General features: G+C 36.2%; 10 protein-coding genes across 11 annotated transcripts; 3 read left to right on the top strand and 7 right to left on the bottom strand.

Moving 5' to 3' along the window:
- Positions 1-24140: 24140 nt before the first annotated feature.
- Positions 24141-29530, bottom strand: LOC130647453 (uncharacterized protein K02A2.6-like). Its single transcript, XM_057453316.1, has 5 exons — positions 29475-29530; positions 29318-29394; positions 28492-28665; positions 24488-28375; positions 24141-24391 (listed from the first exon to the last, which is right to left on the bottom strand). The coding sequence occupies exons 1-5, from the start codon at positions 29528-29530 to the stop codon at positions 24141-24143; spliced, it is 4446 nt and encodes a 1481-aa protein (XP_057309299.1).
- Positions 29382-32390, top strand: LOC130647257 (uncharacterized). 2 transcript variants are annotated; one of them, XM_057453045.1, is made up of 5 exons: positions 29382-29536; positions 29704-30866; positions 30960-31124; positions 31680-31769; positions 31872-32390. In XM_057453045.1, the coding sequence occupies exons 2-5, from the start codon at positions 29757-29759 to the stop codon at positions 32217-32219; spliced, it is 1713 nt and encodes a 570-aa protein (XP_057309028.1). In that variant the 5' UTR covers positions 29382-29536; positions 29704-29756; the 3' UTR covers positions 32220-32390. The 2 variants fall into 2 exon arrangements, with proteins under 2 accessions (XP_057309028.1, XP_057309029.1); XM_057453046.1 differs by having other exon boundaries at positions 29400-29447.
- Positions 32391-42636: 10246 nt separating this feature from the next.
- LOC130647925 (stress-activated protein kinase JNK-like) lies at positions 42637-51233 on the top strand. The gene is made up of 13 exons (XM_057453931.1): positions 42637-42969; positions 44602-44731; positions 46119-46177; positions 46261-46369; positions 46755-46784; positions 46939-46986; positions 47672-47861; positions 48188-48264; positions 48622-48718; positions 49440-49564; positions 49735-49798; positions 49908-50033; positions 50240-51233. The coding sequence occupies exons 1-13, from the start codon at positions 42770-42772 to the stop codon at positions 50251-50253; spliced, it is 1269 nt and encodes a 422-aa protein (XP_057309914.1). The 5' UTR covers positions 42637-42769; the 3' UTR covers positions 50254-51233.
- A 1407-nt stretch (positions 51234-52640) lies between these two features.
- LOC130647924 (anthrax toxin receptor 1-like) lies at positions 52641-88222 on the bottom strand. Its single transcript, XM_057453930.1, has 18 exons — positions 86894-88222; positions 83200-83277; positions 82927-82998; positions 82690-82771; positions 79787-79814; positions 79472-79542; positions 79171-79239; positions 79013-79096; positions 78702-78762; positions 78526-78624; positions 78145-78214; positions 61046-61127; positions 60090-60191; positions 59802-59849; positions 54087-54221; positions 53776-53856; positions 53007-53081; positions 52641-52801 (listed from the first exon to the last, which is right to left on the bottom strand). Exons 1-18 carry the CDS (start codon positions 86998-87000, stop codon positions 52781-52783), a joined length of 1365 nt encoding a protein of 454 aa, XP_057309913.1. The 5' UTR covers positions 87001-88222; the 3' UTR covers positions 52641-52780.
- LOC130647927 (transcription factor VBP-like) lies at positions 55877-58793 on the bottom strand. The gene has a single exon (XM_057453934.1). The coding sequence runs from the start codon at positions 58644-58646 to the stop codon at positions 57795-57797; it is 852 nt and encodes a 283-aa protein (XP_057309917.1). The 5' UTR covers positions 58647-58793; the 3' UTR covers positions 55877-57794.
- A 131-nt stretch (positions 88223-88353) lies between the features above and the next one.
- LOC130647926 (26S proteasome non-ATPase regulatory subunit 14-like) lies at positions 88354-101215 on the bottom strand. The gene is made up of 11 exons (XM_057453933.1): positions 101055-101215; positions 92917-92988; positions 92457-92469; positions 92233-92339; positions 91838-91908; positions 91523-91673; positions 91102-91209; positions 90628-90702; positions 89738-89863; positions 88905-88967; positions 88354-88745 (listed from the first exon to the last, which is right to left on the bottom strand). The coding sequence occupies exons 1-11, from the start codon at positions 101103-101105 to the stop codon at positions 88650-88652; spliced, it is 933 nt and encodes a 310-aa protein (XP_057309916.1). The 5' UTR covers positions 101106-101215; the 3' UTR covers positions 88354-88649.
- Positions 101216-102497: 1282 nt separating this feature from the next.
- Positions 102498-106142, top strand: LOC130647923 (uncharacterized). Its single transcript, XM_057453929.1, has 6 exons — positions 102498-102628; positions 102953-103035; positions 103129-103464; positions 105267-105454; positions 105884-105982; positions 106071-106142. The coding sequence occupies exons 2-6, from the start codon at positions 102957-102959 to the stop codon at positions 106098-106100; spliced, it is 732 nt and encodes a 243-aa protein (XP_057309912.1). The 5' UTR covers positions 102498-102628; positions 102953-102956; the 3' UTR covers positions 106101-106142.
- A 1252-nt stretch (positions 106143-107394) lies between these two features.
- LOC130647920 (bifunctional heparan sulfate N-deacetylase/N-sulfotransferase 3-like) lies at positions 107395-117396 on the bottom strand. The gene is made up of 10 exons (XM_057453927.1): positions 116092-117396; positions 112771-113013; positions 112413-112598; positions 111632-111760; positions 110994-111179; positions 110517-110764; positions 110240-110414; positions 109693-109866; positions 109156-109262; positions 107395-108842 (listed from the first exon to the last, which is right to left on the bottom strand). The coding sequence occupies exons 1-10, from the start codon at positions 117163-117165 to the stop codon at positions 108614-108616; spliced, it is 2751 nt and encodes a 916-aa protein (XP_057309910.1). The 5' UTR covers positions 117166-117396; the 3' UTR covers positions 107395-108613.
- Positions 117397-120866: 3470 nt separating this feature from the next.
- Positions 120867-130894, bottom strand: LOC130647921 (uncharacterized). The gene is made up of 9 exons (XM_057453928.1): positions 130662-130894; positions 129603-130494; positions 129207-129364; positions 128600-128933; positions 127612-127822; positions 127382-127512; positions 126048-126192; positions 123406-123521; positions 120867-122345 (listed from the first exon to the last, which is right to left on the bottom strand). Exons 1-9 carry the CDS (start codon positions 130674-130676, stop codon positions 121852-121854), a joined length of 2496 nt encoding a protein of 831 aa, XP_057309911.1. The 5' UTR covers positions 130677-130894; the 3' UTR covers positions 120867-121851.
- Positions 130895-131032: 138 nt separating this feature from the next.
- LOC130647919 (tudor domain-containing protein 3-like) lies at positions 131033-141992 on the bottom strand. Its single transcript, XM_057453926.1, has 4 exons — positions 141897-141992; positions 135999-136519; positions 135526-135719; positions 131033-134671 (listed from the first exon to the last, which is right to left on the bottom strand). The coding sequence occupies exons 1-4, from the start codon at positions 141912-141914 to the stop codon at positions 132396-132398; spliced, it is 3009 nt and encodes a 1002-aa protein (XP_057309909.1). The 5' UTR covers positions 141915-141992; the 3' UTR covers positions 131033-132395.
- Positions 141993-144179: the final 2187 nt, after the last annotated feature.

The following is a 144179-nucleotide window of genomic DNA, read 5'->3' as shown; positions in this document are numbered from 1 at the left end:
TTGCGCAGTACCTTTGCCCACGTTTTTCTGCACGTCAACCTTGTTATTCTTGTTCCATTCGGCAAGTCTCTTGCCAGAGGCAACGCGACCTGGGTGTTTCTTCTTGGTTATGACTTGAGTCGTAGATTCCTCGCTCATTTCTTTAAGTCACGAGACTTAAAGAAAATCACTTCTTTTTTACATCAAGATGGAGGGATAGACCCTGTTCCTCTAGGATCTCCATGGTCTCTTTTGTCCCTTTGAGTATAGCCTCGGGAGTGTTTAAATCTCTCTTGAAATATTTCAAGAACTCCCTAAACGTCATGGGTTCTTTCTTTGGCAGGGCTATTCCAAGCTTCCTATCCCTCATCAGCACCGTTAGTCTGTGCCCGTGAGCAACCCTTTCCGGGTGCTTTTTGTGTACTTCAACAATTTTTTCTGTGGTCTCAAAATGCTGTTGATTGATGATAATACTACACGCGCTGCTCATCTTTTTGTTGCTCCTCATCATCCTGCTCCTAACCCTCTCTGGACACCTTGAGCTGAGTGTGATTAATAGTATTAGCCGCGACGAGTAGTGGAGCAAGGAATCTTCCAAAGGCCGAGTACACGAGAATGCCTAGATCTGTCATGCTTTCCCGGATAATTGGGTCACCCTCTAGGTCTTGTCTTAGACCCTCGGCACTATCCAGCTGCACCAGGTTGCCTATAGCCTTTGTATACATATTGATGGCATGAGTTGATAAGGTCTTGGCAGTCTTCTCGCCCTTTTCCTGGAGTTCACGTTGAATGTATTCGCCATATATCTTGTCGATCACCTCGGGTGAGGCCTTGTCGAGGAAGTCTTCGGTGCATTTCTTCGGCAGGAGGTGCTGTTTACCCTTGCGTGCTTCCTTCAGGACTTGACGTTTATCAATAACCTCTGCTGGTTTTTGTTTAAGGGCTTCTGCTGGTGTGTCGACTTCGTCGAATACCATCTCTGCAATATCTCGAACCATGTTTATTGGAAGTCGGTAGCGAAAGAAGCAAAACACGATCAAGACGTGTGCCAGTAATATCGCGAGACACAGACATATCTCCATTTATTTGCTTTCCTTAGCCGCTAGGCGATAATGACCTCTAGCGAGCGTTGTGATCTGGTCCGGCTGTACAATCCGTTTGTCATCCAGCCTATTGAGTGCAAGCTTGTTCACTTCCTGAGTGTAGACATTGTGCCCCTTATTTTGGATACAGACCCAGGTTTTGTATACATCAATACTCTCATCCAGGCAGCTCAGCGTAGTGCTCAAAGCTGATGGATTTCTTCGTGACACACTTCTTTACACCTTTTGCCTTGCGATTCCCACCCTCCTTCGTGAGGCTCTTGTAAGGATACAGCTTCGGTCTCAGGGTGATAAACTCTGTCATGATTTTTCCGCTTTGCTCGTCTTTCATGAGGCCTACCACCTTCTTGTTTTTACCGATGGGGAGAGGTCTGTTGTCATCCTTACTGTAGGCACTCGTATCGAAACGTGCCTCGACATCGTCGGCAATGTCGCGGTAAAAATCCTCCGTTCTGATGTGGTACACGAAGGAGTCAGTATCCATATAGCAGATCCGCAGCTTGCTGCCATACTTGGGCTGCATGTACACGTAGTGGAACTCGTACATCACCACTTTCGACATGTCTAAAATAGCCTGGCCAATGTACACCGGCTTATTCATCTTCACCTCAGTCTTACCCGTTTCCACGCCCATGAGGTGGCTGCTGAAATAGTTCCCGCCCTTGAAGTCCCCTTTGGTAACCATCTGGATGTTGTGATGGTTCTCCTTCGTTTTACCAAACACGGAAAGGTTCATAAGCTTGTAAAAGTCCTTCTCGAACTCGTTTTTGGAGGCGGTTCTCACCCTCGTGTTGTGATCGATGTAGTCTCTCAGCCAGGGCTTCTGGTTAAACTGGATGACTCTATGGGCTCTCTTGAGCTCGAGCCCGTGTTTCAGGGCTTCGTAAAGGGCTCTTATGTGCACCACATTACCTCCGCTTGTGTTCCAAATTTGGTATCAGTTTCTCAACCCTGTGAACCATCTTGCGCTCCGGTAGGAAAGGCAGCTCGTTGTGCTTGTCGTGTAGGCTCTCCGGATAGTCGATGTCAACCTCCAAAATGTAGCCGTACTTCCTGTCAGCGACGAGCTTGCTGATGCGCTTCTCGGTAAAAGTCTCCACATTCGACAGCCATTTGAACCCGGGCGTGGGCAGGTTTGACGCATAGCCCAGTTGTACAAATTTTTGGCGTCGAGATACTGCAAATAGGACGACTTAACCTCCAGATCGTATTGATCCCCCATGTACTTGTTGTTGGCTTTGGCATACCTGTGCACGGCTTGGGTTATACCTTATGGTTATGCCAAGCCTGGTGCGCTGTAGAAGTGAGCAGGGTCGAGTTTGTAGTTCTCCAGGCACACTCCTCGAAAGCTTTCGAAGATGTCGGTCAATAGCAGGACGTCTGTGGTGAGATACGCGTCGTGGTAGTCGCCCATGGTCACCTTGGGTCCCGACGATGGTATGACAATCCATACTTTTTTCGCGTGCTCGTAGTCGTTGTCGCTAATGCCCTTCATATTCAATCTACTGTAGAATGCCTCCTTGGGAGGTAGCTCCATCTCCTTAAATCGCTACCAGGAATTCATATATTCGTAGGGGTAGACGCCTTTTCGAAGCATCAGCCTAAATACATCATCCTCAGCGTTGAATTTAGCCATGGCTGGTACGTTTGCCTTTACCTGCTCCATGTCTAGCTGCTTCGTGGTACTAGAGCCGCAAGCCTGCACCAAAATCTCACTACATACTCATCATCGATGCCCTGAAATTCCAGACATGTATCCGCGCACTGCTGACATTTCATACCCGCAGCGTTTGTACCGATGAGGTTGCTTGCCAATTTCTCCAGGTTTGATGCCATGAAGCGACAGCTGTCGATGAACCTGATCTCGATCTTCTTGTACATTTCACCATCACCGTAACCTATACCTCCAATGGGTACCTTGATTTTTACGTTGAAAGAGATGTACTTTTCGGTGTTTTCAGCAATGCAACCAATATCCTGGGTGTCGTACTTCTCCCCAAGTTCTCGGATGAATAGGTGCGCGTCGTACCCAGAGAGATTGTGGAAGATCACGAGCACGTGGGTGGGTATCTTGTACTTAAGATTACATTGTGCGTGCGCGGCACCTCGATACAACCCCGTGTAGTGACAGTGGTCCCTGCGGTTTGCGGTTTTTCACATCATCATCGAAAGGTTACATACAGATGTGGCAGCGCGTGGCCTCGTCGTGTTCTTTCATTAGTATCTCCGTTAGGGGCAACATATCCTGCTGAGGGAAGGTAGCTTAGGGTCGCTTTACCTCGTTCTCCATGTGGTTGACGAACTTCGTCACGCATTTCCGCCCACAATATCCGTACAATGGATCAGGTACGGGCCCGTATGCAAAGGTACTATACGTTCACGGGATCAACAGGCTCTCGAAGTCTGTAAAAATGACGAATGGTACTCTAAATTGCTGTTGACCATCCTTGTAGTATAGCCATTTTTTTTTCGCTTGGCATCGTAGTCTTGACCGCTTCGTAGTCCCTACAGTAGCCATAGTGCTTATCTCTCGACTCTACCGTTGGGAATGCTTGTAAGCAGTTCAGGCAGAAGTGCATTCCTGCCGTATTCTTTGATGTCTCGCTACCCAGGAGCCGTGAGAGATTTTTGACGGCTGTATAGTGGGTCTTTTTGTAGTCCGTGAGGAGTAGCAGATTAACCAGTTTGTCGCGTCCGTTAAGTGTCGATCGGCGCAGGATATTGATCGTCTTCCCCGTCACGTACAAGAGGTTCGCCGCGATGTCGGGGTTGTTCTTCTCAAACTTGGAGATGTCCTTGATGCTTGTGGGAAACTCGATGCCCTGCCAGTTGTACATTTTCATGTAGGGTTTCAGCTTACTTATTCTCTGTGGATCTCTGGCTATCTCCTCGTGATGTAGAGCAGCGATGATGCTCCACTCGAAACACTCTTCATCCTCGTTTTTCGGGTTAATAATAGCTTTTTTGCTCAAACTGACGAAGAACCCCTCGTCAGTTTGAGCTTGTGAAAATATACGTCGATGTGCATAATTCGACCGATCGTAAAGCCGCTCTTGGGCAGCGCGGGATTTTTCATATGCGTCCTGACCTGCGCAAACATCGCACCCAGCACCTCGTCCACGACGCTACCCTGGAAGACCGGTGTCATGTTGCTGTGGAAGACCTTATCCACCTTGATGAACTCGCTAGTACCCTCAACCGGCTTTTTCCAGAAAATCCAGAGGGACACTGTACTTTCACAGACTCCATCTCTTTAACCTGCTTCTCAACCAAGGTTTTCACGTGTGATTGCACCTTCCCCAAGTATCCATCGAAGTCCGTACCGTCTATGCCGGGGATGCGGAAACGTCGGAAGGTCCTATGGTGAGCATGAGTAGTAATAAGGAGTGAACATAAACGGTTTTCGCTCCTTCCACACCTTTACCCCTAAAAACTCCGCTTCCACCACTTCTACCACCACCTCCATCCAAAATCGGTAAACCCGACGTCATCCGAAAATAAAATCCGAGAAATACCGATTCCGATAATACGCATGCGCAATAGTGTATATACAGTGGAATCCCGGTAAAACGGACACCATTGGGACCAAAAAAACTGTCCGCTTTAACGGGATGTCCGCTTTATAGAGAGTTTGTGTCAAATTTTATTTTAGATGGGATTTTGACCAAAAAAGGGCTTACTGGGCTTAAAGTAAGAAGTTAAGAGGCTAGGATTTCAGGGTATATAAGCTATATTCAGAAACATTAATCAAACTTTGCAAGAAAAAGTCTTTGATAGAGGCTTGCTTCTTGCATTTAATTTGTAGATCATCAATCTTTTTTGTAACTGCCGTCAGCATTTTTTGACTTTCTTCATCGAAGACGGACAACGGCGCATTTTGTCCAACGTTGTGATGATTTCTTTGCAGCTCATCTGCTCTTCTTGTTCTGGCCCATAGTCGTCATTATCCTCGTCATCTTGGTCGTCGTCAGAAAATTTCCTGAATCTGATCATCTGGTTTTTCTCGATTGCAGATTGCATCGATACTATCATCTCTGACCTTCTGTCGCCAATCGATTTCTAATTCGTTAATCATGGGTTCTGATGCTGGAACGTTTGCGTCGAAGTTGACATATTCTGCTGCAGATAAGTCTTTTTTGTTTTGTACTGTCCGCTTTACAGGAAGTCTTTACAGGGAAAATATTCATTTAGTGCAAAATAAATCGTCCGCTTTAACGAGTGTCCGCTTTATGACTGTCCGCTTTATATAGAGCTTTTTATAAGAGTTTGACTTAAAATCAGTCTGTTCCAAGTGCTAGTGTCCGCTTTAACGGGCTGTCCGCTTTAGAGGGTGTCTGCTTTAACGGGATTCCACTGTATTATATATGCTGACATCAACAAAATTAGAAATTGAGTAAAGGGAAATTCCCCATTATTCAAATGTCCACCGAGTCAAAAAAATGCTGGTTGGAAATGGAATCTGTATATAATAAAGCATTGAGTTGTTCAAAAATGCAATCAGTCAAATATATAATACCGTGTCGGCACCAGTAGCAGCAACTCGCGAAGCTCTCGCTAAACAGCTAAGGAGCGTGCGGGATACCGTTAGTTACTACTACAACAAGGCCAGGGATCAATTTTTAGGAACACCAACTATCCACGATGAGGTTCAACGGGTCACCATCGAAGATGAATATCATGGAATTGAGGACCTCAAACACATTTTCGGGAAAGAATCTAAACAAGCCACCAACCCGGAGTTGATCGAGGATATTCAGAACATTTTTGATGATGACGTGGAAATGTTTGAAGAGGGAAACCGCATCAAGACATAGCGGTTTAATAATATCATGCGAAAAATCACACCACACGTAGACATGCGTGTGAAGGTGGTATACAGCTTCAGCTGTGATACTTACCGAGGCGGTGGAGATGTTGCAAATTATCACAAAACAAAGGGCTCCGGGTCACTCTCAAGCATGGCTGACATCGAGGCTTTCACAGAGCAATGCGAGATGAAACGCCTTGATTTGGAAGATGCTGAGTTTTGGACCAAGGCCTATCTACCACCCGATAGAACCATCGAGACCCTGGGGGCATATCAAGGCAAAATAGTATTTAAGCACGTTCAGATCAAGATAATTTCTACGAAGTAACCCCTACTTGGATGTGGACCTTTGCCAGATTGGCTGCGCGGAAAAAGATGTATCTATGCCATGGACGGTGAAGATGCTAGAACTGACAATATGATTTTGGAGATGCTTAGCTGTAAGGGAGAGAGCGGATGTAAAAAGAGGGACAGAGTTCCTTACAAAGACAGCCCTCAAATTAACTCGTGAAAACTACGAGGAACCCAAGTTAAAGAGGGGAGAGGTACGTGCCACGAGGCTCATGGATTTGGAGGGTATCGCCAAAAAATTCAAAATTAACATAAGAGTCTTTGAACCAAAAACAAACACCGATAAGGCTCCATGGCGACTCGTATATGGCCAAGGCCAGTACAAAAAGGGGCTAGACACGATCAATATTGGTATGCTACATGGTCATTGTTTTTATATCAAGAAAATGGAGGTACTAACTCAGCATTGCGAATGCGAGGTTTGTACACAAAGATTCAACAGATCGGAGAACCTCAAACGACACAAACAAAATGAATGTGAAGGTATCAAGACCAAGATCATTTGCAAAGGTGATAGGGTTGAGCGCATGCAGAGTAGCTCTGAAAAGGTATTCTATCCCGATAAGGGTTTCAGTTACGCGGCTTGCCAATGGATTGAGGCCATGTCAGAGCAAACAGGTAGACACATACACCACTCGCTTTGTGGACATGGGGAAGAGCGTGTGATACGTGAGGGTAGTAAGGAAGTTTATAGGGTAGATGGGTATGATCCTCGCACAAAGACAGTATACGAATATCACAGCTGTAGATGGCATGGATGCCCATGTCAACCACACCGAACCAACGCCGATAAAAATAATTTCAATCGTACCAAATTTAAAGAGGATCACATCAAAAAACTAGGGTACAATCTTGTCACTGCATGGGAGTGTGAAATGCCTCCCAAGGCTAAGAGGGTATTCAAGAAAGAATTTCGACCCTATCCCCATTTCATTGTATTTGATTTCGAGGTACTCCTGGCACCATTGAATCAGCAGCCCACGTCTGATTTAATATATATCTCCGAGCATATCCCTGCAAGTGTAGCCATCCACGATAGTTTACAAGCACATCCTACCTTCATCATGAATGAAGATCCAAAGGTGCTTGTGCAAAAATTTGTTGATCAACTGGAGCAGAGACAGATCCGGATTGTCCAAGAAGTTGAACTGATATATCCCAAGCCGGATGATTTTGATATGCTCCCAGAACAAACTCAAAATGCTTGGCATGAATGGGTAAATCAAGTGACGGTGATAGGTTTCAATAGTGGCAAGTACGATATCAACATGATAAAGTGGTATTTTATCGAACAATTGCAGGTGATGATAATATCAAAGTGGCGAAAAAAGACAACGACTACATGTTTCTCAGTACCTCGAGATTCAAATTTATCGATATTAAGAATTTCCTCGCACCAGGCTTGAGTTATGAAAAATGGTGCAAGTCATTGGATTGCAATTTTAAAAAACTAGTGTTTCCATATGAATGGCTAACAAGTTACGAAAAGTTGAACCATGTGGGCCCAGTCGATCATGAGGCGTTTTATAGCACACTCAGTGGTAAAAACACCCTATCACCCGAAGATTACCAAAAGTTCACGGAGGAGATTTTTAAAAGAGAATGCGTCACGATGCTGGACTGGCTAGCCGAATACAATATAGCCGATGTAACACCATTTATCGAGGCTGTGGACAAAACCCGCAATACATACTACGGGATGAGATTGATATTTTGAAAGATGCAGTGAGCATTCCGGGTGTTTCGATGCGGTCTGTACTGAACAAGTCTCTACGACTGAACCCTGATATACAGCATTATGCTCCGGGTGATCCATGTAAGCATGTCAAGATCATTGCACCAAAGCCCGATGCGAGGTTTGTAAACAGGTTCAAAAAATCTTGTACAATATGTGCAAAGAACGAGGCGTATGAACTCCTGCAAACTGGCATGGTGGGTGGCCCCGCAATCGTATTTTGCAGGTACCATGAGAGTGATGTGACAGGTATTCGCTCACATATTTATACCGAGCCGAAAAAGTGCAAGACTATATTTGGGTATGACGCCAATATGCTCTACCCGAACATCCTACTCCAAGATTTCCCTTGTGGGAAGAAGAAGCTTATAAAAATAGCAGACCCTGGTGGAGAATTAGATGCTCTGGCGCGAGACATTCTTGATGGATCGCTAAGATTCCCAAGTTGATATTGAAGTGCCTACTGAGTTGTACGAAAAATTTAGCGAGATGTCCCCGTTATTTGTAGTCAGAGAGATTGCTGACAATCACATTCCTCAGCATATGCACGAGTATTTCAACAAGACTAAGCGAAAACGTATTTCGGGTACTAGGAAGCTGTTAAGAGTGATGAAAGCCGATAAGATCCTCCTTTGTACTGACCTGCTTAAATGGTACCTGGTGCATGGGTTGAAGATTACAGCTTTTTATTAAATACTCAAGTACTCACATGGTAAGCCATTTACGTGGTTTCCTAAGGAAATCACGGATGCGCGTCGCCTAGCAGATAAAGACCCTGACAAGCGCATCGCTGGCGATACTACTAAATTAAAAGGCAATAGCTTCTATGGGAGGATGATTGAAGACTTAGCAAGGCATAACAATACTACATTTATAAGGGATGAAAAGGTAGTAGATGCAGCAATGAGAAGCCCCTACTTGGAGGATTTGAAAGAGATTGGAAATGCATATGAAGTAAGACGGAGTAAACAAGGCGTTTCCATAAATAGGTCGTATCAATGTGGAATCCTAGTATATCAATTAGCTAAATTGCGGATGCTTGAATTTTATTATAATTTTCTCGACAAATACGTACATCGACGAAATTTCGAATATATTTACATGGAAACCGATAGTGCTTATTTCGCGATCTCTGGAGAAAACCTACGTGATGTTGTTCGTCCCGAATTACTCGAGCAGTACGATGAGGATGTGGCTCATTGGCTAGTCACCGATAAATATTCAAATAGAACCGGAAGGTTATTTAAAGAAGAATTCATCGGATCCAGAATGATAGCGCTGACAGCCAAGTGCTACTTCGTGTAAAGGCATGTCGAAAAGGCAGAACGAAGTGACATAGTTGAGATATATGCGAGCATTAAACGGAGAGCTAGATAATGCAAAAAATGTAGGCTTCCGGGTACATAATCAAGGGATGGTGACGTATGAGCAAAACAAGCTGGGTTTATTAGCGTTTTACGATAAAAGGGTAGTGCTAGAGGATCGTATACATACAAAGCCGTTAGATTTATAAATGATGACTATTGTCCCAATTCTATATACTGATAGTATATACAACAACAAAAATATGAATGCAAAGCCCTGTGCAAAATGTAAAAAACCTTTATTTTTGAATAATTTTAGAATGCAGCGTAATGGGCAATGAACGAAAAGGTGCAATAAATGCCTGGATATGGACAAGGCATCAAAGGAGCGCAATAAATGCCTCCATAAAAAACAGCAGGTTCTTTGTAAAGAATGTGATTTCCCTGCATATATGCATCACCTTATCCTAACTAGGATTCACCATGCTTTAAACAATGACACTGAGATAGCATCCACAGAGTACCTTGAGTGTGGCATCTGTACATTTATTGGCCATATCCAGGACCAATTCAAAATTGGCATGTGCTGGAGCAATCGAGGTCAATGGGAGTTCGATCATAAGGTGCCGGTTAAATATCAAGAAAATGGTGTTCCACCTAGTATGGAGGTGCACTTAGCGCGGTTACATTATACCAACATGCAGCGATTGTGGAAAAATAAAAATCAATCGAAAGGCCATCGATCCATATCTCAGTAACTTAGTGCTTTATACACAAAGCTGCATATAAATGGATGTATTGCTATTGGTTGCGATAATTCTTCCGTATATATTGATACTTGCTTGTTTCTATCGGCATCGACGTCTAATAAACATGGCTCACGAATTAGCAGAAATATTCGATACTCCAGCCGAGGGTGTTGCGCAAAAATTAGACAAACGCCAGGCTTTCAAGGATATACGAAAGACCAAGCCACATTTACTGCCTAAAAAATGTAGCGATAGTTTCATCGATAAGGCCACGGAAGATGTAATTGAAAAAATTCATACCGATTACATTCAACATGATTTGCATGAAAAGGGAGAGAAAACTGCCAGAGCTCTGTCGTGTCATGCGATTGGTTTGTATACCAAAGCCATCGGCAACCTTGTATCTTTAGATGACCCTGAGGCCCTACGCCGGGATCTAGAGGGGGACCCTATTATAAAAGAATCCATGGCTGACTTGGGTATAGTCCTGTACACAGCCTTTGGTAAGTTCCTGGCACCTTTGCTCGTTGCGGCACATACCATTAATCATACCCAGCTCTCAACGTCCAAGGTAGTTAAAGAGAAGGTTGATGAAGAGCAACAAAAAGATGAGCAGCGCGTGTAGTATTATTATCAACCAACAAAAACAACAAACAGAGAGCGTCGAAAAAATTGTTGAAGTACACAAAATGCACCCGGGAAGGGTTGCCCAGGGGCACAGACTAGCGGCACTGATGAGGGAGAGAAAGCTCGGAATAGCTCCACCCAAGAAAGAACTCATGACGTTTAGAGAGTTCATGCGATACTTTGAGAAAGATTTAAACACTCCTGAAGCCATACTCACGGGGATAAAAGAGACCATGGAGATCCTTGAGGAACAGGGTCTATCCCTCTATCTTAATGTAAAAAAGAAGTGATTTGTTACAGGTCTTACGGCCTATAACAAATGAGTGAAGAGTCTACTAGCCAAGTAATTACCAAGAAGAACGAGGGTCGTGTTGCTGCTGGGAAGAGACTTGCGGAATGGAATCGTAAGAACAAAGCCGACTTGAAGAAGAACGTGGGCAAAAGTACTTACCAAGAGAGTCAGGAACCTGTTGCAGTTCCTCCCAAGTCCCCGGGCCGTGGATATATATATGGCGCTGGAGGGTTACTCGCAATCGCATGTATTGGTGGTGTCATATATTTTTTCCGTAAGAGACCCGCGGTTACCCAGCAGCCTGCACCAGCGGTTCAGCAAAAACCTTCAGAGACGGACCTTGATGTTTTTCATATGCGATAAGCTTATAATAAAAGCATGAGTTCAAACGTTACTCATCAGCAAAAGGAAATTATAGACATGATCTATGAGACAGTCGTAGACCTTGGATTCACTTTCGCTTACGCGATGCTTGGTAAGCGATTTTTAGAAATCTCGAGTCCCAGCACAAAGTTGGACACAAATGACGTTATGAAAATGGTAGCGTATTTCACCGCAGGGCGAGGCAGTCGTGAGATGGCAGTGAGCAAGGGGTGGTACCCGCAAGTATAGTCCCAAAACCTAAGTAAGCACCTTCAAGGTTTTGTTGTCTCCCCATGACATACAACAAACATGCTTGATATTATATTACAACCCCATACAGCGATATTTACCGGGCCTACGTCGTGCGGAAAAACGCAAAGAGTCCTGGACCTGCTTGAGCACGAGTATAGGGGACAATTCCACAATATCGTAATTCTTTGCCCAACAATTTGATGGAATACCACATACTTCTCGAAGCACTGCCTCTGGCAAGATGATTTTGTGTTCCTGATCGACCCAGGTGATAATTTGTTCGCTCGGATAAGCAAATTTTCAAACCTCCTGGCAGGCGAAGAGAGCTTGTTTATCGTAGATGACATGATAGCGGACGAGAGCCTAGATAAAAAACGCCAGAGCCTACTCGAGCTCGCAATCTCCGGAAGACATAAAAGACATAGCCTCTGGCTCCTAACTCAGAGTTATACCGCTTTGCCTAAAAATTTGAGACGTCAAAAGAAGCAGTTGTTTGTGTGGTATCCTAGTGAACGATCTGATATGAAGCTGATCGATGAAGAAACTAACCTGATAGACGATTGGGAAGCGATCAAGACCAACTTGAAAAAGTCCAAGCACGCGTGTCTCTGGATCAGACTTGAGCATCCCAGGGCTTGGACTGTTCTAGAATAAATATGTCATATATCAGAACCTTAGAAATGCAATTGGAAAATTGTCATAAAGAAATGGATAGAATCCCACATTTAGACCGGAGCATAGAGGTCCTCCAGGAGGAGCTTCGTGATGTTTTGGAGAGGGTAAGGTATCAGAGGAACACCATGTATTTTTTCATAACCGTCCTACTCATTGTGGCCCTGGTTGGAAGCATTAGTTAAAATAAAAATGTCACTCACGTTAAACAAGTTACCTGCTGGAGCTATTGAGATATTATTCGTTGCGCAAAATCAGCCTCTTTTTAAACGTGCAGATCTTGGAAGGTTCTTGGGTATTGCTAATATTGCAGAGTCATATCGAGATATTCAAATCATTTCACGTAATGAAATAGGGTTGGTTTCAAACCAACCCCTTGACAAATCAAAAAATCATCATGATGCTTTCATTACATTGGATAGTGCTTTGGAGATTTGTGCACGTTCCAGAAAACCAAAGGCCGTTGAGATTATGAGATGGCTTGCGGTAAAGGGTATCGAAAAATTACAAGAAACCATCGAAGAGCATCGTCAAGCTCTAGCAATACTAAGCGATGACCTCCAGGAAGAGGACGTAACCATTACCAACCTTGAGGGAGACCTCCAGGAAAAAGATCAGGAGATTATGGTACTAGAACAGAGATACGTACCCCCTGGTTATTCCTACGATAATGTGCTATGTGTTATTGACAAGAATTATCGTAATGAATGTGGAAAAAAAGGCCAACATCCCCACTATATAATTCGTTGCCAACGCAGATCTTTAAATGATCAACTCCGTACACTAAGGGATATGTATCCTAATATGATAGAAAGAAATCCAATATGCGATGATCCCAACGCTGTACATACATGGAATAGGTTCAGGGATGATAATCTTGGTATAGCTAATTCATGGCGTAATGATTTCAGCTTACCCGAGTTATTCGAAGGGTTGTATGATATCGATATGTCATAATGTGTATATGTTTTGTGTGTTCATAACACACAAAAATCGAGAATTTCTCACCAAGATTTCACATGCTCGGGAGGTATTTCAACATCCTCAGGCACCAATAGCAATTCCTCTGCCACAAAGCTTCGATCAGGACCTCCATCGAGATAGTATAACAACCTCGTACCGGTTACGATACGGTCGAGTCTGTATGTTTTCTTACTCCACCAAGCGTCAGTCGAGCGCCTTTTCGAATCCCCATGTTCTTCCCCAGGTTGTAAGAGGTAGAGGTAAAGACCATCGTCGGGTAGAGGTTTCTCCTCGGGATATTCCTCGCTTTTCGCGAGCGGTACTTCATCGAGTTTAATGGCTTTTGAAGGTTTCATACCGATCATGGTAGTCTTGGTATTATTCATGCTTTTCACGATATTGTATAGGTGTTTGACCCATGTGGTACTGGTTTCATCAGTTAGTAGCTCTTGTGCGTCCTGAGATTTGAACAATCTTTCCTTTGTCATGGGACATGTACAAGAGATCCAATTGGTGGATCTCATTGGATTTTTGTAACAGTGAAATGGGGATAATCGATACGTTTGGGGCCTTTGATATGCCTAAGCCATAGGAGTTGACAACTAAGCCAGTGAATAATTTTTTTCCTTGATAGGCCAGAGCTCTCAACGAGCAATTTGATAGCCTTGCGTCCAATCCAAGGATGTGAGGGCTGGTAGTATATTTGACTTAATTTTTCCGCTTCTTCCTGAGTAATGATATGCTTTACTTTCGACATATTTATTACAAATCGAAAATGTTCTGCATTACATCCATTTGTATGCTACGAACCCCAGAAGGGCTAATGAGCTAATTATAAACGTGAGTTCACCGTCTTGTTGTCTTTTGCTCAGCGTGTAAAAATCGGAGAGCTTTGGAGCCTTCTCGATCGTGGCAATGAAATACTCCCTCATTCCTTCGTCCAATTCTTTGAGAGATTGCCCAGCTTGCCTTTGTTCCTCCCGCCGTCGGTTATACCAGTCTATTTTTTTCTGTCTATCACGGATCCATTGAGCTCGGGCTGCTTGTAATTTTTCAATCCAGGATATTCAATTTCCATCCAGGATATTCAATTGAGCATTCATTACGAGATACACATAGCATCTAATATCACCGGTTCCGTCAGCCTTTTTGGTAATATGTAAGGTAATCCCGTCGCTGAGCCTTTGGAGGGGCCGCCCGCTCCCGTGGATTGTGTCATCGTCAGAGGCTCTGAAGTCGACGAACAGCGCATATCTTTCAGTAAAAAACTGACCAATGGTTACTATGAAATCATGTTGACCAAAGAGTATAGCGACTTGTTCCATATGATCTTTCGGTAACATCGCGTGGGAAAAGAGCTGATTGGGCTCACCCTCCACGACTATGCTTATTTTTTCAATCTTTGGGTTATAATATTTCTCATTATTCCCACTATACGGCTTGACCACGGCTGGATCCTGGAATAATAGGAGGACTCCCTTCAAACTTTTTGCGGGCGTATCTAATTGTAGGTTGTATGATGTATCAGCCTTTTTCATCGTTATAACTTTCGACCCTTTCGTTTCGTAGGGCAGGGCTAGACGGCTGTATCGGGAAATCATAGCACCTGCCAATTCTTCGTTGGTCACTTTATCAAACCCTAAGCAATATGGTCACTTTATCAAACTCTACGCATATATTGCTGATTTTGTAGGCAGCGTCGGCTGGTTTGGCTGCCTTGCTTCCAGACGCTGAGGTCCCGGAGTCCTTGATCACGTCACCATATGAAGCGAAATGGATCAAAAAATGCAATCTATCGTGGAGGCCATTTTGATAAAACGGGAGATCCCTCGTGAACTCGAACATGGAGCCAAGAGGTATGCAGAACGTGTTACCGTAGGCCGCAGCGATCGCCTTCTCTTCATTATTTCCTACATGGTCACTGTCTTTAACTTGCAAAGCTCGGATTGTACCATCGTTGGGGTTGATACCTTCAAGGATCAGATTATTGTTCCTAATGAACTTCGAAACCCAGAGATTAAGGTACACTGCGAGTATGTTGTAATCTTGTATGTTTTGTATTTCATTACCATTCAGCGTAACCCGTAACCTCTGTACCAGAGCTTTACCGATATTGCTCACAATTGTACGCTTGGTATTAGTCCCTTGTAGCTCGAGGTCGAAAAGCAACTTTATTGAGCCGGGAAAAATTACGTCGTTTTGACCAAGGTTAGGGATTTCCACGTATAAATCTTCTTTTGGTCCTATGGTGCTGGGTATATGACTGATCTTTACTCACTGTCTTTTCCCTTTCATCCCATACATGATTTTCAATTCTTTATGCGGATCTAATTTACCAAAAACACTCATTTATTTATACCGGTGCATGGGCTGAAATAAACTATGGATAACGAGGGCTATACAGATTTGGAAATGGATAATTTTACCCCCGAGGACGATATTCCACCTCACGATTGTAATATAGATTTCACGCCAGAGACTTCATTCATTACGGAGCCACAACCAGGTCGTAGTATGATTCCAGGTGATCTCCTAGCTGAACAACGGCATGATCTGCTGACGAATAAGGTTGATGAGGTTTACAACAATCTTAGTGAGAGGATAGGCCAACAGCCTATCGCCAGGACGTACGACATGTTTGATTTAAATGAGGAAGGACAGCTTACTTTCGATAATAAACCGATCATGAATAAAGATGGATCTATACGGAAAAATATAGGTATGAATCGGCTACAATATATGGGTTTTCCATTCAAGCCACAAAAAATAATAAATGATATTGATACTGTTGAAAACAAGCCCATCGATATAGAGATGATCGAAAATGTACTTGATAACACGGAAAGCATGATCAATAGCAGGGCCTTCGATGAACGGGAGATGCGTGGGCTTAACCGCAAGCTTCAAACTTTACGCGGTAATAATAAAATTTTGAAAAGTAAGTTGATACTATTTGGAGATGAGATCTCCAAAAAAGAAGAGAATATAAAAAATCTGGAAGCGAAGAAAGCTATATCAGGTGTATCCGAGAGTAACAAAATATCTGGGATAAGGATATAGCCAAGATTAGGGAGGAGTTGAAGACTCTACGAGATCAGATGGATGCTACACTTGAGGCTCATGGATTATTATCCTCTAAAATTCACAGTCAGCTAAAGGCGATTAAAAATACTTTGATGAAAATAGCTGGAGATGATACATCCTTGCGGGAGAAATTGACCATTTTGTTTAAGGAGCAAGGGATAACTATAGCAAGCATCGTGAGTGCCATTGGCTTGCTCGTGCCGACCTTTGTCCTGGCGCTCACAGGAGGTAGTGGGGGTGCTGCCGGAGGAGGTAGTGCAGGAGGAAGTGGTGGTAGCAAAGGTTTCGTTCAAAAACAATTGGACAGATTGGGAAAATTCCTGAAGTATCTTGCTGGTAAAGCGGGCGCTGCTTTTCCGGGCATATTGGTAGTATCGTATCGATATTCTTCCGAGTAGCTGCTAAATTCATGGAATTTGTGGCAAAACACTTGTATTTGGCCATCGCAGGTGCTGTAGGTATGGTCGTTGCCTATGTAGGTAACAGAAGGAGTGGGAAGAAATCGTAAATTCACGTCTAATTTGTTGATCAACATATTAGACTTACTTCCACCAAATATATGCGAGTATCAGTCCCCCTCCCAACGTGATAACTATAGTAACTTTTGTATCCTCATGAACAGCAGCTTTCTCGGAGGATGGTGGAGGGAGGGGTATATCATGTACCTGCTTCCTTGGTATAGGCTTGGCAACAGCATGCGGAGCGTTAATAATGGGATTGATACCAATCTTGAAATGGTCCTGACTGATTAATATCTTATTCGTGAAGTTTGCAATGTTCCCGATATGAAGGCTCATATCACTAGGGATCACATAAACCGAGTGAGCAACACTATAATCTACCTTCGACCTCGCATACTTAAGGACGTTCTCAAACTCACCGATCTCCGTACCTGTGTTGCTGGGCCTTTTGACAATATCCTCGAATGTCGTCAGGTATAACCGTTGGGCATCGATCGCGGAGCTATCATTCCCAATTATGTTGGACCGAGCGCTCGCTTGGCTCTCGAGTATGAGGTGAGCGTAATATCTAACGCTTTGGGATAACTTTTCTATACCAATGCGAGTTAAACCCTCTGATTTTTCGATTATCCACCTCGACCACGAATTTTCATCGAAGTAACTAGGTCCTGCACCGGGGAAGTCCTCGCTTTCCAGGAGCTAAAAATTGTCTCATTTTTCCAATCGTGTTCATTTGGAGATACTCCAAAGTCACGTGCCAGTTGCCTGATTTTTTCCATATTGAACAGATTGTTCGTGGAATTAAATCGGGAGGAGCCAGGTAGGGGGATTGCAAGCTCCTCTAGAATCTTCCTGATTTGAAAATACACATGGAACTGATAAACGGCACGCATAAGGGGTAATGGAGACCTTAGGTGTTGCATTGATATCCCACAACCTGATGTTGCACAAAATACAGCGAAATTTAGCTGCGTTGGCCAGAGACCGAAAGGGTGTGTTTTCCATTTATCAACCGGAGGGTTGGCATGGAAAACATAGTCAACAAAGATATCAGGGAATTTTACTTTAAATGACGAGCCCTTCGCATCAACAACGATAGATTGCACAAGGAGATCAGAGCCTTTTAACTGCTCCAGGTACCTGCCATGATTGGGGACATATTTCACTTTTGATTTGTATGAATATATATTCATGTTTCTTTAAAGAAAGATGAAGCAACTATATATAACTGATATAGAGAACCCTACGATATTTGATGAATACCTGAGCGAGGATCGCATTGAAGTCGATTAGCCTTAGACCCACGTATCTGAACCTTTTCAAAAAAAAGAATGAGATCAACATTTACAAATCGGCGCCCGATGACGGGAACTTTAATGTTGGACATTTTGAAGCGCTCATCTTGATTGAGAAGGGTCTGTATAGGATTGAGGATTTGGTGAGTATCATCAACAGTCAAGCAGGGGTTAGAATCAAACTTTTCGTACTCAGGAACGGGGTATGTAGAATCAGAGTTAATAAGGGGTACGTTGCGATATTCGATCAATCACTGCAAGAGCTCTTGGGTTATAATTTTAATACTAAGTTAATGTTTACCGAGGGAAATCATGACAGCTTCTACAATACTGATGTTTACCAGCGGCTTAGACGCACTTGCCACCAACTCGATGAGGAAAGATGCCTTCTTCATGGAAAAGAATCCAAGATATTGGCTATGCTTGAAACGAAAGAGTTAAATAACTGGGCAGACATGTTAATATGGAGTTTTGATAACCCTGTTTACCTCCCCCTTAAAGGTTTAACAGACATGTTACAATTCATGCTGACGGATGAGTATCACCACGATAAGAACGTTCTATTCGTAGGACTAACGATGTGCGTGCTTATACAATAAATGTCGGATATTACAAAACTTTACTCGAGCTTACCACCAAGTGCGCCTGAGCAAGAGAATAACGAAAGTCAGGTCTATCGGCTGAAGAAAATTGAAGAAGTGGAACAATACCTACGAAATGAAGTTAAACAACGTGAAAAGCTGTCGAAAAAAATTGGAATGCATGGAACGTAGATCCATTATATGGACCACGGATTTCTCGCCATAAGCGTGATCACGAGCGGTGTTTGCAAGCATGTTGAGTGGGATCGGAATACCTCTGGCAGTGGCAATGGGTGGGATATTCATCGCTGTTGGATTGGGGCAGACAGCCATAAAACAAGGTGGGAAGAAGCTCATTTATAAACGCAAAAAGCATGATAGTATAAGATTATTAGCGGAAACGAAGCTGAACTCCATCGTTGATTTGATTTCGAAGGCCATAGAGAATGGAGTGATAAGTGATTATGAATTTACCCTTATTATGCAAGAGAAGCAAAAATATATGCTGCTAAAGGAACAGATTTGCCAACGTACGAAAAAGATCGTGGAAACGATCAATGAACAAGAAAGGCATCAATTAGTTGCTCAGGGAAGACAGGAAGCCAGAGAAGAACTATTAAAAAACTTGCAGCCTGCTCAATATGTAAGAAATACCTAGATGAACCACCTAAATATTCATAATCTAATTTGTTAATGAACAAATTAGACGATACCCACAACCTCACCTGTACTAGCGTAAACTAGGTCATTATCATATATAATGGGTCGCTTTTGTTTTGCCTCTAAATTTCTGATGTACTCATCGAGTATTTTTATAGCCATGATAACTGAGCATGGCTTGCAATAAGGCCCAAGGGTTTGCGTTGCTATATCTCTATATTTTATCTTGTGGATCGCGGCTATAATTTCACCCTTGTTCATGGTGAAGTATCCACGTATACCCAGCTCTCTCGCTTCTCTTTTCAGATCGTTCATTGTTTATTTTGTATGCAACTGCATACAAAATCTATCAAGCTTATTACACTACAGTGAACGATTCCTCTTCATCATCTGAATCAATAAGATGTCGTGTCCTTAAGGGGTGTTTAACAGGCTTGTATTTACACTCCTCCAAAACGACCTGCAGATAATTTTTAGATCCCTGTCGATAAATGCTGGATAGCTTGATGATAGCCGTACATTCACACGGCTGCTTTTCAGGTACTGATTTGTTATAAAAATTAGTGGTTATTTTGCTATCCCATTCCTTGACCTTGGTACTAATATATCTACCATTTTTAACAGGTGAGGTTGTGAACTCACTACCATACAATTTCTCGATCCTGGCTAGGATGATCTGATATTTCTCCAGCCATTCTTGATGATGCATATCAAATGACATGGTAAGCGAATATCCATCATCGTATCTGGATGCACCATTGCTATATAGGCCTCTCGGTGTTATGATTAGCAAAGATGATATCTTGTTGTTATGTTTATAATCAATGACAAAGCGCTCATCCTTGCCTTTGTTGGCTTTAATTGGATCGCTAAGTACGATATTCTCAATTTTAACATCGTTAATATCAAGTACTGTTGGTTTGCTGTGAAAATCCCTTGTCTCTACGGAGTCGTTATAGAATTTGAACATCTTTTATTATAATAACCAGGGCCAACCAAGGATTTTTCACAAGTACACCACCCACCGTTGTAGGCGATATACATTATATAGTGCTGCCAACACAGCATTTTCCCACATATAATTAGCCTGCGTCCACACTTGCATCTATCATATTGATTGAGATCAATTCCACATTCATAGCAATACTCAGTCATTTATTTTTAAAGGCTTCGGCTAACCATGGCTCTGAAACGATCCGGAACATGTTCGATGATCTTAGGATATTCGCGAACTGCTCGGTCACACATTTCCTGTGTCTTGAAATGATCGGGTACTAACAATAATGTCCAGGGATATTCACGAACTACGGCAGTACACATTTCCTGTGTCTTTAAATGATCGGGTACTAACATTAGTGTCCATGAATTAGCACGGACTTTTCGATCAGGCGTTATGAGGTGATCATTAACGGACATCTTATTATTATACACTAAGATCTATCAGTAAAATTTTTGGTGTGGTCATATTTTTGAGTATGGGAAATTCCCTTACTCATATTCTGTATAATATGGGTATATACTATTATATATCATTTAATATGATTTTGTGTTGGTTACTAGCATATAGGGAATTTCCCTTTAATCATATTCTGTATACTATTATTATGATTTCACGCATGACGTCATATATAATATGATTTCGTTTTTTACTTGTTTTTTGGATAGGGTGGTGATGGAAGTGGTGAAAGCGGGTTTTTTGGGGGGTAAAGGTGTGGAAGGAGCGAAAACTGTATATGTTCACTCCTTATTACTACTGCATGCTTATGTTCCTGCGGCGTGAAGTCTTCTTGCGCCTCTTTTTCAACCTCTTCACGAAGCGTCGCACCTGTTGCGTTGTTGTAGAGACTCATCACCTTGCGTTTAAACGTTGTATATGCGCTATTGACCCCCTCCTTTATAAGTTTGAGAACAGCGTGCATTAGCCAGTTGTACCATCCCTTGATTCCCTCCATGATAGCCGAGCGACTTCTTGACATTTCCTGTCTCTCGAAGACGTCCATAGCCTCTGTTGTTGGTAGTAAAGCCACTGGCCTGACCGGCTTTTGTTGTCCTGCCCTGCTTGGAGATCTCCGTGGTGCATCACCCGCTACTGGAAGTCTTTTGGGAGGCCTCCAAGCATATTGCAGGACATCCTCCGTTAGTCTTGGAGCAGGAACGGGCCGTGGAGGAGCTACGGGTCTTGGGCGTGCTACGGGTCTTGGGTGTGTCTCCAATAAAGTAACAAGATCTGCTTTGCGGAGTCGGTAGCATCCCTTGAGCCCACGGCCTTTTGCGATATTACGTAACTCTATTATGGTGTGTTTATTCATCTTCATAATATGAATTTTTTATTTCAATCAGCAACATTTCTAGCGCGGTCGGGATTTGAATAGGGAATCCCCCCTGCTCAAATTGCTAATTTCAGCAATTGTTCGTTAGAGCCTGGAATATTCCCTCGATATTGCGCATGACCCATTTGAGGATGATATCGGAATTGCCATTTTATATCGGATTTGCCATTTTATATCGATTTACCGGATTTGCCATTTTATATCGGATTTGCCGGATTTGGGAATTTCCCTAATTGGGATGATATCGTGTGTGGCGTATGCATCGTGTGCGTGCGTTTGCGCTAGAACATACATTCTTCTATCTCTACTTTTATCTGTAATTTTGTAACTTATGTTGTCTTTTTGTCACAAAGGCTTCACTTTTTTTGCTGGAAACGAATTTTCAATTTGTTCGCTGTGGAATGAAAATAGTAGCAACGACGATCGAGAATTCCTGACATCTTATTTTTTCTTGCTTTTTCGTTCTGGGACCGAGGTTGCTAGAAAACTATCGCATTCCAGAATATTTTTCATGAGCTGATTCTTATTGTAATGCGAATTTAGGCCAGAGAACGCAACGAGCTGAGCGCAAGCGAAGCTCATTTGCCATTTTAGCAAGTGCAAATGTTTCTTATCTGGGAACATTTAAAAAAAGTTATTTGGCTGTTTGGTTTTGCGTATTGGGGCTCGTAAAGTGACTTTTTAATCCTCAAATGAATGTCCCTTGTAGTTATTGGGAGATTTCATTGTATTTAAAAGCTGCTGACGCGCGTTTGAAATCAAATGCTGCCGTTACAGCTTGGGTTCCTCCTAGATTTCTTTAACTGGGAAACAAAAAAATGTTTGTTTATTCATAGAAGAAGTCATCTCTTTCCTTTGTTTGTATTGTTTTTTAAAAACCTTTTTTTGCAATGTGTGTTGTTTTCATTCCCTAAAAGAAACGAGCGTTTCTTTAATAGATTCGCGATTTTTTTATTCATGTTTTAAAAAGACTAAAGGCCAGTTATCCGCTATATTAGAAATTCATTTTTCTTGATTAAAACACCGTTTCGAGTACAATTTTACGCTTGCCAGCATAGAGGACCTTTTTGCGGAACGAAGCGGAGCCCAATTGACATATTTAAGCGCGTATTTGTTGCGGAGCGAAGCGGGAAAAAATCAACAAATGTCATTTTTTAGTTATAAGTCAAATTCCTTCAATCTCGATTATCCCCAATTCTTTTTTCCTGCTTACTCTGCTCTGGGGAACAAGGTGACTAATTTTAATAACAATGAGGGTGATCGAAATTAATAACTGATTAATATCATAATGATTAATATCATAACTGAACTTTTTTTTTTTTCATTCTCGTTTCGATTTTCCTATATTGGCATAATTAATTTGTTCATATTATTTATATTTTTATATCTATATTATAATGCCTGTATACGTCTGTCTGTCACGCAAAATGGTAGATTAGCTGCGCAATAGCAAGAAGCACGCAATGTGGTATAAAAAAGATGGGCGAACCCGTGGGCTAACGACTAGTTTGTCTATATTCGCATAATTAATTTGTTAAAAAATCTTAGTTTGTTCTTATTTGGTCTAGATTTAGAATTTTTTTTTACAAAACCTTCATCAAGACTGATTTAAATTGCTCAAATTCTTAAACCTAGCTAATGCAAAATCATTCTTTGAGTCTATCCTTAAGTATAAAATTTGTGAGAGCTTTCTTCATGCAAAAAACAATCCCAAAAAAGCACAGCATAGTTACATTTTAGTGCCTCACTTAATGCACATTCCATGGGCCAGGTTACTATATCAAATAAGCTAATTATATTTGCCTACGTATATACACAAGATCCAATGTTCACGTTTTTATGAGATTCTTGTGCACCCCCCCAAAAAAAATTGGAAAAATCGACAGCCAAAAAATTAAAGACCTTAGATGAATAAAGTCAAATTATGTTTAAAAACTTTTGTACTATTGCTCTAGTAGTTACACCGAGATTTGTTCTAAATCTAAATTACATGCAAGTTATATATTTATTTTAATTTCAAGTTCAAAAAATGACTCCACCTGAAAATAAAGTTTGGAATGGACGCTCACCACCTGCATTATTTTTCTTGTTGATTTGCAAAAGAGGTTTGGGGGTTATAAAAAAGCATGTCACGATGAAGGTCAACTGCATGGCTTTTAGCCATCAAAATGTTTCTTAGAATATAGGATTTAATGAAAAAACACAGCTAGCTTGTCACCAAAATATTTATAAAAAATAGATTCAAACATTGAATAAGAACATTGAGTTTTGTGCCTGTGATGATTCAAAACATATGTTTACTTTTCAGGTCCATCTTACGATCTACTAAACAATGACCTACAGATCCGTAACAAAATATAAAAGCAAAGGCGATGTCGGAAGGCATGTAAGCTCCGCGTGCGCGAGAGGCAACGCAGATATCACATCTCTCCCAACTTAACAAAATGGTTCCTAGTAGAATTAAATATCAACATAAGACTATGTGCACCAGCAAAGCACAACAACTGGCTAGTTGAGTTCATGTGTTCGTAGTTACGCAGTAACGAAATCTTTGAAACGAGGTGGTGGTTTAACGTTTCGAGTACGTGTGTTTCTATTTGGAACGAAGAGTTCTTCATCATTCACCTCTTCCTCGCCATACGCAATGGTCTCGTCACTGGATGGGCTTTCTGTGACAACGGTATCATCAGATGACGTCAAGTCGGTTTCGTTCCCAGGGTCGTTTACAGTTGGTGGCAGGTCAAAATCGTCATCAGAGCTTTCTGTTGCAGAATCGGTTGTCACTGTCGGTTGTTGAAGATGTCGTTTATTTCACCGCTGGTTATTTCGCATGAAGTAGGGTTTGACGTGAGAGGAAGTGCGCATCATAGTTTTTGTACCGTCTTCAATGAAAATTGCATTTCCTTTTACAGCAGTAACAGTACAAGGTTCATCGCGCCATCTAGGGGTAAATTTGTTGCGATGTGTTGACTGATTGGCCACGAGAACCTTTTGCCCAGGTTGGATGACATGACTGCGAGCATTGTTGCGTTTGTCTGCATATTTCGCGATTCTCTCTTTTTGGATGCGGTCTCGGTTTTTAACGACAGACATGGTGTTTTTGGAACTTGTGGTTGAGGCTGGTAGCTTGTCTTTAACCGGTCTGTTAAACAGAAGCTCTGCAGGAGTGGCACCAGTGGTTGCGTGCGGTGTGGTACGGTATGCTAATAGGTAATTCTGGAGGGCAGTTCGCCAGTTCTGATTTTCAGCAATTGCAGCTTGGATGGTTTTCTTCAGATTTCTGTTGAACCTTTCAACCTCACCATTTGCCTCAGGATGATATGGGGTAACTTTGCGGTGCTCCACCCCAAATTCTTTCATCAAAGTAGCGAAATCTGTATTGCTCCGGAATTGTGGTCCATTGTCGGTCACTATTATCTCTGGCGCACCATAACGACAAAACATTTTACGAAGTTTGTCAACGATATTAGCAGCAGTTATTCGGCGGATAAGCTCTACCTCGGGATATCTGCTGTAATAGTCAATGCATACTAGCAGGTGTTCACCAGTAGGGAACGGACCGCAAAGGTCACAACCCAACATCAACCAAGCTGAATCAGGTATTTCTGTCATTACTACTGGAGTTTTGATTTGTGCACCAGCGGTGACTTGACATCCATGACATGACTTAATGTGGGCTTCAACCGAGGAGCCCATGCGTGGCCACCATACTTTTTTCCGCAGACGTTGTTTTGTGCGTACTTGTCCCTGATGTCCTTCATGTGCAATGGAGATGATGCTTTCTCGCAGGGTTGGCGGGATGACAATTTTGTTGGCAAACATGAGAATGTCATTGACAATGGATAGTTGCAAACGTGAGGGATAATACTCTCTAATAACATCCAATTTTGGAATGGTTCCAGATGCAAGGTGTTTCTTAATGAGGGCAATGGCAGGATCATCATTCTGTGCATCACGAATGTCTTTCTTTGGTATGGCAACTGGTAGTTGTTTACTTTGAATAAAGTTGACAAATTCCTCAGTCATTCGGTGCGATGGTGTATTGTCTTGCATCGGGTTTGACCGTGACAGGTAATCTGCTCCATTGGTTCTGCCTGGGTGATACTCAACCTTGAATGCGTATGGCATGAGTCTCATAACCCAGCGTTCAATGCGTGGTGGAAGCTGTTTCCTACGAGGGGAGAACATTGTCACTAGCGGCTTGTGGTCGGTTTTAACAACAAATTCTATACCATAAAGATAGATTCGAAACCGCTCTATTGCAAATAGGATAGCCAAGCACTCCTTTTCAATCTGGCTATATCTTGTTTCTGCATTTAGTAGTGAGCGACTGGCATATCCAATTGGTTTTAAGATACCATCTGGCTGACGTTGCATTATAACTGCGCCAAGCCCAACAGGGGATGCATCAGTAAAGATTTCGGTGTATGCGTTAGGTTGATAGTAAGCAAGTGTCGCACTGGATAACAGCATGATCTTAAGATCATTGAACGCTTGTCGTTGCGCATCACCCCAGCTCCATTTGGTGTCTTTGCTGAGTAGTTGACGCAATGGTGCAGTCACAGTTGAGAAGTGTGATAAGAATTTGGAGCAGTATGTCACCATGCCGAGAAAGGATTGCAATTCTTTCACATTAGTTGGTGGTTTGAGGTCAGCTATAGCTCGTACTTTCCTCTCATCCGGTGCAATTCCATCTTTTGACAACTTGTGACCCATGTAGATAAGCTCAGTCTTCAGAAACTCGCATTTCTTTAGGTTTACTGTGAGATTTTTCTCTCGGAGACGCTCAAATACGCATTGCATGCGATCCAGTAGATCTTGATTACTAGTGCCACCAATAATGATATCATCTGAGATGTTACGTACTTTAGATAGTCCTGATAGTGCAAGTTCCAATTCTCGTTGATACTGTTCAGCGGCAGAGGCGATTCCATATATCAGCCTTGTGAATCTGAATATACCACGGTGTGTTGCAAAGGCCGTAAGGTCTCTGCTAGCCTCGTCTAGAGCAATTTGGTGGTATCCCTTGTTCAGGTCCAGCTTTGTGAACACTGTGCACCCGTTGAACTCATGCAGCACTTCTTCCAGAGTTGGTATCTGATACGGTTCTCTTATGACTGCGGTGTTTGCAACACGCATGTCAACACACATACGTATGCCATCAGAAGGTGTTTTCTTAGGTACGATCACAAGGGGATTAACCCATGATGGTGGTGATTCTATGGGCTCGATGACACCGAGTTCTAAGAGTTTTTCTAATTCCATGTCCAGTTGTTGCTGCATTAGGATCGGTAGACGTCTGGCTTTCTGTGCGACTGGAGTTACCGTGGGATCTATTTGGATTTTGAGGTTGACATCTTTCAGTTTTCCAAGGCCCTCAAACCTGTCACCATAATTGCAAAGCAGTTGTTTTAATACACCGTCCTCGGAGGTAGAGATGTGGTTCACCTTGTCGTTCATGGTTCCACCTGGGCCAACTCGGAGTAGGTCCAATTTGCAAGCAGTTTCCACACCCAATATGGTGACAGAAGATTGTGGTACAACAACAAATCTGGTAGACACGACTTTCTCTCCAGCACCAACGACAACCCATATGCAGCCATTAACTTTGAGCGGTGACGACGCACCAAAAGCAAAAACTTTCTTGTGGTATGGAAGGATAGGTGACTTTAATTTTAGTGCACTAAGGGTGCTTTTGCTGATTACATTGATGGTACTTCCACTGTCTATGAGCACATTGACACGTTGTCCATCTACATCTACTGGGTACATGGAATTTTTATGGTTGGGACAGTTAGGGTCATTGTCGATGGCTAACACAAAATCATCATCCGAGGAGGAGGTATCAGCAGTGACATAGCGAACAGTTGCCTTAGTTGATCGACATACATTGCTAAAATGTCCCTGTATTCCGCATTTGTGACAAGACTTTCCTTTTGTAACAATGCATTTGTCTGCACGATGATCTTTTTTACCACACCGGTAACAGTACGGTTGATTATTCTGCGACGGTCCTGTGTGAATTGTAGGTGGTGTTTTAGCAATTCCACTTTTTCTTAGACCGGTGCGTTTTATCTTTCTTGAGATAAAATTTACATCATCTTGCTCAGAATCTTCATCTTCTTGGTTGCGACTAAGAGTCGATTTGGTATACTGTGCCACTTGGTGATCAGCAGCTTCCATTATTGTTGCAATGTCGCATAGTTTTACCAAAGTTAACTCACTCTCCTTTAAAAGGCGTTTTCGGAGTTTACGTGATGTACATTTTTCAATAACTTGATCAACTATCTCGTCATCTATGTCTCTGAACTCACATGTTTTCGCCAGTGTTCGCAAACGTGTGACATATTGTGAGATAGATTCTGACTCCTTTTGGGCACATGTACGAAATACATGACGTTCGTAGCGTTTGTTTTTCTTCGGAAGAAAATATGTATCTAATGCAGTGCATGCTTTAACATAATCATTTTGGCCATCTGCGGCCTCTGGCTCAGGTAACGTGTCAAAAAGTTCACGTAAATCTTCACCCGCACAGTGTAACAGAAGAGCTTTCTTCTGGGTGTTATCGGTAATACCTGCAGCTACTAAATACAGGTCAAACCCATTTCTCCACCTCTTCCAGCGGGTGCCTAGACTAGTAACGTCGCCATTTGTATCAAAGTGTGGAGGACAACTGATGTCCACTGCCCTAGCCATAATGTAAACACAACACGTCTCTGTGGCTAGCTCTCGAAGTGGGTAAGCAGAAATAATTGAATAATATCGTTCTAGATATCACAAAGGAAGTAGAAAAAGTAAAATTGTCCTGTATGTAGGGAGATTCGTCAGGATTAACAAAGATAAACTCGCAGCGCCAGTGTGATGATTCAAAACATATGTTTACTTTTCAGGTCCATCTTACGATCTACTAAACAATGACCTACAGATCCGTAACAAAATATAAAAGCAAAGGCGATGTCGGAAGGCATGTAAGCTCCGCGTGCGCGAGAGGCAACGCAGATATCACAGTGCCCAATTAGGATAATGAATTTAACAACATTGATACATTGGTTACTAGCTATTAATTAAGACGTTCACGCAATTTGGACGGTAATCTGGCAGCTAGAACTATCAGTTGCTGGGGAAGACACCTCACATATATCAACTTAATTATTAAGATAAATTTGCTTGAAATCATGTAGAACTAAAAATGGTGTCTTTTTTTAACATATTTCTCAAACAAGCCTCCCTAAAGTTAGTGCAAACTGTAGCTGGTCTTTTTATCCACTCTACAAAATAAGGAACTGTATATTCGTACGCACTTTAATATGACATAAAGTGCGTATTATTAGTGCGTAGCGCTATTCATACGTAGAAAAAAGGAAAAAGAATCCTAACCCTAACCCTAACCCTAAAGCACTTTACGTACGAATAGCGGATGAACATATACGTACTCAAAAATGGGCAAAAGTGCGTACGAATATACACTACGATAAAATAAATCGACCGCCGCCATATTTGTTGTACTCTTGTTACATAAAACTCCCGCGCAGGCCAGACACAAATTTCTACAGGGCAAAACTGTTCATAAATTATTTTTGGGTTAAAATTATCATAAGTTATAAGCGATCATGTGACCAGCCTGTTCCAGGGCCTTTTGCCCTGGGAACGAGGTTGCAACTATATATATAAAACACTAAAAGATAAAAAAAAATGGGAACGAGGTTTACGCTTCTCGCTGCCAACTGACTTGTCTCGATTATCTTTTTCCTCGCTAATTTTGGGAATTAACCTTGCAAAGGGAATCCTAGTAAAAACAAAACAAGGAAGAGAAAGTCCCAGAAACAATCATTTTCAAGGGTAATTACTGTTATATTTACTTCATACCAGCGATCAATTTTACGTGCAAAGCGGACCTGTGTCTTTTTTAAAGAATTTCCCATAATATGGTAAGTACAAAAAAAAAAACTTAACTTGGGTCCCTCCCTTCCTACCTCCAAGAAAACGTGCAGAAGTTTACACCGGGAAATAAGTTTGTTGTATCTTAAAGATTACAGGACTTACCAAGCAAACTGTTTTTATATATGTTGTATGTTATGATTTACTCATTTTTTAGGAATATAAGATTGATAACTAGGTAAGCTAGCTGACTAAATAGAAAACATTGAAATGGCACAAAAATCATTTCCAAACACAGAAGATATAAAAGCAGAAAATGAAAGACACAAGGTTGTTATTCAAGCATTGTCAAAAGAGTTAGAAGATACAAAATTAAACAGTAAACAAACTGTTGATGCAAGCAAATGGCTCGTACAGCAAAATGAAATTTTGACAAAAGAAAACCGTAAACTTAGTATACAGTTGTACCATTGGAGGAATAATGCTAATGATGCTAATGATCGACTTTCAAGAATAAATTCGAATAAATCAAAGAATGCAGCTGAAATTTTTTATGACTCTTCAGTTAAAAGAATAACTGATATGTTACTCAAAGAAAACAGTATGCTGATAAATAAATGGAATGAAGAGTTGAAAAACAAGAAGGGTGCAGAGATTATCAAACAGTTAGATCAAACACAGGAACATGTCTCTTCTCTAAAACTGGAGCTTGAAAGAAAGTTCAAAGAAAATAGACGACTAGAACAATTACTAGATGAAAAAGTTGGATTTAACTCTATTCACAAAGAACTATTTAGACTTCAACAAAAAGTTAGTTCTCTGCAGAAAGATAACACAGAACTAAAGTCTTATTTAATTCAGAAGCATAATGTGATGGAATATTTAAAAGCAAAATTTGATGCCCTAACCACAGATTTAACAAAGAGATTTATTAAGGCATATAATGAGGACGAAACAAACTTTTTTAGTCAGTTAAAAGGACTGGAGGATGAAATTCCAGAATTTCTCACAATACCTTTGAGCAATGACCAGGGCACAAATACAGATGTAATGTCAATTGTTGGACCAGACATTGAACCTGTAAATTTGCCAACATCACAGTACTCAGCTGATAGCCAGTGTGACTCTGGTTTGGGTACTTTTTCCAGCGGTCCATTCAAAATCTCGGACTTCAATGCTGCCAAGGCTGAAATCTTTGAGATGGAAAAAAAATATAAAATTTTGGAAGTGGAAAATAACAAATTGAATTTAGAATTATCGAAAAGTAACAGTGAAATACAAAATCTGAAGCAGTTTCATAATGATCTTGTTGACCAAGTGGAGAAAGCAAATAAGAATAATGAAGTACAATCTAATGAAATTGCATCCTGGACAACAGCAGTAAGTTATACTTAAAATATATATATATGACTTAGTTCTATATGTTATATACTTTATAAGACTTGTTTGTTTATCTATTTATCAATTTTATAGCTTACACAAGCTAATAATGAGGCTCGACAATTTAAAATGGAAATGGATGAAATGGAAAATGAGTTAAACAATTGTCGTACGAAACTTCAAGATTATGAAAACTGTAAGAAGGAAAATACAAAACTCAAATCCATTATACAAAGTCAATATGATAAGCTAAGAGAGGTATGTAATAATAATTTTTGTGATTGTTCTAGATTTAGTTACCCAATAAAATAAAGCAAAATATATTTTTTTTCAATTTTTTTATGCATTTTTAAGGGTCATAAATTTAAAAAAAACTTAAAAAGAATTAAGCATTACAATTGCAATAAATATATTTGAAGATAACTATGTTTACAAAGTGTTTTGGTTAGTTTTAAACAATTATTAAAGTGCAACAAAAAACTACCTATCTAGTAAGTTTTCTAAACCTGAACTAAACTAAAAATTCAAAAATCTTCTTGTAATTTTTTTATTTTGCTGGTTCTACTTGCATGAGGTTCTCTTTATAACGCAAGCACAAAGCCGTACATACATATATATATATATACCTCAACTTTTTCGTTCAAAAATGTAACTGCAAGATTTAAAGTGTTTTGTATTAAACTTGACATGTTTACACGATTAGGATTGTTGCAAAAAAATGGAAAGCTTTCGTCTATTAAGGTTAAGCTAATATTTTGACCTTGTTATTAAGGGTGGTTTGAAAAATGTACTTTTTTTCTTTTTTTTTTTCAGTTAAACTCAAAGCAGGTTGGACAGACTGCATCATCAAGTTATGCAAGGGAGCCATTGGACGAACATCAGAGACATCAATTTGTACCATTGGTGAGTATTCTTATTACTGCCAGGCTCTCTGTGCTTTCTTGCATTGATATCAAAACTAAGTTTCAAAGGGCGGACAATTTTTCAATATTACCATTATTTTAGGGTCGTGGTCCACCTCCATCGGAACCTTATATTACAAATTCTCCTATGGCTGGCCCGCAATGGATGAATATGCCAAAAGAAATCGTAGTTTCTGATGGTCCAGAAGTAAAACGAGGACATGGTACAGAAGAAAAAAGAAATCCTCCCACAGAAAACTCTCCAGTGTATAAACGTAACCAGTCAACACCTGATTTGCGACAAAATGTTAGATCTCCAACTTATATGGAAAACTTAGGCATTTCTATACGTGATAACTTGTATACTTGTGAACATTGTAATGCCAGAATGCCGTCTTCATTGTATTGGGATCATGTAAGGACTTGTACTAACGAGCAATACAACGAATAAATTATCAGTATATTAATATAATAAACATGGGATCCTAAGTATTAAATGAGACGTACCATGATTAACTGAAAAATGAATTTTATAAAATTCAAATGTGTATGTAAAATGTAAATCTTTATATTGTCACCCTTTTTTATATACTGTGTTCGAGTATAAATTAGTTTGAGAAAACCTGTGTTCTTATTCATTAGTTTACACAGGACTGTTACGTGTTGTTACTGATCATGTCTTCGAATTATTTGCGAGGTTATATTGGTTACCATTTTTTATTTTACACCGCTTCGAATTAATTAGGACAATTGTGTAAAAGAGTTTTATGAATTTCTTTAAATTGCGTTGATTATTTTTTCTTCTGTTAATTTGAAACAGGTGTATCTTTTCTCATTGTTTTTCATAATCCTACAAAGATTAAATGGCTGAAAAGAAATATGAATGTCTTGAAAAACAATGTAATTGTTTTGTTTTTTAACCTGCATGCTGTAGGGAAAAAAATATCGCAAGAAAGGTACTTCAAGAAATACATTTTTTTACGACTGTTATGTTGTTTGTTCCACCTTTATAAACCTTATAGCTATAATATTACAGTTTACTCGCGTTCTATTATTTCTGTGTTTGGGAAAATTTTTATTTTACACGTTTACAAGTCTGTAGCAACCGGGAACAATGTGAGCGAAAATTCAGATTTGATTTCACCTGCCGTAGATTCCTGCAATCCCTCAGCAATACCGACCTTACAAAACTGGACCATCTACGACGGAAAAACTTATTAATTTTTTCAATGTGCATGTGCCAGATCAGGGTAAACTCCCAAAAACAAAGTTTGCTGGTAATACGTGGGAAGAATGTCAAATATTTTAATGAAGTAAAAATGTCATTACTCTCGGGTGCTTAATAATTATTAATTTTCAGATTTTTTTAACACCCACCCACACCTTATTAGCCCCACCCCACCCCCGCTCCGCTTACTTATTTCTTCCAATGAATCAGCTCTTGATGGTCAATTTTTTTGTTTTGAACGTTCCTACATTCAGGGTGTTTGCTGGTATTTACTTACCATCATTGACGCAAGCTAGCTAACATCCTGACCCACCCGTTTAATAACACGCCCCCCCCCCCCCCCTGCTTATTGTATTACACAGCTGAGAAAGAAGTACCAGTTGTATTGATCAAAGCACGCAGAAAAAGATAATATAAGTTTTTTTCTAAATTTTGCGTTACCAGCTCGTTGTCATTTGTAATATTGTCAGAGCAGTAGTTACATAATGACGTACGACATTTTCTCATTGCATGTTTTCAGTCCCGCTCTGAACAAGTCACTCAGTTTCGCACTCTCCATCGTTGATACTATAATCTTACTTTAATACATTACTATCACAATTCCCGTGGTTCTTTGTGGCGTTAATACAAACAGAAACTAATGGAGTCACTTTCAAGAGATAAAGTTGATATGAAAGTTGGAGAGGAATTGTAAAACTCTGAAACTAAAAAAAACACCAATGTATTCAAAAATCGTCGTTTATTTAATTTTTTTGTCGTTGTTGTTGTTAGAAATTTTGCATAGCATTCTGGGAAACGCCAGCCAGAACACCCAGCTAAACCTTCACTTAATCTAAGTTTCAAGCACATATTATCCTTTGCTGCGGAATCTTATTCAATTTTTTTTGTCTTGCTCCAGAATGAAGGCGTTGTTTCACAAATTCAAAATAACATAATTCCTTTTTTAATTAATTAATTAATTTAATTACAATCACGAAGGCTTTGTGCTATAAACGACAAGATCTTGCTTTAATAAAATTTCAGGAATTTCCAAACAAGAAATGGTCATGCGGAAACATAATGTATCTATAACACGTGGTCATGTCACATGGTTCTACCGTGACAGATACCATTTGTTTACTTGCCATTTAAAGATGCAATGGTTTTGTAAATGTCGACTCCGTCTTTTTCTTTGAGCAGAAAAACAAACATAAAACAAGGAAATGCTGTGCATAATAATAATTGCGAAGAAGAAACAATGTTTTTGTGTAAAAACAAACTTATCTCTTTAATAATAGCCGTATTTTGTCTGTCTGTCTGCGATAGGCGAGTCTCGTGGCGGAAACACGAAATGCGATATATAAAGGACGGGCGACCCCGTGGAATTTTCCACGGGTTAACGGCTAGTCTCTTTAATAATAGCCGTATTTTGTCTGTGTGTCCGCGAGAGCCGCGTCCCGTAACGGAATCACGAAATTTTTATAATGCGCACCAATACCAAATGCGATATATTTTTGTCCACTTTGTTGCGACAGGTGAATTTAAAGGACGGGCGAACCCGTGGATTTTCCACGGGCTAACGACTAGTTATATTATGTTATCATGAATAATTTACGGGGGTTGAAATAGGAGATTAATTTCCACATTTTCCCGCACTTTGTGAATATAATGCGTATAAAAGTAATTGTTTTTAAACACCTTAAAAAGACGATGAGCCTGAGCTGAAACCAAACCATTGTGCTATCGCGATTGAATTAGAGCGATGTTATGTGTAGGCTTAATGTGGAACTATTACTTACGAATTATATAAAATACCTCATTATTAAAGTGAATTACTCATTCCACTTTCGAGACACTGCTTACCAGGCTCTCAGATAGTTCAAAGTTGCCAGAAAGAGAAGAATTCTCCAAGGTGGGAGAAGGGGAAATAGCAGATTTTTTAAAGCTTCCAAAAAATTAATTAAAAAGTACGCAAGATATTTCGATATTAAAAATAGCTTATTAAAAGCATGATAAGCACTGAGTTAATTCACTGAGTTAATTGAAACCATGGCGTGCAAAATATGCTTTGTATATGAATCTCCCATGTATTTGTATTTACTCTGCTTACCAAAATAGCTATATGTCAAACAATACTATCGCGACTTTTCCCTCGAAAGTCTTTTTTAAAAAAAACTAAGAATGAAATATGTACCTATATTTGTATAAAAAATAAATTCCTCACAAATTATTCGTGTCAAAAATTAATCTAGCAGAAGGCAAGAACTTCTAAGTAGGAGATCTGGATGAAAAGTGTATGAATAGCAAACAATTTTATTAGGCTGCAATTTCACGCGTATACCTAAGCTTTTAAATATTTGCACATATGCGTAGCTTCATGCTGAATATAGTCCAAACTTTTAACTTAAACTAAATCGTCATCTACTGATATAGTACAGGGGATTGTGCGTAGTATAATCGAGTTTCAATATACTGAAACATAAAGAACATAGAAAATCTCTCAGTTGACAAATATAGTTAAATGCTTCACAATATTTTGCGAGATGTTTCTCCTCACTGGAAAATCTATTCTATTATTATATATTTCGTTTCGGACATATTTGACGATACACCCGGAATTCTGGTAATTGTAAAATAATATTTCGGAAAAAAATCTACCTAATTAAGATGCGGCCATTTTTTAGAACTTACGTGCAGTAAGGCCCAGATTAGACGCCTCATTTTTGCCGTGCGAAACTTAATTAAAATAGCGTAAAAAAATCTATGTCTATTTAGTTCGACAAAAAGACGACGTCTAATTCAAGGTAAATAATTAGGTCGACTATTGTTCTTTCATTTAATTGCACTAAATTAATAAAGACTCTTTTGAGGTGCTTCTGACAAGCTGGTAAAGGAATCTCCCTGAAACAAGGTGTATATTAATAACACTTAAATGTAGTAAGCAAATTTCATTTGATATCACAGCAATTGGTGTTTCCGCATAAACAATATATCTGACCGGGGAATTTTTTGCTTAATTAAAAAGAAATGATTAATCCTGAGAAGCATGTCGAGGAGGGAAACTTTTAAAGTGTAAGTTAAGCATAAAAGGATCCCCGTCAGACATTTCTTTTCTTCTCAAAGATATTTCTTCGAGAAATCCCCAAATAAATGACTTTTTGGTGTATTGGAGCTGTGAAGTACATCATTATAGAAAAACTGCCATTTTATCTGCGCTGCAGCGATCACTGTTTCAGCTATACAACCTTTAGCAACAAAGTTGTATCCAATAATTTATGTTAAACGAGACCAAATTTCTTTTGCATTAAACCATATTTAAACTGGACATTTTTAGTAACACGTTTTTCGCCAACCAAAATATTCCACCTATTTTTATCACTTGTTTTAAATTCATAATGTAAGTAGATTGAGTCAACAAAACTCTCGTACAAACAATGAGAAAATGGAATACAGTAACAGGAGACCTCAAAAGAGTTTCCGCTATAAGGAGGTATCAATACCAACCTCTTCCCAAGGCCTTATTTTGTTCTCTGGGAAAGGTTGGTGTCTCAACATAAAAGTTATATTTGTTAGAATATAATACAAATAACCACAAAGTATGTCAGGAGGCTGATTTTAGGAGCACAAGGAACTTAATACAAAAGCTCTAACACCTTTTGTGATTTCGCAGGCAATGTCACCCAAATTTTTGTCAATTTTTTTTTATATGGGTAAACCTTGTTCAGAGGATGCGTTTAGAAGGTAAATATCTCAGATTTCTTACAATGTGTGTTTTATATAACAAATTTATAGGTTGTTTGCCTTTAGTTCTAGGTGTAATGTAAAAGAAAGCTTAAGATGTCGTCCTCCATAGAGAGTGCCTGCTTTATCAAGTGGTTTTGTTCACTCTTGCACTTATATCAAAAAGGAACAAAAGCCTGGGGGCGAGGGTGATGTTTTTATGGCAGCTTTGCTAACATTTCATCAGTTTCTCGAAAAGTACATTGTAGAGGTGTTGAATATATTGAATGTATTGAAAAAAATTAATATGAGTTATAAAACATTATATAACTAAAAACCAAAATAAAACGACAAAATTTCTGGCGCGATTTAAAGGTATTTTCCCCAATTTTATAATTTCTAATGACGTCACACTAAAATGCTGATGTTAGCAAGAAAAATTAATCCTTTGATCTAAAACATGCTACAATCGTGTTAATCACATATGTATTGCAACATCAAATTATGAAAAAGGGCACTTTCTCGTAATATATTTTGAAATTTAGTGGGCAGACAAATGAATTAAGTCTTCGGCTAAAATTTGCAACTGACTAATATAATAAACAGCAAAAACAATATTTCGTAAAAATGCACTTGCCTGTATTATATCTTGTCTTATTGTACCCGTTCGAGGTTGGTAGCGCTTCACTCAAGAAGAGTTGTGTTTGGTTTGAGGTTTGAGACGACGAGTGTGTATTTCTTAGGGTTGATAATAATATTGGCTGCAGAAGCTATCAGTCACCAAAACAATACTTCCTAAGAAAAATGACCAAATAATTGTATTTAACCTGTTTTAACGCACCAAATTAACTTTAGGTGGTGTAATCCGAACCATTTTGCCACCAACAGCTGAAATAACAGCATAGAAACGCCCATCGCAACCATTTTCGTTAGATAATATATAAATATTCACATTCATTATCTGATTCTGACTGAAAAAAAGTTGAGAGAAGATGAAAAGTTGAATCCTTATTACAAAAACAAAAGCAAAAAAAGAAGAAATAATCTGATTGTATCTCTAAATAGTGAAGTGTTATACATTTTATTTCCTCTTGGACAATGCATTTTCTTATCGTAGTTTCTTGCTGTTTTCTATGAACTTTCAACAACTTTATGGATTATGTCAAACTTATTGAAATACACAGGGAAATGTTCATACGTACATCTGTTACTCATCTAAACAGCATGCAAGGGAACTCCACCTGTGTTAGGTCCACAACATGTCAATATTTCGATTTTTGATTTTAAATCTCTTTTCATAAACTTAGGAGACAATGTTTTACATAGCATTTGGTGTCTGTGGCTACCATCGCATATGAATGACCAAAAGGTTTTAGGTTTTCATACAATTTCGCTGATGAAGTCACTAGGATTTTTTAATTTTTTGTTTTACAATAGCAAGAGCATGCTATATCATTACGAAGTTGACAAAAACGTTGACCAAATAATAGAGAAGCAATTGTTTTAATACATGGTACATCACCATGTATTTAGACAATGTAATTTCTATGACTCAAAACCTTAAATCGCTCAGCTAGACAACCGCCTAAGATATCAATTCTACTTTCATGCTAAACGCTAAACAGAAAAATTGATTTTTTTATAGTCTCTGACATGAGACTTTTCGCACTGGAAATGAACGCCCTACCACAAGGCCACCAGTTGGTAGCAAAGTTTAAGTCCCCAACAGTTGAAAACAACCTTTCCCAAGCTGGAATTACCGTTAAATGTAAAGTGTAAAGAGGCGACAAAAACAGACACGTGGATCAAATTCTTTTGTAACTATAAAAAAAAACAAATTACTAGCACAAAGGAAATTTATTTATTTATTTATTAAACATTACTTTATGTTTGGGTAAGACAAATGAGTATGTGGTCAACTTCCACAAGTGTGGGCGTATTTCTAATCGCGCCATTGACTTATTTAAATCCACTGAGTTATTTATACTTACAGTCGAAGGTGTTAGCGGAATTTTTATATCCTAACTAAAGGAGGGTTGATTTTATTCCCTTTCCCATACAAAGTCTACAAATAAATAAATACGCTCCAAATGTTGTCGCATTGTGTTGTATTGCGCATTGTGTTGTATTTCTTTTGGCCTAAATATCAATTGCAGTGCTTAAAAGGAAATAATAAATGGACTCTAGTATTGAGGATATCATCTGAATATGGAACTTAAAGAAAACTAGTACTTAAGCCTTATATTATAGTAAGTAAGTAAGTAAGTAACGGGAAGTTTTACGTCCTTGGAGATTGTAGATATCAGACACTCTATCCCTGTCCCGCTCGTAAAAAAGGGTCTCATCACCGATCTTATTGGACAGTAGATATATCTATATCAAACTAACCTGGAAGATAATGTACCCTGCTGTTCCAAGGACCTGTCCATTTTTCTTACTTAATTGATTGCTTCTTTGCGGCTTTTATTCAAACGAATAATTTTTTGTGCTGTGCTAGCGTGTGGACCTTTATATAGAACCTTAAGTGGTAAGTCATGTTGGCAGTAAGGCCTCCAACAAATCTAAAAAAGCTAGGTTGTATGTTGCCAAAAACCTTATTTTTTTATAGTTGTTAAAATCGGTATGAGTATAGATATTTTTTTGTCGTAGGAAAGAATTTGTGAACCGTTGACAGTGGGAAGGTTTTTAAGGACCTTTGTAGTCAGTGTTTGATGTCTGTTCTAAAATAAAATCTAGATGATACAAGCGGATGAGTTTCATTTATTTGATACAGCAAAATAGCTAGCTCCATGACGCAAACGATAGCTTTTGTCTTACTAAGACATTAAAAAGCAAAACATTTTTCTTGGTAAACTGTCTTCTTCAAATATAAATAACAATAAAATAAATTTCAGGACATCAATACTAAGTTTTTTGCTGAATTTTTCCTTACTGTCCTAGAATAATACTGCATCTCCCAGCAGCTGCTGCGAAATCTGTTGGAATCCCTAAAAAAAGCTAATTTCATCCCATTTTGATAAGAGATTGTATCATCATTGCACGTCTCCTATTTTTGAAGCAGGGAGGCGAATGAAATGGACAATTATTTACGCCAAGGCTGCACCATCGTGATTCTAATTTCAGTTTGCCAAAAGAAAAGGAGAAATTTTTTTTAGACTACTTGAGTTTACCACCTGCTGAAAAAGGACTTCCTGCTATTATCATATGTGAAAAAAAATTAGGTATTTAGGTACAAAATAGACATCTTAGATTACTTAGATAAGATATATTTCACCGTTAAAATAAGAAAACAAGTAAAATGCTACTAAAAGTTACATTACCGGAAGACGCAAATCGTCTTGTCATCAAACCCCGTTAATAGTTGAGCTATGTAGTTCATGTAGTATTTTGGTAAAAACGTAAAAATGCAAAAGCACACACTTTAAATCGTCCTATACTAATATTCATTTTAAATTTATTAGATTACTTTATAGAGGATAACATTGATTATATTTTCTGAAATTTGAAAGGTGAAATCAAACTTTCCTGATTTCAGATAACGAACTGAAACAAAATAACTAGCTTGCTTCTAGTTAATTTGCAAAATGAAACCAAACATCATCTCTTCCTTTACTTACAAATTATTTGCGTCGAAGTATTAATTTTTTAACGTTTGAATTACTTTCTGTACGTTACTTGAACATCCCATTGATTAACTTTTCTTTATAGTGCTGAACACCTTCGTTCCCATGGCCTAATGAAAAGAAATATGTAAACAAACCAAACCCCTGGGTAGCGAAAGATATGCATATCTTATCATCCTGCATCAACTCTTTTCCAGGGCTTATTATAAAAAGCCCTAGGGACGAGGTTGATCCCACGCAACAAACGAAATTTTGTTTTCCGTGAAAGCACGTAGTTTTTGGACTTCGCGGCATGATAAATTATTTACCATACCGGCACGAAAACAGTTTTATTTGCAGCGCGGGCATCAAAGCAACTGACCCTGAGGCTGATTTCATCCATTTTTGAATATGGGAAATTCTATGGAAATTCAAAAGAAGGAAGAGTCCAGAAAATCAAATTAAGTCCAAGAGTAGATCGTCCTTTCTAGTTCACCAGTTGGTACTCAATAAAATTCGTTTTAGGCACATAATTGAATCCCAAATTAACACATTTGAAATTATCTTTTGAAAGAGCTAAAAAGTCTCACCACAACAATCAAAATCATTTTTGGTTATTTTTGGGTTAGGTTCCCCGAATTTTTTTGGATAAGCGAAAAATGATTTTTCAAGGAAACTCAGAACGAAATTTTATTAAAAGAATTCAGAATATTGGCTCGTTGCCATGGTAAAAAAATAGTGATGTTGCTCACTAAAATATCTACTAACTGTCCGCCCTCGATCCCAGGGATTTTTGCGTTTTTGATATGTGAAAATACGGCGTCTTTAATAGTTATTTTATCTGCGACTATTTGTCCTAGTTCGACCCCAGCACCTTTTACCGTGGTGGCGAAAAGGTGCTATTTTACTAGAAACTATCAAAAAGCGCAGCGCGCCGTTGAGAAGAAAACAGTCCTGGGGGTGAAGTTGTTATTTGTCCACAATGTAGAATTACGAAATCATCCACAACTTGCAACAGGTGGCCATAGGCAAAATGGGAAACGAAAATAATGGCCATTTGTGGGCTATAACTTCTGTTTAAAATTGCCTCTGTTCATATCCCGAAGAGGAGATATGGAACCGGACAATTGCTGAAAAGTCTTTCAAATTTTAGAGCATTTACAGGCGTTTTAATGTGCACGTTTTTTAGATATAAAAAGATTATAAAAAATACGAAATGGTTTCCTAATTTGCACAGAAGTTTTTTTTTAAATTATAGTCATGTATTGCTCGCTGGCCGTTTCTCATGTTATGCGCAAGGACTCTCTCTGCATCGCACATTTCCTGTTTGTATGGTATTTGCTATTGAACATAACAGAACAGAATTGTTATGCATGAAACACCGGAATGCGTAACTTTTATCTTGAGAATGATTGATTGCATAATGTGTACCTTTTAAACTTCCCCATACACTCTTAATGCTGAATCTAATTTCTCCCAAACTTGCATTGATTTTTTCTGCTATCCATCACCTTTGTTCAAGTGATTTTTACCTTTTTGAGGGTGCCGCTCTTATAAAACAGTTTTGCTTTCAATTTAGTTCCTGCTTGATAAACAAAAGGTAAATCAGCAACATAGAAACCACTGCACATAGCGTATATTGAGTTGTGTGTGTGTGTATATATTTTTTTGCCTAAGAAATAAATTACAAGTTCGTTTATATATGTACATGTGCGTATTGTTTATAACATATACACATATAACGTCAGCTAGTATATTAAAGATCTTAAACCATATAAAGAAGTTTATAAAAGACTGACTGGAGCTTGCAGAAAGCAATTTTGCTTTATCACCAAGCCCCATCTTAAGTTGACCTCAAGAAGGCCCGATTGATTATTTGTGGTTGCTATGCAAGTAGATACTTAATCATTTTAACATGATTTATAAAATGCAGAAAGTATATATAATTCGTGCTCAAAGCATAAACTATATTGAATAAAAATACTTCTGCTGAGTATGAGTATGAAAAGAAATCTGAAAAATTACTTTGTTCAAACAAGATAAATATTTCTAATATTTTTCGCAATAATATCAAATTTATTAATTGAAGGGCACCATGCGTATGATGTTAATTGGGTTTTGATGCTTCGTCGCTATGCATGTCAACTTTCCACAGGTACCTGTGCTCACTTGCCCCGCCTGGGGTTCTGCACAACCCATTGCAAGCCTGAAATCCCGTGGGCAATTAACGCATGCGTGTGAAAATAAAAACAAACTTAGATCATTGGCTATGGTCACACGAAGATTTTTTTATGTAGTGATAAATGATGCTTACAATGCGTAAATAAGTTTGACCATAAGCTATTTCTGCATGAAAAAATTCTATGAAATATGGCAGCCTGACATTGCTGCTAAAAGAAAAATCTGAAGCAAAAAACGTACAAAAGTAATATGTAACATTGAATTCAGTATGCGGTATCATTTTAAAGCTCTATGTTTTTCGGATGCTGCATTTCACCATTTAGAAGACCTTCAGATCTTTCTGTAGCCTTTTGGAAGGGCACTAAAAAAATAAACTCTCCGAAATTGATCATAATGTTTTACTCAGTTCAGATCGGAGATACAATATTTACAGTTCTTAACAGATATCAAAACTTGCACCCAATAGGTTCTGGAGCTCAAGGAATGGTTTGGTAAGTTAGTTATCTTAGTTTCGAAACTTAGCTTTTCACCTGCTGGTCCTGGCGTATAGTTTATGTCAAGTTTTGGATAAACTTAATCTTGATTGTGTAGCTAGTTAGCTATATAACTTTTGAACAGCATGTTTTCTTGTAATGCCACAAAGAAGCCATTACCCACCTTTATTTTTGCACCTTACTTTAAAATGCTAGATGTGTTTTAAAAATGGTGCAAATAATCCTGAGAAAATTCGGCCAGGGATAATGCTTCACATGTCAGACTGAAGCGAACACTGCTCCTTCGACGTAGTGCTTCTAATTAACAGAATAATAGAACCTGATTTCGATGTATGCAGAAAACTTGGTAAGAAGCCAATTGATTAAAAATCACAAAATTCTCCTGTAGCTGACATAAGAGGGTGCCGATAAGCCGCAAACCCCAGAATATATAAGGGCGAGTTTGGGCGACTTTTCAAATTAAATTGCAGTTGTCATCCGAAACCGCCCGCATTTTTTACGGCATATGCGGCTTATTGGCACCCTCATGCTGGCATCAGTAAAAGACCATTTTATGATGTATCCAATTTCGAACTTATGTTCATTTTTATCTAAAGAGGTTCACTTGGTTTTCAAAAGCGTCTAAATTATCAATGCAACGTTTAATTATTCTTCCAAAATACCCTTCATTTGAAGAAACATTTAATCAGCACACCTTTAGCAGTTTTACCTGACTGTTACTTAATGGATCCCCCATAACACTACATTCTTCTTATGGATAGAATATAGCTATTATTGATATACAAATGGTGATGAACCTTTATCTGACCCATTTTAAGAAGTACTACAATTGAGGGATTCCGGATAGCTTTCCCTTAAGCTTTGACAAAACGTTTTTCTTGTCATTTCAGAATGCAATACAGCAATATTTAAGCTTTTTAAAGTTGTTTTTTCGTCATTTCAGAAAGAAATACAGCAATTTTTACTGTTATACTGGACGTTTTCTTATTATTTTAGAAGGAATAAGGTTATTTTTAAGCTACATACGATTGGATGTATTCTCGTCATTACAGAATGAAATACAAGAATTTCTAAGCTTTGTACAATTTGTTTTCTCTTTTTTTTGTACGTATGACTTTAATTAGCTAATTAAAGTTCTATTGTTTTGGACGTGCAGAAAAAGCTCATGTATTTAACAATGACATTGAAAGTTCTGACATTACAAAAAGCTTGTGTGAAATTGTATGCACGTAAAGTTACATTTAATATTGAAAGCTCTGACATTACAAAAAGCTTGTGTGAAATTGTATACACGTAAAGTTACATTTAAGCGGTAATGTAGCCCTTAACAAAACAAGATACAGAGCAATCTTTTCAATGAAGGAAAAACTCAAATAACGCTGTTGTTTGGTTAAAAACTATCATAGCTGGGTCATAAGAGATAAAATTTCACCGTATGATTGGTTTGAAAAATGCCCTAAAGTAGCCTTGTGCATCTTTTTTGACACGTGTCAAAAGGGAGAAAAAATGATTTTCCTTTTTAAGTAGGGATTTATTTTTAACAAAGACAAATGACTGTCATCCACACAAATAATGATAAATCTGAGCAAAAAATTGTGTTTACTGTATAAAGATAATAATTTGTTTTAGTGCTGCCTATGACACAATAACTCGACAAAAAGTTGCCATAAAGAAGCTCAGTCGTCCGTTTCAAAATGTCACACATGCCAAAAGAGCATTCCGTGAACTTATACTGATGAAGATAACAAACCATAAAAATGTAAGTAAAAAAGAAAGATTTTTAATGTAGCAAAACCTGAAATAACATCATTTTTTCAACAACTTTTTTTCTTCTTTATTAAAAAGTATTGAGCAGGCAAGTACTAGTCAACAATTAATTTTTTGAAAATATATGGCTCAAAAAAAAATTGTTCTTCTCTTATGAAGTTCAGATAAGCATGATTAACCTTGTAATGTTTCAATGAAATTGACTTGTTTTTAGTTAGGTTTCCATTTTTTCTTGGTTATACTTAAAAAAACAGATTAACTTTATGATTAACTTTATTTCATGCAAATTTTATAATTCTTTTCTTTCCTATTTTGTAACCAAGGGGAAATTGAACAAGTTTTTGATATACCATAAAAAGTATAAAATATTGTTTTTTTACTAGAACTTCTTTTGAATACTCACACTCACAGCATGTCTGTTTTTTTCTGTTAAAATCCATATCAATATCACTATCACAGAATATTCCACCATTTTATTTTCAGTATTTACTTCAGAATTGTGTTATTGTACTGATATACAGTCATCATGTAATGGCAAAAATTATATCAATAGAGCAGTTCTTTTTGAAAAAAAAACTGTTGATTCAGAAAATACATATGGCAATAGGGAATATTGTGAAAACAAAAACAAGTGTTAAATTTTTTATATATAAGTTTGTTTTGCTAACTCCAATAAAATATCAAAAAATTGATATTTAGCCTGCGCTCTAATTGGGGTTATAACAAGTGCGCTAATCAGTCATTGACGTTTTCATTAGGCATTAAAAAATTAACTCCAATTAGCAATTTGCTTAATGTGAATTAACGTCAGATGGAGACCAAGCTTTACTTGGAGCATAAATGGCCCAATTCTAATGTCTCTTATACAACAGAATTTTTGACAGTCTTACAAGCAGCATTTAAGATTTGTTTGTTAATTTTTAAAAGAATTGTTAACATAATTCATGATCCAGTAAATAATTAGTCAAACATGTTGATTAAAAAAATATGTGAAAGTATTTTGAAAAATCTACAGAATCATTATGGTAAAATACATTACATCATTTTTGCACATTTTCAGAAAAACCAGCTTACATGCATTTTTAATTAAAATTATTAGTTTTTGAATTTTTACAAAGGATTTTCTGTGACTCCATTTGTCCTTCGACAAGTTTTTTGAGTTTGCAAATTAGATAAAGGCTTATATTGTCTCTTCTGGATAATTTAAACTGTGAAAAATAGATGCACATACAAATACCAATCGAATTTTATCTGCTGGATTGCAAAAACTGTGTAATTAATGCTCATTTAAATGATGTACTCTACACCAATATTTAACAAAGGAACAAAAACGCACTATAGCCTTTTTGATTTCTATATGATTTACATTTTTGTTTTAGATTATAGGATTATTAAATGTTTTCACTCCTGACAAAAATTTAGAAGAATTTCAAGATTTGTAAGTATCCATTGACAAACTCAAGTCGCCATGTTTTGTTATCCTATCTATGCAGTAAAAATTCAAATAATTGTTGTATTTAGATATTTAGTTATGGAATTGATGGATGCTAGTTTGTGCCAAGTTGTTCAAATGGACCTTGACCACGAGCGATTGTCATACCTTTTATATCAAATGTTATGTGGTATAAAGGTAATTGTAACTTTAATTTAAACCCTATAACTATTATGTTAATCAAAGGAGATATTTTGCTGAAGTGTGTAAATATTCCAATCCAATATACATCAACCTAATTCCATTTTTTTTTGCACAAAATACCATCATTGTAACAAGAAAAATAATCTGACAACTTTGCATTATCGAAATATAGACTTTTCCTAAAAATTCCTCTTGCAAGTTCTCCTGTCTAACTCAGCCAATCACTTTATTTGAGATCTACCAGAGTGACAGTCTCACACTAATGTCCATAGCCTGTCCACCGCACTGCATCATATCAATAGAAAATCTACAAAATGTATCATTCTCACCAAATATCTGTTTGTCAAAAATATTAGATTTGCTTTTTTTATTTTCTTAGCATCTTCATTCTGCAGGAATCATACACAGAGTAAGTAATCTTTTTTCTAATTTACTAGTAATAAAATCATACTTTATTAACTGTAAAGTGCACTTTATAATGTCCCAGTTGAGCATTGAATTACTATTTTGATATTTGTTATGGAAAGCACCTTTTTTCAAATCTTGTTTCTTTATATCCATAGGACTTGAAACCAAGCAATATAGTTGTAAAATCAGATTGTAGTTTAAAAGTAAGTAAATCAAAATACAAACTATTTGTTGTTGAAATCAATTGAAGTAAATGCATGAGAAATTTTGTCGGTTTTACTCAAAGTCTTGAATGTTGTGATCTGTTGCATTTTTTGTTTGTTATATTGGAAGCAATGTTACATGATTCAGAATAGTTTATGATCAGTTTAAACAGTATAAGTAGTTGTAAGCCCACCCACAGCAAAACACCTGTTTGAAAAGATTATGGAATTTGCCCTACACTATATCGCAGCTACCATCTTTGGCTCACAGACGAAAAGTCAAGTATTTTAATATAGACTAGTCCGTAGCTCATCGATAAATGAGTTCATCTGTCCTTAAAATATAACATTTTGTGTTTCCATAGCGCAACGTTTTTTTTTTGTGGCAGACTGACAGAGTACCGGTATTAATAATATAGAGATCATTTTAATCTTCAGTTGCCTAAAATACTCACTGGAAAATGCACAAGATTTGCAGTCATTATATATATTTTGTGCTTACAAAGTAATTTTGCAGGTATTTTGACCTATAAATGGAGTATAAATATTATGACCTATTATACACATGCGGATACGGCACAACATAATAAATTTGCAACGTCATTACATTCTACTGGTCATAACTCTGTGTTTACTTTCTCAATTAAAATGAGAGCCTTGAAAAAATGTTTGTGCCTGTGTTTAGATATTAGATTTTGGTCTTGCAAGAACGGCTGGATCCGCATTCACCATGACCCCTTATGTAGTTACCCGTTATTATCGTGCACCAGAAATAATACTTGGAATGGGTTATTCCGAAAACGTGGATGTTTGGTCCATTGGTTGTATTTTTGGTGAAATGATCCGTGGTTCTGTCATGTTTCCAGGCACAGATCGTATCTTTTTCTATTTATTGACAGACAATTGTCACTTAGTGTTTCAAGTGCATTATTCACTCGTGATTATTGTGAAGTTCAAAACATGTTAGAGTCAATAACATAACCTTTTAAAATTAGGTTTCGCTTACTTGTCAACCAAAATAAGGTGACTAGTTTATACTTTAAAAGCTTCTCAGTGAAAATAGAATTGTTTCTAAATTGTTAAGTTTAATCCACATTTCGTCAGACTATAGGTTTCTGTGTGTAAAGCCCTCATTTTAATCTTTTGAGTCGCGTTGTTACTAGAAAATCTCATTTAAAAATTTTCGTTAACAAACATATAGATATTGACCAATGGAATAAGGTGACAGAACTGCTTGCCACACCACCTCATTCGTTCTTCGAACGTCTACAACCGTCGGTATGTAATACAATTCATTTTAAGCTAAATAGCTGGCGCTTGTATACACCTAGCTCATGTTGCCATGTTTGTCATAATTGGTAATTGTGGTGATTTTACGTGACCAACATTAAAATTGTGATCCGGTTCATACTGACCTCATCGCAAGCCAAGGACCGTAGCTAGCATTTAGAGTACCCTTTGAACCTCTAAACTCGTTCCCAGCTCTTTGAGATATATAACGTTATCGTTTCAGTTTGGTGTACATACACAAAATTTTGTGGCCTGGTTGCTGTTAACGTTGTATGATTGTATATTATTATTTTAGGGAAATCGTACGTACATAACAAATTTGTTTTATTACCTTCATGTTTTTAGGTGCGGATGTATTGTTCCAATCGACCAAAACAAAAAGGATACACAATAGAAGAATTATTTCCAGAAGAGCTTTTTCCAACTGGAAACAAACAAAAAGGTATTTACATGCTCTAATACCGGTACATGAGATGTTTATAATCCGTGTATAGGATGTGTTGAAACAAACCCTCGGTTCTCGAGCTTGTAGGGAAGAGGTGTTAATGAAGTGGTAGTGATGTTTTCAACGTGTAACAGTGTCAAAAGAAAAGAAAACACCTTTAGTTTATTCTTGAAAAGTGGAAATATTTGTCCGCTGCGATACTGAAAAACAGCTTTTTGTAATGTAGAAGGTATTGTGCGCACTATTAGTGAAAAATTACAGAAAAAAGTTTTACTAGGTTTGACAGCCTACCTGGAAAGATTTAAAGGAATTGACAGGTTTGAGGATATGGATTTGAAATCCCGGCGCACTGTAATTTTTATGGTCCAACAAAAGCAATAAACTTGTTGGTGAAAAAAAACTGGAACACAGAGGAGTTGTTAACAACAACTATACGTTCTTAAGACATTTAGAATATTTTAAGATTTAATTCTGCCAAAAAATCTTCTGCTTCTTAGTAGTTGTGAACCTGCAAAGGGGTATACGCAATTTATCAGTGGGTGGGAATTCGTATTATTTTGCAAGGATTTCGCTAAAAAACTATATCGATTTTAAATTTTTAAAAGATGAAAAATATACACTAAATAAGTTAACCTTGATTCCGATTGCGTTCGCAGTAGTGCACCGTGTGTCCACCACAACCCTGTGATTACAATGTTTTTTCTTTTTCTGTTTTTAGTGTTGCAAGCACGAGATCTTCTCTCGAAAATGTTAGTAGTGGATCCTGTGAAGAGAATTACAATCAGCCAGGCGCTGAAACATCCATATGTAAATGTGTGGTACGACGCAGATGAAGTGGAAGCCGTAAGTATACTCTCATATTTTTACAAAAATAATGGGCGAAGAAGGGAAAGGACGCGATCACATCTAAAACATCAATAGAAGACAAGGAAGTGATACCTTTTCGTGGTGAAGATAAGCGCGACCTTTTTAAAATTGTATTTCAGTCTCACCTGTGTGCGTTTCTTCTTTAGCCTGCTCCTGCACAATACGACCATACACTCGATGAATCCGACCACACTGTGGAAGAATGGAAAGGTTGGTCGGAAAATATAGTTCAGAGCTTTGTTAAATTTACTTAAGTTGCAAAAGGGGAACTTGAGTAGTTCATATAGGTAATAAGTCCTCGATGTATTTTTTCTAATAGTGATGATATACAATGAAGTTTTGTCGTACCAACATGAACAACAAACAAAAAATAAATCGTCCTCAACGTCGTCCACATCCGAAGTTCGAAATAAAAATGTAGATAGCAATGGGAATTCAAAAACGAGTAGGTCTTAAAAACTCCTTTCTTTCTTCTGATATGTTGCATGAATGAGTTGACGAGAGAAGATATAAAATGTTTAAATTTTTTACTACCTGGTTTACAGTATTATGAAAGTTGAATTTGTTTCCTACTCATTTCAAATGATGTTGATTTTGTTGTCCCGATTGAACATTGGGTTGTTTTTTTATGTTTTTTCTTTCTCGCCATAGATAGTAAGGATTGAAGGACGCAACACAACTATTTTAAAAACACCAGCACGTTTTTGTGACAACAAAGAAGTCAAAACTTTTAAAAACGTTCAGTTATTGTTGAATATGTTCACAGCTGTCAATTATGACGATTTTAAGCGAACATCTGCCTTTATTAATTATTAAAGACATTTTTTTACCAATCGTAACAATTTATATGTTTTAACAAGCCCGCAAGTTTTAGAAGACGGTTTGTTTTCACTGTGAACGGGCATGATTGTAAAATATATCATTTGGTCGCCGCCTGTTAAAATCTATAAACCACAAGCACTTTTGTTTGATATTGTATTTTAAGCATATAGGTTAGAATTGAATATATATTTTTCATGTAATACATGCAACTATATAACGATATCGTTTCAGTTTGGTGTACATACACAACTAACATTAGCGGCTTACTATTTTTGTTGCCAATTTTTTTTCAAGCTGTTTCCATGATGTTTGAACAACAATCTGAAATTTTGATTCTGTGTTTACAAATGTACATATCTCGTATAAAATTTTATCTATTGAAAATGCAAAAAATTAACATGAATGTCGTCTACTCATACACTTATATTTTCGTGAAAAATTAAATTTTTGTAGTTTAACATTTTATTTTATTACAACACTATTATCAACACGTCTGTCAAGATTTCTCTTCTGCGGGTTTGCTTTGCGAGTCTGCTCTGCAGGTTTGCGTTGCAGGTCTGTTTTGGCAGGGTTTTTCCGCGGTGTAAGAACGGAATTTAGACTGTCATTATTTCTAGTAAAGAAACCTGAGGCGAGGTTGTTTATATATTCTTTATTTTTTTTTAAATTTGTCGCTCTATTTCATTGGGTGCATTTACTTCCAAGGCTTGTGGATGCAGAGTGCAGAGATATTTTTTTGCAATAGATAGACTTATTTTGTATGTGAACATAACTGTAAAATCTGTTCATAAAAACTATAAAAAAATACTACAAACATTTACAACTATGTTTTTTCTCAAGCATAACCATAAAAGCCCTGTTACTTTTAAAAACATTCTAGCTACTCCAGAAAACGACTTTTTACCCCCAGGAAAGCGATGTTTAAGGGAGGCTTTGCACAATACTGTTTTATGACGAATATTTGGTGTCGAGATTTGTGTATGCGTAAAAGGAGCAATTGTTTTTACTTTATTTCGTGAAACTAAAGTATGAAAGTCCAGAATCCCTTTCAAAACTCTGGTTTCCGTGGTAACCGAATTCCAAATGGTTTAATTATTAAAACTTAAACTTCTTTGTGTATGAAATCATGGGAGTTTTTCCTGATTAAGAGCAAAATTTGGCGCACATGGCCTCCGCGGATAACCACTGACGCAATCATTGTCTCACAAATGTTTGAAAGGTAAGATTGTGTGCTTTGTGCAAATTTATTGTGATATTCAATGACCTCAATAAATAGGTTGTTGAAGAAGCCCGGACTGGGAATTTTTTGCAATGTGTAGGAAAACTTATCTACATGAAGTAAGCGTTCACAAAAGCGGATTCTCTGATATTCTATGCGCTCGAAGCAGGTAGGAAATATTTTCCACCTTTTTTCTACTTAGAGAAAAAAAAACATTTACGAAATATCCGTGACTATAAACCTACGAAAGCTTATTAGTTGTAAACCCTGCGTGATTTTTACAAATTTTGATCACGTCATCAATCAATGTCCATAAAAAAAGATTTCTTTCAAATATTTATTTATTCCGTTTTTCTATTGTGTCTTCTGATTACGTTAGGGTTTTTATTAAAAAAATGATCTCTCCATCACTATTGACCAAACTCGTTCACAGCGCTTCTTAGGTTCTTCAGGTTTCCGTCCCAATGGAAAAAACCGAAGAAGCACTGGATACGAGTTTGACTATTGACGTCACTACTGTTGGTTATACGCGAATATCGTCAACAACACGCTCTGCTTCAGGTGTGAGTCGTAAAATCTCTATAGTGAAGCCACATAACCACATAATCACTATATAAGTGGTGAGCCAACCCTGACCCTCGGGCTCTTTGTCTTATATAAAAAAGAGAAAAAAAACCTGGGATCGAGGTTGGTGGTAAGGAAATTTGATCATGAAAAAACTTCCCTGTTGTAGTAAGTTCAAACGGCTGAATTACTATTCTGTCAAGTCTACAGAGAATCTAGCGAGAATATATATGATAAGAAAAACGCACTTTGCAAACAGAATTTAACAAAAATCGACTCGTTCCCAAAGCATTTTGCCTTGTTGATGAAGTTGTTGGCCACTCCGTAATAACACGGCTCAGGGGCCACAAGACCCTGGGGACGAGTTGGTATAATATTTTATACCAAGGACTGCTATTCACGAAAGAAAAACTTTTCAGGGGTTAGGTATCCATATAGCACAAATAATTTATTAAGAAAGAGTTTTTTACGCGTTAAATATATACACATTTTTTTATATAACACGAACCATAGTTACAACGAGTTTTCCTTCCTCATTGAAAGTGAGATTGTTAAGTAGGAACTTTCATCTACCATTCATTACTAACTCACGACTTTGAATACAGCTTCTATAACAAAAATTATATAAATATGTGATATATAAAAATATAAAACGTATTGTGAAATTGAGTTTTACGTTTTAAATGGGACTGCGAGAAAATGAATTCGAAATAAAAAAACCCAACTTCCATCCATACTTATTTTCATCTTTGCTTGCATACTTCTCATGCAGTTCGAGATAAAAGAAGTGAACTGTGTTTAAATATCACTTACGCTACTTCCTCCCTTCTGTGGTCTCAATGCTGCTACTTTATTGTAGCATGAAGTTGCCAATGATACAATTGCACTCTAAAAGGTACAACTTGAAATACATGTATATTCACCGTATTTACTCCAATATAATATTCTCGCAACTGTAGTAAACTTGTCTTTTGACATGAACTGAAAAAGTACTTTAAAGTAATCTCTAAGAATTCCTTCATGCAGGACAGTTGTATATTTCTATATAATTGTACGGTATATGCTTTGCAATTTCCGCATGTATACAAAAATCGTAAAAGTTGATTTTTTTAAGAAATGCACTTAACCAATTTGTGTTTTTATGCTTTTTACACATCATAATTTTGCGAATTGTTTAAGAAGTTGCTTAATTTTTTTCGTGAAAAGTAGTACGAAAATTCTATGATTTAAAATATACCAGGAGTATTAGGAAGGCGGGTAAAATTTTCTCTCCAATACTCCTGTCTCTCTATTATTCCTGTCTCTCTAATATTCTTGTCTCCCTAATACTCCCGCCTCTCTAATATTTCTGTCTCCCTAATATTCCTTTTTCTCCAGTAAATCTGCCTTTATTTTTAACGTTAAAACGCTTATACTGCGGCGTGAATGATAGGCTAAAGACGGCATTTCAACCTTGTTCTCCAGTGTATGCAGCCTCCTGACAACTCCTATAGTTACGACATAACAACAAACATTGCACTGCACAAATAACAATAGATGTAATTACCGTCCTGTTTTTAAATAACGCCCCCAGTCGACTTACCTTTGTTCTACTAAAACAAGACGGCTTCGATGAATTATTTGAATGTGAGTTGTTCTCTTTGGCTGATATAATTTTAGCATCCTGGTAAAAATACATCAATGTTAAAAACTAGTACCCGCTATTTCCATTTACTGAATATAAACATCGGTCACAGGGTGAGCACCCAAAAGTATAAGGAGCAGATTATGGACGCGTAAATATCAAAAGTAATTTGCATACACTATTAAAACCGATGATCTTAAACAGTACGACTTGAGAAATATACGACATCAATGGCGTATATGTTGTCCAAATATTAAGCGTGAACTTACTGGGGTTTTTGTTAGCTTGTTTCCTGCTTCCGTAGCGCCTTTATCTCCCCACTTTACACGAACTGGCTTTACACCACCAACACCACCTCCACCATAATATGAGGCATCCACTGTTGGCCATTTTTTTGTCGCAGTCTGCAAAGAAAACATTCGTGAAATGTATACACACAGTAATTTTGCAGTAACAAATTTTAATGAGGCAACCTTGTTCTTAGACTACTTTGTATTTTTGTAGCATTTTGGCTATCTCGTGCAGATGGAAGAATTTCTGGGAACAATACTAGATAAAATGTCCATTCCAAGTGATTTTTTCGCTTTTTCATATCGGACACGATGCGAAGAAATGATTATTTCTCTCTGAAAAATAGACCCAGGAACGAAATTGTGCTCATTCTAATTAGCGAATTGGAGATAAACCTAAAAGTTCGAATAAATAACAAAAAGTACTACTTTGGAGGTTCTATCTGAAAGAGCTCTGGGACGAGCATGGCTTATTATGGCTGTTTTGAGCAATAAGTTGTGACGTCATTGAAAAAATACCCGGCAAAAAAATATTAATAGCCACAAATTTTCAACTAATTGAGTTCCTCCCACTCGCAATATTTACAAATTCTAAATTTTTCTTCAGACTAAATTCTAACGGAATTTGGTCCGAAGCATAATATCTGGATAATATCACGATCTATTGTTCACAACATCAATCCAAAGAGATATTATCAACCTTTATAAACACCCGAATAAATTTTCTATGCAAACGAAAACCCCAAAAAAATAACTAGCTTAGAAGCTTAAAAAAATTATGTTCCATAAAAAATATAGGCTAATAAAAACAATAGCATGGTATATAAACAATAGCATTATATGGATCGATCGCTTCACATGCCACGCTTGTTAACCACTTCCCCTTTGTTTTGGCAAGTTTTTTCAGAACATTCAAACTTACGAAATTTACTACCGTCAACGTTAATTAAATAGTTTATAGTGTATTTACGAATATTCCTGTAGTTTTTTCACGTACTTTTAGAAACAAAAAGCCGAAAAGAAGATATATATATATATTATATATATATATATCTATCTATTTTCCATCAGGCGATTTTAAAGATTCTACCCCGCGTAGCGTTGACGGAAATCAAAAAACAGATATATATATATATACATATAATAATATAATATCGATATATTTGAACACAAATCATAGCTATAGAAACAACCAACAAGATGAAATGACTACAACAAGAATTAAATACAATGATTTTATTATATAAAATTTTCGTCAGTACATTGACTTCTTCAGTATCACTTACAATGTACAGTCATAACAGGTAAAAAATGACATAGCTTCAAAAATAAATTTTGTACAAATTAAATACACAAGGGCTTCAATCACCATCATACTACCATCGCCTTAACACGTGGTTTCTACAACTTGCTTTTTTTCTTTTAGTTCAATTCCAGACAAGAGAACCATTAAGTCCCTGATGTTGTGTGACGAGTGTCCCTATCCAGAATTTTTCTTTATCTATTAGCAAACTATCAATTTGCCTGTTTGTTAAATTCTTTACATTGTTCACAGCATTAACCATAATAAAACTAATACTTTGGTTGTAATATTTTTCTAATAGGCAGTATCAATTGTAAAGACTTCTCATATCAAATCACTTAAAATGTGGGCACGTACGGGCAGGTGCTATAAGCCCTTGATAAAAACCGCACAACAGACAAACGATAACTTAGTTGATTAGGCGCTATTGTAACTAAAATGAAACACCAGCCAAATCAATACAAAGTTTTAAATTTATACAAAATATTTCATTGTTTAAGACCTTTAAATATTTACAACGCTGAAATGCTTTTTATTTGACATTTTAGGACAACATTCAAGACATACAAAATTTTATAATGAAAAAACGAAGATATCACACATATATATACATTAACGAAATATTACGTCGAAGTTAAATTGGTCGATCGTGAAAGAGTTACTCAAACAAATGTAAATCCTGTGCAATTTGCTTACAAGGAGAGTTAGAAGTCCTTTGTTAAGAAAACAAACACGAAGTTTTAAACAAGCTGAAGATTGTTATGAATACATGAAACTGCATAGAAGCTCAATTTTAATTATTCTTATTCTTGATATATGCCTCCTGTGGTTTAATATTATAGCCAAGCACTATTTCGAGGACTGCATTTACGCACCTGTTTTGAATATCACATTATTTTTAAAGATTTACAAACCACACCTTTCCAACAAATATTTATACACAGAGAATTTATATACAAAAGTTTTTATAAGAAACCACATACTAAGAACTCTAAAAATTTTCACAAAGTAAGGGCTGCTTGCTTCACCCAAAAAAATACTTTATTTTTCCTGTGTGCTTTTAAAGAAATTTTACTTTGTCATTTAAAAAGAAAATGCACTCAAATATTTTAACAATATATAGATACTGTCAAAAATATTTAATCTGATAAATTACACCTGAGTCTGAAGAAATCACACCATGACAATTTTAGTAGCAAAATCATAAGATTTACATGGAGTGTCGTTGCTTTGAATAACAAAGTGTTAAGAAAGTATTGGTAATTTGATTATTTGCTAATGTTTTTAAATGTGATATTTTTACAGATGATCAACCTTGAGAATCGTGAGAAGGGTCATTACGTGTCAAACCATAGAAAGAAGAGAAAATTATTTACATGGTATGTACTTTGTGAGGCCATATTGTGAAACCACATAAAAATAAACACTTGCATTTTAATTAAATGATAAGAAAATATCGTTTGAAAGAAAAAGTAGGCATGGACCTAATCAAAAATTGATTTTTGGGTTAATAAGCCTATAAAATTCTAAAAAAAGCATTCTGATGCATTTTCTTGAACATTTCAATTTAACATTGCAAAATTTTGTAATTTTTTTGAAAAATATTGATGGAACATTATGGATTTGAGGACTTTTAGACATGTAAAGTAGGAAAAAAATCTAAAGGTTATATCATAGAAACCAGAAAGGTTAGTACAACCAATCAATATTGTGTTGAGAAAACGAGCTGCCTTACCTTGGCTTCTTATACAATGCCAAATAATTTGTTTTTAGTGTTCTGTTATTATTCTAAGTTTAATAATTTTAGCAAGCCTCAAACATGACAACCCCTTCCTTATATATACTCTGGCTTGTGAAAATATTTTTTAACACAATTTTTATATACAGTACAGTACTGATCTATCAAACAATATACCGAAAACAATAAATTGATTACAAATAAAGTAACTAAAATGTTTGACACAATATATAATGTCCAAAACTGAAAGAAAATCACACACAAATATAAACATATATATATAGAGAGAGGACCTTTTTGGCTAATTACACTTCTTACCTCTTCACCATTTTTGTAGAGGATGCCGATTCGCCGGAAACTGAGCATACAACAACAAAATAGCACCTTCCTTTTCTCAAAAAAATTTAAATGAGAACATTGAGCTTGCGTGCGTTGAATTTCGGGCGCAAATCAGGCAGTTTTGGACTAGCCCAGGCTTTTCCATCGGTTACAGATAAAAAAACCTTAAAAATGACCCAAAAAATGGCCGCTCTCACATATATATACGGCGCTTTTGGCAAGTCGGCACCCTCTTATCGTAACTTGACTATATATATCAACTTTAAAAGAAATTATTTATACGTTCCAACAATGCTGAATACTTCCTTCAGTTTTTTGACTTTAATTCATCTATTTGTTGTTCCAGCACAGCATTTCTGGCCCTTAAACGTACATTTTCAATTTTAATTTGGGAGTACTCTTCTTTCATCGCATCATAATTGTTTAAAATTTCCAGCTCTTTTTTTCGCCTTTCCTCTCTTGATTTTTTAGCAGCCTCATTGTTTCTTTTTCTTCTTTCCCAATAATCAATATCCTTTAAATCCTCAGGTACAAATGCTCTTGATTCCTTGTGTTGTAATGGTTTTGGATTATATTTGTATGTTCTTGGTTTTCGCTTCTTAACAGGCCGTGGTACAACTTTATCCTGGTATCCGGTATTTGATTTTCCATCTTTTTGTGATCCCATGTAATTGTTTGAAACTGTTACCTTCTTTGTGGCATCTACATTTGCTGTCCTTTCTGGCGGACTATCCGTATTCAGTAATGATTCTTTATTTGTTGGGAAAACAGAATTAAAATCACCACCAATCTTATAAATAGGATTTGACTGTTGTATCATTAGATGTGGCAACAACTCGTCATAGCTTTCCTCTATCTGCTCAACTTTTTTGTCTTTTTTCAATAAGTCAACACCTTCGAAATTTAGACCATAGTCTATTCCACGAACAGGGATAAAATGACTCATTATCTCACTATCTGACATATTGCAAAATAAATCTGCAGTCAAATCTTGCGGGGTGGATTTGTTTGTGCCGTTTGCATCAGGGTCAGTTTGGCTAATCATTTCACCAAGACTGCCAACGGATTGCAAAAAAGAAAGACTACTTAGCGACTCCTTCGATTGATTATATTCATAAGTATCCATAAACTCTTCCATATCCATATAATTCAACTCCATATTACGTATTATATACTGTATGAAACGTCTTTGAAGTACAAAATTTAGCTATGCAAAATACTTCTTTCCGTAACACTGATTGAGACGTCACTGTTGTTATCCGCTACTACAGCCTGTGGATATTACGAACTATCTGTCTTCAACATATCCAAATTATGATGGAGATCATATAGTGTGTAGTTTGAGGACCAATTACAACCTCGCCCCTACGTCTTATTAATTCTTTATAAAAAACCCTGGGAAGGAGATTGATCTGAGCGCAACCCTTTGTCTAAATATATAACCCTAGCAACCCTTGGGGACGAGGTTGAGTCAACTATACAAATGTTATTGTCTATAACTAGCATAGTGCTAGTTAACTCTTAATAAGTTAATAACTCTTGTCCCCAGCAGCAGAATATCTATTTTTAAATTATCATGGCTGCCGAAAACACTCCGTGCTAACAAGCAACTAAAGGCTCAACTCTAGGGGCTATAACCGGTGTACAACGACATGTGCCCAGGCACTAGTCTGTTATAATATTACTTGTATTCTGTCTAGTGTGTGTGCAAGAAAACAAGTAGCGCTACGGACACACAAAATAGAAAGTGCGGTACATTTTTCCTACTTTGTTGCTACGGAACTATTTCTGATTGGCACGATAGTTTTGCGAGGCGTTATGTACACTGTTTCTGGGGACTTATGAGCGTTAAAAATGAAATCCAATTAAAGCAGGTCCTGGTTTTATTTTACTTGTGATTAAAACCAAAAAGAAATAAAACTCTATGAAGCTGTAAATCCCTAATTAGATAATAGAAAAATAGTTATCACCTACGGTTGAGATTTGAGAGCTGCGTCAAAACCATTTTGTTAGCTTACACAGAAAATGGAGAAAATTTTTTAAATAAACCAGACTTAAATAGAGTGTTATTTAGACAAACAAGTATGGTCTTAAAAGCTTAATGTTTAGTCTGCGAAAGATCAATGGGTTTTGCTTTATCAAATAAAACAACTGGAAAAAGAATTAGAATACAGTTTGTTCAAAGTGAGATGAAAAAACAGTTTGGTTCTGTTTACTGAAGATTCGCGTCTACCCAGTTTGTGCGTCTATGCGTCAGCCACTGCATTACCGCCGTAATTTAAGTGTGTAAATCAACAAAAAACAAATTACTTACATCGGCTTCTACAGGTAAAAGTTGTGAATCAGCAGATTTTGGAGGACTCTATTTAGAAGAGAAGAATTAACTTAATGTAGAATAGAGTATGGATGCAGAAAATAATGATTAGATGCTTGATTTGAAGGTAGCGATACAATAGATGGGTTATGTCCAACCTCATTCCCAGGGTATTTTGCCTTGTTGATTAAGTTGATAGCGGAGTGTTGGCCCCTCCGTAATAACGGTTCAGGGGCCACAAAACACTGGGGACGAGGTTGGGGTTATATCGTAACTCATTGCACTTACCACGCATGGCAACAGCATCCAAAACCACCATAGCAATAACAATGCAAGAAACAACAAACCAAAAATTGTCCCAACTATTGTTGAAGTTGAATTTCGATTTGACTAAACGAGACAATAGCTGAATTCGGATTTGTCTAAATGAGACTATAGCTGAAGTTGGATTTGACTAAATGAGACTTTGGGTGAAGTTAGATTTGACTAAACGAGACAATAGCTGAATTCAGAATTGTCTAAATAAGACTATAGCTGAAGTTAGATTTGATTAATAAGACTTTGGCTGAAGTTTGATTTGACTAAATGAGACAATAGCTGAGGTTGGATTTTACTAAACGAAACAATATCTAAAGTTAGATTTGACTAAATAAGACAATAGCAGAAAGCAAAGATTTACGATTAATATTCCGTTCTGATATTCTGTTTGAAGCACACCAATTTCACTCTTTCTGTATTTTGTTTTTATTAAATAAAAATTAAAGTCATTTATAATAGTATTCTTTCTACTATATCTAAACCTACTTTTATTCTTTTTAGCTGGCTAGCTAAAATAAAAAACTCGACTCACACTTATGGGGCTTCTGTGTGGATTTCTTGAAATAAGTTAACGAAATTAGTTATTCCATGTAAAAGAGCATTAAGTGAAGTACGCTGCAATGAACACAATACAACGAGTTATACGATTCTACAAAACGTAAAACCATACAATGAAGAATAAAACGCCACGATGAAAAACACTACGACGCGGCAAAAGTCACGCCGTAAAGAACAATCCGCCACGACGAAAGGGACACTACAACACAATAAAAACCATGCTACGAGACAAAAAGCATTACGACGCGACGAAGAGAATACACGAATATTGGCCCACAAATAACTTCATAAGAGTCACCCTCATTCCCAAAACTTCCTTCTTGAACAAACATTAAAAAACACAAAAAATAAAAATTTGTTATGGTTACCTTTTCGCACGAAACTGCTGTTACACGAATATCTGTTGAAACAAAAGTTTTTCCATTCACTGAGACTTCAAGCATCACAAAACTGTATAGAAAAAAATTGCTCATGAATTCATCTTTTTTTTCGCGTATTTACATGTTGTTAGTAGTAGTGATTTACATTTTATGTGATTAGCCTCACTAATTTTGAGAGATATACCTTATCTATTCTTTCCACGTGGTGCCACAAAACCGGTTCTAGAGTGTTAAAAGCTTCCATTTTGCTACAAAAAATTCTGGGAAATTTCAGCCCAACTAGACAACAGCCTTATATGGGCCCCACTCCCCCCCCCCTCCCCCGAACCGAATAGGCTCGCATATAATCTATGAGTTTTTGTGGTAATCCAACCTAATTTCCAACAGGTACGTGCACCCTCAAGATTTAAACGGAACTTTTGAGGCAAATTTGTTTCCATGTTGGCATGGTTCCTACGTGGAGTATAACTTACAACTTTTCGCTTGCAAAGAAAGGGCAGGGGGGCCGTGTTTGCTCCACAAAAGTTTATGATTTTTTATAAGTAATTAAAAACATGCCAGCCACATTCTGGAAAATCTAAATTAACGATTGAAAAAACTACAAAAAGAATGCCTCGGTCGAGGGTTTTTTTGAACGTTATATGTCCAGGGGGAAGGGGGGAGGGTGTCCCCCAACCTAAACATTTGGCATGCAGGTGTCTTAAAGATTAACATTATAACCCAGGAAGTATCATAACCATGCAGCCGAGCTAAGAAGGTTAACGCCAATAATGACGAAACTTTCGGTGTCTGCTTGTGACTTTTGCCTATTTGTGAGAAAATTAAAACCCAGTATTATATTTTGAATGAAAGATGCCACAACAAAACATTCCATACCAAGCCGACCTTTATAAAAAGGGAATATTCTTTTAACAAAAGCCACTTGCGACTCTAAATTTCTTTCTCCGTTAAAATGACATTAAACCTGAGACGGAGAACAGAGATAGGAAAAGGCGGATGTTAGGACAGACCCCGTTAGCACTTTACCATTCCACGTCAATTTATAGATCATCCACGTCAAATCAACGATAGAGGAGTCGATAAAATCCATGTGCACTTTACCACTTTACGTTAAATAAGCGGGCATGCTCTATAATATCCGCCCCAACCCCCCAACCCCCGCCGTGTCCCCCGGGCCCCCTCCCCATGGGTCCCTACCCACCCTCATCTGTCGTGCCTTATAAGTTATAGTGTTATGTGTGTCTATAATGTCCTCTTGCCAGTGTGGTAATACCATCATCCAAAATTATGCGCTTATCATCATCCGCATTGAGCGCGAGTTTATTTGTTTTTATCGTGTGGACATCGTGCTTAATCGATCTGAAGGTCATCTGTTCTCTGTAAACATTTTCACCCTCCAACAGGCATCTCCTATAGTCATCGAAACCTATTGTCTTCCTCACCACACATTTCTTGACCCCCTTGCACCTCTTATCCTCCCTACCACATAGCTGTTTGTAAGCATAATTCTTAGCCCTAAGAGCGATAAATTCGGTCATTACCTTACCACCCAACTCATCCTTCATCAGACCAATGATCTTTTTATTCAAACCTAATGGTAGAGGTCTACCATCTTTCTTATCGTACCCCGAAGTGTCAAATCTCAAAGCCACATCGTCGGCGATATCTTTGTAAAAGTCGTCGGTTTTGATATGATAAACGAATGAATCTGTATCCATGTAGCAAAGCTTTACATCCACACCATATTTTGGTCTCATGTAATCATAGTGGAACTCATACATAACTATCTTGGACAAGTCGAGAATTGCCAGTCCCAGGTAGATTGGCTTATTCATTTTGATCTTGATCTTGGACATCTCTATGCCCATCAGTGTTTCCGAGAACCACGTGCTACCCTTGAAGTTTGGCTTCATCACCAGCTTCTCATATTGTTCTTTCTTGGTAGCCAAGCGTATATCCTTCTGCCTTCGCTGATTCTCCATTGTCTTCCCAAAGACCGAATTATTCATCAGCTTGAAAAAATCTTTCTCGAAGTCATTCGTTGATTTGGTACGCAAATCAGTGTTAAAATCTATGTACGACTTCAACCACGCACTTTGATCAAATCTCAAGACCCTATGAACCTTCTCAAGAACAAGACCATGCTTCAACGCTTGATCAAGCGCACGGATATGAGTGATATATTTCTTCTTGTCTGAAAGACACGGTGTCAGCTTCTCGACGCCATTAATGATCTTCCTCTCGGGCATGAAAGGAAGGTCGTTATGAGAATCATGAAGCTCCCGTGGATAGCTAACATCAACCTCAAGGATGTACCCCTTTTCACCGTTTTCCACAGCTAATTGTGAAATCAGTTCGGGTGTAAAATCAGAAACCACGTCATCAACCCACTCAAACCCTCCGGTCGGCATCTTCTGAATCATGGCCCAGCCGTACAAATTATTTGCATCTAGGTACTGGAGATAGCTATTCATCTCCTTACTCTCAGATGTGTTGGCTTTGGTGGTATATTGTTTTTCCTCTTTCGGTACAGACGGTCCCCAACATACCTTTTCATACAAACCCATGATCTTATCCTTCACGGCTCTGTAAGCTTTACTAGTTTTCACCTTGATGACCCTAGGTACATGTTTCATCAACCAGTACCTCAATTCAATCAATTTTCTTTTTACAAAAGGCACGGTTTTAGCCATTTCCTGCTGCTCAAATAAATCCATGCAATTCCCATCCGATGTGTTGTACTCGTCCCCCATATACTTATTGTTGGCCTTGGCGTAGCGGTGGACAGCCTGACACAATCCACCCCTAATACCACTCTCAATGAACATGACCATCTCCATATCCGACAATAAATCTAGACTAACCTTGGTCTTTTTCAAACACGCCCTCCAGGCTAATCCCGGAGCAGTGTAAAAGTGAGCCGGGTCTAGATCGTAGTTTCTCAAGCATGTTTCTCTGAATGTCTCAAACACATCACTCAGAAGCAGAACATCCGTCTTGAGATAGATATCATGATAAACGCCCATATTTTCAACTTTCATGTCCTTCCACACCTTCTGGGCATGCGCATAATCGGCATCGCTGATACCATTCATGTTCAACTTGCTATAAAAGTCATCTTTCAACGGAAGCTTAGTTTCATTAAACCTATCGAATGAGTTAACATACTCATATGGGTATACACCCTTCCTTCTCATTATTTTGAATTCGTCACCATTGAAGAATTTTCGAAGGTTTTTGCATTGATCATCTGATAGGTTGTCAGCCAGGGAGCTTAGGCCGCTTGACATAAATCTAAATGAGTCTATGAATCTCAGTTGTATCTTTTTGTCTTTGGTCTCACCATTTTTGTCAATGTATTCACCAACCTTAACATCCGTAGAGAAAGAGATATATTTCTCCTTATTCTCCGCGATTACACCCATACCATCTTCTCCGTACTTCCTAGCAAGCTCCTTAATGAATAAATGCGCATCGTAGCCACTCAGATTGTGGAAGACAACCGGAATATAATTAGGAACCTTGTAACGCAGATTACATTTCTGATGGGCAGCCCCACGAAACTTACCGGTGAAATGGCAGTGATCCCTAACCTTGATGTCATCCTTGTCATCAAATTCTTCCATGCAAATGTGGCACACCCTGGCTCTATTGAAACCGTCACGCTCTTCATCCGTCAGTGGATCCATTGCTTTCTGAGGAAACATGTTATATAACCTTTCCGCCTCAGAAACTACATGATCTACAAAGCGCGGAACACAGTCCTCACCGCGGTAAAGATTCAGAGGGTCCGGCACTTCACCATGAGCATATTTACTATAACAACAGAATCCGGTGGGAACATGTTTACCAACTTTCTCGGTGGATGATCCGCATTTTCTCTCATCTTCTGGCAACTCTTTTGTAAAAGCTTCGAAATCGGCATACATGATGAATGGGGCTTTGAGCTGAAACTTACCATCGGTGAAGGTTAGGGTGCTACCATCCTTAGGGAGTTGAATCTTAGCGGCATCGTTATTCTTGCAATACTCAAAGTGCTCATCCCTTTTCTGTTCGCTTAGAAAACCAGAGAGACAATTCAAGCAATAATGCTCTCTATGTCCATCCTTCGAGTTAACCTTGCTCAGTACACCGCTCAAGTTCTTAACAGCAATGTAGTGCTTCTTATCACCCTCACACAGCAAAAACAAAACAACCGTCTCCTTACGGTCAAGATGCTTCGACTTGCGACACATGTAGATACCTTCTCCCTCATCCTTTGTCAAAACATGCACAGCGACATCGGGGTTCCTTCTCTCAAACAAATCTATCTTGTTTAGCGCCATTGGGAAAGTTAGACCATCCCAATTATACTTATCATGCTTCTTAAGGATTGAGATTCGTTCAGGGTGATTATCGATCTTATCATGATTGAGAGCAGCGATAATAGCCCATCTGAAACATTTATCATCATCCTCGTTATGAGGGTTAATCACAGATCGCTTTCCACTGAAATTCTTGGGTAGCGGTAAGTAAGAACTACCTCTGGTTAATTTCAGGTTATGAAAGTCCACATGCATATGCAAGATTTTATCAATTGTGAATCCGCTAGCTGGCAGCGCGGGGTTCTCAATCTGCTCGATTATCTTATTACACATCCGATCGAAAACATCGGAAATGTCATCGTGGGCGTGCAGTATCTCCATATAGCTATTGAAAGCTTTATCGACATGTACACACGGGGCATCGGTCGAGCTGGTGTCCTCCCTTACCCACTTCACCCACAAGGTCGCCTGAGTCTTCAGCGACTTCTTCTGCCCGAGCACGTCACTCATCAACCTATTTACGACGTGCTCGACCTTTTCGAGAAAGACCCTGACATTCTTCCCACCATCCGAGTTTATTTTGAAACGTTTGTATGAACCTACAAAAGCTTCTTCAATGGGGGTATAGGGGTTTTCCTCCTCTTCCTCCTCTTTCTCCTCCTCCACCTCTTCCTCCACCTCTTCCTCTCCACTGCCCTTTTTATACAAACCCATGATCTTATCATTCATGGTTTTGAAAGCTTTGCTCGCTTTCTCCTTAATAGCCTTAGGTACATGATTTATTAACCAGTCCCTCCATTCGATCAACTTGCTTTTCAAATCCATGTCTTGTTGGCTAGTGCCTGGTCTCGGTGCCGGTATGGGTGCTGGTACCGGTCTCGGCGCTGGTACGGGTCTAGTGGGTCTCGGCACGGGTACGGGTCTAGTGGGTCTCGGCACGGGTACGGGTCTGGTGGGTCTCGGTGCTGGTATGGGTCTAGTGGGTCTCGGCACGGGTACGGGTCTAATTGGTCTCGGCACGGGTACGGGTCTGGTGGGTCTTGGCACCGGTATGGGTGCTGACACAGTAGTGGGTGTCAATAATTCGATCAGATCGGCCTTTCTGAGCCTTGAGTAGCCACGTAGGCCGCGTTCTCTAGCGAGAGCTCTTAATTCAACAACTGTATTTCTCGAAGTCATGCTTGGTTGTGATATACGATTTTGTAATCTTTAAGATGTTTGGCTATGATATACGATTTTGTAATCTTTAAGTCATTTTTCTAAAAATCGTAAACCGTGTTGGAGGGTCGTGAGTGTCCTAGTTTGTGGGGCAACCACCATGCTAAATTGTAGTAAAACACGCTTTGTGATACATACATCGATACACCATGGGTACCCACCCATCGACACCTCGGGATTTTTGTTACCCGTCCGAGTAACAAAGGCCGGGAATTCGCGTTCAATATTGTCTAATGACAAAATCTATTGGTGCCCGACATATGGGACATTTATCCCTCCTATTCTCCAATATAGATGCGCATGATAGACAGCAGCAAAAATGCCCCGCTCTACCATGAACAATGGTTGCGGTCTTTCGTTTAGAAAGACAAATGATACATCTATCATCTTCATCAATGTCATCGGCGTCCTCATCATCATCAACCTCAAGCTGCGCCGGTATCGGTCCAGGTGCCGGTAGCGGTCTTGGCACTGATACATTTGGCCTCATCACGGGTCCAGAAAATTCGGTCACTTCGAGATCCAGCATCCCTATGACGAGCGGTAAAGTCATATCGGGATATCTTGCGGGTACTGTTGATAACAGTAATTCGATAAGCTCAGCCCTTCTGAGCCGCGAGTATCCACGTAGGCCAAGGTACCTCGCTCTGGCTCTTAAATCAGGGACCGTGAAAAGATCAAAGTCATCAATATATTCTCTACTGTGTATCAAATCGAGAACGATTCCTGAAGACATGCTTGGCTATGATATACGATTTTGTAATCTTTAAGACATTTTTATAAATCGTAAACCGGGGTGGAGGATCGTGAGGGGCTTCGTTCGCAAGACAACCACCGGGGTGGAGGATCGTGAGGGGCTTCGTTCGCAAGACAACCACCGGAGTGTAAATGTGGGTGGGTACCCCCCCAGGGAAAAAAATCAGGACCTCCGAGGTCGCGAGGATCGTGAGGGGCTTCGTTCGCAAGACAACCACCGGAGTGTAAATGTGGGTGGGTACCCCCCCAGGGAAAAAAATCAGGACCTCCGAGGTCGCGAGGATCGTGAGGGGCTTCGTTCGCAAGACAACCACCCGACCCCATGGCGGTAAAACACGTTTTATGATACCAACATCGCTCCACCATGGGTACCCACCCACCGGCACCTAGAGGGTCGTGACCGGTACACCATGGGTACCCACCCACCAACATTTGTTACTCGTCTGAGTAACAAAAAAATACCCAATCACTTGGATCTTTTGTCGTTATAACGTTTTTGAGCTTTTAGATATGCCTCCCTGTTTTTCGACCTCCACCTTGAACAGTATCCATACCATTCCTTCTTGGTATCCAGATCGATGGTGTAGGATGGGTCGAGATCATTCTTCTCAATCACCTCAACCAGTTTAGCCTTTCTCATACCCACGATATACTTAATTCCGCGGGATTTGGCAACCTCTCGCAACTCTCTCAGTTTCATCAATTTATAATCCGGTGTGGTATCCATGTCTGACATATTAATATAATATATGAAAAACTTTAAGCACTTTTATCGTACCACATCATAACACAAAAAGGAGATAAATAAAGGTGTGCATAAATAAAACATGTCAAAACTTCAAGAGACTTACTATCAACCTCAAAATTTATGGAAAGGACAAAAGGCTGTTCAGAGCTTAAGAGGATTCGGTTTCAGGCCAAAGGAGATTAAGAAGTGGCTATCAAAACAAGCATTTTGGCAAGTACATTTACCCGCTCCAAAGCATGTTGAAAGACCACATTATGAAGTTACCACCCCTAATGATTTACATCAATTCGATTTATTGTACATGCCCGGTGACATACTGTATGGTAATAAATATAAGTACATTTTGTCGGGAATCGATGCTGCTTCCAGATACAAGGTAGCCCGACCTTTGAGGACTAAGAAAGCCAAAGAGGTTGCCGCTATGATTGAGGACATCTACAAGGCAGGACCATTAACTTATCCGAAAACTTTCCAATGTGATAACGGTTCAGAATTCAAGGCAGATGTATCAAAGCTGTTGGAGAAGCATAAGGTTGAAATTAAAAGAGCGACTACAAAATATAAGCATACGCACACAGCTTTTGTTGAGGCGTTGAACAAGATACTTGCCGAAAATTTATTCAAAATACAAGATGCCCAAGAACTGAATGATTCGGAAAAGGTATCATCTACATGGGTTAAGCATCTGTATAAACTGATTGATAGGCTAAACGATACAAAGACGCAGATGATTGGTATGAAACCAAAAGATGCTATTATAATGAAAGAGGTGCCTCTTGCTAAACGAGAGAATTATCCACCCGAAGTAGAATTACCAAAAGATGGCCCGTATAGATATCTACTACAACCCGGTGAAGAGCATGATGATGGGCGGAGACGGGCAACCGATAGAATATGGTCGAAAAACACATATAGATTGCGTGAGGTAATAGCGCAACCTGGTAAACGTGTAATGTACTATGTTCAAGACGGACCTGTACGGGCTTTTGTAAAAGAGGAATTGATGTTAATACCCGAAGATACAGAATTACCTCCTGATTATGTGCAAGGTTGGTGAAAAAAGGGGACGATATCTTTGCCAGAAACAGGTAAAGATGATGCCGGGGATCGCGCGGGTCGGTCGGCAGATAGGGCCGCTATGGCTCAGTCTTGGGGGGACGATCGCGCCGCATAATGTCACAAACCGCCTTAATATTAATTTTTATCGTACCACACGAAATATGCGAGCGGTGTACATGCGCACATCACTAACCTTGATTTACGGTCCTTCTGAGGCTTTGAACCTCGTCCATTAGACTTTTTCAAACTGGTTGCGAGTTTCGCTCTCCATCTTTCTGTCGGTTTTCGTCATCTTGTTCAGAGCTTCGTAGTATATACCGCTCAGGGTTTGAAATTCAATGTGACTAATGTCGTCATTATTCAGAGCCCGCGAGACGGAGTTTTCAAACACGGCGATGGCGGACGTCGCAACATCATATAATTTCATGACCTTGTCAAGTTTGCTCCGATATCTTTTAATCAGTGCCATGACGGAGCCCGTGAAAATGGTTCCGGACAGTGCTACGGCTCCCAATCCCACGGAAGCGGGGATTCCGATGAGCGTGGCACCGGTTACCACCGAACCTATGCCCGAAGCGACGGTTAGGGCCGTGGCGCTGGCATTTAAAAGCACCAGTCTGTGCAGCGTCTTGTTATATTTCTCATATTTTGTATTGAACTTATCACGTAATTTTCTAAGCTCCCCAAGTTGAGAGTTCACAGTATTAGTATTAAACTTGTCCTGCTCGCTCGAATACTCGGGAGCCGTGGGTAGCTTCGGATAAATCTCTGCCATTGTGTGGTTACTACAAAGAAAAAAACTTTACTCTAAATAACCTATATCCAGTTTATCCAGATCCTTGAGAGTTCTATGATACGTATCACACAAATTCTCAAAATCGGCTCTACAGATCCGAGTGTGCCAGAGTAGCGTTTTATCGAAAACATCGATGGCATTTTGTACAACGCGATATGCGGCTCTTAATTTGATAAGTTTCTCCCGATATGTCCTAACATATTGGGCGGTAACCGCATAGGAAGCCGAGCCCAATAGACACATACCCGAATTCCACATGTAATTTCCATGGGTACCGCCCAAATTTCTAATAATGGTCACCGCGGTCGCTATCGAGCCGGTAATTGCTGCGGTTCCGGATAATCCCTCCAGAATCGACCATATGATCAGAGATCCTCCGTGTTCGTGCGTCCTGTCTTGGAACTTGCCTCGTAATTTCACCAACTCCTCAAGCTGGGAATTGGATATATCCGTTTTAAAAGTTTCTTCTCTGGTACTAGAACTCTCTGCCATTTCTATTATATTAGGAAAAAACTATCCTTTAAATAAAATAAAATAATGGCGGACATTGATATTGATCCGTTTGGTGACCATGGTCAACCCGACGAGGGTACCGATGACTCCACACCTCTGGTACCGAGGGAACGCACACGAGTACAGATACATACTCCCGATGAGGAGACATCATTCGGTGGAGAAACCTCTCTGCGCTCCAGAGTTACCAGTGAGCTGGTTAAATCGCTCTATGAGAAGCTACTAACTATGTATCCAAACGAGAACTCGAGCGTGATACATACCGATCTGTTTGAGTCTCGTGGTCGTGAATTATACTACAAGGGTGATAACAGACCTCTGACAAATGGTGGATCTCTAAGGTCTACCGGTACCATTGCAGATCTATTGGGCAAGAAAAGGCTGCGCGGTTTGGGGTTCGATATACCGAAAGGTAGTATAACCCCCCGACAGGCCGCTAGGCTAAACAAAATAGAAGAGAGACTACCGTCACCGGATAAAATAGAGAATGCGACCGATATAGAATTAGAAACCATGTCTGGAGATGTTGTGAACAGTGCGGAAGATTTAATTTCATTGGTCAAACAACAATCTGTAGACCATGAAGCAACCCAGACCGGTGATCTATTTGAATATCCTATGCGTGAATTGCTAGGATTGGATAGATCATTGAGAAACATAAGAGGAAGTCTTCAGGATGAAGTTGCAAAAAAGGTTCAGCTCGAACAGCATATTGACAGAGAAAAAAACAAGTTGGAAGAGATGGAAAACACACCAAATATGACCGAGGAACAACAAAATGAAGCGAAAGAAAGGTTGAAAGGTTTGCAAAATGAGTTGAAAGGCCGGCAAGAGATTATCGATATTCTAAAAGGTAAACTTAACAGTCAAATAAAAAGCATCAGGGAGACGATTACCAAAGTACTTGACAAAGAAACTACATTGGGTGAAAAGATACGAACGCTATTCCGTGAGCAGGGTATCACCATCGTCAGTGTACTAACGGCATTTGGTATGGTTATCGGCCTTCTAGTTGAAACTTTGACACCAGGGGGTGGGGGGTCATCCACCGGTAATACAAAAAATCATGAAAAAACCGAAGGTGGTGCGAGGGAATGGATAAAGAACAAGCTGAACGCGCTGGGATCTCTCCTGGATAGATTAGCCGGTGCCGCAGCCGCATCACTGCCCGGTATAATTGGATCCATCGTATCGTGGATCCTAAATAGAGCAAAGGAAGCCGTCGGTTGGTTGAGTCAAAACCTGTGGGCTTTGATAGTTGGAATCGGAGGTCTGATATACACCTACATGGTTACAAAGCGTTAGCTATTCCGAATATATGTTACATGACACATGTAACATAATACCCGCGGCATAGTACTATTTTTCGAAATACCACACGGCACCCCCGACACCGATCATGCTTAGCGCGATAAATGCCAATTCCCGTTCATGCTGGCCATTGCTGGGTGTATAAAAGTCGCTCAATACGGGCCTGCGCGGAATATCTGTGAGAGGTGATCCTCCAAATACTTTTTTATATTCCCGCATCGCGTCATCCAGCTCCGTGAATTTACCCTCGGCCTTCTTCTCAAGTCTGAGCTGCTTATTGATAAAGTCAACCCTCTCCTGTCTTTTACGTTGCCATATAACCTGAGCCTTCTGCAGTTGTTCTATGGCTAGATCATGCCGCTTCCGTTCCTTATCTATCCTATCCTTTGATAAACTTGAAAAGAGGTAGCTTGATCCGGTGAAGGCCAAAGCGTTCGCGAAGGCACCTCCCAACATCATTGCAATTGAAGCCATGTTTATATAATCCGGTATAATATAGTGGCGTTATTTTAATACGATAGCCTCGGAGTCTATGACATCAGAGTCGTCTATGACCTCGATATCCGTGTATTCCACCTTGGGTAAAATACTCTCAACTTTCTTACGTCGATATAAAACCCAGACCAACCATTCCAGTATTCGCAACATTATATATTTATAGTTTCGGGTATAATTTTCTGCTTAACCAGATATTCTCTTGTCATTTCACTTGCGGCGACTATGGCTACAAGCTTTCCGGTATCTTCCAGGTCAAACTTCTGAATTGAGGGTGGTGTCATTTTTAATACCTTTTTTCCGAGCATTGAATAGCCCACAGCGAAAACGCATACGACCGATGCTTTATAAATATCGTTGACTATACTTTTCTTATACATGTCTTATATTTACTTCAAGATTATAGTATCGCGATATTATCCCTTTATTCCATTTCAAGCTTACTTTTTCTCATAGTTTTTTTATTACCCGAGTTACTTGGTGGGGTACCCTTCACCTTAATATTTTTGTCCTTATTTTTATAGACCACCAACGCTCCAATTAGTAGCATAACTATCACACCACCACCCATTATTGTGTAGTTCACTCCGCCGTGTTTGGGGCCGTCTGTCACAGAATCCTCAATGACAATATCCTTAGGATCCTCCAACTGTGTCTGAGGTGCTGAGTGTGTCTGAGGTGCCGAGTGTGTCTGAGGTGCCGGCTGGGTTTGTGTCTGAGGTGCCGACTGTACCTCCGTCTGTGCCATGAGCAATCTTTTATAATCCTCCCTCTTTTTACGGTTGTATTCGGCCAGCCTCTTACCGGCCTCAACCTTTTTAGGGTTCTTCGTTGTCACCTGAACTGGAGTATCCGACATCTTTAGTATCCGTATCGATATTGTTTAAATTTTTTCCCGCGATATAATGCCTACCTGTTATTAAACCTACACTGATTGGTGATAGTAGTGATCCGAACTTATAATATAGATCACATGTGAACCTTTGGAGTGCCGAGTTTAAGAAAGGATCATTCTCCAGGTCATCACTCAGAGCTTTTTGATTTTTTATACCGAGAGCTGTACAGGCGCCCATGGAGTACATGTGGATTATTGACTGTCCCAAAGACTTTACCATTTGACCGGATAGTTTAGCCTCGTATATGGTGAACAGTTTATCCACCTCATCATTCTTGAGCTTCTGGATCTCCGCCTCCGTATACATCTTACCAAGATATAACTTACTATTTCCGGTCAGCACACACTCGAGCAATTTTTGTCTCTTCCCATCATCCCGGGCATCCTGTTCATCGATAAAAATTATGTTGCCAATTGCGTTTTCAGCCATTTTCAATAGCGATAGGTATTTTTTAATACAAAAAAGGCAAAAACTAACCAATACCAGCAATAGCGCCACGGCTGTCACCAGTAATATGAAATTTATATATTCTATCATGGTATTGTAGGATAGTACTGTAGTTTTCCTATAGATTTGTTACAAGAGTCTTGTAACAAAAAATGCCCATTCTAGCAAATCACGTGAGTTCGTGGAGATTCCATCCTCATGACTAAATGTGTATATTTGCCATCTTTCAGCCTTTCCTTAACCTTCTGTATCTCCGATGATTCAATGACATCGTTCTCTTTGTGGATGGTTGCGAGATCATCCCTGTCCTTCGGATACCACACATATAACATTTTTGCCTGCCTTCGTAAGTTCTTCGGTATCGCGGTGTATGATTGTGTGAGTAGCCACATGGAGTGGTTTCGATGTCGACCGCTGATGGCCAGCTCCAGAAGCGGTTGCCTCTTTTTGTCCAGTTTCTCATCCGCGATGATGTCGTCGATCAGGAATAATGTTTTGTATCCGGCACAGAAATCCGTCATCTTTTGGATCCATTCATACAACATGCCCATGGGCTCAATTAGAATCACATATCTATCCCTCCAGAACCAGTTACTCCCCATATATGTCTTGTTCCATCTTAATGTTGGACATATAATCACAATGAAATCGAAGTGGTTGTAGTACACGCTCTCTAGCAGTTTTACAACGCGTTGGGATTTTCCGCAGCCCGTGGGACCGACGAATAATGCCGTGTGAGGATCTTTCATGTAGTCCATCTTAATATAGTACATCCATAATTTCACCGTTTTGAATATTTAATTGAGCATCCATGATTAGATATATGTAGGCGTTTAAGGATCCCGCGGTTTCGGCCGTCTTTTCAACTTGCAGTGTGATGCCCTCGCTCGCATTTTCAATCCGGCGGCCGGTCCCGTGCAGTGAGTTTTCATCTATGGTTCTGAAATCCAGCCATAGGGCATATTTCGTGGTTAGGTAGTCCGCGACCTTCACATCATGTAGTTGCAGATGTTTTTGTATTTCACCGGCGTTGCCATCCCTTTGTTTACCCTCTGCAAAATACTTGCATATTTCACCATAATGCTCAAACGGTTGCATCCCCTGAGCGAAAAGTTGGTTAGGCTTACCCTCAACTATGGCGGATACCTTTTTGATCTTAGGATTGTAGAACCTACCTGTATCTCGTTTGTAAGATTTCTCTTCCTCAAACAGAACCAATATACCCTTCAAAGACTTGCACGGTGTATTGAACGACCAATTCCATGTTGTGTCCGACTTATCCACCCTAATTTGTCTATGTCTAAGAAATCTGTCATAGAGCACGGCCATGTTTTGGTATTCATTTGAGATGAATCTGGCGAGTGTGGGTTGTGTCACAATCTCATATTCGAGAGATATGTTGGAGATTTTGTATTTAGCATCCGGCGCGGGTGCCGATGCGGCACCGGAAGGTTTGGTTGGTGTTGATAATACTACCCTGTCATAATTGTTGAATGTTATCTCATAACACAGCCTATTACCTAATCCAGCCTGATAATATGGGATCGTGCTATCTAACATTTCAAAATCTAGTGGTATGGTGAACTTGTTTTTGTATGCATCATAAATAGCTTTGTCCGCTACCTCCGATGCGTCTTTATCCGCGGCTCCAACTCTCAGTTTCATACAGTTTTCTGTACACCCTTCATCAAAGATGATACCTTGTCTTATTGCATTTCTTTTTTCAGACTTGGTTAACCATAAATCTCTGTAGCACCCGAAAAGATCAAAGTCATCAATGCTCAGAATCTCGGTACCCTCGAACTTGATGGCCAACTTTTTAACAATTGCCCTCCCTATGTTAGAGACCAATGTTCTCTTCGTGTCGACTTTTGATTCGAGATCAATGTCGAAACTTATTTTCGAAGTACCAGGAACAATGACATCATCGTTACCTAAATTAGGGAACCTAATCAGGAGTAACTGGTTCTGATCAATCTCACTTGGGTTGTGAGTGACAATTACTTTTTGATGCGTTCCTTTTACGCCATGTGCGATCCTAAGTGAACGCTCTGGGTTTAACTTTTTCCCGTATTCCATGCTATTCCATATTACTTTTATTTTATTTTACTTTAATTCGGTTAATGCTACGGTATCATCTGTACGCCGTATCTCTTATGTGAATGGTAACTGTTGTCTTCATACCACCCCATAACACCTTACCATCCTGACCTGTGACTCTCATGGTAAGTGATTGAAGTAAACCTTTCTTTAGTTTCTTATATTGCGGATTTTTCGGTTCAATATATGTAAAATCACCACCATACTCGGATATATGATATGTCATCAGGTTGTTGCTATATTCACCATCTTTAAGATTTAACGAGTTATCCAATTCATTAAGATTAAAATGTAGTTCCGTTACACCCTCCATATTGAATATTTTACTCAACTTAGAGTTTCTAGCTAGTTGTGTTGATTTTACATCACCTCTCACGATTGAATTCAACTCCCTACCCGTGTAGTGCTGACCCTGTTGTAACCTAACCGTGGTAACTCCATCGGCCAAGGGTATATCTATTGGAGCTGTAGCTACATATGTGACATTATCTGAAAACGTCTCCACGATCGCAACCTCCTTTGTACCATGTGAGTTGTCTATCGGTTGATACAAATAGATTTTCTTCTCGCTATTTACGTCCTTTATTGTGATATACATTATTATATTAGAGATAGTTAATATATTTAAATCAAAGAATGGATGATATTTTCAGATATAATCCGAATGCGGCATATAAGCCAAATGGAGGGCGGGATCTTCAAATATTGGGCGCTAGGGATCTGTACAAACAGGCCATTATTGTGTCTGAAAGTGGCTCTTTCCCCGCTTCCTTTCCTAATATTTTTACCAATTATGAACTTAGTCATAACGCGCAACGTATGAGAATTTGGAATGATCAACCTTTTAGACTATGGCAAACCCAGCTAAATTTCGCCACTTGGTGTGCTTCAAGTGCCTGTGGGGTAAGTTCCGAACACCTGAAGGATGGTAGATCTATGGTCAGGTCAATATATCGTTTTCATGTGTATTATCACATTAGACGAATCATTAAGCGCCTACAGACACCTCTACCCTTTGAGGATAGTTTTAATCAATATGATAATCCTTATTCAAATGAGGAATTTCTAAAAATCTGTGGTGAGTATGATGTTGATTCCAACCCCATGAAATACAGAGGTCAGTACTTTTTCACTTCATATCAAAAAATACGTAAAGACTATCCAACTCCCGGGTTGAGTTATTTCACTAACGACTCCATGACGCGGTGGATTGTGGAAAAATCCGATGGATTTACAAAAACGGGCCTTGTGAAGATCTCAAGCAGTGTTAGGGCCTATGCCTATCTTGTTCTTAGTTCTCAGGCCTCGGCACGCTCCTCCATCCTTGGTAATGATTCAAGTGCTCTGACCGCCCAAAGAGTTTTTATGAATAACCTTGAAGACATTGTTAACCGTAGGGTTGATATTCAGGAGGACATTAAACGTTATCAGGATACGTTAAACTACGCTTCAAGTAAGGTTGATTATTCGGTTGGACAAGGTATTTATATGTTACCTAGTGACATGAATCTCAGAATTAAGACAGGGGTGGTAGGTTACAGCAACAAGATTTTGATATCGGGTGAAGATCTTACCATTGGTATCAATCGAAAGGTCAATGTTACCGAATCGCATAAGATAACTAAAAAGAAGCCTGTAACACCCGATCATCCTGATAAACACATCACCGTACACCACGTGGATACTACAGATAAACACATTACTGCACCTTACCACAAAGATACTCCTCCTACACACGAAGATGAGAAGATCGCTCTTGTGATTGTTATGACAACAGGTTATTTCATATGGTATTTGTTTAGATAAAGAATGACGTCAATTAAATGTCAATCAAGCCAGAATAACAATAGAGAAACAATGCATTCCTTACATACCAAATATCCTTAGCAACGGCTACTTTCGTTTTAACTTTTTTCTTATGTAAACAACTTTCTGGTATGTAAAATATGTAAAATCCTATTGTTATAAGCGTTTGATTGACAGATGGTTTTACCACACTGGCTAGAGGACATTATAGACACACATAACACTATAAATTATAAGGCACGACAGATGAGGGTGGGTGGGGGACCCATGGGGAGGGGGCCCGGGGGACACGGCGGGGGTTGGGGGGTTGGGGCGGATATTATAGAGCATGCCCGCTTATTTAACGTAAAGTGGTAAAGTGCACATGGATTTTATCGACTCCTCTATCGTTGATTTGACGTGGATGATCTATAAATTGACGTGGAATGGTAAAGTGCTAACGGGGTCTGTCCTAACATCCGCCTTTTCCTATCTCTAGAGCTTAGTAATGCAAGATAAACTTTGTGGCGAGGAGAGCAACGGTGTTTATAAGGCAGTATAGACTTATGATGCGATTAGAGCGGTTTAGGAACAGAGATACCCTTGGGGTAAGCGAAACAGCTAACAAAAAAAGACAAAAAAACATTTTTTTTTTTTACCTTCCGATTGTGTCGATGACGAATCCTGAGCATTTCAATTGTGTATCTGTTACATGCGTTGGTTTCGTTACTAAGGATAAAAAAAACCCACCTTAGTCTGTAGCTAATGTGTAAGAACAAGCGACCTTGTTTCCAGGGCTTTTGTCTCTCATTGGCGCTGCACCGTCCGATATGCAAAAAGAAACAACAGGTCCTAGGGTCGAGGTTGTAAGAGCAAGCTTATTTGAAAGGTGATTTTAGCCAAACGGGTGTAAATTTACTTCTTCTTAAATCCAAAGTAACTGAATAATCATGTAGAAATTGGGGGGACAGCGAGTAATTTTATAGACTCGGCGAGTAGTCTGTTTTGGCGCAGAAGGTTATTCTTTTAAACTTACTTACCGTGGTTTTGCGTTTCATTTAGTTTAAAGTTACAAATGATTTTATTAGCGTCGTAGCGTCTCTTAAAACCTCTTCCAGTTAATGTGACATCATAATTTTCTAAAAACATATGTCTAAATAACATAAATAGCAAATGTTGGGGAAGATGCAGAAGAGTTGACTCTTGATTCACTCACCTCCTACGCACACACTATCAGGCTCAATACTGGTCACCTCTATGCATGCTTTATCAACAATCTAGAAGGAAGAATATTATCTCTTATTGTGTATGAATAAAGCTTTAGAGATTGGGACATGATATAACTTTAAATAATCGGGTAAGCAAACATCCCCGTCCCCAGTGTTTGTTGCCTATACCAAAGCCGCTAGTGCTTACTTGCTGGCCTCGATGTCAAAAAGGCAAAAGTTCCTAGGCAAGGACCCTGGAACCGCTGAAATTAACAAAGGCAAAATGTCCTGGGAATGAGGTTGACAAATGCTGACACACCTTGTTTGTAATGGAAGTAAGACTTTTATAATTTTTTGCAGTAAATACGTAGTCGGTTGACGGTTTGTTAGCTAGCTGCTTCAACTAAACATAAAACAGATATTTTTCGCAAATCTTTTAGGACAATAAAGTTTCAGATTTTGCATGGGAGAAATTACCTGTGAAAGCTTGTAGTTGTTTACACCAATGGCAAATATTTCTGCACCCAAACTTCGGACTGTATCCGCCTAAACAAATAATAATGAAAACGACAGTAAAAAGATGGATGCTTATTTGGGATAACTTTATCAACACCCTCGTGCCCAGGTTTTTAGTCTCTTTCATATCAACAAAGCAAAAAACTCTGGGGACGAGGGTGATTTATCACTTGACTCAACTTTCTTTAAAGAGTACAGTACAAACATCTTATTCGTATATATACGACTCCTTGCAGAGATTTACTAACATCAGAGTTCTCACCTTTGAAAAGGAGTTTTTTTCGCTCAATTCACCATCTGTCAATATGAACACAAAACTGGCAGTTAACGTCCCTAAATTAGTTGTAAATAAGGCGTAATTCTCTTGCAGTTAGAGTAAACTAACTCTTCACACGCTCAGCTAGAATAGCTTCCTGTCAGCGAAACACCTAAAAAATTAATTTTTTTATCGTTCTTCTGCCTGAATGGATTTCTCCACAGGCCTTATCGACTACAGAAACGACCAGGATAACAAACTAGTATAACAAAATTAACGGTTGCATTTACTGTAAAAATATCCTCAATATGTTTATCTCACCTTCTTCCTGTTTGATCTGACGCAATGCCTGTAAAAGAAAGTACAAAATTTTGTTGCAACATTGATAAAATTTAGCAAAAAAAACTTAACCTACAGTCCTTATAGAACTGCATTTCATTAATTACGTCAATATGCAACCTCGTTGATTGGTCTGACAATGTTCGTCTCGCCGTCCGATAAGCGAAAAGAGACAACTGGTCCTGGGATCGAAGTTGGTCATTATGGTGTTTCGTATTTCCTTCTTTTTCTTTTTCATACATATTAGTAAACTTTTCATACTCTGAGACGTGTGATCGTTTTAATGTGAGACATTGTGGTCTCACCGTAAAACGATTTATTGAAAATTTCGGTAATTGAAAATTTCGGGCACAAAAGCCAAATTATTATCATTAACCTATTTTTGAAATACGGGCGTCCGAGTAAGAAAAGACAACTGTGTTCGTGAGTTTTTGTTGACGCGATTGCGTATTTAGTTTTTCATCAGAAGCATCATTGGTTTGATATTGAATGTAGCGCCTGCTATCTTGGTCAAAATATGTTATATGAGACTAGACAGCTAATTTTGAAGTTCTTCCACCTAGAATTACGTGAGTTATTTCTATATTTTGCTAACCGTCTAGATTTTTCAAGCGGGCAAAACGGGATTTTAGGCTTTCTGATTAGCTTAGCGCTCTTGACGACGGGCCAATATTTTGCGGTATTGCCCGTCGTCAAGAAAACTGGTAGTTTAAAATGTAAATAAGCACGAAAAAAAAATATTTAAGAAGCCTTGGAAATGATTACATATGTAACTCATACAATACATTTATCGATAAAAACATTTTCATAGGATAGAAACAAAACAATGTCAAGTTTAACAGTTAAAATAACCAGATTCACCAACATTTCGTCTGGATGCTTCTTCAACATGGCTAGTTACTAGCTACATTGTCCATAAAAAAACGATGATCTGATATCCAATTTTATCAAAAATACTAAAAACAGGGCGACGGAATTATAAAAAATACATCTCCTCTCATTTTCGGATTCGTTCCTTTAGCTTTGTGGTTGCCGAGTCAATTATAAAAGCTTGTTTATCTTGGCTACCTAGCTAGGTAAAAAAATTACTTCAATATTCGTTGTCACTATATTTTAGCTGCGCATTCAACTTTACACATTTATTTTGTACGTGTCGAACATCGTAATGTTTTGTTTACAAAGTTTTATTCTTTAGGGACTTTTGAATTCCAAATAGAATGTTTTTTTTTAGATAGGACTGTTTCGAATTTTGACCTCGAGTGTTAACAAAAGTAATGAATTGTATTATTATAAGAACACTAAACTAAAATTCTTATTGAATTTCCGCGCCCGAAGGCGTAGGAAATTCTTTAGAACCGTCGTTTTTTTCTTTCGGAGCATTTTTGGGAAAAGATCGACCCTGGGATTTCACGTTGGTCCGTCACAGATGTAAACTTCGTACCCAAGCTCCTTAACTACTGTGAAGTCTAGAATTGACGCTTCAGGCCAAAATTGGTATTTGTTTTCGACAAAATTTGGCACAGTTAACAAAAAAAGTATGCTGAACATAATGGTGACATAATAATTTTGATTTTTGTCACTTAAATGTCATTTTAGGCCAAAATTGGTCCAAAAATTAGAACTACTTTATTTTCAACAAAATTTGGAACAGTAACAAGTAAAGTATGCTGAACATGTTGGTGACATCAAAATTTTGATTTCTTCTTACCTAAATGTCATTTTAGGCCAAAATTGTTCCAAAAATTAAAACTACTTTATTTTTGACAAATTTTGGCACAATTAACAAAAAAAGTATGGTGAACATGATGGTGACATCAAAATTTTGGTTTTTTGCCACCTTAAATGTCATTTTAGGCCAAAATTGGTCCAAAAGTTAAAACTACTTTATTTTCGGCTAAACCTGGCACAGTTAACAAATAAAGTATGCTGAAAATGATGATGGTACAAAAGTTTGATTTTTTGTCACCTAAATGTCATTTCAGGTCAAAATTTATCCAAAAATTAAAATTGCTTTATTTTCGACAAAAATTGACACATTTAATAAAAAAAGTATGTATGCTGAAAATGATGGTCACATCAAAATTTTGATTTTTTGTCAAGTAATGCCGTTTAAGACCATAAACGTTTCAATCGCAAGACTTTCAACCATGAATGATAGGCTGTATTTTTTGTTGGCAATTTCTATTAAAATGTGAGTTTATTATGACACGTTTCGTTTTGTTTGCGTTTGTTGTGAGATATATTGTCACTGGTGTGCTTTATCTTCAGAGGTTCATGCACCAAACCCCTTCGAATGTTTGGCACAATAACACAACGAATTAGCAGGTTTTCATCAAATATTTTGGTAGCGCGCGGAAATTCTTAGAGACTCCAGGGCTTCTTGTTTTATATTTTTATCTAACTTAGAAGGTTAACAAATACAATAATGACCGATTACCATGTGCTGTACCGAAAATATCGCCCTCATTCAATGCACCTACCTCGCAAGCTCGGTCGGCACTTAGACCTCGGGCTATATTTTACGGTACAGCCCGGGGTAATCGGTTATTATTGTATTAAGATTCACGCAATTTAAATTTATAAGGTTCACTTGGCAAATGTTCAGAGTAGATTTAAGACTTAGGTCATTTGGTAGATCCAAACACTTAAATTGTTGCTGAAGTCAGCATGACTATGATATTTTAAACCCTGTGTAACTAATTTACGAGTGCGTAAAAGTGGCGAGTTTGCATACAGTCGGCTGCGAAACATTGCTCACTGACGATTTTAGTTATTTTTTGCATGGCGATATTTCTCGGCTGCCGTTTCTGGCAGTAAACGTTTCTAATTTGCGTAAAGCGCTACACAAAACATTAGGATCATGCGCATACGTTTAAGATACTTACAATATCCAAACCAAACTCTAAATAAGTTCTTCCTCTAGTGGTTACTTTCTTTAGTTTCTCTATCCCAACAGCAATATCAGTTCTAAAATGGATCATATATGTCAACTTTGTACATCATACACCCATAAACCTTCCGAAAAAAACTGGATTGCAGAAATAGGTATCACTTATTTATGTACGATATAGTTAAGGTCCAATTGTCGAGGTTTGTCTTCTTTAATTCAACTTACTACGTACCTACTTTGAGTCAGTGGCATGATAGTATTTGCTCTTTCAGCGAATACAATAAACGATGCTCTCAACTTTGGACTAAAAAAAAAAACTTCATATTATCGCATCTTGTGGAACACAAACTAAGTAGAGCTTACACTATTTCAAATATTTTGGAGAGTTCCAATATCTTTTAGCACTTTCAACCGTGTCCCCTAGTCACCTTTGTACCTGCGCTTACCCTCTATAAAAAATCAGCATCAAACAAGGCTGTTTTTAGACACATCAGAAAAAACTTACCTTGTTAAATGATGAAGAATATCTTGAACGAATTGAACGGTTTGATTCTGAAAATTAAAGCTCTTTACACTCTTTGATCTAAACAAGTGAGAAAATACCTAAATGAATTCCCCTTTCTATTAGACACTCGATTAATACACTCCACTTGACTAATATTTTCCTATTAACGCTCCACTCATAAAGATTAACGAACTGCAGTAAACAGGACGGGAGCACCTAGGACGGTAACGTGGAAAAAAATTTAGGTGAGCTTTTCGGCACATAGGAATTTAAGGGAATAATTTTACACCGTTGTCAAGACGACAAAGGAAACGTACTATTTTCTTTTCCAAAGTTATTTAGTATAAAAACGCCGTAGGAAGTTATATATACATATATATTTTTTTTGTGGCTGGTCTTAGGAATCTTCCTATGTTGTGAACGAATCTACAAAATGAGTTATTTTGTTCGGATGCTATGTTGGTGCAGCCTTTTTTACAAGCTTGGAACTAGAGAAAGTGGTAATGTGGTAATGGTATAGTACATATGTGAAATCATAAAAAGTTACATCACTGAATTCACTAACAGACCAAAATTTGGAATTACCTTAATGCAATAAATTTCCACCAGATTTAGTTTCGCGATTTCGTAAATGAAAATAATTACACTTATTTTTTTTAAAAGCACACAGTTGATTTGGGCTGAGGCTCAGTATACTTAAAAGTTTTCCAATTTGATCCTGAAAGCAATATGCTTATTTCCGAACTCTCGTTCAAACCTTTTTTACAAGCCGAAATTTTTGGTTTTTAAGGTATGTTCTGAGCTTCAAGGTATGCATAGCATTATACCTAGTTTCAGAGAAATTTGAGCTTAAGTATGCTTATAAGCGTTATGCATATCAAAAACTGAGTAGCGAGAATTAAATTTCGCGTATAAATAGTGTTAATAAATTTCGCGAGAATTTATTTTCGCGAATGGTTAATTAATGTTACATATTTGCATATTTATTGTATTTATTTTGGCACAATTTTATGATTGTTCACCAAATATTTCTGTAGACATTTCGATCAAATTCATCAAAAGAATCGTCATCTCTATTTCCACCTTACATCAAGTAAGAGATCTCAGAACCTGTGTAGGAAATCACTGACTGATAACTGTACTCTCCACCTCCGCAGCTGCACAATGTCAGCGAAAGAAAAACTTATTTCTATTAATAACGTGCGGTCGAAAATTTAAGAATTACCATGGACACAATGACTATTTCCAGATTTTGTTGAAAACGAGATTTTAAAAATATCAATTTGCGGGAATTTAATTTCATGAAAGAAGTAGTTTTATGCGCTACCTTTATTTCCTGAATGCTCAAAATGATCAAACTGCAAGCATGAGAAGTCAGAATTATCAAAACTGTTTATGTAATAAAGAAGAAGCAATATGACGTCATCGATTTGATTTTCATCATGCACTGCAAGTGACATCTCTGGACATTAAACATTTTAATGCTTAATACTAAACTTCTTTTCTACACTTCTGTTATACATAAACATCATTTCAAACCGACCGCGGTAAACATGACGTAACATATGACGTAAAAATGCCGTCTCTTGGTCAGTCGTCTTTTTGTTTAAGTTGCTAGTGGCGGACAGATAACCAGCAAACATCCATTATTTTAAGTAAAATATCAGTAGATATTGAAATGTAATAGATGTTTTAAAAACTACGTACCGTTTTACTTTAAGCTATTAGACCGAAGAAATTGTTTATACTTTTATCTTTAGTAATACTTAGCTAAGATAATTTCTTAGCTATACAGGTGTTATCTTCCCAAATGTCCCGTGAAGCTTTCTCTTTGGCAACGAATATAATGATATACGCACGGCAAGCGAAAAATGGCTAATTTAGAATACATCCATTCTATTGTTATGCCTTGGAGGAAAGAATACATAACCTCAAAGGTTATGCTGAGCGCTAAGCCTAAATTTTAGCTGTTTTTATAACGCTATCAAAGCTCATGTCTGACATAAGGTTTGAACGCACAACCTTCGATTTATGTTTAGAGTAGGGTCAAAGGTAGTATCACTCATCTGACTTTTAATTGACTATCTTTAATGTTACTTAATTTAATTCAATTAAAACGAATTAAAATTTCTACAATCTTTTTCCTTTTTCTAATTATAGGTTAGTAAACCGGTGATCATGTGATGCCATTGTGTTCAAACTTTTAAAAATGGATTTACTTTGTGAAAAGATATTATTAACATTCACATTTTGTGTTGAAACACTTTCTCTGAAAAATTTTGATATACTATAACACAGTGTATCAAGTTTCTTTTAAAAGTTACTGATTAAATAAATAACGGGAAGTTTTACATGTTGGGAATTCCATCCTAATTGTTGACTCTTTCTCCTTTTTGGCTGTTAGTATTTTTACATTACCGCCAGAGATACGTATCGCATTGCTCCACTTGCTTGACTGCCACACAACCAGGTTTACAATAAGTAAAGTTGCTCCATATGGGCTGACAACACTACATTTAAAATGCACCGGAGTGAGGACTCAAATCTAAAAACAGCCGGTCTACCACTACACACTATCTCCGCTTAGAATAACAGAGGGTAGTCTACATGCGTTTGTTGGACGGTTTTTTGTTTTCTTTTTCGTTTATGGGAATAGAAGAAGCAAAAAACAAACTGGTAACAAGATGTAAGTTTCCTGACTACACAGGTGATACACAGCTGATCGCAGCTTCTCTCCATTACAAACAAAATGCTTTTTATTTACACGTCGAAAATTTTAAGGAATTCCAAAAGACATACCGATCTTTTTTGTTTTAACAGCGCTGAAATTATGAATGGCGAACAGGTAAATGTGATAAAGCCAAGAAATGGGTTCACGTCACTGCATTCTCCCAATTTAACTTTTGCCACAATTCCCTTTTATATTTCGAATGTGTCATCGCGATGTCAAAAACGACATTTCGTGCTTCAGATAGATATGACTCGCCAATGTTTAAAGTTCATGGAACTTTACGAATTGTTGTAAATATGCGCACACAACCTTGTAGGTAAAAATGCAGGACCATTACGAGCTAAGATGACTATTATTGAAATTCATACCTTTTGGAAGCACAATTTCCAAAAGGTAGTGAATTGTTTCTTTTAACTATTTTCTTTTTTGTTTAAATATTTTCACCATTTTAAGCGAATATGTTTTCTACCTATAGGATTGAGTGCGCATGCCTATTGTTCTCAAAACAAAATCAAAACATTACGTCGCATGGCAAGTGGTCTATAGGTTACACTGAATTCAGACCATTCATTCCCACCACTAAAACCCTTATAACTTCGTTCTATAAGACTCCTATAAGTAAAAATAGGTTTAGAAATCATCCCCTTTTAATTTCAAGTAGTGTTTTATGTATGTTTTAGTAGTGTAAGGTAATTGATTTTTTCTGGATTTGAAAGAATAAAAACTCGATAACAATATAACTAATGTTAATGCCATATGAATCATATTTTTATTTGCTCAAGCACGAGAACGTCTTAACAAAGGTAAACACGAAAGAACTGATTATGGATAATAATATATATAAAAGACAAAAACACAAAATAAATCTAAGAACGAAACAAACTGAAGAACCTTGTTTTTATTTTTTTTGCTTTTGATGACTGTAGGTGAAATATTCTGCGAAAAAGTTTTACAACAACTTACCGGTCAAGTATAAAATACACATTAAAACCACTCGAACAACTATATTTAGATTCACACAACGATATTAACGTAATTACGCCAGCAGCAACAAAAACAAATTTTAACATTGTTGCTTTTCAACTTATTAATATCTTTTAATATCCTTTTTTTTCGAAATTACTGACTGTGTTTACTTCTCATACCACAACATTCATGAAGTCGGTTTGCACACAATAATAACTGGCAATTATATTTTTAAGTTCTGTGCAGTCTTCAATTAAACCGACTTCTGTCAATATTACTGATTCATATTTTTTTCTCTTCTTTTACCATGACGTCAATAAAATATTTTCCCGCTCTATTTAATCCGAATCACGTGTTCCGATTGTTCTTTTTATTTAATCCAACTTAAGAGTCATCGATATCAATTTCATGGTAAGCTTCGTTGGATATGCATTTATAACCGAGCACCCTTCACCGTTGCTTTGATAAAAGATGTTAGATCTTTCGTGTACAATATCTACGCAGGAGATTTTCTCTTGCACGCATTAAGGAGATTATGACAACCATTATTTGCTGTAGTTTAAATTACGATGAAAAACGGAATCAACATCCGATTGTTGAAATAAAACACAGAAGACGTTATACAAAAATCGTAGCATGTTAAAAAATCGCTTGCCGCAGCTAACTATATTTTCTCACGACCATTTTTGTTCCGAGGTTTTTTATAATCTAAAGTCAATGATAAACAGTTTATCACATAGGCCGGTGAAGGTTCTGTTGAGGGCAAGAAGTTTGACGACGTTTTTGCTACTTTATCCAAATTTATTTACTGGAACTTTCACGCACTTTCGTCCAACATTATTGAATTGACAAAAACATTCCAAGTGTTTTTTTGCATTATTACGCATGCGCAATTTTTATTTAGCTGTGTCACAGCATTAACATACAGACGCGTTTAATCTAGTGGTTGATTTCGAGACAACAGTGTGCTTGACATGTAGACCGTCCTTTCTGCTGACTCGCTTTTCTTTTCGTATGATTATCTATCATGCAAAAGTGAAAAAACTAATAACATCAAATGATTTAAATCCCACAATAGAGACAAATAAAAAATGAGATATTTTAAGAGATACTTTTATCGGTTCCTGCAAAATCATGATCTGTTTTTTTTTGCATTGTGAAGTCGTTTTTTATTATCTGAAATTCCACGCGGAGTAATGACGCGTTGCTGGTCGACGTTTTCCCTCGTCAAGTGTAGCAGATTAGAAAATAAGTTCACTTTAAATTTGATCGCAATTTTAAGAAGGATGTGCTTAAATTAGAAGGACAAAAAAAAGAGAGGGAGAACAAACTATATTTTTTCTGCTACACTGTCCGTTAGAAACAAGCTGGTGTATTAGTCAGGTTATAATTTTAAATCTAGCGCTGTCCTTCTAGGTTTAACTTAAATTTAAAAATTGAGAAAAACAAAAAATAAATACTTCATCAACAAGTTCTTTAGAACAGTTTTACAAATTAAAAAAATTAAATTTATTAGAAAACCTTCTGGTATACTAATCCAAAAAACATTGGAATATCTTCGCTGCTGGACACAAAGTGGTATACATTTCTTGTAAGCATCAGACTGGTCAAAAACGACGAATTTAAAATAAAAAAAACTGTTCTTCAATAAATAAATTCGTCAAAATACTGAAGTTTTTTAAAGTATATCTTTTAACCAGTCTACTAGCAAATATTTTATCTACCAACAAGTTCGTATTCGCTATATCAACTACTAAAAACTTATCGTGTCCAACATTGCACCGAGGGTTTGAACAATGTTGGACGTCATGGTATCATCGACACTTTCTTCTAGATGACGTTTAGGATCCTGAAACAAGCAAGAAAAAAATACTCAAAAAATAATATTGCAAGCTTTTACAAGAAAGTTGATAAACGCTCAATACATCAAAACAATAGGTGTTGACAGCACAGAGATAAAACAACGAATCACTTCCTTCACATTGCAATACAAATAATGAATGCGTACTTGTTTTCCAACATTCTTGATGGCTAATTGTTGTGGAGTCATAGTCTCTTCGTCTTCCAGCGCCTACGTTAAAATAGTCATACACATATGAGAAACAGAAAAGAGAGATCATATTGATAAAGAACTAATTTGCGCATCACTAACATACTGCCTGGCAGTGAGTGGAATTCAATCTGCATTCTCCAGAACTAGGAACCGCAGACGAACCAATTACACTACCCTCGACAATATGTTAGTGATGCACGCATGTAGTTTTTCCGGATGGTGTGTAAATATAGTTGAATTTTATCATGGCACTCAATATAATTTACACCGATTATAATAGCCTGTGATGATCAGAGGTACGATCGGGGTGAAACATTCTCTGTTGCGAATGAACAAACGGATGTGTTATGATAAAAATCACATATAGAAGAAAGAGAGCAAAAAAATATGAAGTTGAAGTGATGTTGCATTTTAGTGACACTTAACAGAAACAAACTCCAAGGCTTTTTTTTCCAAAATTCTTCAATATATGAACAATGACTATTGTAGGCCGTTTAAATGAAATGTTCCCCTCTTGGATTGGAAAGACAGTGAACTCACTACTTTCAAAAAAACAACTACATTAATAAATAAAGTGGCCGCCCTGCTTGATATATTTGGACGACTTCCCTGAGCCTACCATAAAGAAAAGATATTTGCATTTAAAATTGCTGATATTTTTTCTAACTGGTCTTAAATCTTTTGGATCACAACATTCATTATTTCCGAACGACAGAAAGAGCATTTGTTTACACCACAAATTATTGCTACGTCATACAAATTGTCAAAAGTACACACTTAGTACACACCTTATGGTAATTTTTCACTAACTCTAACATAGTTTTAACGGTATTTTCATTGGCTTGGCAGTGTTCGTGGTAATCTTTCAAATTTAGACCATCCATCCAAGTCTTTTTATGAAGATTTAACAACATCTATATAAGTAAACAAAATAATAACAAATGTGTAAACACATAAAATAAGAAATGTGTAAACAAAAAAAAAAATAACAAGATACATGGATGCCAAACCAAAAATAAAATTCTGACTTTTTTGTCAAATGATAAGAAATGTAATTTTTCTAACGTGGCTAAATTATATAATATTAACAATATAAACCCCCTTACTTTAAACATATCCATGGCAGCTAAATGTTCGGGATAAGAAAACTCCCGCTACTTAACATAAGCTTTACAAATAAAAATCTAGATAGGTACACGCGCTTAATCTTTTTAGTTAAATAGTGACTGTAAGCTTCTTACATATAGACCACGCTGGATGAAAATATAACGGCGAATTTAGGCGGAATTATTTTTGACAGCTAACATAAGGATAAAATATTTTCCGTCTTAAAAATTGTCCCTCGTAACGGGAGGAGGAAAACCTGTTACGTAAAAAAATATTGCTAATTTAAACTTCTACGGCATGAACAAATCACGAATTTTGAATCTTATTTTCAATGCTAAGTTTATAATGAAAAGCACACTTAACCATGTTTAAATATATGGAAGTTACAACCAAATAACAAAAATGCTGGTTCCAAAAAAATTTCGTCAGGAAAATAATTCAGACAACATAATTATTTTGGTTCCAAAACCTTATCCTTCTTAATAGGGATCCCGCTAAATAAGAATAACGTACGGTTGTTGTGGTTACCATATTTGTTTATATCTTACCCAGTCCTGTAGCACAACCTTACCTTTTGCTCTAGTTCATTTTTTCGATAATTTATCGCTATAGAATAGTAGTGACGATTTAAACCATGGATTAATGCCTAAAAAAAGAAAGAAATTGGTGTAACAATTACACGAATACAATCAATTTCTTTATGATCGAAGGCGCGGTTAAATCAAGGTAAAAATTCATAATCTCTTAGTATTGGCTATGTACATATATTAATTTTATTGAATTACATGAGCTTAAAATAATTGCATAAAACCTATACAGAATTCTTTTTGCTAGACTATGCTCTTTCCTTTTAAATTCAGTTTTATTATTTCCTCTGACGAGCGCGATATCTCCTTCATTTGCCAACATTAAGACGACGTTACGTACAGCTAAAAACTTGCAAAATAATTCGATTTCAAAAGAAAAGTAGAATATCCTTCAATTTTTACACATGTTTACAACAATTAACACTACCATGATTTCAAAACACACAAACACAAAATACCTGTATTGAAGGTTTCTGTAAATGACCTAAGTTTGAAGTAGTTTGACGAGGTTCTGGTCCTAACACCATCGCGTTTGGGTTAATGAGTCTAAATGCATCTATGACAACCTGAAACACAATAATCACATGACGACCAATTTTTAACACAGTCGACTGAAAATTGTTTAGAAATAATATTAATTTAACATTTTTGATTGGCCATTACAGGCATATCGTTTAAAGCAGTAACACCACGCCTGATTCACGTTTATAAGTCTAAAAACATTCTCCCGTTACCACAAGCCTATAGGTACCAGGGACATTTTTCATACAATAACAACACTACAAAAGAGGCTGTACTCCAAGATTTGTATTTATGAGAGATTTAAAGTAAGAATAAGAATGGTATTGAACTAAATTTAACTCGTATTTTTTTATTTACCTTTCCTTTCACACTCTGGATAGGATCAACTACCACTGCAACTGCACGGTCAGAGAGAGCTTCAAAACTTTGTTGTGTGTTTATATCAACGCCAGAAAGCCAACAACCGAAACCTGGATGGGAATGGTACCAGCCGACGACCATTTCTGGCCTACAGGAAAAACATATGTTTTTCACCCTAGTTGAAACTAACTATGAAGTGAATATATATTTCATGGCCTAAGCAAGATATGCAACAAAATACTTTAAATTACACTATTGCATTTGACGGTAGGAAAATAAAAATAATAGAAAAAAACAGAGTAGGGTAGTTACCTTCCCGTTTGTCGCAGCATATCCAACATTTTGGCTTGAAAAACAGGATCTACAGCCTCTACACTTACACCCTAAAGAAACATGATGGTGAAAATACACATAGTTATTTTTCCGATTCCCTAATAATCTGTTTGAAAAACATTCGCCTTAGCAAAGACTACAAATACACAAACAGGTTCGGTTAACGTAAAAAGGGAATTTAAAAAGTTGAAGTTTATTCTGCATGTCAATATAAACTAAGGTACTGATAACTGTAAGGGGTTCAATTATGCCTCCTTTACATATATATATTTTTTGTTGTATGATGGTGACACAGAAAAAACTATTCTCAATATAACTGTGATTTTTTGAAGGTTTTCAATAATTGACTTAAGAAGTCAAAATATTTTACTTACTGTTCCTGACTGCGGCATGGCGAATACATCGATAACACGGACTGTATAATCGTCAACAAATTCGCCTAACATTAAGCCCATAACTTCCATAGGAACCCCAGCTCTCCCTATTAAAATATAGCAAAAAATATTTCTAAATTAAGATTTCAGGTCGGCTCACAACACTAAAATGTGGAGTTTTACATGTAAAATGGTTATGAAAATAAATAAAATAAATAACTTACCATGCTTTAACATCTAAAATTAAAAAATACAAATAAAAATTAAATTTAAGTGACATACATAACAGCTAGTATAAACAGTCTCAGATATTAAGATCAATTTTCCTATTTGAAACTTTATGTGGCGAAAACTTATCAAATAATATGTACAGACAACAGAATTTGAGGGTCACAAAATTGCTCCTTTACCCTCTGCTGTTCCTGTAATTTTTACCTGAACAATTTTTGTTATCCAATCAAAAAAAAAAAAAGAATGTGCTACCCAAAAATAGAATGCCTTAAGGTTGATAGTATGAAGGGTTTTAGTATTATTTATAAATTAATTGATAAGATCATATTATTATAAGAGATTTTGCAGTCATAAATATCGGTTATGTTTTTCAACAAAAATAAATAAGCAGCACATGACATGTCAAAACTAGTGTTCAAAAAAGCGATGCAAGATTATATTAACACACAGCACCTTAAGTAAAGCTAGAGATGATATATAAACTTGTTCGGCAGTGTCAACCATTGCAGCATCAGGGTTGGCATTCTAAAATAAAATAATAGTCAGGTTAAATAAAGGCCCATAACGTCTGGGACATTGAAGAGTTAATTCTAACTGCATGCTTACCAACAATAATAAAAACATTAAGCTATTCACTGCCCAGCATATCACCTAAGTAACAGAAGTTCTCAATTATCTCAAACGAGCCACTGTTGTACATCATTGAAGCTGGAAATACTACATTCCCTATAATCTCACCTTTGCAACGCTTACATACAAACTGAATGTCAGCTCTTAACCTTCCACCAATACTACTGCACTTCTTATGTACCCAATGCTTGCAAGTCTGACAAAAAATTGAGTTACTACCAACCCCTTTCCTGCAAACTCCACAGGGCCACTTTCCAACTACAAGGTCACACTTGGCTGCAATGCTACTAATCATGACTTTAGACTTTAGACTGTGTTCACCCTTAACCCTTTCTCTTCTAGTCCTTTCTACCACTTCTCAAACTTTTCAACTAATTCTTCCATCGATACTGAATTATGACGTATTAGTAATTAGGAGGGTATACGCTATAAGCTGTTCGCTCATTTTCTGTATTAAAAAAGGAAGAAAACAGAGTAATTTAATAATACTTTGTCCATGGGTATTATTAATTATTCTCATTTTCTAAAGAAATAATAAGTTTCATGGCATGAAAATTTTGTATACAATGTGTTATTGGTACTAAATAAAAACACAGAGTGGGAAATAAAAAGAAAAACTCAACAAGAGAACAAAAGTTTGTATTTCTTGCAGGGATATCTCAAATTTTTACTTGCTTAAAAAAAACTTATATGCTACACCAATCATGTTTCACAGGTAGTGATGTTGTCCTTATTATGTGATCTAAACAAACAGCTCTCGTAATAATAGGACAACTCTACTTAATACATATCTTATGACTTTGTTATGTGTTTATTTTAATATGAAACCCATTGAAATTATTTCTACACCCTATATGATACTACAGTACAGTCCAAATATAACATTCCGCGTGCACTCAACTCGCATGAATAATTACTTTCATTAATATACCCCATCCAACCCATGCTAGCATGGAAAACGGACGTTAAGCTGAGAATGATGATAAATGATAAATAGACTATTGTCTTTTGGAGAAGATCAGGGTAACTTAATGCGTAAATAACAATAACCTGCGTGTGACGATGTTGGAAATAATTTCAGCGCGAATTCTATATAATTTGTAAACAAAAGCAATTAAAAATATAAAAATAAACTTTACTGTACTATCCCAATTTTTATCTTGAAGATTTAAAATATCTTATATCTTCAGAACACCATTTCATTACATTTCAATAAATTTTTTGTGAAACCGTAAATTGCGTCTGTAATCGTGACTCCAATCTGAAAAGACTCGAGGAAAAAACAAGATATATAATATATCTTCATTATATAATAGTGAAATACGATTGCTAGCTAAAATGTAATGCTTCTGACCATTGCTTAAATAGTCCGATTTGTAGGGAAAAAAAAATGAAAAATACATCGCACAATATATTTGTCGTAACACTCTCCTCCGTTATGACATAACATAATTTTTGCCTATTCCTTAAAAACAAAGGCATTTTTGCAAAGTTGTTTTAGGGATGGATTTTAGTCAAAATAATGAAGTTATGTGGCGAGAGCAGAGTTGCCAGATCGTCAATAGATAGTTATAGTAGTATATATTTGCTGCCATATAGATTGTACATTATATAATATATAAATGTATATAATGTTGTATGTTGAAAAAATAAAAATATTACAATACAAGCTATAGCAGTCAGGAGACCGGCCACTAGCAAATGTTAATCTAAGGAGGCCACCTTTACGTATAGTTTCAAAACTATTTTCGTTTATGTGCAATATGCAAAAAAGAAAAAAAAATAATTTTAAGAGTTTTGTTTTTTTGAGAAATGCACAGGTAAATAATTTAAGTCTAGAAAGACTAAGTGAAGTAAGATCAATAGAATTGAAATGCTTTTGGAGAGAGTTCCAGTTTTTTATTGCTTGATAATGAATAGAATCCGTACCATATGTTAAAGTCCTAATAGATGGTATAGAAAGAAGTTTGTAGGAGCATCCTCTAGTTACATGAGTATTTAGCAGATAAGTCAGATTGAAAGAATTTTGTATATACAAAGGAGATACACTAAGAAAACGTTTAATGTGAAAATTATATCAGCAAGGGCAGGTATATTTAGAGTATCAAAGAGTGGTTTAGAGTCATCATCATCATCATCATCATCATCATCATCATCATCATCATCATCATCATCATGATGATGATGATGGTTTAGAGTGGGCATAGTAATCAGAAAAAGTTATGAGGCGAACTGCAGATTTTTGTAGTTTTAAAATACGAGAGTTGAGTGGAAGATTATGACCCCAGACTTCTGTTGCATATAATAGATAAAGTGAAAAAGGGCAAAATGCGTAGGGTTTTTCAGAGATAAGTAATAACGTAATTTTGAGAGAATACTATTGGCTCTACAAAGTTTAAGAGCAAGAGTGTTATAATGATAGAACCAGCTTAAATTTTCATTTAAGTAAACCCCTAGGTATCTGACTGATGATGAGAGTGAGAGACGTTTACCACCTAGTTTGAACTTTGATGTCATAGTTAACTTTTTTCCTGATATTTCTGAAAAGGATAACTTCTGATTTGGTCACGTTAAGAGCTATCTTATTAGCATTCAGCCATTGTAGTAATAGTTTTAGATCAAAGTTAACTTCCTTTTTGATAATGCTGAGATCTTTATGAGAAAATAGGAGACAGGTGTCATCAGCAAATAAGAAAGTTCCCGAGTTAATTACTGCATCAGAGAATCAGAGATGTCATTGATATAGAGTAAGAAAAGGAGGGGTCCTAGAACAGAACCTTGTGGTACGCCAGTTGGAATAGATTTGAGATTAGAACTGTGGCTATTGATAGACACATACTGGTTACGATTGAGAAGGTATGATTTAAACCATTGCTTAGGCAAACCTCTAATCCCATAATGATTTAATTTGGATAAAAGAATTGCATGGTCTACAGTATCAAACGCCTTTTGCAGATCAATAAAGACCCCACATGAGCAATGTCCTTTGTCTAGGGCTGAGCGAATTTGTTCAGTGAGAGCGCCCAGTAAACACAAAGACGTTTTAAAGACAGCTTTTTTCTCGTCTCTAACTCGTCCGGACGTCTTTTGACTAAAAAAACGTCACAAAGACGTCTTTATTTGGTCTCGGTAAGACAAGTAAAATCTCGTTCAAAAGAAACGTCTTAAAGACGTCTTTATCTGGTCTCTGTAAGACAGGTAAAATCTCGTTCAAAAGAAACGTCTTAGAGAGGTATTTATTTGGTTTCTGTAAGACCAGTAAAACCTCGTTCAAAAGAAACGTCTCAGAGACGTCTTTATTTGCTCACTGTGAGACTAATAAGATCTCGTTCGAAATGTTTGTCTTAAAGACGTCTTTATTTGGTCTCTGTAAGACAAGTACAATCTCGTTTGAAATGAATCATCATTTCTTTTCGATTTAAAGATAATTTTACAACAAACAAATAACTACGTTAATTGTTTGCCCATTCGCAATAATTGGCGTACAAATAAACGCTTTTGATATTTAAGAATTTCTTACACAGAGGTAGCCAAAAATTTGAATTAAATTTGTCTAAAAAAGGATACATTTTACAATGAAAACACCGTTCGAAAGACCGCATAGAATAAACTTGTAAATAACATTGTTCCATTTCAACAAATGTTGCATTTGACGTTTACTTTTAAACAAAAAAGAATAATGTGCTCCATAAAACAACAAGTAAATAGTAAAGCAAAAAAGGCTGTATTTATCCGAGATATGAATGGACAATGAAGAAAATATGTTGCTGATTGAAAGTAAGTATCTTAGATTTTTTTTTGTACTTTCTCGGCCAGGAACATTCATGATTTTTGGTCTATCAAGGGGAGCTTTCATCAATACTTGGGAAAATAATACTTTAAATGCTTAGGGGTCGTCTACAAATTTCGTATGATATTTTATACGAATATATACGAATTTAATTGCTTTTAATTCGTATAAAAATCGTATACAATTCGTATAGTGTTAAATAGTTATACGATTTTTAAAATATCTAATACGAATTTTATACGATTTTCATACGAATTGTCATACGAATTATATTCTCTTTTATACGATTTTCATACGAATTGTCATACGAATTATATTCTCTTTTATACGAATTTTCATACGAATTACACTCTTTTATTTATACGAATTTTCATACAAAGTATATTTCGTTTTTAAACCTTTAAAATGCGATCTAAAAAAAACATTTCTATCGTCGTTTTTCGTTTTTAAACTTTTAAAATGCGATCTAAAAAAGTTTTTCTATATATAGCGGTTTTTCGGTTTTTAAATTATAAAATGCGATCTAAAAAACATTTCTATTGCCGTTTTTCGTTTTTAAACTTTTAAAATGCGATCTAAAAAAAAACTCTATCGCCGTTTTTCGTTTTTAAACTTTTAAAATGCGATCTAAAAAACATTTCTATCGCCGTTTTTCGTTTTTAAACTTTTAAAATGCGATCTAAAAAACATTTCTATCGCCGTTTTCCGTTTTTAAACTTTTAAAATGCGATCTAAAAAAACATTTCTATCGCCGCTTTTCATTCTTAAATTTTGAAAATGCGATCTAAAAAAACATTTCTATCGCCGCTTTTCGTTCTTAAATTTTGAAAAGGCGATCTAAAAAACATTTCTATTGCCGTTTTTCGTTTTTAAACTTTTAAAAGGCGATCTAAAAAAACATTCCTATCTCCGTTTTTCGTTCTTAAACAATTATGCTATTAGGAATAGTTAACACTATTTAACAATAGTTTCGCGCAGTTATAATAAGCTATTTTTTCTTCAATAATCCCTTGTTTATTACGCGCAAGTTAATGACTTACAAGACTCGCAAGATAATTAATAAGAACAAAAGATGAACAACTACCGCCTCCGAGAAAAAGGTGTGAAACTTGAGCGTACGTGTAAGCTTACATCTGGACTGTACTATATACGAATTTTTTTTAAAAAACCATACGCATCTAATTATAAAAACTCAAACGAATTTTATTTTAAAACTCATATACAAATTTAATACAATATCAAACGATTTTATTTTTTTTAAAACCATACGCATCTAATTAAAATCTCATACGGAATTTTTGTTAAACTCGTACGAATTTAACTCATACGAATTTAATTTAAAACTTATATGAATTTAATTTAAAACTCATACGAATTTTTTTAAACTCATACGAATTTAATTTTTTTTAAAACTCATACGAATTTAATTTAAAACTCATACGAATTTAATTTAAAACTCATACGAATTTTATACGATTTTAGAAAAATTTCATACGAATTTAATTACTGTGTGGCAAAAGAAAATTCGTATAGCATATACGAATTTTTTTGATACGAATTGCTACGAATTTTGTAGATGACCCCTTAGTTTTAGCTTCACTATTCATTCCGCTTCAAGTGTACATCACACATGTTCTAAAGCCTTAGACCTATAAAGTTTGTTCTTGAAAAAAAAGCAGTAGCTACTTTATATATTGGTGTAATGACTTAAATGCATTTTATTAAAGGGTTGTTTGGATATAACTTCAAAGAATAAACACATCATCCAACGTGCACAATATGACACACATATTTTACAAGCAGGGCTCAGACCAAAGTGTTACTGATTGGCGAAATAAAATGACGCTGTTGTTCAAGACAACCTTCAAAGATACTAACTGTTATTGTTTCAACAATTTTATTTTGTAGTATTAGCTACTCAGTATATTTTGTATAATGCACACTTTTTTTATAAGCAAAACAGCAGTTTAGCTTAATGCAGCTTAGGTTTTTCCGTTTTAAATGCTTGATTGTTGCTTATCTGTTGCTCATTGAACATTCATCTTTTAGAACAAGAAAAGTTTCCGAAAGTAATGAATTTGTTTTCGTTGTTGTTGCTTATAAAAAAGCTTGTATGTGATATTATTTTATTCTTATTAAACTGTTTATTTATATAAATGATAGAAATATATATAAATTTTCTATTAAATACTTCATCATCGTTTTCTTAACCCTTTTCTTGTTTTGGTTTGTCACCCCTCCATCAGAATTAAAATTACTAAAATCCTAATACGCATAGGCTAAAATTATTTGAAGCAGGCCTGCCTTGGCAGTATAACGTTTGAAAGAGACTAAATAAGGACGTCTTAAGACGTTTCGGTACCTACAGGAACGTCTCTAAAACGTCTTTAACACGTCGCAAAAAGACATCTTTTTTACGTTTCTTAAAGACGTTTTTAGGCGTTACGCTTTTAGACGTGTTTAAGACATCTCATGTTTACTGGGCGGTTTGTTTGGAGAATCACGTAATTAGGACAGTAACGCTAGCTAGCTAGCTAGCTAACTGTGTAATGAGGTTAGGGGTCATCTACAAAATTCGTAGCAATTCGTATCAAAAAAATTCGTATATGCTATACGAATTTTCTTTTGCCATACAGTAATTAAATTCGTATGAAATTTTTCTAAATTCGTATAAAATTCGTATGAGTTTTTAATTAAATTCGTATGAGTTTTAAATTAAATTCGTATAAGTTTTAAAATTAAATTCGTATGAGTTGAATTCGTACGAGTTTAACAAAAAATTCATATGAGATTTTAATTAGATGCGTATGGCTTTAAAAAAAAGAAAATCGTTTGACATTGTATTAAATTCGTATATGAGTTTCAAAATAAAATATTTTTTAGATCGCATTTTAAAAGTTTAAAAACGAAAAACGGCGATAGAAATGTTTTTTTTAGATCGCATTTTAAAAGTATAAAAACGAAAAACGGCGATAGAAATGTTTTTTTAGATCGCATTCTAAAAGTTTAAAAACGAAAAACGGCGATAGAAATGTTTTTTTAGATCGCATTTTCAAAAGTTGAAAAACAAAAAACGGCGATAGAAATGTTTTTTTAGATCGCTTGTTAAAAGTTGAAAAACGAAAAACGGCGATAGAAATGTTTTTTTAGATCGCATTTTAAAAGTATAAAAACGAAAAACGGCGATAGAAATGTTTTTTTAGATCGCAATCTAAAAGTTTAAAAACGAAAAAAGGCGATAGAAATGTTTTTTTAAATCGCATTTTAAAAGTTTAAAAACGAAAAGCGGCGATAGAAATGTTTTTTTAGATCGCATTTTAAAAGTTTAAAAACAAAAAAACGGCGATAGAAATGTTTTTTTAGATCGCATTTTAAAAGTTTAAAAACGAAATATAATTCGTATGAAAATTCGTATAAAAGAGAATATAATTCGAATGACAATTCGTATGAAAGAGAATATAATTCGTATGACAATTCGTATGAAAATCGTATAAAAGAGAATATAAATCGTATGACAATTCGCATGAAAATCGTATAAAAGAGAATATAATTCGTATGACAATTCGCATGAAAATCGTATAAAAGAGAATATAATTCGTATGACAATTCGTATGAAAATCGTATAAAATTCGTATTAGATTTTTTAAAAATCGTATAACTATTTAACACTATATGAATTGTATACGATTTTTATACGAATTAAAAGCAATTAAATTCGTATATATTCGTATAAAATATCATACGAAATTTGTAGACGACCCTTTATTTCCTGATCATGTAAACTAAATTGTGATCACTGATGCCGAAAACCACGACACCAGTTTTATAATAAAAGAACTATTAGAAAGAATTAAGTCAAGAAGAGTGCTTCTTCTTCTTCTATGCCCTTTCGTTTTGTAAAAACAGTGTTTTATTTATCTTAGGCGAGGCAAATGATTTTTAAAGTCATTTGCTTCTTCCGTAGACTATACCTTTATGTTAAAATGAACAGGGAGACGAGACGTCTCACTTTTACTGTTTCTATTTCTGATAACAAGCAACATGTCAACAAGCAACATGTGAGCTATACGCTAGCTAGCTAGGCTAAAGTTAAGCAACATTAGTCCCAGTCAAAAGTTTGTGTTGCTTAGCTTTAAAAAAAACATAAAAAGAATAAAAATATATTAGTTACCTGTCCAACGCCACCTAATCCACCTGCACCGAGCCTCAATATCCTTTCCATCACGCCGACAGACAGAGGTTTACCTCAAAAAATATAAACAACACTAGCAAAAAAGATAAATAAATGTTGCACACAGCTTTTCTTTCCTCTTTCATTAGCCTCGTTTCGATCCTTTTTTAGATGACCAAGCAATTTATAACGAGGAAATTATTTGTACGCTCGAACCCTTTACCTTCTGTTATATACTTTTTAAGGGGCAAGAGCTGAGGCCAGGGCTCGATCTTTTCAAGCGCATGCGATGCAATTTTGTTGCATTGCGGCGGTCAAGAAAAATTGCACAGAGCATATTTTTGTCCGACAAAACTGCAAAAATCATTACATATTATGCCATGTTCTCTAAATTTCTAGACATCTGCTTTAACAGGCATATAAAAACAATTCTTCCTCCTTATACGGATTTTAAATATTGTTGCATGTATTTCACTGCATGCGCGGTGTGACGACGGTCTATTTACAGATAATCGTATTTCGTGCACATGAAAAAATCGACCCGTGGAAAAAGCACTTAACTATTTATTTCAATATTCTTTACTAGCAGAATATTAAAGTTTGACATTCCAGCCACACTGTGAAGTAAAAAAAATCGTCCCCTATCTCCAAGAGCTCTGGGATGGGAGAACGCATATGTGTTTTTCTCCATAATGTATGTTATACACTCTCATTCCCAGAGCTCTTTAAGATGAACCTGAAGAAGTCTGAAAAGGAGAAAAGCTTTTAACTTTTTAAAAATCCTGGATCGATGTATTCTTAAGCTCTCCACTCTTTCTGCTGAAATAAAAAGTTATTACATGCTTTTAACATTAGTGACAGTTTTTGACTCGGACGCTAATTTTAACATTCAGTTTCTTTGTATTTTTCCTGCTAAGAAGATGGCTGTCTATTTCAGACGGCGCGCTTTACCGTTTTGTTTAGATATAGTTATCGCGATGACGAAGACATTCTCATTGCCTGGGTTTGTTTCTTGATGTCAACTCTAGCGCTTACTTGACAGCTAACATGAAAAAAAATGTTTCTTCGCTGCCAGTCTGGATGTCAAAAAGGCAAGAACCTCCTGGGGACGAGGTTGATAAATCTCACTCAAACCGTCTTTATAAAATAAGCTAGCATCTCAACATTACACCTTTTTATTCCTTTTTTAAGCAAACCATAAAGCCTCATCCCAGAAACTCTCTTTAGTTTTGTTACCATGGTATTTTAAAAACGTATTCGTCTTTTTAATTGTTGCATATTATAATTATTATCGATATTAGAAAATCCGCCTTGCAACTTAATAACCAGCCTTCTTTTTTATATAATAAATACTTCTGCATAAGCAGAAGCCTAGTAACCAAATTAGAGTAATATAAGTTTACTAAAAGAAAAGTAAAAAAACATAAACATTATAGTACCGACATGTTGACATATTTTCATGACTATCAGTCGAGCTCGATGGCAACCATATTTTTTGTTTGTTTAAACTTTAAAGTCTTTTTATGTCAAACTTTCATGAGGCGAAATAGTAGTACATACAGATAAAATTTAAGGTAAAATCTTCTTCTTCTTCTTCTTCTTCTTCTTCTTCTTCTTCTTCTTCTTCTTCTTCTTCTTCTTCTTCTTCTTCTTCTTCTTCTTCTTCTTCTTCTTCTTCTTCTTCTTCTTCTTCTTCTTCTTCTTCTTCTTCTTCTTCTTCTTCTTCTTCTTCTTCTTCTTCTTCTTCTTCTTCTTCTTCTTCTTCTTCTTTTTCTTCTTCTTCTTCTTCTTCTTCTTCTTCTTTTTCTTCTTCTTCTTCTTCTTCTTCTATATTATATTTATATACTTATATACTTATATATTTGTATACATGTATTTATATTATATTTTATTTAAAGGAAGATGAGAGTGCTGATTATCGCTGCGTTTTTTCTCACGTTGCAATGCATTAATGGTGAATATACACTGCAAGGCACAATGGGTAAGTAATCCATAGTTATGTACCTTCTGCTTTTTCTTACGTAATATCTGTGTTAAAGAAAGAGTTTTTTAAGAAATGTTGTCTTTTTCTTAGGAGAGTATATCGGGCTACCAGTTAGCTTGTATTGTTCGGAATATGATTACGGATATCTACGGTTGGGTGGTATCACTATCAATAACACCCCTCTCTCTGAAAAAAACCAAAATGCTGCTTTTAGACAGTGTGAAATTCAGATGAAGAAGATTGAGCAAGAAAGAAAACACCCTGTTCATGATAGATCTGGCACTGAATGTGTTTTAACTTTTCCTGGGTTGAAAGTAAATGATAGTGATGTTATCCGGGCTGTGTACAGCTGCTATGAAAACAAACCAAGCGGATCACCAGCATGGGGAAAACCAGACACGGCAGGTCCGGAAAACTACGAAACCGGTATGATAATTTAGTATGTATGATGCCTATGACCAGTTAACTTTCTGTCTTAGAACAAGTCACAAGGAAGAGATTCAATTTGACATTTTAGGTTATTTAAAAACAAGTCTTTTTCACGTGCTCAAATGCCAGAGTTGTTCTGGGTAATGTATTTTAACATAACACCCGATAAGCAACACATATTACATTTTCACACACTCGCAATGCTGTGAAACGAGAATACCAATTGTAAGGTTTAACAAAACGAGTAAATAAAAAAAAAAAAAAAAAACAAAGAAAATTATAAAAAGTAACAGTTTTTGAGAGCTTTTTTGCCTAAGTTAAATGAATTTCATACAATGACAAATTTTATTAAACGACAGAAGTTTTAGTAGCAGTTCAATGAATTAAACAAACACGTAAATCTGTTTTCCAAAGTGGATAGTTAACACACAACAAGTGAACAGTTAGGCCAACTAATTCCAAAGTGGGTAGTTAACACACAACAAGTGAACAGTTAGACCAACTAATTCCAAAGTGGATAGTTAACACACAACAAGTGAACAGTTAGGCCAACTAATTCCAAAGTGGATAGTTAACACACAACAAGTGAACAGTTAGGCCAACTAATTCCAAAGTGGATAGTTAACACACAACAAGTGAACAGTTAGACCAACTAATTCCAAAGTGGATAGTTAACACACAACAAGTGAACAGTTAGGCCAACTAATTCCAAAGTGGATAGTTAACACACAACAAGTGAACAGTTAGGCCAACTAATTCCAAAGTGGATAGTTAACACGCAACAAGTGAACAGTTAGGCCAACTAACCTAAAGAGTACATAAACCTAAGTAATACCGAGCCTTAGCCGAAGTTTTGAACTGGTTATAAAAAAAACAGTAATATATCTCATCATTTTTTCAATTAACTAGTTCGTTCTTTTGTTTTATAAAACTTGATAGCAAAGCCTTGTTGTTTCTGCAAGTTTATTAACCAGTGCGCTGAATATGACTGGTTGAGTGTATCATACACCATACGTATTAAATTTTTAAATTTTAAGGTAACTGGTTATTCATGTTTATTTGATTCTTGCACTTGCGCGTTATGGCATGAAATTATTGCACTCTTTTAAAACATATTTTATTGCCGGCATCAGAAAAGATTCGCATGTATTTCAGAGGGGATAAGATAATAATGGCGTGTATATGATAGTTTGTCATAGTACATCCATGTATCCGTTCTCTACTGAGAGTGTTTTACTCCGATTGGACGTCCGATCATGTCAAGCGAGTTTAATCAATGTAGTCATATAAGTAGAGCTACTTTGTCCATTGCTAATACATCGCCTCACAGCGAACGTGTATCGCATTTTGTTGCACGCTGTCAGCACAAAGTAACTTTCATCAACCTCTTCTCCAGGGTCTTGTAGCCCCTCAGCCCTTATTACGGAGTGGCCAACAATTCATTAAAAAAAGAAAATGCCCTGGGAACGAGATTGTACTTTCATATGAATAATGGTGTGCATTGAACAGAATAAAATGTACGAGATAACATGTTGTGAGGCTTTTTTATATAAATGCCATTCGTCCTAAATTGGGAGCGTGGTAAGCACCTAAAGGCATTGGCTTTTTTCCAATTTTGACTGTTAACAATACACCAGTAAAAATCAACACCAAAGAACCGGCATTTAAATCTAAAGGGCTATCATATAAAGGCTCGATAGGACAGAAAAAACACAATACCACAATCTCTGTAGCGAAGGAGCTATTTTTGTATTTTGCATAACAGCACATAGCGTAATAGACTTTTTTGCTCTTTCTAGTGGAAACGTCAAAGAACGAATTGTTATCTGTTGTTTGTAAAAAGAAGAAGGAAATGATTTTTATTGTGCTGGCTAAAATCAACGGTGAAATTATTGATTCGAAAGTACATCCAGACCTTGATGCAACAAAGTTAACGCAAGTATGTTTTGGTCAGTGGAAAGAAAAGTTGGAATCAGGTTCACCAAAGGTAAACATATCCAGAACTTTCTCAGTTTATGAACCTAATCTATAGTAATTTTATATCGTGGAAAAATCCAATACTCATAAGTTTTGAAGAACAGTTTTTATTTATAAAGTGGGAGAATTCAGTTCTTCCAGGCTCATTCCCAGGGCATTTCGCCTTGCTGATAAAGTTGTGACCACTGCGAAATAACGCCTCAGGGGCCACAAGACCCTAAGGATGAGATTGCAATTCTTCGTCTAAGATGCTCTCCTTTAAATTTGAAAACAAAACAACTCATACATAAAGCCACGATTTTTGTCTCACGAAATCATGGTCTTTTTCTGTAAATCATGACCTGAATCACATGCTAAATGCTGAAAAACATAATATTTTGTATGTGAAATGTGAAATACAGGGTAGTGGTCTTTTGTATTAATTAATTTATTTTTGAAGCACAAAAATCCAACATGCGACATAATGAATAAAAAAAGTTATGGTGGAAAACTCACTATAATTTATTCATGCATGGCTGATGGTCAAGAGAGAAAAAAAGTACGTTAGATTTTTTTGGTCTAATTCTATTTTTAACAGATCGTTTTCAGGTATGAAGTTTATTTTAACGTTAAAATTCTCATTTTAGGTTGGAAAGCCGAAGAAATATGTCTTTTAAAAAGTTGTAAATTAAAATTACAAAAGAGATTTGCTAAACTTATGACGGCAATCTTGTTTTCTACAACCTCATTATCGGAATTGTGCCTCTTTTTTTTAACTGGGACCAATTTTAAATATTTTTTTGAATGTAGTCTTTCTACCTGTTGAAACGGTCTTTCTTCCTTCTTCTTCAAGTGACATTTGATAAATTCTATATTTGCTGCACCAGGACAAATTTAAAAGGAATACTTTATTTGGTTCGCTATTTTTACAAACTCTTCTTTGTTGAACTAATCTTAAATCCAATTGTTTGCAATCATTTGTGTTTTTTTGCACAATTATTTTCTGTTTCTGTTTTCTTTTACTTTTCTCAGTAAATGAGATTCAGTCTCTGTTGACAATCATCATTTTACCTTTCAACTTGGTCTCATTTCACCTCCTTGGCTTCGGTTTTCACATCCAGCATGCAACATTTATTACTACACATAACATGAGAAATACACGTAGTTTTTGTTATAAGAAAAAAATTTATAAGAAAAATGAGCCTCAAAAACCTCTAAATCTTAGGACTTATCTTCGATAATACATCAAAAAATACTGATTAATAAAAATAAAATATATGTTAAATAAATCGTAGTTATTTATAAAGAAAACAAACAAAGAAATAGAGGAGTAAAAATTAAAAAAAATTAAGCGGATCTGGTCTTTAAAATTATCTCTGGCATCATCAATGTTCAATCAGCAGCCGTGCCGCGGCTGTTCGCCCCTCCGTTAACCAATACCACCATGTATGTTCAATCTTTAGATTATCATCCTTACAGGATTGATTCACAGCGTGTTATGTGACACTCACGTCATTCTTTAATAATGAATCGATATCTTCGACAAAATATGCCCAATATCCAGGATTTTATTGGAAAAAAAAAGCAAAAAGACAGTTGATATTACACTAATTCTATGCTACAGCAAGTATCATGCGAGTTTGTTGCGAATTAGCAAAGAGGGCTGGCCACGAATCTGATTAACGGACAGTGTTTTATTCAATATCGCTCCTATTAATTTACTTTTTCTTAGAGCTTTCGCTCGCGGCGAGTTGACATGTGTACAAGTAGCAAGAAATTTATAATTCCAGGGTTTATTCCCTCCATTCTTTGTAGTAGTAATAATTTCTTGGGAGATTAAAAACAAAAAGTATGTTTCGAGGAAAGACATTTTAATCACACACTTTAAATTGTTGGTAGAAAACTGAGAAATTAATACATACCCATTGCAGCCTGAACACACGATGTAGAAAAGAAAAGAATAGAACGCAATGATTATTATCCGGATTGGATATGTAGCTAATATAATATAAATAACATACAACTTAAAAACGCAACCATAAATATACAAAAGTTTTCCCCAATAATGTAAACAATAAACGAATTTCATGACCAGTTTCACAATGAAGTAAGGACTAAAACACTAAAAGAGGGATTTTCGGACACTGAAGTAGGGATTTTCGGATGTGATGTAGGGATATTTAGACAGTGAAGTAGGCATTTTCAAACAGTAAAATTATATCTCCTAACCCTGTCACCCTAAAAACATAACTAAAGGTCTATTTCCACCAGGAACATTAAGAACAGATGTTAGCGATATAATTACAGGTTTTATTATTTTGTGAAAGATTCACATCTAGATCTTCTTGAGTAGGTCTGGACACTTCCCCCACCTTCCATTAAATATAAACCAATAAGTATAAAAAATCATGAATATAAAAATTATAAATATGATAAAATTGTCTACGACAACGATCGAACTGGACAGAAACATTACACTGCTATAATTACCAATTCAAATTAACTCAATTTTTCTCAATGTAAACCAAGCCTAACACCAGTTTATTGGCAAAACTTTGTTCATGTACCATAATAAACTAACATTAGGCTAAGTTTACATTGGCGTTATAAAATTTAATACTAACGTCAATATACATATAAAAGAGAGTAGTAAAATAAATTTTCTAAAGGTATAAATACATTTTGAGCATTTTTGACATTAAAAAAAACCCTTATCCCTCTCTCCCTACTAAAAAAATGTTAACGCATCGATCTACTTCAACAAATAAAAACCGAAAAAACATACATAAAAAAGCAACTGTTGTAACTGTTGGAATAAAGTATGGAATGGAATTAAATTTCAGGTTGTGCAGACTGCACATGCGCAAAAAATTTGTACACGCACGTAATAGTTCTCCCGCGATGGAATTGTCCTTTAGTTTCATTTCGTCGAAAAACTATTTAATATAATTTTTAAATTCTTATAAGTTAAAGACGAGTAGCAGATTTTAACTTCGCATTTTGAATACAATGTTGTCTCGTATACTTGCTTAAAAACAATGGGAATTTGAAACGCACTATAGCGTCCATCCATGTGATTGGTTCCCATGCACAGTGATTTAGTTTGATTGGTCAAGCGGTTTTATTTCTGTACTTTGATCATCCTCACCAAATGTCGTGGTCCTTCGTATCTCCAAAAAAGGTTGCTCATTCACGAGGCGTCATTTTCTTTCAACACTTTTTGCAGCCATTTTGGAAATGGTTTCTTCAGCTTTGTCAGCATGTCAACAAACCTCAAGTTAGGTACACGGTAGTAATCTGTCAAGTACTGCTCAGCTTGGTCTGTCATTATTTCATACTTTCGACCTTTGCTGCTGCCAAGGCAACGGAAGCTACCATTGTTGTTTGTAGCGCAATAAAATCCTTTGTTTTTGTTGTACCTGTTTGAAAGTAAACGTTTTTAAACTTCTTTTCTTTTTTAAAAAATTAGCATAGTTTTGTTGCAAGATCTTAGTCAAAAAAGAGACACTTGATTTGAAAGTTGTTTTATGTTTTGTAAGATTGTTCAGTGAAGACGTCTTTGAATTTCCCATGTAAGATGATTGATATAAATTGACTGTGTATTTCTGGCTTTAAAGAGGCATTTCAGTCGTGTAGTACAGTGATTACGCCTTATATAATTTGTTATCACTCTGCTACAATTTGCAATTACAAACCCGTAAAAAAAATTAAAAAGATTAAAAGCCAACTTACTTTATTCTGACATGGAAGGGAAATGAACGAATATTTAGAAACTGAATTAAATTTTTCATTTCTAAATGAGGTTGGTGACGAAGTTTATATCCATCTACTATGTGTATCTAATTAAAGAAAATATATTTAGCGTAACTAGTAAACAAACAACAACAACAACCACACCTTTTGAGGAGATTTTGTTAACAAAATTGAGGAGATTTGAGGAGATTTGAGGAGAAAAACTTGCACCTGTAAAAATGAAGGAACACACAGACTGGCATTTCAATATTTTCTTACAAAAGATAATTAAGAAACTTTGCTTTAAATACAAACACAACAAAAAAAAATGTTTGCAGGCCACAACAACCACAAGTTGTGGTGATTCAAATAAAAAATATAAAAAATAGCATATTTAAAAAATAAACAAATTTGAGATTTGAGAAGAAAATCTAAATTTCAAAAAAAATTGAGGACATGTGAGGAGACCTTTTGAATTTAAGGAGATATAAGGATTGATGAGGAGGCGTAAGAACCCTGAACAACATCAATACTTACTTGAGATGGTTTGTAGTACTGCAACCACCTTTCCAAAGCTTCAGCATACAGTCCAGGATACAAACACCTCTGTTGGAGCACGGTGAATCGAAAGTTATCGGTTTTGTTATGACCAGAGATTATTTCGTAGAAGGTGTGGTTTAATGCAATAGGGTCTTTTTTACTGCGCATGTGCTGGAATAACAAACGATATCGCATTAATTTTATTAAACGGCACTTCATAAGAAGCCGCTGCTTCGATTCACTAAAGTAATGCAATAAACACCGCCCTCTAACAAAGAAATGCAGTGAAAAGGGCATAGACATTGTAATGTATTTAAACTTTGTGGCTCTGTTCTCACAACCAAATGGGTAGACAGCGAATGCACGTTTCTTCTTAAACGACCATTTGCATGGACCCCAAAAAAGACTTCAAGCGTCACTAGATAGTGTCGCACGAGCAGTAAGTCTATTTTAGCCGATTTGTGCTTACATAAATATTTAAAAGAAATTTTCGTATCGCCCCCTAAAATGAAACTTCATGTTAAGGCTGCGTATGTCGACATACCTGGTACCACGAATATGCTCTTAACTTTGGATCTAATGAAATAAAGAGCAACTTGGCGTTCGGCACAAGCGAGTGCGCACGCAAGGGTGACTTCAACGAATCGAAGTAATTTGCTGATTTTTCAAACGACAACGTGCCCACTCTTTTACTTTTATTTGGAAACATGCCCAGATACCTATAACGAAAAGTTGGATGTGGGTGTTAGTTGAAGTGGTTTTTTAAGACTAAAAAGATGCTTCGAAACATACTTCGGTCCCAGTTCACGTTATATACCTACCATCTTAGGCCTTTTTTGTATTCATTTCGATTAAAAAACTGCACTTCTTCGTACGCATGTTTTGTGGACCGACTACGAATGAGGTCAGGGTGCATCGCCATAAACGTATATAAAGCAGTCGATCCAGATTTTTGTGGACCAATCACCAATACATCTGGTAGGCGGGAAATTCGTGAAACCTCATTCGGTTTGCAGTAGACAGCTGTTTCATTCCATATCTTTTGGTGTCTCAGATCAGTGCACGGATCCTAAATATGACAAAATAATACCGAAAAACGTGAAATGGGCAAAATATAACTCGCTCGTACACGTTCGCATCAACTAGCATGCCTGCAAAATACTTGACAAAAATTACATGTCTCAAACACAAATGTAAAAAGAGCTACCAATGCATGCAATATTAAATTCTGTTTTGCCACCAAAACTGTCTCACATTGTCAAAGGAGAACTAACTGAATAAAACCACTAAAAACTCACGGTCCATATTGGTTCAGCCTGTCTTGGGAACAACTCAAAATAGCGCCTGGCTAACTCCGTTGGTTTATCACTACGAAGTTTAATATTCGTCCATTTTCTAATAAAACGGGTAACATTCCGGAAAAGATGAATTGCCAAACGATCTTTAAATCCGTAATTGCCAGAATGAGTCATAAAAATAGTTATCTAAAAACACACGTGTTACTTCTGTTAACAATTAAAGCTTATGTTAGTTTATGTACAACTGTACTGCATCCAGAATGACGAGTGTAGTATGTAGTGTCACGAAATATGGACGAATTGTTTTGACATAAGCACTGTGCTACGCATGATCAATGACTTCTTAGTGCTTTATAAAACAATTAGCTCTAAAATATGTTTTTTAAGAAACATGAGATGTTTCGGGAAGGGAGAGGGAGATTTGGGGAAATAGTTGAAATTATAGTACAAAAAACATCTGGATACATCACTTTGTTGTGTTGCCTTAAAGCTATATTTTCACTTTTTTAAAAAAGCGCTTAAAGCTCTTCTTACACAAGTTATATTAAAAGTCTTCATTTCATCAGTGTTTACTATTGCACTGTTTAAAGTGCGTTAAACAATATTTCAATTTTTTTTTAATAAAATGCACAACTTACAGGGTTATATAGTATGCTCCAAAACAGCTCTCCACCGTGTGAACTATTCATTAACCAGTCTGGACCTTTGGGATATGTCTTTAAGTGGAGAGTGCCAGTAAATAAACCACATGTTTGTCTTGGTAGTACCTAAAGTTGAAATAAAATACACAAACACAAATATTAATCCTATAAGATTTCCACTAATTATACAACCCTTAAGTAATGTACAGGGCTGTTATAAGATTTGCCTACAACTTGTTGCCGTGTTTGTTTTAGCAATAAAGAAATTTTTTTAAAAAGAAAAATAAATTTTTTTTTTTTTATCTTAACTTTATCACGAAAATATGAGGATAGTAGCCTTACAGAACTCTTCTCATAGTAGTATCAATCAACTAGTTAAAATGACAAAGCTTTAAAGAAATTCCGAAAGTTTTTAATTGGTTAAATAGTGTTCAAACTTGTTGGTTTCAGCCAGAACTAAACTGGAGAATATAAACGACATTGGTTTCGACACGTTTCGGGTGTCAACACCCGTTATCAAGACATAAGTGATGATTACAATTAGAAAAAATGTAATGGATATACCCATTTTAAATAAGAACATATGTTCTATGCCGCTATTGTTATTCAACAAAACATAATTTTGCAATTATTATATTCTTGCACTTTATTAAAGTTCACACTAATTAATTTTTTAAATTTTAATCATTAGTCATGTCTTGATAACAGGTGTTGACACTCGAAACTCATCGAAACCAATAGTGTTAGTGTGATTGTAAGTACTGCATAGTTGGGTTACCTGTATATCCATAAAATGGAAACCTTTTCGACCCCAAGCTGGATACAAATGGGGATATCCTTCAGTAGAAGTTACTTGAATGCCTAAATACTCTTTCCAGCTTTCATATAGCGTTTCATGGATTGGGTATACACCAGAGTGATGTGGGGAAACAGAATATGTGTAATCAACCTTGATATTGTGTTTCTGAAATAAAAAGAGGAATTATTTTACTACACAGAGCTTTTGCTCTCATATTGTATATTTTATATTGTACTAGAACTCTAAACAAGCCCATCTACCGGACCCTAACAACATCAAGGGAATCTCACAAAGGACCCTAACAACATCAAGGGAATCTCACAACGGAAATCCACACCTGAGCAAACTGTTTGTTTTTTCTGAAATCTTTAATCAATGCCTCCTTTGTTAAAGTGTGTGGTTTGACATGTTTAAATGTGTGGCAAAACCAGCGAAATTTGTCAGCATTTTGAACCAGATGCTTGTCTCCTTCACGTTCTGCACTGTCATTTGAATTTCTGTAAAACTTTCCCGAATAACCAAGGTTGAAGTAAAACCCAGGGATAAGTGATGCAAAGTAGTCTTGAGCTCGCACAAGAGCCTATAAAAAATTTAATGCAACTTCTTAACAATAAAATCGTAACTAACTAAAATGGTTGAATAGTCAAAAATCAAAGGTGTGTTGACTATTTAAGAACTCTTTCCGAGAGGAAAAAATTCACTATCACACTTGTCAACAATTTTTTTTGGAGGGTGGATTGGGATATTTATAGCTATTTTCTTTTCTAATGTTTCTATGATATAATTGCAACACTCAAAATGTTTTAATTTTTTTGAGGAGAAATATTTACAGCTTTTTCTCTTTTCTAATGTGTCTAGGATTCATTGCAACACACAAAATATTTAAATTTTTTTGAGGTGAAATATTTATAGCTATTTTATTTTTTCTAATGTGTCTAGGATTCATTGCAACACTCAAAATCTTTAGATATTTACTTGTATTACTTAGACAGGAGTTTTGTGTTTGATACTTTGATACTTGTATGCCACAAAGATGATTTCTAGACTTTAACACATTACGGAATGTAATTATATAATTCTTCTAAGGTATTTAATCCCCTTGACAATAAAATCTTGTAAACATTGATTTACTATATATAAATTTGACTCCATGACATTCAGGATGCTTACAAATTGAGCATTCTGTGCCAACAACAATTAATACACACCATAATAAAAACCACACTGATTGAGTTTTAACTAATACTTTATTAAAAGATCAATACAGTATAGTACAGATATCACATGTGGTTCGCCACCTACTTTTGTGATGTGGTCATTTATACAGGAAACTTAAATATAGAGTTTTAACAGTTTTACAACAAGAAACAAGTTTACATGTTTTCATTTAAAAAAACCGGTTTATAAGAAACCTGAACATACAAAAATAAGAATCTTCCATTATTACTTTGTTATGAATTTTCACAAAAAAAATAAACTCTTTTTGAAGAAGACAAGGTTAATTCGCAGGTTACAATTCACATTTTGCATTTTTTGCAAATCATTCTACAAAGGAAATGTCAAAATTGCAAATCCAAGTTTTGTTAATTTTTCAAAACGTTTTTTAAAGTTTATTCTAGTCTACACAAATTTGATGCCATTTTGCTTGTTGCTTACTGTGCTGATGAATGTTATAATAAAAATTGGATCTAAAATTATTAAATTAAAATTAAATTATTATTATTAACATTTTTTGTTGTTTTTTGGCACAGTGATTAAAATTTTTAGATTTACTTGAGTTTTGAGTCTGTATGTAGTATGTATAGCTATGTTTTAAAAATTCTTCATCAATGTTATTTGTTTGCATTTTTAGCTACAACTTTGCTTGCTGTGAGGTTTAAAGTTATACTGTGCTGTATACTATACTTATGCAGTCTGAATTTATTATTATTTTGTCAATTTGATTGTTAAGGTCTGGTTAATAAGTTGCATAAAAAGAAGGATCTCTTTAAAATTTCTAATGAGCACTTACTTCATTAGGAATTTAAATAATTTACCTGTAAACAAACATGGAAGTGACTGAAACTATAAAAACATTAAAATTATAGGAACAATGAAATGAACAAAAAATATTTGGGCACATCATTATTTCAAAAATAAATTTTTTATTAAAATTTGATTATATATTTCAATCAACAAGGTATGGCTTTGCAATAATTTTTAGCTGTAAATATTGTAATGCTTTGACATTTTATTCAAGTGACAAGAGTTAAGACAGCTGGAATTATAAAATTTTAATGTCTAATCTCACAAGAAAAGAAAACAAAAATTAAAGATAATTATCATGAATATACACTATATATGTAGAAGATTGTATGATTAACATATTTTTATTGAAATTATTTAAATAGAATATAAATAATTTATGCAGATCCTTTTCAGTGCAGATTCACATATTAAATAACAATGCATTTCACAACATTTACACGAGATAAATAAATATGACAGAGCTATATACAAGAAGTAAACATATAAGATTTAAATGCAAGTCAATTTGCCTTAGGAGTGCTTTGTTTTCAAGAACTTTCAACATTTAAAAGTTCTAAATGGATATCAAATAATCACCCCTTGAAAATGTAAACACACATAAATACATGTTACTTAAATATTATTTTAAAACTTTAGTTCCCACTCGGTGTTAATCTTTTAAAAGTGTGGTAAACAACAAAGATGTATAAATAGAAAGTCAACCAAATACAAAAACCTCAAATACTACAAAAAACTGAAACAAAAATAATGAAACAAATAAGGATTAAATTTGTTGTTGCTTGATTTCATGGGTGGTGTTTAGGGACATGCTCAAATGAATTGGCCACCCATGTTGCAAATTTAAAAAACTTTAGATTTAACATTTCACTAATGAAAATTTATCTGGTCCCACACGTTGGTGTAATAAATATTCCGTCTGATTTAAGTAGAGGAAAATAATGAAAAATGACCAATGTTGAATTTTGAGCTATTTCTTCATGTTGTCATGCAAAAAATTTGTTTGTAACGGGTGCTCTAATGTCCCATTTTGTTTAAAAGTGATTAACATGCCATCCTTGAAAGTTATAGGTAAATCACAATAACAGATGAATTATTATAATTCCTTGTGCAGTTTTAAAATATGTTTTCCTTGAACATTTGTAAGAACAACTTTTCAAATTAAACATGCATTTTTATTGTGCTTTTTAATTTGAATTTAAAAAACATGGATACCCCTTTCATATATATACTCTGAAAAGAATATTTCAGAAATTGTGTGTTTTTTAGCTCTTTCTCGAAATAAGCAAACGGCATCACTTGGGCAGGGATGTAGGCCAAGTAACTATTGTCAAAAATGCGATAGCAACACTTTCTGCAATGTCTGTGTTATTTAGTTAATTGATTGTGGTTGTGTACTTCTGTCCTTGTGTAATTCTGCCCTTGTTTCCAATATATTATGTCCAGAATTGTATATAAATTGACAAAGATGTTAATATATACTAAAACTATATATATAGTGACATTGTCTATAATGTGTCCATATATATATAGCTATACAAAGTTATAGATTTCAGTGCAAAGCCTGATTTTTTTCCTAAAACTTTTTTTGGGACCGACTGGCATAGTAAAACCTAAAGAAAAAAAAACTTACATCAACATCACTTTTCACAAGCTTTGTTCCGGTTTGACCAACAAATATATCATCAATATCAATCTGTATATAACGGTTAAGATCATAGCCCAGAATTCCATTTGATAATGTTAACAGAGCATCCATAAATATTAGTTCATACAGCCACAAGTTTATATTTGGGATACCAAAAAATACCTTACGAATACCATCATTTAGTCCTTTATCATATATCACTGAAGTTACTTTTTTTAAATCTTCGTCTATCTCATCATCATCTAATAAATATTTTCGTTTTCTATATTTGGACTTTAATACATGTGCTATTGGTTCAAATGAAGGATTGTCACTTTGGAATATGGCATGTCTTTTTCCCTGAATTACTCCACGAAGTGTGTTACCTGCTTTTGTTATCTTTAATAATGAATTGTAAGTTATTTCAAGATCTTTAAGTTCCATTACCCCATATTTTATTGACAGAGGCAAATTAGTAAATTTAAAAAAATCAGTTTCTCCTTTAATATGTACAATATCTGTAAAAACTATAATGCCAATATTAAATTTCACACAGTGTTGGTTAAGAATAGTCTTGCTGTATGGATCTATTTCATTATATATATGCTGACTAGTAAAAATAAACAGATGGTATCTAGTAAGTCCATCTTTATCTTGTAGTCTAGGAAAAACCAAAAAATTATCTCCTGGGTTATTCCAAGTGAGGAAATCATAGTTGATGTGTAGTGATTGAAATATAAGTTTCAATTTCGATTTGTTACGCGTTCGTTTATCTGAGTCAGTAAATATTAAAACAGACGACAGTCTTGGTGCTTCAAAACCTGGGTATGTTTTCACGGAAATATTATTTGTTGTTGCTTGCAATCCATCATGTTCATTTTTTGTGTAATGCATTCTCTCTTCTATGGGTTTATTTATTTCCCCATAATTCAATGTCTTGTGATACCGGGTTTTTATATTGTTTATATAAGAAAATGCTATACCAAAAACTAATGCCACAGCCAAGAAAACAGCACATTTCTTTCTTGTTTTTGGAATAAAAAACCTCATAAATTTTCCAACACAAAATCTGTTATACATTTATAAATCAAGATAACTGACTATAATACAACCATATCTAAAGAGCAGAGATTAAAACAAAGTATTATATACTAATTTTGCAGCATAAAAAATACTTGATATTTTGTTTACATTTAAAAATCATGTTCATTGACAGGGACAAAAAAAAAGTATTTTATAATTCTGAGCATGTTCAGTTTATTTACTTTCGTAATAGCGTGCTGATTCATTAATTATACTTCACAAAGATACATATACATCTAAGATTTCTCTAGGTAAAAATATGATACAATTGCATCAAAGATAAAAGTATTAATTTTTTCATGTATGGTCAGAATAACCTATAAGAATTAAGGAATTATTGAGAAGAAGTAATTAAAAACTTCAACATGTTTTGTTACGAAAATGTTTTAGCGGATAAGGCACCCCGTCCCAATGAGGTCTCCATCTTAGAAGCCTTGGCATTTCGTTTCTCCGCACTCGTGTGAAAACGGACAGTTAATGTCGACATTAGGACCGTAACGTCGACATTACTGTGATACGATATCTCAATATTCGTAAAAAAAACCTCCACAGACAAATAATTGAAGTATAGGCGACATTTCGTAATGAAAAAGCTGTTAATTAAAAACCTTATCCAACACTGAAAATCAAAGTACTAAAGAACCATTCCAACCCTTTCGGGTCACTTTCCGAATTTATTTTATTTATTCCCTTGATGTGCCGCAGCAGAACATGGTTAAAATATTTCCTCACCAAAAATCTAAGAAAGTGTGGAATTTTAGAAGAAGTAAGTAAGAAAGTAAAAGAAATCAAAAATTCAGAAACGTCTGACTGTAGCAATAATGAAGCTGAAATGACAGAAAAGAATTATACACATGCTAAACGCAAAAAAGCAAAAAACGCGGAGCGTACGCGAATCAAAATCTGCAAAACACGAAATCTTTTTTCACGCGAAGTCGTGGATATTTTTTCGAGACGCGAATGTCAAAAACGAGGGAAATCTGTGGTTCGCGCGCCAGATTGCATATCCAGAATGGACAAAAAAGGCTCTGGTAGTAAGGAGATTTCAGAAAAGAGAGATTAAAGAGATGTATAATTTCAGCATTGTTTCTAATGCAATCAGAGGAATATCATTTTTTTGTGTACATTATTCTGATAATAAACCCCAAAACAACAAACAAACCAAACAAAAAACTAAAAAAAAGTTCAGCTTAATATTTTATCTTTTTGTACACCGAGTAGAAAATTTGTTTTACGAGATTTAGTATTTGCATTTTCTCGTCAGCGTTCTCCTGTTTTCAACAAAGAAACGAAGTTCGTTCTAAAATATCAAAGCTTAACATGTCAATAGGAAAATTAAGCCGGTTGCCGCCATTTGTAATATCAAACTTAATTGAATAAAAAAATAAGTCGTTTAAGAAAAGTCGGCGTTTCTTATGTGAAGACGAGCGGATAAAATATGACACTAAATAAGCGTGTCATCAAATTATATTACAACCCATTCTCGTCCCCCAGAGCTCTTTGAGATAAAAAGAGCTCTGTGGTCAAAAATGAATAAAACCGTCAAATTACGTTTGCTTTTACGCATGCAATAATGATTTGGAAAGCCAAGTTTCAGCCAACCTTACACTACCGTTATTATTAACGAGAAAATTATAATCATTTTCCCAAGATGATTTCATTTAATTTACGACTTTGTCATTGCCAGAGTATGGACTTGTCTCTCTCTTTGACAAGAACGTTGTTGTGTGCATGAATTTCGGGAACAATCCAACACCCTGTTTTTAATAAGAAGCTGAGGTTTTACCCTGCACTCAAAGTTGATGAGCTCTAAAAGTTCGATAATAACTTACTATCCCAGCGTTAAAAAATTTGTAATAATTTGATTTCTAATTTGATTAACACAGGGTAAGTGAAATTTTTTTTTGATAAAAAGTCTCTTTTTTCGTAGTTGCTAAAGTACCAAGATGAGTAATGAAAAGGACTTAACCATCACTAAAAAAAGTGTATTTGATGCAACTGCAGGCCTGTGTATCCCTGTAAACCAACCTCGTTCCCAGGGCATTTTGCCTTGTTGATAAAGCTGTTGGCCACTCCGAAATAACGGCTCAGGGGCCACAAGACCCTGGGGACGAGGATGCCTGTAAACCGAAGTTGCGATAACGTTTTTTTTTAAAGGTATTTATGCCTATATGCACGACATTGTTTACCTGTATTAAGCGCTCAGCTTGGAGTAAAATTCCCTGGGAACATTTCCGAAAATAAAAAAAGCTTAGTCAGCCGTTTTTACCATGACGGGGTAACACAGGTTGTAAACTGTGTTTTAATTAAAAATGCGCAAGAAAGTTTTTGTTTGAGAAATATATTATACCCGAAACACCATAATGTTGTCTCTGCGCTTTGCTCCATTTACGACATACTGCATACCTTAACGGGGAAAAAAGGCGGAGAAAAGTGACTAAATCTTTTGCAAGTGACTTAATTTTCCCCGACCAAAATTTCCCCCGATTATTTTATTTATTTTTTCCCCGACTAGACTAGTACTTTTCCCTGATTTTTTTATACTTGACTAAGAATTTACCCCAACTTTTTTCTTCTATTCCCAACTTTTCTTTCATTGTTCCACCTTAATAGATTACAAAAAAGGATCGGGGACATTAAAAACATAATGGAAACAAAAAGAACCAATATTTTGTGTTTAAACAAACACGAAACAATCATACAACTATAACAGCAGTAGTTCGGTTATGTCAAACAACTAGGTTATCTACAGAAATATCAAAAATTAGTCGGGAAAAAGTGACTTAATTGAATAATTAGTCAGGGAAAAGTGACTTATTTGAAAAATTAGGCGGGGACCGACATGGTACCTGTACTAGATCGCTCTGCCAGAATGTGTGGGACAGTTTACGGTTCTTATTAATTGCTACACCGGATTTTCAACGCTGGGTAATACTTTTACTTGTGGCTTCACCCGGCTAGTTTAATGTAATTATTCTTTTTGATTAACACAGGGTCAGCGAGGTTTATTTTAATTAAAAAGTCTCTTTTTTGTAGTTACTATAGCACCAAGATGAGCAATGAAGCGGGCTTAAGATTTACTAGCACTAAAAAAGTGTGTTTAAATAGTTATATTAGATTGAATACACTATCTTTAACCTTGACTCTTTACAATATTTTTTGCTAACTAGATATCTTTAAAAAAGGCTTCGACGTTAATCTTGTCCCCAGGGTCTACGGAGTGCTTCAGCAACAAGGCAAAAAGCCCTGGGAACGATTTTAGGCATTGACGTTAATTGCCACCATGTTGAATTAATTAATGCCAGTCCAGACTTTCAGGCCTACCTTTCCTTGCATTCTAATTTTTAAATGCCGGAAATGACAATTTTTAAAAAGAAATTACAGCTGTCAAAAAGGATTAATGATCCCTCTTTCTCTAAATATTATGTTTTGCGTGTCTATGTCTACGAAAAGAGAGTACACGCCAACTTGAACTGCACTTTTATGAAAACAATATGTACGGGAACGATGCAACACATTTGTCCGCCAACCGCCAAGTTGTCCTCTATTACCAAAGAGTATTTTAAACACTGCCAATAAAAAACTCCTAAGTCCAACAAATTTTATATTATTGCATTGGAAGAGGGTTAAAAACACCACCGTTGGTATTCATCTTTCGCCAGACACTGAGAGCACAACAATAAGCAAAGACATTCCTATCGTGAGAGAGGGGCTGATATTATTTCGTGAGCACAATCTTACAAAACTAAATAATGTTGTAATGATAAATAAATAATAATAAAGATAACAATGAATAGATACAGTACACGCTCCGCTGGGCATCTCTTTTAATGTCGCTTATCTGAGAGGGAAGCTTATTCGAACAACACGGATAATAAGCATCAAATTTAAACACTTTATTATGTCATCAAACCAGAAAAATAATTGTGATGACGCACAGAGGGGAAAGGAGGCAACAGATGTTTAAAAGGGAAGTTAGCAAGAAAAAAAATATCGGCGTTCTTCACGACGAGTTAGGGAAGACAATTATAAATGTTTTCACATAAAAAGTTAAAAGCGTAGATGCTTGTACAAAAAAAAGCTGTGTTTACAACTACCTAATGATAAAATAAGCGCCCTATTCTTAAGCCATGGGCGCCCACGCAGGAGAACCCACGCGGGAGAGACACTAAATTTAGCAATTACGTAGTGATAAAACCATCTTCAGATAAAACCATCTTTAGATTAATACACAAAATTAAATAAAAAATGAAAACAAAGAGAGATCAAATCGATGTAGGCTTGGACATACAATAAACCGTAAATCGTTTTCAATGAGACTTTGAATCCTCCCTAAACATGACAGGAAAAAATAAACAATACCTATAAAAATAATAAAAACAAAATATATTACAGATCTAACTATTTATGTAGCAAGAAAAATGTAGCAAGCTACTTTTAATATTCCCTTTTCAGTCATTAGCATAATGACACTGCAGCGAAAATATATCTAGCAAACAAACTTTCCTTATCTTTCCATTTAATTCGCCATATTTGTTTACGATGAAGCTCTCATCACCACGACGACATGAACAAAACCACAGGTATTGTTTTTGGAAAAATAGAGACGACATTGAGCGGTGAGGAAATGGCAGTAAACATTGGAATATTATATATACTCTACAATACGCTCTCTGGACTTGCCTACGATACCTCGCTATCACTATTTGATGAAGAAGATGGCAGACTCACTGTATCATAATTCGTATTGACTTTTTTTTGCGTCTTCTTCGACCGTACGTGTTTTCCTAATCTCGTTCTCGCTTTGGCAGGTTCAAAGTCGGATAAAAATGTTGTCGACGTTGAGTGGTCACTGGAGCACGACTCAGATGACGACGATACCTCAGTTGTCAAATGACTGACATTATTGTCATTAACAGTTTCAATAAGTGTAAGCTTCGCGCACGTCGGCATATTACACGAAAAGTTCTCAGGATCGCCGTCATGCTCAATGTCATCAACGTCGCTGATGTCCGTCAATTCAGGTGTTGACACGTTGAGATCGTCATAATTAGAACATAAACTCGATTCCTCACATGACCCTAACTGGATACACTTATCAAAAGATAATGCATCTCTCGATGCATATTTTAATGTCCGTGAGTTCAACCACGCAGTGACGCAATCTTCGAAATATTCTAAAAGAACCATTTCTTTAAAAAGCGCAGATATTACAAAATCTGATTTTAGAATATTTGCTTAATAAAACAATGATCATGCTCTCTCATCGAAAATTAGCCTAAAAAATTTTACTTGAAGATCACGTAAAATAATATTGAAAAGAGGTAGTTTTGAAATGAAATAAAAAACAGTGTATTACAACCTTGCAAATTCAAGTCAGCACACGTAATTACTGACCTGTTAACAAAGCAGGGAAAATTCGAATTAAGCAAGCGAAACTTCAATGGACCTATCTGGATTAAAAACATTAGAAAAACGTTTTTCTAACCGTTTCGACTCATTTTGCCCACAAATCCTAACCAGTTGTCTCAAAGGTTTTTTTTAATACATCCCACCCCCTTTCATCACACTAGGTGGGCGTTTACTAGGGGCGTATAAAAGAGAGGGGGTGTTTATTGAGAGTACGGTAATTCTGAATATCTAAAAAACGACGAAAATTAAAATTCTAAAGACATTGCTTTTTCGTTTCTTATCTTTCTACAGAAAACAATTCAAAGAGCAGTTGCACAATCTTCTGCAGGTGTCAGCTAATTAAAGAGAGAAAAAAAGTACAAAAATAGCCATTTCATATATAAGAATGTGTCCGTTGATTGGAGTGTCCGCTAATGGCTTTTCCGCTTTTTAGAAAGTTTTCTGTGAGACTTCGACTAGCAGTGTAACAAAATCAGGTGTCCGCCGTTAAGTAGAGAGACCACTACACAACATTAAACTTCATACAATTTCGTCGAGTGTCCCGTCCCATAGTTTAAAAAGTACCCCACCGATGGTTTAGATATTGATTCAAAAGGAAGCTGTTTTAATGAAAAGTGCATTGTAGTGTTGTTGAAGCAAAAAAAAATTGTTTCACATTTTAAAAAGTTATAATTACAATCGCTTTTTTGAGAATGGTTTCATTCGATCCAGCAAAGACCAGAAAACCTTGAGGAAATTTGTTAAAAGGTTTGCTTGAAAGAATTTCTTACCTAATGTCGATGACAAAATAACTTGGTTTTAAACACTCAAAGTTGTCTCACTTACCTACATGCAGTGCAATTGCAAGTTTGCTTTTAATTTTCAACGTTTGCTCACTTAACCTTTGGTTCGTCATATTCAACGGAACAGGAAAGTGAACTTTAATCCATCGAACACGGAGTCTAAATAAAGAAAAACAGGCGGCATAATCTATGTAACATCCATGAGCAAAATTTAATAAGGTTGTAACACGTCACATAAAAGAGCATAGTCATTTTTTGCTGGCGTCGGCACTTTTTGCGTCGGCACATTATCAATGATGAAAAGGCATCTACCAAAATCGCGTGTAAGAACGTTTAACTCTATGGTAAAACAGATCACACAGGAATTCAAAATGTTCGAATCTATTGTTAATGTTTTTGTCAGTAGAATACAGCTCGCACTCAGTGCTTTCATGCAAGCTCGTATTGAAAAAAAATGGCACATTTTAAGTAGTTACGTCAGGCTGTAAGAAGCATTTAAAAGAAATTTTTTACAACATGAAAAATGCTCCATATATGGTTGAACAGTGTCACGGAAGGGTAAATATAAAACATTATTCACTTTAAAATATCATCTGGTGAGCACCGACCTGACACGTCGTGGAGAGAAAAGGTTAGTTACGGTTGTGATACCTGACACGTCGTGGAGAGAAAAGGTTAGTTACGGTTGTGATAAGAGAAATCGATCATGTTCTGCGATAACTATGTCTCTTACAGGCGAAAGGGAAGTTGTCAAAAAATCACCGCATTTAATTTGTCTTTTTTTGTTTGCATTTGTAATTGGCCTTACCAAACCACGTCGCCATGCACAGGATCAGCCTGATTTAGTTGCTCGTGTTATTAACTTTTAACTAAGCAGGCTCATCAAAGATGTTACTGAAGAGAAGTCCTAGGTAAGTCTACGATGGCCCCTCTTCCAAATCAAAAACACTTCTCTTCTATATAACGAAACACTTATCTTCTGTATTTTGACACTTTTTTTCAGTATTTTGACACTTCTCTTCTGCACTTAACACTTCTCTGCATGTGGCTCTTTACAACTTGATTTCTAAAATCTGGTCCGCAATTTTACATCATTGGTCCGTAGTTTTAACCTTTTGTGAGGTTTATTACACGGGACCGGTCCCCTCGCCATGTGACATAATAAGGTCTGATGATGGTACTGAAAACTGTATTTTGGAAGCCGTTAAGATTGAATTAAGATCTCAGCATAATGACGAATATGCTGGCACTGGCAGTTTTATTTTTGGTACATCAACAGCTAATCAAAGAATCGAATCTTTTTCGTCACAACTTTCAAAAGACAGACCAAGTTGGTGGAGGTTATTTTTTAGAGAACTTGCAGACTTAGGATTTTTAGATGCAGGTGATGCACTCATTGCTGAATGTGTACGCTACTGCTTTATGGATTTGATCAGAAAGGTACGATGGCCCCTATGCCTCACTTCTCTTCTCAATAAAAACACTTCTCTTCTTAGTCAAAACACTTCTCTTCTGTATAAAAAACATCTCTACTTTGATACCCAAAGTTCTCTTCCGTTCGAAACACTTCTCTTCCAAGTGCGAAACACTTCTCTTCCATAAGCTCGAAAATTTCCAAGACTGAATCTGGTCCTTAATATATGAATTTATCCAGATCTTGTTTATGAACAAATGACACACCCCGGGTCCTGCGCATAGGAAATTTTGGACCCAGTAAAGTTCTTACGGGGCATATTAACGTTTCTACAAAATGAGATTTTTCGCGGGAAAAACTTTGCGAAATTTCAGGCTATATTCTTATACGGTCCCAGAAGCGTAATACGAGATTGCTTTTTTTTTTATCTAGTTTCCACTAAATTTTATAATTGCAATTCGGCGAAACTAGAACGTTTTGTTGCTTACAATTGACCCTACTTTATCCGGGAATAAATATTGATTGTGATGTCTGTTTGTGCTAACAGATGTTGATTCCAACGAATCGCAAATTCATTAAGGTACTTTCTACGATGGCCCCTATGGCTCACTAATAAGTCGTATAAGTCTATACAGATTTCCATCTTATAGGATTTCAAAAGAGGGTATACCTCATTGTTATTTTTTACATCCGAGATTCCTAATCAATACAGACAAATTTTTTGTATATAACGTTTCTGACGGTTATCCATTCATAATACGTCATATTAGTTCCACTAACGCTGACTCTTTAAATTGTTCCCTATAACCCACGACTGTTTAAGAAATCCAATACACATCGCTAACAATTTCAACAGAAAATGTTAGCGATTTCAAAAGAAGTTATTATATTTTAGATAATTCTTTTCGTTCTTGCTTCTTTGTTTTCCTTTAGGGCTATCAGATAGCTCTGATTTTTCTTTTTGCATTTAACGTTTTATTGTTGATAACTTATTATTTACATATCTTTACTACAGGGAGGTGACATGCTTTTCTACATTTATTGTTACCATCTCTGAAATAAGTAAAAAAAATATTTATCGCAACGATTCAGCAACGAGCTATTAAAATTTGAAGAGAACATTTCACAAATACTGTTAATCTTTATAATAATAGCCGTTGTCTGTGTTTGTTTGTTACGGAAACACGAAATGCGATATATAAAAGACGGGCAACCCCGTGGATTTTTCCACAGGTTGACTAGTGTTACTTGTAAGGTCTATATATGCGCACCTTTTTAGTTCTTCGAATTTTGTTAGAATCTCTCGTTTCTGTGTCCTTATCAAATTATAAAGAACGGACCAGTCAAAATAACTGTCAATGCAAGCCACGTGATCCAAACGTTGTATGAGAAGGTCAAACAGACATGAATAGGATTCTAAAAAATGAAGAAATAAAAAAAGGTTGAGATACAAAAGTTATGGTAAAATGTAAACAAATATACACATTATTTTACGTTGAAAAAATTTATTCCGATTTTTAAAAGGGTTATATAAAGACAAAGAAAGCTTAAATAACAAAGTGATGTTTTTATAATATTGCCCAATGTTAAAAGTTCATGTGGTGAGTGGCAGGTACTAATTATTTTATTTGTTGTCACAGTAACTACAACCTCGGACATAAATTAGTGGAAAGAGGGCGGAAATTATACAAAGATCGTTACACATGCAATAAAAATGTCGTTTCACCTAATCAACACGCATTCCGAATTTGTTAAAAGCTCTTGGATTATTTGGTTAGATTGAAAATCTTAAACAGTAATAATTTCCACTGACGTTAGAACGCCCTGTATTCCCGATTTATCATAAGTGACCATACAATGCTGCTCCGCAAAAAACAACCTTTTTTAGTCTAAACTTAGCTGAAGCCCACAATATCATAGTGTTCACAGGAAAATGCAGAATTACAAGAATTACAAGTATATAATTTAAAATCTGTAAAACATGAAAATGCTTTATAAGCATTGTACACATCCGTGAGTAAAGCCTTTTTTCTTAACAGAAGATTTTATCCTAGCAGGAGATTTCGCCCTAATAGAGGGATTTCGCCCTGACAGAGAGATTTCGCCCTAACAGAGAGATTTCGCCCTAACAGAGAGATTTTGCCCTGACACAGAGATTTTGCCCTAACACAGAGACTTCACCCTAGCAGAGGGATTTCACCCCAAAAGAAGAGATTTTGAGTTAACAGAGAGATTTCGCCTAAACAGAGAGATTTCGCCCGAACAGAGAGATTTTGCCCTTACAAAGAGATTTCACCCTAAAAAGGAGAGATTTTGACTTAACAGAGAGATTTCATCCTAAAAAGGAGAGATTTTGACTTAACAGAGAGATTTCATCCTAAAAGGAGAGATTTTGACTTAACAGAGAGATTTCGCCGTTTTGACCTCCGCCTTATTTATTCCTCAACCACTTATGTCATGACCTACGTGAAAAATTCTTATTCAATTTATAAGGACTCACCCTATTTTCACCCATTTCTTTAGTAAAATGCCTTTTGCTTAGTAAAATTGACAGCAAATTTAAGTGAGAAAACAGTAAAACTTTCTCCCAGTAAAATAGAGTCACCTGTCCGTTGGTAGTATATGATAAGCTCTTTCACGAGTTCATTGGTTGAATCGATTACAGATAGTGACTTTAAAACACGTGTTAATGACTCTTCGTCTGCTTTGCTTTCTTTCAACAACAAATACACCAATCTAAAAACACATATAAGAGTGATTGGCAACCTGATATTAACAAAAACAGACTAAAGAATGAGATTTTTTTTCTTGGTTAAAATGTGCAACAAAACGAACCTATAAGAGTTAGGATTTTCAGGATTATTTTGGAGATGTTTTTCAGCAACTTCAACAGCCTTCATAACACCATCATAATGTTCGATTAATTCCAAATACTTTGGCAATATAGTATCCCACAATCCCATGCGTTCTTCCACGTGACGTAGGTACTGCAATGCTCGATGACCATGAAATGAAGACCGGGATAAGTTGTTGTCTTGTAGGTCAGCTGTGGAGATAAGGAAGTAAAAGATATGTAGTGTAGCATCGCCCACTATTGTAGAACTTGCAACTCAATTTAAAAATGGAGGCTATGGCAATGCTAACAGGGTTTCTAAATCTTCATCAAAATCCTGACTACCTAACTTCTACTTTAATACATGGGCAACAAAATATTTAATGGATATAAAAGTAAATTAAATATTTTTTTCAGGTAGCCTTAAATCTACAGTTTTGTTTTTCACCAAAACATCTGAAACTCCCCTTTCCTGATTGAGAATCTCGACAAAACTTAGCACACTTGTTAGTCTTATTTTATGTAGGTTTTAATTATTTTAATGAAAGAGCGGGTTAACGCACAAAAGAACAAGCAAAAAATAATTTTTCACAAATTTTTAAATAAAAAATAAGCAAAGCGCTTTTAAAAATAGCTTTGAAGCATTGTTGCTATGGTAATGCTGAAGTGAAATATTACATAATAAAAAATAAAACAAGACTGCCTAGAAAAAAAAAATCAAATTTCATATTTATATCTTATAGAAAATTTAATTTGCTTTTACCCAATAAATCATTTTGTAAAAAAAAATAGAACTTTTAAGAAAGAAAAAATATACTGAATATATTCTAAGCATTCTAAACCCAAAAGTTAATTTTTTCTCACAAGTTTTAATTATTTAATCAAAAAAAGTGAGATCTCCATCTGCAGACTGGTCTTGACTGGACAAAAAAAGGGATTGCTCTTGCATATTAATAGCCCCACTGAACTTCAAAATATTGTAACAAACACCTGCATCTTCAGCATCTTCATTATCACTATCGTCATCCCATTTCCGAGCAATTGTCAAATCCTTTTTACTTGTCTCGATTTTCCAAAGTGCATATTCTAATTGTCCATAAAATAAGTTAAAGTATGCATCACTAGAAAACGGTTCTATCGAGACAACAGCTGTTAGGGTTTGGTAGGCTTCATATAAATTTTGATTTTTTGTAATCAAGTCATTAGCAATGTCAAGATATATTTCTGGACTGCATTGGTTGTGACATAATGTTTTCATAGAGTTTTGAAAGTTGGAGAGAAATGGCTGGCCGTGCGGGGTGGATTTGAGCAACCAACAACCAATCTAAAAAAACAAGGTAGTATGCATCTAGTGGTTTGTGTTACAGAGAATGTCTCATAAGCTAACAGTTTATAATTCTTTTTAACCATGTATACTTTCAAACGGAGTTATTTTCTCTACTTAGTGTGGAATTTTAACATATCTGTTCAAAAACAACAACAATCAAAATATACTGACATTTAAGTCCACAAGCAACTTGTTTCCTTCCCTAATACTTAACAATACGCAAGTAATTAATACCAGAGCATAGATATACATAATTTAATTTAGTGTCACCTTCCAAACCATTTCAGGTAACTGACCAGCATTGAAACAAAGTCCAAGAATAGCTAAGGATACTCTTTCTTGTTGCTGGTTCAAAAGACATCTCTTTAAAAGTTCACTGAGTAGAAAGCGATGCTGTGGGAATAAGAAACGTCCAACCCAAAAGTCATCTAAAAGTAAGTTAGAAGTTCCTTAGAAAAAGACTGTTACGCTATGGCTTGAATTAACATAAAATATTTGTAAAACATAACAGAGTGATTATTACTATTATTTAATAAATAACAAATTCTTATAAACAATAGCTTTATTAGGAACAATGTTTTCTAAATTTTAAACCTACAGAAGGGAAGGTCCACAATTCAGAAGATCTTTAAAATATACAAAGTATTGAAGAAAACAAGAACTGACCTGTTGATGCATAAGGACACAGTTCTTCCCTTACATGCTGAAATAGAGGAAGCTGGTAAAATGCTGCTACAGCGGAACCTGCGTTGGTAGGTCTTTTACTTGTTGCTGGTTGAGATGCTACATGGATAGGTGTATACTTACTACCTTGCAAATTTTCTTTGATGTTTGTAAAATATGTTTTCTGACCACTCTGTTCCTTCAGTTTTTTGGGGTAGTCATGGTTTATAAAATTTTTACTGCAAGACAACTCATCTTTCGTCACTTCAACACTGACAGAATCGCTATCTCTGTTGTGATGCTTGCTTAGTTTGCTGTTCCCACCTTCACTTCGGATTTTTTTTGATTTTCGTGCTTTAGTTTTGTGTATTTTTGTTTTATACATATTTTTGTCTGTAGTTCTTTTTTTATAGATTCTTTTTTCTTTCTTTTTTACATCAATTGTTTTTAGTTCAGTAGCCACTGATAAGCATTTCCATTCTGGTGTTGAGAAATTTTCTTTTGGTTCAAACCAATTTGAATTCTTTTTATCACAAACATCATCCCTTAAGAGTTCTAACTTTAAGCTATCCTGCAGACAGATTTTTTCAGTTAACGCTCTGTTGGTTGACAGGTGATTTTTTTCGTTAGGGGAGGTATCAGTCGTAACATTCTTGACTTTTCTTGCGCGAACTGACCGCAAAGTTTGACTTGTGGATCCAATCAAGTGTCTACAACGTTTTCTTTGTGGGTCACATTCAAAATATTTATCTCTTTGATATCTGTCTTTTGATGTACTCAATATACTGCTGTTTGTGTTTCGTAAGTACTTTTGACTAGCTTGCTTCTTTGAGCTACTGGCCATTGCCTGAATTTGGGAAATCTTCCAGTCATTCTTAAGGTATACACTTTTTAACTGAAAAAGCAAAATGAATTATAAATCTTCTAACTGGAGCCTATTGCAATAATTTTTTATTAGAATAGCCAGTTTCTAGTGTTGTTTCTTACAAGCCTAGATTCCTATCCTTATGTAAATCAGGAGCATAAGAAAATAAGTTCTTATACAAAAACAACTATACCTACCAAATAATCATGCATACATTCATGTTTTCTGAAATTTTTTTTTAGTTTTTCACCTGAAAGAACAAGAGAAGGGACACAACAAGTGGCATTTCATCAAATTGACTCTGATCACTATCATTATAAATTGCAAATGAAAAAGGTATTTATAAGTCCGAATTTTAAAATCTTTTAGAAAAGTAACACATTTTTATATGTTACTGATATGTGGAATACATAAACACATAATACAACGGAACATTCAACTTTGCAGTTAAACAACGTAACTGGCATTTTTTATGTTTTCACACCTACCATAACTTACTTATGTCAAGTTTGCAATAACAAATCTGACATTAAAGATATTCTCAAGGGGTCATAAAACATGAATAAAATTTTGCAAAATAAATACCTTCGTCTTACATCTTATACAAAAATTGCTAAATAACTGGTCTTCCTAAATATTTTACTATTACTATTGTCAATGTAAGGAGACCCAGGGCGTCACACGTTGCAGAATCAATTCAAGAAAATCGAAAGCCAAACGTTTTTCTTAATGATATTAAAAAAGGATGAACTGGTAGCTGTTACATATAGAAAGGGGATAGGATTTTTGGAAAGAAAATCATGTGACTGACCTTGGAACCACGAAGTGGTAGCTATAGCTAGGTATCATGGTACCTTCTCCTTTGACCATAACAAAATGCTTAGCGCACGTGAATAAATTGGCTTTCAAAACCTTTTCCTTAAGCAATATAGATATTTTAAAAAGCTTTTTCAGACAAAAAAAATAAAAATCCATTAAATAAAAATTTGTTCTATGTAATATATTAGAAATAACATCTTAATCCTATTAGCACCGGAGGTGGGATAAAGTGCCTGCAGCCATAACATTTGTTTAGCCTGTAACCGAGTGCCAAAATTTGGTGATTTCAGTAATGCTTAAGAAACTAGAATTTATTGCAAAATTCGGAAAATGACCTTTTTTAGGCAATGACATCCTAAAATTTATTTTTTCCCCTGAAAATTGAGACTCTCTGCCAGCGTGTCAAGTTTAATCACCAAAGCATAAGTAGGCCTGTATTTATGGCCTGCTAGCCTTTTTGAGCTACAACTTATTACAACCTCATGATTTTTTGTTTTAATTTCAACTTAACCAAAATAAAGGATGTGCAGAGTGTTTTAGTGCATTCCTATTTTCTAACAATAGACTTTTTGCAGCAACAAATATGTTAATAGAGAAATATCCGGAGTGAAAATATTTTTAAATACTATATCATAGTCGTATTATTTATTTACAAATTCCTAATCAAAAATGAAAGTCCTATCAGAAGAACCGCAGTGCACTGTGAAGAATGTTGTAAATTATAACGTTACACGCTATCTTTGTTATTAACACTTCTCTTTACTATGTCTGTATAATGTATAATTTTATATTCAGCTATATTCAACTATATTCAGCAAAAAGTATTAGTTTTTTTATGTTTTTAGTTGAAAAGGCATAGTAAAAACTTTTTGGCGAAAGATAATAGAAATATAGATTAAAAACTGGACAGAGTGTTATAATAGTTATATGGTCTAAAAATAATTATAAGTGCCACCTAGTAGAGAAACCTTGCTTTTCGTTGTGAATAGACTATTTAGACTATAGACTTTAGAATATTTAGACTACAGACATTAATGAACAAAAAAAATAAATTAAATAAATGTTTACTAACACAAAAATGAGACCTACTACACAAAAACAACAACTTGTTTTTATTGTTTTGGAAAAAAGTTTGTGTTTCCGTAGGAATAATAATAAGGATTTTGTTGATGTTGAGGTATGTCTTGCATAAAATTATTGTCAGCTGTTTGCCCTGACATATAGTTCAAATCAGGCACGAAATTCTGCGCACCTACATTCATCTGCTGGTATGGGTTCCACATATAGTCTTGCTGTTGTGTAACAGACCATTGAAGATTGAGTTGATCCTGTGATAATGGAAAAGGTGGGTGAACCATATTCATAGGATATTGACCCATGGTTTGTTGTGTTTGATTATTTGCACTTTGAGGTTTTGGAAATTTATCACTTTCATTATGCAGCGTCAAGTTTTTTCCAAACAATTCATTCAGTGAAATTGGTACACCCATATTTAAAGATGTGGACATTGTTTGGCTATCAAATGACGGTATTTGCATTTGTGTTACATTCCCTTGTGTAGAGTGTCTCTCTTCACAATTCTCTCTGCTTAATGCTATTTCAGTTTGGTTATTACTTTCCACACTTTTCATATCTGTAGTCTGGTCATTATTATAATTCTTCTTGATTGTCTTTTTGCTGTGCTGTACATCTCTTGTATCATCTTTTTCCTCTTTATAGTCTTGGTGGCTGTCCAAATCAAAACTTTGTTTGTCATATGACCTACCACTTCTCTGCATGCGGTTCTGATCCTTTCCAGGATTTTTTTCATTGTATCTTTTGTAGCCAATGTCTCTCTTGTCTTCTTTGCCACCTCTTCTGTTATCCTTTTTGTCATATGCTTGGTCCTTGTTGTTTCTGCTTCTATCATTATTCCCACAGGCATCCCTTTCATTGTATTTTTGGTAGCCAGTGTCTCTCTTGTCCTCTCGGCCACCTCTTCTGTCATCCTTTTTGTCATATGCTTGGTCCTTGTTGTTTCTGCTGCTATCATTATTCTCATGAATGTCCCTTTCATTGTATTTTTGATAGCCAGTGTCTCTCTTGTCCTCTCTGCCACCTCTTCTGTCATCCTTTTTGTCATATGTTTGGCCCTTGTTGTTTCTGCTTCTATCATTATTTTCATGGACATCCTTTTCTTCGTATTTTCGATAGCCAGTGTCTCTCTTGTCTCCTCTGCCACCCCTCCAGTTATCTTTTTTGTCATATGCTTGGTCCTTGTTGTTTCTGCTGCTATCATTATTCTCATGAATGTCCCTTTCATTGTATTTTTGGTAGCCAGTGTCTCTCTTGTCCTCTCTGCCACCTCTTCTGTCATCCTTTTTGTCATATGTTTGGCCCTTGTTGTTTCTGCTTCTATCATTATTTTCATGGACATCCTTTTCTTCGTATTTTCGATAGCCAGTGTCTCTCTTGTCTCCTCTGCCACCCCTCCAGTTATCTTTTTTGTCATATGCTTTGTCTTTGATGGTTCTGCTTCTATCATTATTCTCCCTTTCATTGTATTTTTGGTAGCCAGTGTCTTTCTTGTCCTCTCTGCCACCTTTCCTGTTATCGTTCTTGTCATATGCTTGGTCCTTGTTGTTCCTGCTTCTATCATTATTCTCACGGGCATCTCTTTCATTGTATTTTTGGTAGCCAATGTCTCTCTTGTCCTCTCTGCCACCCCTCCAGTTATCTTTTCTATCATATGCTTGGTCCTTGTTGCTTCTGCTTCTATCATCAATCTCAAAATGCCTGTCCCTATCTCTTTCTCTATAAATCTCATAGTCATAATCATCTCTATAATAATTTCTTCTGTCCACTTTACCATAAGCATGGCTATTGTTTTTCTCCCCTTTTTTGTAGTTAGACTCTTTATTTCTCTGTGCATTATTTCCTTCATCTGTTTGTTTAGAAATGTATCTATCTTTGCTATGTTCACTATATTGTTTTTGTTCAGATGTTTCATACGACTTTTGGTCAGATTGAGCACCAGATTTCTTATGCAAATGAATAGAATCATCACTTTTTTGTCTGTACTCATTTTTTGTGCTTTTCTGCTCTCTTCTAAAACTGTCTTTGGGCGTTGGATATTGATTTTGCATTTTGTTTTCCGAAACAGCCTTGTTGTGTATCCAATTTTGTTTTTTTACAATGGGTCTGTCTGTGTTTTCAGTTTTATGTACTGGGTTTTTGCTTTGCTCTGTATTACTTTTTAGAGATTTATCCTTGTCTTCACTTGTTATTGTTTTTGCTCTTCTCTCATTGTACAGAGTTTCATCCTTATTGGACCCCGACATTTTTGGCTGTCTTTGTTTCTCATTATTATTTTCGAAGAGCTTATGACTGTTCTCAGCATTGTTTGAACCTTCAAAAATAAAAAATAAAGAGATATTTATGATGCATTGGAAAATGGTAAAAAAGTTTGTACACAATAGATCACTAACAACAATAATAATAAAACACAACAACAACAACAACAACAACAACAATAACAACAACAACATTAGTTTGTTGATTTTTAAAACATCTTTTTCTCTTCCAGTATTTTAAAGGTAGTATTATCTAAGACAAAAATATAGCTTAATTCTTAGCTTGGAACAAGACTTTGAAGGGATCCTGAGATTCTTATCTTGTAACGAGGTTAAAAAGGGTATAGACTTATTTCTATCACACTTATTTAAGTAATCATACCCAGCCCAGTACGACAGGTTGTAGATCATTAAATTTCACAACCTGTTTCTTGAAATAAATCATTTTCAATTTGACAACAAAAAACATGCACAAACTTGTTGCTAATATATTAAATATTTCATTTTATTGCACAGCTGTGTGAGTATACCATGTAGCACCATTTTTTATGAACTATTTTTTTAAAAAATTTCTTTTTACAAAGATCGAAGGAATTTCGTTGCAAAGGCATATTAATTGTTTTGGCTATGAAAGTCTCTAATTATAGTACATGAAAGTCATTAATTTGAGCGGTAAATTTTTATGTAATAGGGTCATGTGCCAAAAAAGACTGGAGCTAGTTTTTTTTTTTTATATAAAGAAGGAAGTTCTAAAAAGCAATATCTGGGGTTACATGAACTTTTAACAAAAAGTAGATGTATCATTGGGAAATTCTCATGAAAATCTTTCAGGTAAGTCCAACTTGCAAAAGTAACTCGGGATCCGTTTAAGCAGACTGACGCACGAATGTTAAAAAAAATGCAATCTTACTTTTGCTTCCCGTCTGTCTATCAACATATTTTGATTGAGAGGTAAATGTATCTTTCCCTTCATATTGCCTGGAAACATTGTTGTCCATGGTTTTAGCATCATTACAATTTTTCCATTTGGTTTTCTGCTTTGGTGGTATAGGCTTACTTGGATCAAAATCTTTGTACGGTGGTGGGCCTTCTACATCCCCTTTCCTTTGAAGAAGAAGAAAAAATTTTTTTGGTCAACAACTAACACAACTAGAATTATTTTTTTTTAGCCATTACTTATTATACAAATGTGGATTGAGAACTGTCATTAAATTCATGGCCAATGTTTTGCTAGCCAACCAACTGGTTCTTATAATCATGCAATAGTTAAATCAGAAATTAAATAGTTAAATCAGAAGTTAAGTCAGAAATTTTGTCAGACTATAATTCAAGAAAAAAAAACGATTTTTTTTATTTCAAACATTTTCAAAGTAAATGTCATACTTCTTTAAACACTTGGCTTCTCTATTTGATTCCCATTTTGATTTCAATTTTTCCACCTCTCCACCCAAAATTTTCACATCACCATCTTCCAACAAAATTACTCCTTTCAACAGTGAAATACTTGAAGATGTCAAACATAATTTAATTCCAGGAATCATATCCAGTTTAAGACAGTTTACCATTTTGAATTCTATTGCAACACAAGTTGTACAGCCATCTGTTAATGTCAGCTTCATCATTCGTGGTGCACCACTCGATTCCTGGTTAATCAATGGAGCTGTTATATTACGCATCTTTTGAAGTTGTAATACAATTGGTCCTTTTATGCTTTCTATTTGACCGGAATTTATGTTTTCAGGTAAAATTTTTTGTCCTATATGCCTAAGATCACTGTCCAATGCTTTTTTAATAATATCATTAACTGTTGGGTTTGACTTTTGGCATGCATCCGTACAGCTTTTTAAACCCTCAACAGATAAATTCCAGCCTTTACTTTTTAACTGTGTTTCCATTTTTGTAACCTAAAAATACATTTGAATTGAAATAGTGCCATAAAGCATTGTTAAGAAGCATGTTAAGCTTTTGCTTTGCTAAATATTAAAAACTCATTCATAAAGTTTCAAATAATTTATTTACACCTTTACGTGTGTTTCGAATGAAATAAACCACCGGTCAATCAAAGATCAAATAACCTTTTTGTGTGACGTGAAAAAAACAGGTGAGAAAAATGCAGCATAACATGTTTACTTCAATCAAGCAAAAGACGTCCTAATTGAACGTTCAATCTAACGAACAACGTTCTAAGTATCCATGGGGGAGCGTTCATCTTTATTTAAAAATCACAGTAAAATTAGCTACATGCGAAATTCATTGAAAGATGGCCTCTGCTTCAGAAAAAAACAAAAAATATTTCCAGAGAAGTATCTACATTCCTATCTTGGAAAAAAGAAAGTATTATAGGCCATGAAGTTGAGAACGTAATTGGAAAATCAATGGTAACAAAAATTTGGTGTAAGATGTGCACCAAATATAAAGAGCAACTTCTAGCTAATCCAGTAAATAAGGGCTACTCTGTGAGTTCTCTAAAAGCGTTTACGGAAGGCACAAATGGTCACGAAACATCAGGTACATTTAGTTCTTCTTTTTTGTTCTTGTTTTGTTCTTCTTTTTTGTTCTTGTTTTGTCCTTATTTTTTATAAGAACATAGTTAATAATCAGGCTGTCTCCAGATTTTTTTTTCTAATTCGAAAAATTTAAAAATGAATAATTTTCCAACTGTGCAACTGCTGAACGCCTTGAACTATGTTACACTCTAGGTAGATCGTCACTTGGAAGGGCAGATGCATAAGGCCGCTTGTTTATTGGATAGCAGACAACCTGAAGAGGAACAGTTTCAGATAATACCCAGAAAACGACCTGTTGTTCCTGACATACGCACTGTTTTAAGCAAAACAGACCAAGCCCGCGAAGCATATTTAAAATTGATGAGGACTGCTTACGAAATGGTATTAAATCCGAGTATGTCTCATCGTCATTTTAAAGTTCTTGTTAAATGTCAGCGAATTAATGGTGTTCCGCTCATACAAGGCAAAAGTGGAAATAAAGCAGGTAACCGCAACATTTACTTGTTTTCAGGGTTTTTTTGTTCTTGTTTGTCATTGATCGGACATGTCAGATAACGAGTTAATTAATTTTTAATAATTTTCAATAATTTTTACAAAAATGTGAAGGCATCGACGGTTTGGGAAAAAATGATGGTGTACAAGAAACGGGAATTTCCCAACATTCTACTCATCGTCGAACTGGTGCTTGGTCTTTCCAGCTCAAATTCATCCGTGGAGTGTGTGTTTAGTACACTAACGATTTTATTGTCGGATCGTCTACTCATCGTCGAACTGGTGCTTGGTCTTTCCAGCTCAAATTCATCCATGGAGCGTGTGTTTAGTACACTAACGATTTTATTGTCTGATCGTCGACTCCGAATGAAACACAACACGATGGAGGAGTCATTGTTAATTGCTGGGAATAACTCCCTGTGGAGTGATGGAGAGAAAGAAGAAATTTTGAACAGCGCAGTCGATTCATACATGCAGAAGAGGAGGTTTGTCAGCATGGAGACACCTGTTCTAGTAACAGGTATGGATCACGATACACGCAACAGCGACAACGAAGAGAGTAACGAGAGTAGTGATAGTTATGAAACAGACAGCGATGTATAAATAATCTTTAAGTTCGTTAAAAATATATACCAAAACTTTGTATATTTATAGAGACAACAGCACGTGGGTTTCGTTTTTAAAGTTGTTTAAATAACACTTGCATCCATTAAATCCATGATAAAATGTCTATTCCGCCTGTAAGTGCATATTTGCAGACTTGCTTCATCCGTGCTCCGTCGGCGTTACCTCCGCATTAGTTAAGAACCGCATGGCTGGATTTCTTGGTAAGACCTGGTTACCAACGACGAAGGGGCCAGGCAAAAGAGATTTATGTCTACGTAGTTCTTTTAACTAAGTCAGGAGTCGGTGAATTAGCTAGGATGGGGAGGTTGGCTATGAATAGACTTGCTTATGGATTAAAAAGGCCAGGATTATTCAATAACTCTTAGATCTAAAAGTAATCTGTTAACGGAGGTACTCGGTTCTTCCCATACCTTATGTAATTTAGGTACACGATAGGGCGTAGGAACGCGATCGCGTACCTCAAAATGAGAAGCCTGCATTTACTACTTGGTTGTTTGGGGTCTGGATCAAAGTTGTCATTAAAACATCCAATGTTTGTTTTAAAATTTGGCAAACTTATTAACAATCTTTGAACCAAACAAAATTTTTCTCTCTCTTAAAGACGTATCGTAAACAAACACTTGTTAGATTTTAAGGACTTAAACGAAATACCGGATACCTGAAGGATATTGAATGTATTTGGATTAAGATTATTCAAACAAAAGCCAAAAATGTCTTGATTGGAACGCATTCATCGCTATATTTAAATAATAACTTTGACACAGTCTTTAATATGATGTTGAGTCTTGTTAACGATGGTGAATGCCAAACTATACTCCTTGGGGATTCAAACTTTAAATACTTGAAAAAAAATGACCACAAAAGGATCAAGGATATGTCCTTGATCCTTTTGTGGTCATTTTCAAGGACAAATGGTTTTGAGCAGATAATTAAAAAAGCAACTCGAACCACTGAACACTCAAGTAAATACACAAATAGACAGTCCACAATCTGGCATCATGGTGTATTTGGGATAAGTGAGTGTCCATGACTGCGTTAGTTGTGTGCGCACACAACATCACCAGTGTCATAAATTTCCGGGAGTACCAAAACTATGATCCAGATAGTCTCTGTGATGATTTAGAACACGCAAATTGCTTATCCTTTTATAACAGCAATTGTCCAAATGATGCTGGGGGTAAATTGAAAGAAATTATAACAAATATTTTTAACAAGCATACCCTGATTATTGTAAAACGTGTCAAGGGTTGCATATGTCCTTGGGTCAATACGCACATCAAAAAAATATGAATGAAAAAAAAGCTCAAAAACAAAGAAAGATGCTGATTGGTGCAATTACAAAACCAAGAAAAAATATAGCAATAACAAATGTTGCTACCTGAAAATGAATGAAATCCGGCCAAATTTTGGGAACTTATAAAGAAAGTTTTCCCAAATAAATGCAATATCAATTCTGGTTCATGATAGTGATGATACACCTAAATCTAAAGCAAACAATTTTTGAAAATTTTTCAGTAATGTTGCTTTCGATCTGAAGAAGCGAGCTTATCCACTCATAGATTTTGTTTGGAATGGATTCCAGAAAATCCATTTGGAAGTGATTTCATTCTCAAATTCAAATACGTCAGTAAGATCGAAATCGAGAATGAATTAAAATGATTAAAAACAAGAAAAGCATTTGGTATTGACGATATACCACCAAGATTGTTGAAAGAATCTGCAAGAGTTGTATCCAAACCATTTTCCGTTTTAATAAACCTGTCACTAAGGACCGAAATTGTTCCTTCAAATTGGAAAATGGATAAGATTACATCATTGTATAAAAGTGGTACCAAGATATCTGCAACCAACTATCGACCAGTTTTTTTGCCTTCCACATTGTCTAGGTGATTTTGCTCTTTTGTAAACTTTTTTATTTCTTGCATTGTGTTTGTTATTTTTATATATTTATTTAATCATTTGTATCATATTTGTATATTTACTAATATTTTACAGGACACATTTTAATAGCAGTAATTTATTACTGACAATGATTTATCCTTTATAAATATCCATTATAAATAAATAACTAAATAAGTTAGCACCCTTGCATGGTTTATTACTTTTTCTTATTTTGACTTAAATATGTATGTAATTTTGTCAAAGCGTTATTTTGAAAACGAGACTTTCCCATAAGGTTCCCTGTCTTTCAACATAATATTAAACACAGAAGCCCTGGAAACAAGGTTATTTATAGCTAAAAAGACTATAATGTTTCATATTATTTGTTCTTGCCTGCTCCTGCAAATAATTTCTGTTTACTTGTCTCTTGCAAAATGGCGTTTAGTCAAGCCACATATTGACACCAGAGCCATTTGTTTAAATTATATCACATAAAGGGGAAATGGTGAATCCCTAATACGTAAACTTCTTAATTGAAGCTAGACAGGCTGGATAATATTTCTAATCCTCGTTTTTAACTTTCTTCACCAAGTTTTTCTAAAGCGTCTGTTTTACAAGCAATAGAAAAAGGTATATAGCAATGTTTGAAGCAAACACTAGCTAGTGTATACGGTCCTAATTACGTGAATGTCTTAATGCTGTGATTTCACTTTTGCTCTGTAACTTTTTCTTTACACTGGCAACAATGGATGATTCAGACATAATGTCCTGAGCCTTACGTGATGTCAAACCCAATGGAAAAGCATTGTCTTACCTCAAATTAAATATTATTCACAGCTGTGGTGTCCACCCACAGCTGTGAACAATAATTGTTTACGAAAAGAAGTAAGAAATTGTACGAAATGGATAGGTGTCTGCCAAAAAATTCAGATAAACTCCTAATCATAAGGCTAACAGCAAATAAAAGGGCAGATTCAAACTCAATTTTACAGATGGTTGGTGTGTGGAAAGATATGACTGGTGTGTGGCGCCTTTTGTCCTTCTATGGGGTGGCATGTAGGTCAATGAAGATGATCATTTTGGATGATCATCTTGAAGCATCGCTTCACTAGTTATTAAAAGTAAGTAAGAAAAAACACATCATTGAATTAAGACTGAAATTAGCCATTTTAGTTGACTTCTTTTTTGTCAATACTGCGCAAACACCCACCTTGTTTACCAGCATTTTTGCTAAGTTGTTTCTAGGGATGGCTTATAGTCAAAACCATGAAGTTATATGGCAACAGTGCTAAACCTAAGACAATTCTCTAAGTATTACCACCATTTAAATGATAGAATAGGCTTTAGAAATAGTTATGGTGGATCTCACATAGAAAAAAAAACATATTAATTGAGACGTAAATCATGAAACTATAGGATGTTTTGATCCTACGCAAACAACTGCCTTGTTAATTAGCATTTTTGCAAAGTTGTTTTTAGGGATGGTACATAGATATGGTATATATCACTATGACCTCTAATCTAAACCAACCCCTAAAAGAATTTATAATGCCAAGTCACACGACTTTCTTTTCAACATCCTGGTAGTGCTGATTTGTTTACATTTTGCCGTGGCTGTGTTCTAGAGTGTTTAAAAAAGCCCCTATTCTTGTTTTAAATAGAACTCAGACAGAGGAGATACCCCAAGTGAGTGGCAACCCTAATACATACAAATGAAGATGTCACACTTTACAAAACCAAAATGTATGCAAAGCAGACTGGACGAAAATTTTACCTTCAGTGACGATAGCATAAAATTTCTGTATGCGCGTGTGTGTGCTGCAAACCCTTTCGCGGGTCAACAAACCAAAACAAACCCTGGGGAGAGTGCACATTTGTCTTGATACATGCAGGGACTGGTGATAACAAAACAGTTTTTATGGGGAAACAATGACAATAATACATCAGATCAAAATTTATATACATTTAATAAAAAAATTGTAGAAAATTAACATATATTCTTTTTTTTTACTGTATAAATATGTATCCATGTTGACGACAAAATTATTATTTTTACGTCAACAACCTTGCTTTGAAAAGTTTTTCTTTAAATTTTTTGCCCCCCCCCCCCAATTTCTACAATTAATAATGATGGCGGAGGAAGTAGCTCAGTATCGTAAACACGGCGAGACGAACATTGACTTTGTTGAAATTAAAAGCAACTGGATTTGCTTTTGACTTCCTGTCTTTTTCTAATTTGTTACAATAGAATGTAAAGGATGTAAAATATTTGTGTTAGTAAAATATTTTGGTCTAAATTGTGAAGACTGAAAATTCCTCATCAACTATGATGGTGTGTTTTTCATGGGTGTTGATTTTATCCTTTCACTTAAAGAAAACTTACAGCTTTGTAGTCCAATGCAGGAACTTATATTTTTCGTTTTGAATGTAGAATGTTGCATTGTTCTTTAACTACGAAGCCATAAATTTAAGACGAGAATTTGTCAGTCAGTCAGCGGCTGCTGGCTAGCTTTAAAGAGTTTAGGTACAGGAGGTAATTTGGCGATTCGGTTTGACGTTATAACAATTTTTTTGGAGGTGAAAAGTTTCTGTATTTTAGGTGAGAGAAGTGAGTTTCAAGAACAATGTTAGGAAGTTTGAGCAATGATAATTTTTTAAAGCAAAATTTAGATAGCTAGCTAGCTAAGCATCATTTCCAGACAGATTTTTATTGTGGTTACCTTTCGTTAGCTAATGGTGCCGTAGATTAGTGGTTATAGCTCTCGTACTCTGTGCGGGAGACCAGGGTTCGATTCCTCTTGACGGCGATTAAACATGGGCGAGTGAATGTTACCATAGCCCCGGGTTAACCTAAGCCATGTGAGGGAAATTGGGAAGATGGCACAATGTGTGAGCCGTTGGATGTTACCGGGAGTTGTCTAGTAGAGCGTGGGCCCTAATTGGGTCTGCGTAGCTCAAAATGAGCATTAAATACTCTAGGACTCTCCATCTAAGCCATGGCCCCTCCTGGAAATAATAGACAGGGTATTTCCCTCGATATTTGTGAGGCTAGCCATGTAAATCTATCTATCTATCTAATTCCATTTCCACGTTTTTTTGCATTCTTCCCCCTACGAACTAGGTTTGTTTTCACCCTGCGAAATTTTAAAAATGGCGGATGTAGCACAAATGTGATTTGTCAATTAAGCAAAATGTCAATCATCACTATGGCAACAAAGCTGAACCGAATCGCTGAATAAAGCGATACATAAGTTATAAATATGTTTGACTAGTTTCGACTAATTAAGCTTCACGCTACAATTTTAGGCTAAAAAGATATTTTATTTTCCAACCTGTGACATCAAAGTACTGAAAGTCAGCACAATAGCATCAATGTTCAGCGATCAAAAAGCCGGCAAAATTTTGCAAACCTACAACAAAAATAAGGTCGGCAAAACTGATTTAAAGGGACTTCACAGGTCAGCAAGTTATATTCTTCTTTACTCTGGGGATTTAAATTAAAAATTTACCTAAACTAATATCTTTTGCAGATGTGCTATTCTTTCTTTTTATTGATAACTTCGACTTTGTATCTGTTAGATCAGAAAAGTCGAAAAGGTCTGAACTAACTTTAAAATGCCGATTCTACGTAAGATTAAAATGGAGTGAACTGGTTTTCCTTTGTCTACAACAAACAATGTTTTTTTATTATTTTTTGTTTAAAACAAGGTCGGTTCTGCCCAATTTCCTTGACATGCTGAACTTATCACACATATAGGGTGGCATCATAAAAAGCTTTTTTGAATCAATGTAGCTCGACCTTTAGATCGGCAATGCCAAATGCTGACATAAATTCACAGGGCTCTATTTTTGGAATCTAAATATTTCTGCACAAGTACTAGTGCAAAATGAATAAATTCCTGCCCGCCGTTGTTTGTTTATTTTTCAGCGGTAAGCTCACTGGTTCTTCCATAAATGATTTGATTGTTTTGTATTCCGGTGTCTTTGAAATGAAATTAAATTATTAGAAAGGTTGTAGTTGCACAGGGATCCTTTGCCATTACGGTGGCCATCACCT

This window comes from Hydractinia symbiolongicarpus, chromosome 6 (genome assembly GCF_029227915.1).
Source record: "Hydractinia symbiolongicarpus strain clone_291-10 chromosome 6, HSymV2.1, whole genome shotgun sequence".
NCBI lineage: Eukaryota > Metazoa > Cnidaria > Hydrozoa > Anthoathecata > Hydractiniidae > Hydractinia > Hydractinia symbiolongicarpus.
The sequence above is the reverse complement of the archived record's forward strand: the minus strand, read 5'-3'. Positions and strand labels throughout refer to the sequence as shown.

Excerpts from the sequence above, each read along its gene's own strand:
- LOC130647453 (XM_057453316.1), bottom strand. The coding sequence starts at position 29,530 with ATGGGAAATTCTTTAAAAAAGACACAGGTCCGCTTTGCACGTAAAATT. Across the intron at positions 28,666-29,317 it reads GTCAGTTGGCAGCGAGAAGC|CTAGTAACCAATGTATCAAT; the intron begins GTAAACCTCGTT and ends CTTAATTAATAG. Across the intron at positions 28,376-28,491 it reads TCGTAAGATGGACCTGAAAA|AACGATATTATTCAATTATT; the intron begins GTAAACATATGT and ends TGTGATATCTAG.
- LOC130647257 (XM_057453045.1), top strand. The coding sequence starts at position 29,757 with ATGGCACAAAAATCATTTCCAAACACAGAAGATATAAAAGCAGAAAAT. Across the intron at positions 30,867-30,959 it reads TTGCATCCTGGACAACAGCA|CTTACACAAGCTAATAATGA; the intron begins GTAAGTTATACT and ends TCAATTTTATAG. Across the intron at positions 31,125-31,679 it reads AATATGATAAGCTAAGAGAG|TTAAACTCAAAGCAGGTTGG; the intron begins GTATGTAATAAT and ends TTTTTTTTTCAG.
- LOC130647925 (XM_057453931.1), top strand. The coding sequence starts at position 42,770 with ATGTTTTTCGGATGCTGCATTTCACCATTTAGAAGACCTTCAGATCTT. Across the intron at positions 48,265-48,621 it reads TCGAACGTCTACAACCGTCG|GTGCGGATGTATTGTTCCAA; the intron begins GTATGTAATACA and ends TCATGTTTTTAG. Across the intron at positions 48,719-49,439 it reads AACTGGAAACAAACAAAAAG|TGTTGCAAGCACGAGATCTT; the intron begins GTATTTACATGC and ends TTCTGTTTTTAG.
- LOC130647927 (XM_057453934.1), bottom strand. The coding sequence starts at position 58,646 with ATGGAGTTGAATTATATGGATATGGAAGAGTTTATGGATACTTATGAA.
- LOC130647924 (XM_057453930.1), bottom strand. The coding sequence starts at position 87,000 with ATGTTAAAATTTGTTTTTGTTGCTGCTGGCGTAATTACGTTAATATCG. Across the intron at positions 83,278-86,893 it reads GTGTATTTTATACTTGACCG|ATCAAAGAGTGTAAAGAGCT; the intron begins GTAAGTTGTTGT and ends TCACTTGTTTAG. Across the intron at positions 82,772-82,926 it reads ATGCCACTGACTCAAAGTAG|AACTGATATTGCTGTTGGGA; the intron begins GTACGTAGTAAG and ends GATCCATTTTAG.
- LOC130647926 (XM_057453933.1), bottom strand. The coding sequence starts at position 101,105 with ATGGAAAGGATATTGAGGCTCGGTGCAGGTGGATTAGGTGGCGTTGGA. Across the intron at positions 91,210-91,522 it reads TCCAGAGTGTGAAAGGAAAG|GTTGTCATAGATGCATTTAG; the intron begins GTAAATAAAAAA and ends ATTGTGTTTCAG. Across the intron at positions 90,703-91,101 it reads TACAGAAACCTTCAATACAG|GCATTAATCCATGGTTTAAA; the intron begins GTATTTTGTGTT and ends TTCTTTTTTTAG.
- LOC130647923 (XM_057453929.1), top strand. The coding sequence starts at position 102,957 with ATGAGAGTGCTGATTATCGCTGCGTTTTTTCTCACGTTGCAATGCATT. Across the intron at positions 103,465-105,266 it reads TCCGGAAAACTACGAAACCG|TGGAAACGTCAAAGAACGAA; the intron begins GTATGATAATTT and ends TGCTCTTTCTAG. Across the intron at positions 105,983-106,070 it reads ATGGTCAAGAGAGAAAAAAA|GTTGGAAAGCCGAAGAAATA; the intron begins GTACGTTAGATT and ends TTCTCATTTTAG.
- LOC130647920 (XM_057453927.1), bottom strand. The coding sequence starts at position 117,165 with ATGTATAACAGATTTTGTGTTGGAAAATTTATGAGGTTTTTTATTCCA. Across the intron at positions 110,765-110,993 it reads AGGCTGAACCAATATGGACC|GATCCGTGCACTGATCTGAG; the intron begins GTGAGTTTTTAG and ends TGTCATATTTAG. Across the intron at positions 110,415-110,516 it reads TACAAAAAAGGCCTAAGATG|GTATCTGGGCATGTTTCCAA; the intron begins GTAGGTATATAA and ends TTTTCGTTATAG.
- LOC130647921 (XM_057453928.1), bottom strand. Across the intron at positions 129,365-129,602 it reads GTGTCCTTATGCATCAACAG|ATGACTTTTGGGTTGGACGT; the intron begins GTCAGTTCTTGT and ends ACTTACTTTTAG. Across the intron at positions 128,934-129,206 it reads TACCTGAAATGGTTTGGAAG|ATTGGTTGTTGGTTGCTCAA; the intron begins GTGACACTAAAT and ends TTGTTTTTTTAG.
- LOC130647919 (XM_057453926.1), bottom strand. Across the intron at positions 135,720-135,998 it reads GAAGCCAAGTGTTTAAAGAA|GAAAGGGGATGTAGAAGGCC; the intron begins GTATGACATTTA and ends TCTTCTTCAAAG. Across the intron at positions 134,672-135,525 it reads TAGACAGACGGGAAGCAAAA|GTTCAAACAATGCTGAGAAC; the intron begins GTAAGATTGCAT and ends TTATTTTTGAAG.